Here is a 144,179-nt window from a genome sequence, read left to right on the forward strand (position 1 = left end):
GCGTTGGAAGCCCGGTTCTGCTTATGACTTCCCTGAGCAAATAATTTTTCCTGTCAACAGGCACAGTACCACCCATGTGTCTAAGGGGATTACAAAGATTTGAAAAACATTCAGGATAATTTCCATTTAGAGATCTCTGTGACCCTTTGTGATCAATTTGGTGGTGCAGGTAGCGATGTGAGCTATCTTGCTTTATTAGAATCAGTGGGTTCATCATTTAATATCATCAGATAGTACCTCTAGGCTTGTATTCACAAATTGTCTCGTTTTACTAAGATCAAGGGTCCATCTAGCAATAATGTGTTCAATTTATAACCATTGGGCAGTATCTCTAGTCTCGCACTGACAATCACCCTCGTTCCATCAAAGACTAAGGGTGTATTTTATCAACATGAAGTGCGACCTACGGGCTTAAGACTGTAAATAATTGTGAATGATTTAATAATGCCAATGCAGATACAAATAACGATGGGCAAAACGGAATAGACATAGTGAAGAGACTACCGAATTTGCACACCCCGCGTTCCATCAGGGGCGGCCATCTTAGGTGAGCGTTCTAGTCTTTCCACGCGTGTCCGGCGCTCAGGGAAGTCATAAGCAGAACCGGGCTTCCAACGCGAGCATTCTCCAGAGCGGCAGGACGGATAGAAGTAAGGTATTAACCTTGCGCGGCTACTGTAAGTAAAAGACGCTGCCAGACGTCGTTAAACCCTGGTCTTTGATAACGGTAACATTGCAGTAAGGATGCGTGCTCTGACACTATGGGCGCGGCTCTTTTTCCTTACAGATTACCGCATTGAGACACCTATCGACTGCCAGCTCATGAGGCATATTCACTCCGCCTCAGCAGTATGTATGAATTTCCGTAACGACATCTTGTGTGTGTGTCATGGTTTTTAACGCATATTGGTCATGATATCAACACGGTAGATAATTTTGCCGGTGACTAATTGAAAAATTAATTCCTCTTTTTTACTTTGTGTGTGAGCCTGTGTGGGCATCGAGTTATGAATGAATGTGTGTGGTAATATGAATCCGCCCTCAATTATGTGGGGCAACAATATGTTCGTTATGCAAACGGACACACAGGGGATGGCAGATTGTACCATCACTCTGTCCATAAAGCTTTAATTATAACCTTTATGAGTTGGGCATAACTTGAATGACCCGTGGGCATTGTGGCGCTAGATATACGTCGTGTCTCGAATTGAATGACAACTACAATGGTAAAGATTTGTCCTTTTTGTTTCCTCCTCCTTTCCTTACAGAGACCTATTTAGGTTCTTTTTGAGAATCTTAGCTTCCCTGGGCCAGCTCATGCCCTAAAGCATAAAACTATCAGTTTATTTTTACTGTTAGTTTTTAGGACGACAGGCTTACTATATTTAGCAACTGAGCTATTTTTTAGTAGGGGCCACTAGAAGGTCCTGATGAGTAAGCAGTAGGGGACTGCTTACGAAACATGTAGACCAGGTAGTGGCTATTTGCTCTACCCCAAAACCCCCTTCTTAACGTCCCCAGCTAGGGAAGTGAATAAATTGTTTTTTTCCACTAGCCAGAGGATTTTTAACTTTTTGTTTTTTCCACACATTATTAGGTCCCTACACTTCACTGACACAACTCACCTTGTACCATCACATAGCCTTGTCACATTATCAGTGCTCCCGCGTAGTTCGCCAGGTCGTAGCACGCCCCGCCCCGTAGAGGGACGGGAAGACCCCAATGATGAAGCATGACACTATTGGATTTTTTTAGTGTGTGAGGGGTATTTTAACAAGCACATTGTGCTCTCATCTTTACCACCCTAAGAGAGAGTAAATCTTCCCACAACTCACAGAAATTAATAATATTTTTTGCCACTTCACATTGATAGAATCCATTTGTTTATGCATATCTATTTGGAGGGTGATTCTATCAGTACCTCTCTACTTCCTCTTGTGTTTTGGAATTACTGGCAGCGTGCAGCTGCGGAAGTTGACAAGGATTCAACCATTCACACCAACTTTGTGATTCTGCTCCCTGAGGTTTTTCACACGAGGTGTATAGAGGAGTTCCCGTTCTATTGACATCACAATGGCCGATCTGGGCCTTGCATTTACCGAAGATGAGATTTCCAATCTAATGGCCACCCTAGGAACTTTTGAAGGGTTGAATTCCGGGTGCCCCACCACTAAGAACAGCGACTGGGATGAACTGGAAGAACTGAGGAGAACCCAAATAAAAACTGCTATTCATGGGTTACTCATGTCCGAATACCTAAAGGTTAACACTGCTCCAGCTGGCCTCGTGGTTCGTAATGAACCATTCATATTTCTAGAAGATAAGACTTTTAAAATCGACTGGTCCCAGATCTCGTGGAGATGCACACGAGACTGGATCGTCTTGATCATAAAGACGGCAAGTAGACTAGCGACTGATCTAAAAGTGGAAATACAGGCCATCGAAGTACGTCTCAAAAGCTACGAATCCCCAGCAAACCTAAAAAAATATCTGGAAGAGCTGAATAAAACACTGAATGATTTTGAAATAAACCTCAAAGACAGCAAATATGAAAAACTTAAAAAAGACACCAGCAGGTGGAGCAAGGAGAAGATCTACCCCTATATTAAAGATAACTATAAACCATCGGGTGATAATGTTTCTAATGATGATTCCTCAGAAGCAGGATCAAGTAGCCCCAATTCAAGTGGCAACAAAAGCCCCAGGTACCAGGGCACACGAAGGAACTTTCGACGACCCAATCAACGTGGCATGCGGGGATGGAACAGCTACCCCCAACAAATGATGTACCCCCACCAACAATATGGCCCACCGCCTTTCCAACACCCCAATGCCCCCTTCCCACCATGGGGATACCAACAAGACTATGGTTATTTTGAAAATCCGGCTCCTTTTTTAGGGTCACGCCGAGGACAAAACAAAGGGAGGAACCGGAGAGGCAACTCCGTACACTGGGAAACCGAAGAGGAAGAAACCCCGAGAGTGTCAACCAGGAGTATGACAGGGGCATCGAGGAACCGAAAATGAGTTTAGTTGTAAACTTGACAGGCTCAGAACTATCGGCCTCACAGCAAAGCGTTCTAGAAAAAGGTCTAGGATATGTTCCTACAGCCAATATGGACAAGTTCCACCTGTGTAAAGAAGTCCAGGAATTCATAAGAAGAATCAAATTACAGGTCTTTTTCAAAGACAAACAAGACAACTATGAACAGGGTGACACAGGGCTAAGGCCACGATCCACCTTCACTCCCATGAACAATACTCTTCCCATCGAACTTCTGACTTTCGAAAAGGCGGTCATGAAGGATCTTGAATCCCTTGACCCCACGCAGAAAAGAATCTTTCAGAATGTTTCAAAAGATGAACGACAAGCACTTCGTGAACTGAGCAATAAAAAAGAAGTGATCATAAAACCAGCGGACAAGGGCGGGGCGACTGTTCTGTTGAAAAAAGAACAATATGACAGAGAATGCGCCAGGCTACTCCAAGATGAAAGGAACTACGAGATCCTACAAACTAATCCCACGGAGAGAATAGCTACTAAAATCAAAACCATGGTTGAAGAGGCACTGTCCCATAATTGGATTACCAACAAAGAAGGGGAGTTTTTATGTCAAAAGAATCCAAGAACCCCCTATCTATATATCCTACCGAAGATCCACAAGGATCTGGTGAATCCCCCAGGAAGACCTATCGTATCGGGGATCGGGTCGGTCCTCGAACCAGTCTCTAGATTTGCGGATGCATTTCTAAGACCCATGGTACAAAAAACATCAACGTACCTGAGAGATACCAAGGATGTGCTGAATCTACTTGAGGAAGTGTCTTTTGATCCCAACTCACAGCTGTTAATCAGCTGTGATGTAGAAAGTCTGTATACCAGCTTGCCCCACAATGAAACGCTGGCAATCATAGAAGATGTTCTCTTCACGGATGACTGGGAGTACCACACCCCACGGAACGTGGTGATGGAGTGTTGTTCTTTAGCACTAAAAGACAACTTTTTTGAACACAATGGCACCCTATATCTTCAAAAGCATGGGACCAGCATGGGAAGCACATTTGCTCCCAGTATAGCTGGTCTCTATGTCCACCATCTTGAGGAGACAAGAATCCTGAATGCCTCCAATCCCTTCCGACCCAAGATCTTAACTTGGAAGAGGTATATTGACGACATCCTCATCATCTGGGATGGAGATGAGAGAACTGCCCAGCAGTTCCTCACGTGGTTGAATTATCAGGATGAGTTCCTTAAATTCACCAGTGTCACCACCAACACCAACTTGGTATTCCTGGACTTGAATATTTTCCCAAAGAATGGCAGACTTATGACGACCACACATTTCAAGAGCACCTCGAAGAACTGCCTCTTAATGTATCAAAGTTTCCACCCAAGACATCTGAGGGACAATCTTCCCTATGGGCAGTTCCTGCGCCTTCGTAGGAATTGCACCGAAATTGACAATTTTAAATCTCAATCCGACGACCTAAGGATAAAGTTACAAAAAAGGAACTATCCACAAAGGATCATCAGTCAAGCGTATAAAAGAGCCAGGAACAATTGTAGGGAAAGCCTACTCGAGGACAATGTAAAAAAGGCGGACATACAGAGACCAATATGTATCACAACATATAACACGAACTCTGATCAAGTCACCAAAATAATCAATAAGAATTGGAAAATTCTGAACAGTGGCGACCTCGACATTCCAAAACCCATGTTCTCTCACAAAAGGGCTCAAAGTGTCAGAGACATCCTGGTACATACTAGACCAAAAGAGGCCAAGATCTCTGGCAAGTCCAGCTTTGCACAAGGACACTACCCCTGCGGTGGATGCAAGGTATGCTGTCTCACCAAGAAAAGCAAGAAACTGACTTTCAAGAATGGAACTACATGGGAGCAGAGAAGCTTCAGTAACTGTAACAGTTCAAATGTCGTCTACATGATCACCTGCCCTTGCAATCTCGAGTACATCGGCATGACGAGCAGGGCGGTGAAAATAAGAATAGGCGAACATAAGAGCACTATCAAGTGCAAGAAGTCAAGCACGAAACTGACTAACCACTTTCTCGAAAGCGGGCACAAACCCGAAGATATAATGTGGACAGTGATTGAGCAGATCGACCACGAGAAATATCTACTGGAGAAGGAACAAAGATGGGTTTTCCGTGTCCAATCAAACAAATACGGGCTCAACGATGAAATCCCGTGGGCCCAGCTGTAGATTACCTTAACCACCTTGCCGCCCTACAACAGCGCCAACATGGGACCCACCAACAGTTTGTATTGACCCTGGAGGACTGATGAATCTGATAACCATCTTTACCTAGGCTGTTACTATATGAGCCCACTTGACAAATACTTTTTCCTGTCAACAGGCACAGTACCACCCATGTGTCTAAGGGGATTACAAAGATTTGAAAAATATTCAGGATAATTTCCATTTAGAGATCTCTGTGACCCTTTGTGATCAATTTGGTGGTGCAGGTAGCGATGTGAGCTATCTTGCTTTATTAGAATCAGTGGGTTCATCATTTAATATCATCAGATAGTACCTCTAGGCTTGTATTCACAAATTGTCTCGTTTTACTAAGATCAAGGGTCCATCTAGCAATAATGTGTTCAATTTATAACCATTGGGCAGTATCTCTAGTCTCGCACTGACAATCACCCTCGTTCCATCAAAGACTAAGGGTGTATTTTATCAACATGAAGTGCGACCTACGGGCTTAAGACTGTAAATAATTGTGAATGATTTAATAATGCCAATGCAGATACAAATAACGATGGGCAAAACGGAATAGACATAGTGAAGAGACTACCGAATTTGCACACCCCGCGTTCCATCAGGGGCGGCCATCTTAGGTGAGCGTTCTAGTCTTTCCACACGTGTCCGGCGCTCAGGGAAGTCATAAGCAGAACCGGGCTTCCAACGCGAGCATTCTCCAGAGCGGCAGGACGGATAGAAGTAAGGTATTAACCTTGCGCGGCTACTGTAAGTAAAAGACGCTGCCAGACGTCGTTAAACCCTGGTCTTTGATAACGGTAACATTGCAGTAAGGATGCGTGCTCTGACACTATGGGCGCGGCTCTTTTTCCTTACAGATTACCGCATTGAGACACCTATCGACTGCCAGCTCATGAGGCATATTCACTCCGCCTCAGCAGTATGTATGAATTTCCGTAACGACATCTTGTGTGTGTGTCATGGTTTTTAACGCATATTGGTCATGATATCAACACGGTAGATAATTTTGCTGGTGACTAATTGAAAAATGAATTCCTCTTTTTTACTTTGTGTGTGAGCCTGTGTGGGCATCGAGTTATGAATGAATGTGTGTGGTAATATGAATCCGCCCTCAATTATGTGGGGCAACAATATGTTCGTTATGCAAACGGACACACAGGGGATGGCAGATTGTACCATCACTCTGTCCATAAAGCTTTAATTATAACCTTTATGAGTTGGGCATAACTTGAATGACCCGTGGGCATTGTGGCGCTACATATACTTCGTGTCTCGAATTGAATGACAACTACAATGGTAAAGATTTGTCCTTTTTGTTTCCTCCTCCTTTCCTTACAGAGACCTATTTAGGTTCTTTTTGAGAATCTTAGCTTCCCTGGGCCAGCTCATGCCCTAAAGCATAAAACTATCAGTTTATTTTTACTGTTAGTTTTTAGGACGACAGGCTTACTATATTTAGCAACTGAGCTATTTTTTAGTAGGGGCCACTAGAAGGTCCTGATGAGTAAGCAGTAGGGGACTGCTTACGAAACATGTAGACCAGGTAGTGGCTATTTGCTCTACCCCAAAACCCCCTTCTTAACGTCCCCAGCTAGGGAAGTGAATAAATTGTTTTTTTCCACTAGCCAGAGGATTTTTAACTTTTTGTTTTTTCCACACATTATTAGGTCCCTACACTTCACTGACACAACTCACCTTGCACCATCACATAGCCTTGTCACATTATCAGTGCTCCCGCGTAGTTCGCCAGGTCGTAGCACGCCCCGCCCCGTAGAGGGACGGGAAGACCCCAATGATGAAGCATGACACTATTGGATTTTTTTAGTGTGTGAGGGGTATTTTAACAAGCACATTGTGCTCTCATCTTTACCACCCTAAGAGAGAGTAAATCTTCCCACAACTCACAGAAATTAATAATATTTTTTGCCACTTCACATTGATAGAATCCATTTGTAATTTAATGCACCTGATAATTATTGTTTGAATTAAATACATCAACCTTCCTTAAATTTCACCAGATCAATCTTGCCGAAATTTAACACAAGAAAAGCATAGAGTATTTACCGTATCATTTGGATGTTGATGTTAGCGCTTTAAACACCAACAGCCGCATGTTATTCCCCAGAAACTCTTAATAGGTGCTGCTAGTTATCGCATCCCATAAATAACGTAACCCAGGGGATCGTTTATCATGTGCAATAAATAGCACCTATACTCATAATCAGGCCCATACACAGTGCACCCAGTTCTTCTATTAATAGCCTAATTTAGACCGTGGTTGTAGTGCAAAAATTAGCACAAATATTTTTTAACCCTGTGTTGCACTAATACTGATTTACAGTTGAGGGACGTTTGTATTGCTTGCATTTTGTGCAAGGAAATACAATCGAAAATCAGGTCTAGGCCATTGCAAGCTTAAAATGAGCAAAATGGGGCAAGAACTCCCACAGAAATGGAAAAATAAAACAAATATGGTATTTACCCCATTTATAGTGCCTCTCGGTAAATCGGTATTCCAAACGTAATTTGTTCTGGGAGTTCTTTTAGGTTCACTGTAGTACAATATTGTCGAGAGACCACATAGGTCATCAGTGGAGGGTCAGTTTCAATGCAATGTAAAACCTGTTTATAAAAACCAAGGGCCTCATTTATGAAAAGTGACGCATCGCTGCGTGAAAACAGCGATGCGTCACTTTTCACAGCGCCCTCCTTGCGAGACCAATGATGCGTCATATTTACAGTATGACGCATCATGGCGCAAGGAGTTACAGATACGTCAGTATTTCTGACGTATCTGTATGGCGCAAAAGTGACGCATTGCTGGAGTGTGTCACAAAAGTGACGCAACTCCAGCAATGTGTCCTTTCACATGGGGCAAGCCCCATGTGAAAGGGCCTGCGTCAGTCTTACGCCTGCTGTGAGGCAGGCGTGAGAAATTGACGCATTTGTGTCCTAGAAGTGGCGCAGTGAAATCTTATAGATTTCACTGCGTCACTTCTATGACCCTGTCTTGAGTCAGAACACCCCCCCTGCATAAATTATACCTGTCGTAGGTATAATGTAGCGCAGGGGTTTACAAAGTGACGCATCTACCTAGATGCGTCACTTTGTAAATATGGTGGAACAAGGCACATTTCTTACGCTGTTGGTGCGTCACAAAAAGTGACGCACCGGTGGCGTAAAAGTGACGCACGACCTCATAAATGAGGCCCCAAGTCATGATCCTTATTGTTGAGAATATTAGGGTATTACCAACGGTTATTCATCAGCATATGATCAAGGGAGTGGGAGACAGCTATTTCATAGTATACCCACATTTAAATAAATATTGGCTGGTGTTGATACAGGACCATCGGGACAAGTGATTATTACTGTTTTATACAAGATTAAATAAAAAATGGTAATTAATAAGACATTAGAACGGTTAAGCAGGTATTTGTTTGACTGTTGCTGAAAGAAGGCGGACAAAATGCAGATTCTAAATCGCAGAATGGGTACCGCAGTGTAGTAACCAGCTATCATAGGAAATACCATAAAGGGACCTGCAGAGCTATCTAGATTGCTGAAAACCATAAGGTGCATGCCGTTCGCTCACGCCTCTTCCTCCATCACACCGTTAAGCGCTGCGTCTCATAAATAGGCATGGGCTGAATTTCAATTAGGCTGGAGTAATTGGAGAATTTTCAATAAATCTACCTTGCTCTTTGAAGCAGAATTACCAATATTATGTGATTACTCCTGCTTGTGTGATTAAGAGTAATTTTTTTGGGGGGATTGTACTGTGAGAGCCAGCCGCGGGCCGTGGAGGGAGTTACGGTGGGGCAGGGAGGCGGGGAGGGGGAGGGGCAGGGTGGAGGGAGCTAAAAACTGGCATATGGATATTTGCAGGTAAGTACACAATTTAATTAATAAAACGAATTTCGTAGCGTGCACTGCATCGAAAAATGCGATGCTGTGCGCGCTACAAATTTCGTTTTATTAATTAAATTGTGTACTTACCTGCAAATATCCATATGCCAGTGTTTAGCTCCCTCCACCCTGCCCCTCCCCCTCCCCGCCTCCCTGCCCCACCGTAACTCCCTCCACGGCCCGCGGCTGGTGAGAGCACATTTACCGAGTGCGCGCGGATGCTCATACTGCTTATTTGTGATCCATTGCAGTTAGCCCCCATTTCTTAGTTTAAAATGCATCCTTGTGTCTATTTCTGACACAAGGGTGCATTTTTGTGTGAAGACGTTGTGCTGAATACAGAATTACTTTTCTCTCGCATAATTCTGTGTAATCTTACTGAATTCTAGTGATTATGCTCCAAATCATTTTTACATATTTCCTTGACAATTATGTGCTTGTAAAACAAGTTAGATGTATTCAGAATTTAATTGAATTCAAATTCTATTTCTTATAGCGCATGGCTACCCTGAGGCCTCCAGGCGTTGATTAATAGAAGGACAGAGGTCAGGCCACAGTGCTATGAGGCCGACCCGAACAGATGGGGTTCTGGAGAGAAAGGGGGAGAGAGTTCCAAATCTTTGCGGCATTATATGAGAAGGAGCCTCCGCCCCATCTCGCTTTACACATCTTCTTGGTGGTGGCCAGGCACAGAGAGCTGGAACACAGGGTTCTGTGAGGGAGGTAGGAGGTGACCAGAGGGTGCATGATCACAGGGCCAGTCTTCCAGATGGCTTTGTGGGCCAAACACATAGCTTTAAACTGAATCCTGGCTGAAATCGGGAGCCAATGAAGTTTCCTCAATGCTGGTCTTGCAGACTGCCACCGCGGGGTCTAAAAGAGCAGGCGGGCTGCACAATATTCAGCTCCTCTAAACACATTTTGTAAAGGATAGTTGTATTAAGTTTTCATACAATGACCTGGATTAACAAAGTTTTGTATTTTAAATATCTGTAAATGAATTTTATAGAATATGTTTAGGCGCTCCGTAGAACTTTTAAATGTTTTGCTTGCTGGGGACTCTCATGCCTCACAATGATATTCTTTATACAAGAGTAAAATGCCTTAACTTTAAAAAAAAAAATCTCAGTCTCCCTGTAGATACCACCATCTTTTCCAGGGAATACTTACACCATGGCATTTTAGAACATGTTGTAGTTTAGGTGATCATTTGCCAGGAAAAGTAGAGCACAGTAAGTAAAATGGTTATTGTACAGAGCAATTACGTTTAAAAAGAATCTTAGGGCCTGATTACGAGTCCGGTGTGGGGGTGTGGGGGTCCATTGTTTTGCCAATTACGACTTTGTAAGTCATATCGGCGGTGGACCACCAACTGCTGTAGGAATTCCGTGGCAGTGGCGTAGGTTCGCCACAACGCAAAATGCTGAGCAGGGACTGGTGCAGTCCCACTCAGCATATTACGAGTTCTTGGACTGCCAGCCTTTTCATTGCGGAGCCCTGCCAAGAAAAGGCTGGTGCTACAGGAACAAAGGGGGCCCTGTAGGGTCCCCATGTCCCTCTCATAATGGGGATACATTAGGGGGCACAACTTGTGCCCCTCATTTTGTATTCCCACAATGTTCCAGCGGTGCATGGACATCACTGTCCATGCCGTGCTGGAACTTTTTTGCTGTTCCCATTGCAATGCCTGTTGCGCCAAGCTCGTAATCAGGCCCTCAAGTCTTTTCTCAGGCCATAACGGACTTGTGAGTTTTTAAACTAGAGTGCACCTCACAATTTAGTAAAGGCAATCAAAGTGTTTTCATTGTTATTGTTGCTTAGTATTTGTAGAGCAAACTGCTGTCACTCGGAAGTGAGTGGTATTAGGTTCAGTAGTGTGGGATGGAGTAACAGAAAATGAGGCCAAGAGAGTCCATAGCTTGAAGTGCTGTGGTCTGGCACCACTTTTGCAGAAACTCTGAAATGATCTTAAGCATTCGTATTTGTATGTATTTATATGTGGTGTAACTTATACCAGAAATCAATCTAGTTTCAGGTTATAAGACAAGGGGAACATAAAGAATGGGGGAAATCTAGAGAAAAAGATTACAAGGTGAGGGTATACTGGTGGGTTCATCAAGCCTCGGTGTGAAATAAAAAAAAAAAGCATTTGTATTGTAGTTTTGAGGGTTTTCAGCATCAGACCATTTTTAGAGATAGGTGAGTCGTTTCCCACCTAATCTATTTCTTCACCATTTCTTGATGTACTGCAATTATTGGAGTGGATGTTTCTTTCACCATTCAAAAGTATGAATTAGCCTATGATGTACTTGATGGCCTTTTAGTATGTGAGTGTGAATTAGTACGCAAGGCCAGGGGAGGATGAGTGGAAGTCCTTAATTGCGCTAAAGCAATTGGCACCTTCCACTTACTGTCATCTTCAGAATATGGCCAAGCAAATGCCATTTCCTTGTGTCATAGATAATCTTCAAGGTAGTTCCATGTCCAAAACCTCGATGGCCTCGTATAGTGCAGCATCTTCACCCTCGGACCAACGCTCTTGCGCTTAGCAATATTCTGAAAGTCCCAGTAACAGATAGGCTCTAACACAGTCACACTTCCTGCTGATGACATCAAAGGGCTCCCTTGGAATGTAATACCTGTGTTCCACCAAGCCACAGGGCTGCTTACTTCCTTCTTTCTTCGACTCATTGATGTCACAGCTAGATCCACCTAACAAATAGTGTCTAAATGAAAAATCAGTATATTGCCTGCTTTAGAGACTTGCAGATACTCATGCAAGTGCTGAGTCATATTCAGAACTATGTTAGATAATCTACCAGCACTCAAACAGGCCACCATTAAACCCTGAGCTTCTTATATCATGTTGAAATTAATTCTCCGGCTCTTCAAAGCCAGTTGCTCATCATCAGGGTAAAACAGACAGCTTCCAATCAACCATCATCTCCAAAATATTCCTAAGTAGATGTCAGCTCATAGTTCTAGAACGCTCTAGCATCATCAGTAGAATGATGGCAGGAAAGACGATTGCAGGATGCCACAGTGGTCTTCTAGAAATTGAAAAGGTTTTTCAATATAAATTGTTTGATCGTAGCCGGTTTAGTTTGGATCGATAGGCAGTGGTGTGTTTTTCAGATGAAACAATATTCTAGTAGCACGCTTTAGACCGATTTCCCAAAACAATTTAACATTTCTCAAGTTTTTTAGATCTCACCATTAAGCCAGATGGCTGTGTAGTGGAAAGTTCTAATGATTAACTCATTTCAAATGATTCATCTTCTGGAGTTTTGTGATGCAATTAGATCCTCATTAGTAAGGGTTGAAGAGCTGTGGCATAATAGAAAGTTGTTGTGACCTGTATTGGTCTATAATGTTACAGTGAATGACCATGTCTCTCAGTGCAATCTTTGGCAATGATGTGCAGTGTTGAAGGCTGCTGAGAGAGGTAATACTAATGAGGTTGGGCATCCAAATTTTCATCAGAAGACATTTTTAGGTTGGCCCAGGAAACAATCTAAGTAGAAATTATTTCTCGTCACAGATGGATGCCAATCTGGACATATGAAGACATTGCTATCTTCTGTGAAACAACACAGTTGTATGTAGACTATTCTTTCAATTAGTTTAGTCACAAATAGTATTTTTGCAGTAAATCAGTAGTTTACCGTGTTAGGAGTTTCTAATTCTTGGATTTGAGAGGATATTTGATGTAACGTCCTGGTGGCACTATCCCCTTTTCAAATAAGGTGTTGGTAATAGTCTTGATAACGGTTGCAGCAACCCAGGATAGGCAAGATTTGCTACTGGACTCCATAAGGTTAGCAGCAACAGCCTCTAACAAAGATTATAAGCAGCAGAAAGTGACACTTGAGCTGATCATGTCTATTAATAATGTGGGCGATTCACTAATGTGTAGCAGTTTTTGTATCATGTGGATGAATATGATTGCTTGGCTTTAGTCAAGAAGCATGTTGCCATTATATCCCAATTCTGCTGCAAACGGGCAAATTGCCAAGCTGGTCAGCTGATTACTGAATTCGGAGATGATTTTCGTCAACATGTTACAAGTGTGATAGGCCTCTATGATGAAGCTGCTTTTTGGATTTTTTTCGTACAAGCCCTGTAAATCCTTTCTTAGAAAAACAGTTTAGCAGACATGTGATCTTTCCTTCCATTGCCTTTTAAAATCTTTGTTAGTGGTGGCATGAAACTTGCCTTAGTTGCAGTTGTCACCCCCACCTTTGGCCCCTTTTTAGCTACTAGATGCTGATTTTTGACTTTGACAGTGCACTGAGGCCTGTTAACCAGACCTCAGTGCCAGTGCTCCTTCCCTAACACCAGGTGGAGTCTAGGTGTTGTACAATTAGCTAAGTACTTTAACACCCCTATAGGCCCCTAGTTAATGGTACCCCAGGTATACCTAGGGCATTGGCTGTTAAAGAGGGTCCCTAAGGGCTGCGGCATATCTTATGCCATCCTATCGTACCCCCATACAAATTCCATACAGACTGCCATTGCAGCCTGCATGACATGATGCAAACCATGGGTGAACACATGACATGACATACAACAGTGTGTCATGCCAAAGTCACTGCATCTAATATATGTAAGCCACCCCTACAGCAGGCCTTTGAGCCCTACGGAAGGGGGCAGTATATTTTATGTGAGGACATATCTGCATGAGCGGACATGCCTCTGTAATGTTTAGTTCTATTACTAGATATTGCAAGAGAGCAGGGAAGATATCTTAAGGTATGTACTGGATACTGATCAAAATAAGTTATTCAGCTACATAATGGCTTCACTGAAACCCATGGAGTTTGGTATCAGACACCTCATATTAATAAACCAACACCGATTCCAGTGAAGAATTTATTAATTAATGCACCTAGAGGGTAGCTAACAAGTACCCCTGAACCCAACTATTTCTCTAGTGTGCTGACTGACTGATCCAGTCCAGCCTGCACCACAGACGAGTTGCGGACCCTCTAGGAGGTGAGAGCTCCGCTCTCCGAGGACAGCAACAATGCTTGCTCTGGCATGAGGTGTTTGCACCTCCTCCAAGCAGGATGACAGATGATTTGAGTATTGAGGCAGGAGGCTTCAAAGGCCTCTGCCAGATTTGATATGCGATCCAAGGCTTCCCCAGAGAGATGAAATGCCACCCCTTGCCATGGGCCCATCTGGCACCAGGACAGGTGGTACAATTTGCTATGCAGGGGGCCTGTTGCACTGCCAGGCTGGACACACCTCTAGGGTGAACAGTCTGAAGTGAACACAAAGTTAGAAATTCCACCATCTTGTGTGTGGTGGAATTAGGAATTATTGGACACTGCGATGCACCCTCGTAAAAGGAAGAGGTCATCTAGGTGTTGTAGTGACCCCAGGGATAAGTAGCCCATCAGCTATTACCGCTCACTCCTCTTAACGCCTCTAAATTGAGTGTTTAGGGAATCCTCTGACACCAAAACATTGATTTACAATGGACACAAAGAAGGAGTGAACAAAGAAGGCTTCTGACCCGAGAACAGAGGAGCACAACTGACTTGGCTCAAGCCCTGCCACCCTGCCTGTTGTACCAGGCCCTCTTGAGCAACCGACTCGTTCTACAACTGTGCAAACTTCAAGAAACCCAGAGGGCTGCCAGTGCTTTGCCAATCCCCAGAGAAGCTCCCTTGGATAGAGGAGCTACTCCCCTGCAGCTGAAGGCACCAAAGAAGCAAGGTCTGGTTTACTGTCCTGCCACCTATTGCAACTACCAATGCTGCAGTCACCCAGGAAGAGGTCACCATGCTTCCACAGGTCAGATCCATCCTCCTTCCAAGTGTGGGGATGCCAGGACTGGCCGGAGCCACACAGTACCAATACCTGGGTTACCTCACCCCCTTGCAGCAGCCAAGGCTTGTTGTGTCCAGTCCGGACACCAAAGCTGAGGAAAACCAACCTGCACGTAAAGGGACTTCAGGGACAGTTATAACCACACTGAGAGTGACTCAGCTGTCCTGTTTGCCTCCTCCTGCAAACCAAAGACAAAGAAGTGAGCCTCTGCACCCATGCCTCACAGCCTGAGTCTAAGGGAGATGATGGTGCCCATGGAGACCTGACCCCACAAGAGATGAGGCCATTCTTGGGTCTGGACAGCCTGGACCTACAGTTGCCACATGCAGCCTCTTTCTGCAGGGCCCTCCAATTGCGAGTGATTTCAGCTCCGAACCTGACAGCAAAAGACAACAATGCACCAAGTGCCTCAGCCAGAGGAAAAGTGGATCACCGGTATTTCGTACGTGGCCAAGCACCTCAAGGGTCGAGCCCCCCTGTGGGTTCCCCTAGACTAGCCCCTCAGTCCCAGCTTGCAGCCTCTTCTGACCTACCATTCCTCATTGAACAGGACATCTGGAGGTGAGATATAGTTCCGCACCCGGATGCCCCAGAGCCTTCCGAGTTGGTGTGGCCTTGGGCCTTGCCCCATACTCACCGTAAGTCCAGAAAAAACATTTCCACAAGACGCTGTCAAGTGCCTGAACGCAGCACCTGTTTTACCTCATAGGATAACATTATCGCTCCCAAGAATTGCACTGTATCAACTTTTGAAAACTGTAAAAATTCATGACTCAAAAAGTTCTTACCTGATTCAGATGATCTTGAACGCTCAATTCATATAAAAGTATGTGGTATTTTTTAATAAATTGGTGTCAGATTTCTTTATTGAGTGTGTGTCTCACTTACTGCCTTTGAGTGTGCATAAATACTTAGCACTACTCTCTGATATTCCTAACTGCTTGCCCACACTACTACAAAAGAGAGCATTTGGGGGTGTCATTTGTGCCTTTGTGAACCAGTTGGGGTTTGCGTGGACTCTTTACACAGTGTCTCTCTTGTTGATCCTATGTATAAAGAGCTAGCTTCCTTCAGTGGTTATGAAAGTGGCCAAGTGAACAATGTTGTTATTCTTTTTTTTGTGGGAGTGAGTGCTTTCAGTGGGTACTAGGCCTCATGAGCCGGTGGGCATCTGCTAAAAACAACAGTTGCTCTGTGCGCCAAAAGTGTGATGACCTCTCCCCATTTAGAGGTGGAAGAACCTTGGGGAGCCTCAGTTTGATGGCCCGCCTACCACTGAGCCACCAGGTTACAGCAACAATTGCCCTGAAATATTTAGTAAAATGTGCGGCAGTTCTGGATCCACGTGGATTTAACTCCCTACACCAAGGCCAAGGGACATTTGTCATTTGTTTTGCCCCAATACATCCCACTTTGATGGGGTATTGTTGCAAAGCTAAAAAGAATGCTAAGTAGGCGGCTTCAACATGGTGGCCTGTCTGGCATACAAGAGTAATGACAATGTTCCCGTTGGTTCTGCAGAGCCAATTTCATTACAGAGATCGCCACCAGGTAGGTAGAGTTTTGTACGTATGTTGGCTGTTCCTCCACCAGGGGAGCAGAGGCCGCATCCTCCACTGATGGGCTGATTGACTGCAGTTCATTGTCTAAACAACACAGAACTGCTTCCTAAGAAATTCTCAAGTAAAACATTTAAAGTATCAGCTCCTACTGCAAGTTTACCTGATGCTGGTAATATTGTGGACTTTCAGCTTCTAACTTGAAAAATAGCCACCTCTCATGAAAGGAAAATAACTTGGGGCGGATAGAGTTAAAAGCTGGCTCCTGTTTCATACTTCTAATAACCTACTTATATTTAGTGATGAGCATTTGATTTGCACATTTTAATGGAAAATGTTGTAAGCTCTAGAGCTTTTCAACTTTAAGACTGAAAATAGTCGAGTCTTAGTTACCATGGAGAGGACGTGGACACATGCCAATTTTTTCCGAGACACTGAGCATTCGGTTTTAGCAAGAATTAAACTGGAATCACGGCCTTAAGTGATGTCAAATGCTCTAATAATGCTGCCAGTTTCGTGTTTTCGTTTTCCCTTCAAAGAAACTTGCCTTTAAATTATCGGAGCGGTCCAGAAATATTTCCCTCGCGAAATTAAGTACAACTTCTTTAGTCTGTCCAACACACAAATTCAATAGAACAACATTATTGTGGGACCACCTAAACTGGATTAAAACTGAATATATTCATTTGAACACTCATCTTCTTCAGGAATTTCGAGACTTTGATAAAACAATTTTTATTGACAAATTGTAGCATAGCTCTATAGAAAGGGTGGTACCGTGAAGTTAAATGTGTGGCTGCTCTGAAAGATCCCCACACCAGACGATAGGGTGTGCACATATTTTTTCATTTTTAGAACTGACACTGCCAAGACATTTGACGTTTGTGTTGCAATCGGATATTAAATGGTATGTGCCTTAAAAACGAGCAAACTTTTTTTTAAAGAGCAAACAGACTTTTGTCAGTGCTCTCTCCCAGTGCAGCCAGGCCGCTCTACAAGATATTTCAGATAATATAGGGGCATATTACCAACGATTAGCGATATTTATAGCTAACTAGGCATAGCAACAAATTGTTTATCGCTAAGCATTGCCGGAAATTATCGCTGAGATAACTTGCTATTAGCAAGGTTTATCTCTAAAGCGATACATTTTCCTGCGATAGCGTGAATATCGCTGAGAATACAGCGATATTCACGCATTAGCGACAAAATGTTCTTAGCCATGTTATCCACCTCCCATCGGATAACAGGGCTAAGAACTGGTCTGAGCAGGCGTTAGTTTTTGGAGATATACGCGCTTAGCGTGAATATTTCCAATGCTACGCCTGCCTTGTTAATAGGCGATACCGACGTTATCGACTGCTTTCAGTCGCTAACTGGTTGGGTATGCCCACTTTGCATGTCATTAGCGATAAACATCGCTGACATGCAAAGCGGGCCCCAAACCGCTCGCTATCGCCTAAAAGCTGTCGCTAACATCAGTTAACGACAGCTTGCTAATGGGGCGATGGAATTATCGCCGCTTAGCGGCCGAAAACGGCCGCTAAATCGGCGATAATTGTCTATCGCCGACCCCTTGGTAATATGCCCCATAGTTCTGTGCGCATTCCAGTAGAGGCAGAAGTATACACCCAAATAGCCAATAGAAAAACAGTAAGGATAAAATACTTCCGTGGGTTGATCCGAGTTGTGATTGACAAGGTCACAAACCATGGCTGAAGATTGGAACCCAAAAATAAGGTAATGATTGAAGGCGGCTGATCTAAAGCCCTTTAAAGTACGTATGGCATACAGTATGTTCGCCATGAATGGTACATGCGCCACATAAATGCGTACTTCAAAATGAACGCATAATTAGTGTCTTGTACACAGACACGCACGCACTCACATGCAAATTATATTTTGAGCAGTTTTGTATGTGCTCGCAGACCTCGGTATTAGAAAAAGGCCCCAAACTCCCCATCTGTGACATCAACTCTGCTGTTGACGTGTTTATGTTGCTGTCCAAAGCTAATTTGCTTTGCACACATACCCATGGCAATGGCAATACTGCCAAGATGCAGCCCTTATTTCTTGAGTTTACTGCATCTGAGGATGCTAATGTCTCGTGCGGTTTATCCAGTGGCCGAGCACTGTCATATAAATGGTCAGGCTGGTTTAAGGGTGCCTGTTCCCTGCAAGGGCGTAGTTAAGCACCTGTTTAACCAGCTTAAGCGGGGGTGCCTGGGACAGACTACAAAGTTTTTTTTCGGGCCCTTCATAAATTTCAATCTGGCTCACAGGTCATTTCAAGACCGAAGGAGAAACTAATAAATACTGGAAGAATAAACGACTGTGGGAGCTCTGGGATGGTGGGCTTAAAGAAGTTTAAATGGTAACAGAGAGAAGATTTTAAAGTGGGAAAAAAGTAGGGAGGAAGCAAATGCAGTGAGCCATCAGGATGGAAAGAGGAAGCCAAATAAGGAAAGAACAAAGGAAAGTTAAACTGAAGCAAGATAGCACGTATGTACAAAAAAAGAATAGAAGGAACGGTAGAAGAATTTAAAGGGGAAAACGAAGAGGGAAGCAAAGAAATGTAACATTACGTTTGGAAAGAAGGGTAGAAAGGCATAATTTTGAAGACTTCTTGCAAATTTTCCCCAGAGATAAAATTTATAGAGGCCTTCATTTGAAGGGTTAGGATCGCTAACTTTACTTGGGACATTTGGTGTGGCTCAAACGGGGGAGTATTTTATTCTTCTGGCTACTCCCTTGGTTCCCTGGCACTCTGTTGTGCCCTGGCTACGGGCTATTTGGGAGCAGGTGATCCAGAATCCTGCAACGCAGCCATTAATTGGGTTCAGTCACATGGGTGGCCACATAATTAGAAGCTTTGTTATCTAACCTTGGTACCCTAGCATGCAATGTTGACGAGCAAAATGGGGACCCGGTAATTCCAGTTCACCTGATGACTGATTCAGTGGTACCCTCTTCTCAATATATAAATGGATTCTGGAACAAGTGCTGCAGTCTGTTGTATTCTTAGTGCATGTGTGACACTTGAGTGCATATGTACCTGGTCATTGATAATGAGGTTAAGTGGACTTACAACTTATCAGTCTAGTATGAGTTTGTTAATGTTGATTTGAACACATAGATTTCATTCTAATTCTGTAATCATCTTTAGGAATATTTAAGGATTAGTTCTTAAATAGGACAGTCAATATTTGTGTGCCTTTTCTCTCAGTGTGCGGTACAAAAGGGGGTGGTGATGGACGGAGCATCTGAATCAATCAAACACTCACACCCAGTCAAAAGATCTGGGTTTAATCCATCACCGTTCTTTAGCCCACTCTGCCACCCCAGTTCAGACATGGCTATATGCAAATCAGTCTGACCCTGTGCCTCATGGGAACAGTCCAGCCCGAACTGCCAAGCCATGTCTTCCCTGGACCGGAAACAAGCTTCCGAGGACCAGTTTCTGGCATTCCAGCCGTCTTCAGCCCGGCTTGCTTGAATCCAGTGGCAAAGTGAGCAAGGGACTCACGTCTGAGCATACCCTGCCACACTTATGGCGGCCAAAAGCGGTACAAAAAGGGGTGGTGATGGACGGAGCATCTGAATTAATCAAACACTCACACCCAGTCAAAAGATCTGGGTTTAATCCATCACCGTTCTTTAGCCCACTCTGCCACCCCAGTTCAGACATGGCTATATGCAAATCAGTCTGACCCTGTGCCTCATGGGAACAGTCCAGCCTGAACTGCCAAGCCATGTCTTCCCTGGACCGGAAACAAGCTTCCGAGGACCGATTTCTGGCATTCCAGCCGTCTTCAGCCCGGCTTGCTTGAATCCAGTGGCAAAGTGAGCAAGGGACTCACGTCTGAGCATACCCAGCCACACTTATGGCGGCCAAAAGCGGTACAAAAGGGGGTGGTGATGGACGGAGCATCTGAATCAATCAAACACTCACACCCAGTCAAAAGATCTGGGTTTAATCCATCACCGTTCTTGAGCCCACTCTGCCACCCCAGTTCAGACATGGCTATATGCAAATCAGTCTGACCCTGTGCCTCATGGGAACAGTTCAGCCCGAACTGCCAAGCCATGTCTTCCCTGGACCGGAAACAAGCTTCCGAGGACCGGTTTCTGGCATTCCAGCCATCTTCAGCCGGGCTTGCTTGAATCCAGTGGCAAAGGGACTCACGTCTGAGCATACCCTGCCACACTTATGGCGGCCAAAAGCGGTACAAAAGGGGGTGGTGATGGACGGAGCATCTGAATCAATCAAACACTCACACCCAGTCAAAAGATCTGGGTTCTCTCAGTGTGTCAATTACCAATTAGAATTCCCATCTATAGGGAAATCCATATTTTTGTTGAGCGCTCTCTGTTGTTCCAATCTAAGCATTTTGATTTTTTTACTTCTAGCGGAGCAGGGGTCTGAAGAAGCGGCCTTGGTTATAGGCATTCTGCTTAAAAGGACATTTGTGGTGAAAATATGCATTATTGATTTGTGTCTGCAAATGTTTGCGTACTTGTACAAAGTTCAAATATGAGGCATAGGAGAGAAGGACAACATTTTCCCAGAGGCCCTTAAACTATAACATGCATTTTTAGAAGGCTGTGCATTCATTGGCAAGGATGTGGAAACAATTGCTAATTTGAAACCTTGATTACAACATTTATTCTGTAACGTTTGAATTGGTAGTCCCTGACTGGGCCAGACTCAAAGGTTATAATAATCCCTCATAATTAGACTACCAGACTGGTCAAATTTATATTAACTATACATTGAAAAAGTTTTTGAAATAATAAAGATAGTTTGCTTAAAATTAGCTGCATCGCTGAACAAAACTAATTGCACATTCCTTGCCAGCCTGCTTCACACATTGTTATCACAATTAGGCTGGTAGAACCAATATATTGCAGATGAACCATTACATTTCTGGTAACAGTTATATTTGAGCGCTCAGCATGTAAATGTTTAAGTAATAACCCTGTCTTATCCAATCGGTGCTCAGGTATGAAGGAGGTAGGTTACCTCTACCACAAAAGCAAATCACATAGGTGATTACAGTACTATACAAGTTAATACCGAGCACTCATTGTCCATAAACAACAGTCATCAAATTCTTCTAATTTTCCAATTTGTTTTCTTCATTGAAAAATGTTTTCCTTTTTTCAGTAGTCCAATTTATTCTGACGCAGCCTTTTTTTTTTTTTTCGTCTAATTTTCCAATTTATTTTCTTCATTGAAAAATGTTTTCCTTTTTTCAGTAGTCCAATTTATTCTGACGCAGCCAACACGTGTTTCGTCTGGTCTATGTCGACATTGACTTCTTCAAATATAAATCGAGAAATCAATAATGACAATGAATTTAGAACTAACTTTTGGTCCTTAACATAATTGTATGGGTGTACTACAGCTTGAAAAGACCTCATCTATTTAAGAACTTTTTTTACATAACTTGGTTTTAGACTGTGTATGACCTATTGAAAATCTGATTTAGCAATGTAATAAGTGGTATATATAGACGATTATAACCATGAAGTGCTTCAAATGTGAATTCAGTCTTTGCCCCCCCTTTTTTAATGAAAGAGATTGGTATAGACTAACTATGTACAGTTTTAATTTGATATATTGTGTATACTTTGAAGAGATAGTATTGATCTCTAGATGTGGGACTCTCCAATTTTTGAATTTGTATATCTTTAATACTTTTGGGTTGCAGCCCTGAAGAAGTCAAGGTCGACATAGACCAGACGAAACACGTGTTGGCTGCGTCGGAATAAATTGGACTACTGAAAAAAGGAAAACATTTTTCAATGAAGAAAATAAATTGGAAAATTAGACGAAAAAAAAAAAAAAAAGGCTGCGTCAGAATAAATTGGACTACTGAAAAAAGGAAAACATTTTTCAATGAAGAAAATAAATTGAAAAATTAGACGAATTTGATGACTGCTGTTTATGGACAATGAGTGCTCGGTATTAACTTGTATAATATTGCAGATGAAGCCTCCTCAAAGGAGTGGGAGTTGAGGGTAAATGATCCCATTGGCTTCTGGGTCACATCTTCCTGTGAATAGCTATTTTTAGACTCTTCTTTTGAGATGGTAGAACAGCCCCTAGAGGTTTGACAATAAAGCCTTGAAGGTGTGGAACGTGGAGATTTAAAGAACCTATGACAAGGAATTTAAGCCAGTTACCTTACAAGTAGTCCTCAATCTCTCTCTGCTTCACTCCCTGCATAAACCACTCTCTCCTGAGAGCTGACTGTCCAGAAAATTGTGGTGCTACATTCAAACATCACCTTCTGCCTCAAAGAGGCCTTCAAAAGGAATTGTCTCCAGCTCTGTTTTAAGTCTTCCAGAACAAAAATGCATCTTCAGGATTAGTGGCACTAACTTCTTGCAGGCAGCCTAGTATGCATATTCCAAGACATTTGATCGAAGTTTACTTGCTGCTGCCGTGGAACTTCTTTTCCGTGGATATCAAATAAAAATGAGAGCATGAAACCCCTTAGAAAAGCGAATCTTATGCAGAATTCCTCATGGTACTTCTGTGTTCACACAGTCACACAGTTATTTCCCATTCAGAGAGGCGAACTTGAAATAAGTGGATTTCCAGGCAGGGATACTGGCTGGTAACAGTAATTTCGGCCACCAGGAATCTGCATGGAATTTTTTCTGACTAGCAATCAGGTGCATGATTGGCCAATAACGGGTGTCATGGGAATGAACTAACAGTCTCCTATGTGATTTTGGGACAACACATTTGATTGTATTCTCTCTCTATTTCTTCACTAAAAGCCAATCTTGGAGATAGTAGGACTTCTAGGTCTTCTTCAACACCTGGAGCTCCCCGTCTCCTTTAAATTCCCCCAGACTGATTGGGTGCACCCCAGGATTTTACGTGAATGCATGAAACATCTTATGCTAAAATCCTGCTTTTGCAACATAATCAAATCCCTTCCTGAAGTTTCTTTACCTAGTTGTACAATCGAATTATCAAGTTCTGTCATAGTTGTGAAAAGGTGGTGACTGCCACTTGATATTCCACAGAAAATCACTTATTCCGATTTCCTCCCAATGACTCATTCCATACTGATTAATTTCACTTATCTCATCATTCCTTTCCTATTCTTTACCATCTACTTTAGAGTGACAATAGCCTTTCTTTCGAATTTGCATGTAATTCTAACAAATCATATCATCTATCTTTTGAATCAGCCCCCAATGCGTCACTGACGTTTTATTACTTGTCCTCACCTGTTCTATATTCTAGTGGGACAACTATTCTAAGAAAACTGAATTAGACATAGTTGAATTAGTAATAATTACCATTTTCTTTACCCTGTGTCCATGGCCAGTGCAGACTGCTAAATATACCATCATGAATTCTGCTGGAGGCAGGGAACATCAGGTCACTGGACTGTTGCATATTAGGTTTACGCCCCAAAGGAAAAAAGGGTACTCCTACGCGCAGGTTTGTGAATCTTGCGATGATATTGTCAAAAAGAAATATAACTATGAGATGGAAAGCAGCCAGGCCACCCAAATTACTAGATTGGTACAACAAAGTAATACGATGGGGAAGGGCAGACGGAGCGGAACTACAGAGAGAGGAGCAGAAGGGATTGAGGAGTACCAATATCGCTTGACTGGAATGCAATAATGGAGGAATTTGTAGCCAAAGACCTACAAGAACAATAATGGGATGTAGAGATCGGGATTGTAACTAATGTCAATGGGAATAGACACTATGCGAAGTACAATACTGTCAATTGTATATGTAATATTAATATTTTGTAACTGATCTATATGATGTGTATAACTGAACTCGCACGGATGATAGATTAATGCAATGTCTACAAAGGTTAGTTTGAGCCAGAAATGGGGGGGGGGGGGGTGGAAAGGTGGGTGGGGTTGTTAGATTGTCTTGTTCGAATATGAGGGAAATGGTCGAGATAAACCTTGCAGATCAAGATGATTGTGTTAGTTAGTATTGGAGGACTTAGTACGTATCCTTCCGGCGTCACTGTATAATCATCTACTCAAACATTTCCAGCACCCCTCCTTTTCAAGAAACAACATCCATCCACATAGGTATAAGGATACTAAAACATTTCCCTTCCTCATATGTTGGATGGGATGAGAAACACTCCTGTTCCTTAAGGCATTTTCTTCATCTGTTTGAGGACATGCTCATTGAAACAATCATATACGCCTGTCAGGCCTTGTCCCAAAACATTCTTTTTGATCAGCCTATACCGGCACTCAATGGGATGTCCCTACATGGCCATTAACCATGAGGCAATCTGGTCTTGTGCAGGTACCTTTCCCTCTTGAATCATTCCTTGAAATTGTTGTACGACCCACAAGAGTGGCCAGCAGAGCTAACTCACAGGATTGAAACTTTTGCTCTACAGCACACATGGTCTTCGGGTATAATGTGGCAAAAATTCATTTCCATCTGTTCTTATTCCCAGTCACACTTTTGGTGTTTCCAAAAAAACTTAACCAACGAGCCACTGCTTCACTGTCGCTGACAATACATTTCCCTGGGAAATTTGTTACATTTAACAAGCTTCTCAACTCTTCCAATGTAGTAGTGTCTTCCAGTCTAGCTCTTTTAATATAATGTATAAAATATCTAAAATACTACATATTTATTATATAGTAATACGTTTTTAAAATATGAAAACATTACGTAGAATTAATTCCACACATCACTTTTAATAGTTATGAAAGCATATTAAAAATATTTTTTCTTTGTGGTAAACATATTATTTAATTTAACCTTTGGTAGAATAATTTGACTTTAATTTAACATATGTAAATTAATTAAATTATTAACTCAACATAAAGGTAATAGTGATTTCGATTTTTTTTTCTTTAGTACTACATTTAAAATAAATACATAAAATTATTTAACATTAATATTAGAGACAAAATTATCTTTAATACTTCTTGGAGTAAAAAAAACGTGTTACATTTTTCGTATACTCACCATAGGGCCATTTTACAATTGGCTGCAGATCTCCATATAGTAAAACATTGGGAAAAATAAAAAAATGTTTATTTAACTTAAAAAAATTTTTAACATATTTTTATGTTTAATATTAGCATTTTTTTAATTGTAAATATTCATTTTAACATAGGATAAAATAGAACATGCACAGCCTCATTACCTTTATTTTGAATTAATATTTAGTTCATTTGTCTATCTTTAATTACATAAACATTATTTTTCGGAAGGTTAACTTAAATAATAAATTCCCTATAGAGAAAAATATATTTTTAATAAGCTCTAATAACTATTAAAAGTGATGTATTGAATTCATTATCAGTAATATAATTCTATGATTTTTTTAACAGTTAGATTAATTTTGTACATATACAAAACAGATGTTAAAATATCTTAAAAATGAAATGAATATCTGCCCTTTTTATATATTTATTAACATTGTATTACGTTTATAGATATTTTGAACTATTTAAAATAATTGCATTTATTTTAACAGTATTTCCTACGGGTTTAATTTAAATTCCCTACCTCACTTATTTTCTGTGGGATGGTGTTGCAGTATCAGTGGTCAACCATGTGTAGAGCTACACCTTGCACTACTTTGAGAATAGTAACTTACACTTGCAAATTTGGCTCCACCCTCTCTTTCATGTAGATTTCACTTTTTGATTAACTTTAAACTCGTACTTTGTGAATAGCCAAATAGTAGTAAACTTACTCAAAAGTATACATTCCTCAAAATAGTAAATTACCTATTTGACTCAGCCCCTGTATCTTCAATTGTAAAGACCTGCCCATGTTAGAGGCATAGCGATACTAGCATGAACTCCTTTTAGCTCAAGATCAGACTAAGGGCCTCGTTCCGACCATTGGAATGGTTTCTGACCGACTCTGGTTCGGAGAGCCCAACTGACCGATTACGATGTTTCTGAACACCGTTCGGTTAGACTCCCATTGACTTCAATGGGAATCTGTCTTCTAACCGACAACACAGGCTCCCCTTGAAAACCTTTCACCCTGTGGCGGGCACCCCTTTAGTACCTGCCACACCATGCATGGTTCGAAAGAGGGGACCCCTGGGTAACCTCACGGGCTCCAACCGGAAGCCTCCTGATGAAGAGGGGCCTGCTATGGGCCCCCAAAGTCAAAATCAGACAGCCGATCCGTGTTGGACAGACCGATTCTGAAATGCTGTCTGAAACCGACTTTGGAATCCGTTGGTCGGAAACGCGGTGCTTAGAGATGTACGAGTCAGCTCTGACCGACTTGGAGTCTTCGACTGCCGTTCGGAAGTGAGTCGGAACCAAGTCAGACAGTCCGAACGGTTTTCAACCATTGTAATCGGTCGATCGGAAATGTTTCCAAGTCGGTCAGAAACAAGGCTTCCAACATGGATTCAGACGCACCGAATGCTGTTAAGAGCCTTTCCGACTGACATCATAATCTGCCCCTAAATGTTGTTTGGGTGACATTGCATGATGAATTCGCCCCTATGCTGCTGAGGCTTAGTCCCTATGTCACAGCCTCGGTACTGCAAGCATGAGGATGTCGAGGCCAATTCCTTTCTGTCCCCGAAGATGATGATTCACCCACCCTGAATAAGGTCAAGGAAGATGACGAAGACACAAGCAAAAGGGCAAATGGGACAACGCAATGGAGAGAAAGGTAAACCGGATTCCTTCGCATATTGTTTCAAGTCTGATCTTATCAAGGTTTCGGTCTCCACTTACAGGTGTGAAAACACAAACTACTAAGGAGTAATAATACAGGAAGGAAGGAATACATATGAATACCACAGATTGGTGCCAGGAGATAACATGATGGAGCTAACCCCCAGTATACCACAAAGCCAACACAGGATATGAAGATGAATAGTACTGTAGCATCAGCATAATGGAAGAATGTACGGGAGACATAAACTAAACAATCGAGGAAGGAGGTGATAACAAATCACAAAAGAAGTGGGTTATGAGGGGTAGGTGGAAATGAACAGGGAAAAACAACAAAGGGGAAGAAATGAGTCAAACTAGGTGTAAAATAATGAGAATAGCAGTCACAACGGCTGCTGCCAGACAAGGGAGCTCAGTTTTAGTGAGGTCTAACTACTCTTTTTCCACTATTGATCTCGATAGGTTCCATACTGGGTTGATGTTCTGAATATGAGGAAATGTAGTTTTATGTGTCAAGTGATGTAAAGTATTATTTCAGTGTGTTCCTAATGTCTCGTGACCTGACACCCTGCTATCTTGTTGGGATGTTTCAGACCTGTGTAGCACCATAGTAATGGGGAAGTGAATGCTATTGATAGTAGGGCGCCCAGCAGGCGCTCTTGGTTGGGAGAACAGAACCCAGTATTTATGCCATTTGCTGTGACAGTAAAAGTACTTCTCTTTTCTTAAAGTAAAGAATGACGCTGGAAAGTGAAATATTATGTGTGTTAGGTGATTGTTGAGTTCTGAGTCTGTGTAACTCCACGCTACCTTTCTGCCTTTCCTTTGACTACTCACCCTTGCTAACTTGAGAGTCAAGTGCAGAAAGGGTGTACTTTGCCCTATTTACAATATCATAGTAAAATGACCCAACCACCATGCGAATGGCCCAATAGTCCCTGTCTATCTTGTGTCCCCCCCAAACTATAGGAGTAATTAGGATGCCGGTCAGATCGACCGTCCAACTGCCGTGATTCAATTCCAACCACAGAGGCCGGGAAAGTTCCTCCTGCCGTATTATAATTAGGGCTCCCGGTTTTATGGATTTTATGGTATTTATTTTTTAACATTGCCGTCTGTATTTATCCATATTTATTTTTTACCCATTATATCTGTATTTATCCACATTTATTATGTGCTTTGCATATAAATGAAGTTGTAAAACTGTAATCAATCAATCAATCACAGCATTTATATAGCGCACTACTCACCCGGAGGGTCTCAAGGCGCTGGGGGGGGGGGTCTGCTACTGCTCGAACAGTCAGGTCTTGAGCTGCTTCCTGAAGGCGAGGTGGTCCTGTGTCAGGCGGAGGTGGGTCGGGAGGGAGTTCCACGTCTTGGCGGCCAGGTGGGAGAAGGACCTTCCTCCTGTGGTGGCTCTTCGGATGCGGGGGACGGCGGCGAGGGCGTGGTTGGTCGATCGAAGCTGGCATTTGGGAACGTAGAAGTTGAGGCGGCTGTTGAGGTATCCTGGGCCTTGGTTGTGTAGGGCTTTGTGTGCGTGGGTGAGGAGCCGGAAGGTGATTCTCTTGTTGACCGGGAGCCAGTGCAGGTCTCTCAGGTGCCCGGAGATGTGGCTGCGGCGGGGGATGTCCAGGATGAGTCGTGCCGAGGTGTTCTGGATCCGCTGGAGTCTCTTCTGGAGTTTGGCGGTGGTTCCGGCGTAGAGGGAGTTGCCGTAGTCCAGACGGCTGGTGACGAGGGCCTGGGTGACCGTCTTCCTGGTCTCGGTGGGGATCCATCGGAAGATCTTACGTAGCATGCGCAAAATGTTGAAGCACGACGAGGAGACGGCGTTGACTTGTCTGGTCATGGAGAGGGAGGAGTCCAGGATGAAGCCCAGGTTGCGTGCGTGGTCTGTGGGTTTGGGTGCGCTGCGCAGGGCGGGTGGCCACCAGGAGTCGTCCCAGGCGGAGGGAGAAGATCCCAGGATGAGGACTTCCGTCTTGTCCGAGTTCAGTTTCAGGCGGCTGTTCATCATCCACTTGGCAACACCTGTCATCCCTTCGTGGAGGTTGGCTCTGGCGGTGGCGGGGTCGTTGGTGAGGGAGAGGATCAGCTGGGTGTCGTCGGCGTAGGAGATGATGTTGAGGTTGTGCTGGCGTGCGATGGTTGCGAGGGGGCTCATGTAGACGTTGAAGAGTGTTGGGCTGAGCGAGGAGCCTTGAGGGACACCGCAGGTGACTTCGGTGGCTTCTGATCTGAACGGGGGGAGGCGGACTCTCTGTGTCCTTCCGGCGAGGAAGGAGATGATCCACTCCAGAGCCTTCTCCTGGATTCCAACGTTGCTGAGGCGCTGTACTAGGGTACGGTGGCAGACAGTGTCGAAGGCCGCGGATAGGTCCAGGAGGATGAGGGCCGCTGTTTCTCCGTTGTCGAGCAGGGCTCGGATGTCATCGGTAGCTGCGATCAGGGCGGTCTCGGTGCTGTGGTTGGCCCGGAAGCCAGACTGCGAGGGGTCGAGGGAGCCGTTCGATGACTTTTGCCGGGAATGGGAGAAGCGAGATGGGGCGGTAGTTCTTGAGGTCGGTGGGGTCGGCTGATGGCTTCTTAAGTAGGGTGCTGAGTTCGGCGTGCTTCCAGCTCTCCGGGAAGGTCGCAGTGTCGAAGGAGGTGTTGATGATGTCCCGAAGGTGGGGTGCGATGACAGCGTCGGCCTTGTTGAAGACGTGGTGAGGGCAGGGGTCTGTCGGAGATCCGGAGTGAATGGAGTTCATTGTGTGGACGGTGTCTTCGGTGCTGATCGGGGTCCAGGCGCGGAGGGTGGTTGTGGGGGGGCGGTGGTTCGGTCGTGGTGTGCGTCGGTTGAGTGCTGAAGCTGTTGTGTATGTCTGTGATCTTGTTGTGGAAGTAGGAGGCGAGGGAGTTGCAGAGGTCTTGCGAAGGGATGATGTCGTTGTTTCCGGCGTTGGGGTTGGAGAGCTCTTTGACGATGTTGAAGAGTTCCTTGCTGTTGTGTGCGTTGTTGTCCAGCCGTTCCTTGAATGCGGTTTTCTTGGTGGTGTGGATCAGTTGGTGGTGTTTTCGGGTGGCGAGCTTGAGGGAAGTCATGTTGTCCGGTGTTGGGTCTCTGCGCCAGGTTTTCTCGAGTGCTCTGCAGTTCTTCTTGGAGCTCTTGAGTTCGTCGTTAAACCATGGTGCCTTCTTGCTGCCGGGTCGGCTCGGTGGGGTCTTCAGCGGGGCGAGGTCGTCTGCGCAGTCGCTGATCCATTTCGTGAGGTTGGTGGCCGCTTGGCTGGGGTTCGTTGTGCTGGTAGGAGGGTTCATGTTCAGGGAAGTGGTGAGCTGGTCCGCAGTGATCTTGTTCCAGCTTCTGCGGGGGACCTGTTGCTGGTGATGGTGGAACGTGGTCCTTCTGAAGCTGAAGTGGACGCAGCTGTGATCCGTCCAATGGAGTCCGGTGGCGTGGCTGAAGGCGATGTCCTCGCTGGAGGAGAAGACGGGGTCGAGTGTGTGTCCGGCGTAGTGGGTGGGGGTGGTCACCAGTTGTTTGAGTCCGAGGTTGGCGAGGTTGTCCAACAGGGTGGTGGTGTTGCGGTCGCTGTTGTTCTCCAGGTGGAAGTTGAGGTCCCCGAGGAGGATGTAGTCGGCGGAGGGGAGGGCGTGTGGGCTGATGAAGTCGGCGATGTCTTCGCTGAATTGTGTGCATGGTCCCGGGGGTCTGTAGATGAGGGTGCCTCTGAGGGTGGTCTTGGGGTTGGCGTGAATCTGGAAGTGCAGGTGTTCGGCGGGTGCGAGGGTATCGTCGGTGTCGGTCGTGATGCGGATGGTGTTCCTGTCGATGATGGCGATGCCTCCTCCTGTCTGGTTGACGCGGTCCCTCCGGATGATCTTGTAGCCGTCCGGGATGGCGATGGCGATGTCGGGCGCTGAGGAGGCGTTCATCCAGGTTTCCGTGAGGAAGGCGACGTCTGGGGCTGTGGTGTCGAGCAGGTTCCAGAGCTCGACGGCGTGTCTGTGGACGGAGCGGGTGTTGAGCAGGATGCACTTCAGGTGGGTGCTGCTGGAGTTCGGCTTGGTGGGTGCTGGTGTGGCGCGAGTCCGGTTGCAGGTGAACTTGCAGGAGTGGCAGCTGAAGGGTCCGTGGGTGCGTCTCGGTGTGGCTTGGTAGCAGGCCGGGGTTCTGTCGGTGTTGAGTGCGTTGAGTTCGGTGGCATTGTAGGTCCGTCGGGTCGGCTTCTGTCGGTGGGGGACAGGGGTCCTGGCACTGGGCGCGGTCCAGGCGCGGACGGGCGCAGACGGGCTTACCTTTGGCGCGCCCGCTGCGTGTGACCGCTGCGCGTTCGCACGGTCGCCATTTATGGCCAAGTGCGAGGGAGGGAGGAGCAGCTGGGAGGCAGGAGCGGGGAGGGCACAGAATGAAAAGGGGGCGTGGCAACCAACGGAGGCGGGAAGCGGGGAGCGGGGCGGGAAGTTACCGGGGCAGCAGAGGGGAGACAAAATACGAGTAAATACAGTAAAAACAGTTAAACAATGGGGCACACAGCAGGAAAATCACGGGGCACACAAAAGCCAGAAGGCAACAGAACAGCGATCACAATACCAGAAGCAGGAGACCACGCCGCTCGGCAGCAGGGGGCGTGGTCGGCCGGCGGCAGGCAGGGACAGTGAGGCAGGCGGGGGGCACACGCAGCAGCTGGTGGCCGTGCGGCGCGGGGGTGTCCTAAAGCTAGGTCACATTCACCTGCGTCGCACGGTCGCCATTTGTGGCCAAGTGCGAGGGAGGGAGGAGCAGCTGGGAGGCGGGAGCGGGGAGGGCACAGAATGAAAAGGGGGCGTGGCAACCAACGGAGGCGGGAAGCGGGGAGAGGGGCAGGAAGTTACCGGGGCAGCAGAGGGGAGACAAAATACGAGTAAATACAGTAAAAACAGTTAAACAATGGGGCACACAGCAGGAAAATCACGGGGCACACAAAAGCCAGAAGGCAACAGAACAGCGATCACAATACCAGAAGCAGGAGACCACGCCGCTCTGCAGCAGGGGGCGTGGTCGGCCGGCGGCAGGCAGGGACAGTGAGGCAGGCGGGGGGCACACGCAGCAGCTGGTGGCCGTGCGGCGCGGGGGTGTCCTAAAGCTAGGTCACTGTACATATCCATATTTATTTAACTGATAGATACACACTCATACATTGATGTCTGTCTTTTTTTAGCTATTTAAGCTGGCAAATATTACATAACAATACATCCACTGGTAAATGCTTGCATTATACCATAAATGTTTGTTGACATATCCCTTTATTTAAAGAAATGCCATCCTGTTTTTTAATTTCCATGCTGTTCAACCGCTCAGCTGCTGACCTATAATTCATGAAAGACAGCACGGATAGATTAGGACACCTTACCCCACCCACTTTTACTCCACGTGCCATTACCCTGCATTTTTTACACCACAAAATCTTTTAAAACGCAGGGCTTTACAACGCAATCCATTACAACGCATTCCCCATTACAACAAAATTTACTATTCTAACTCCACCGGGGCGTTACTTTGAGGAATGTATTGTAACAGTTTGCATAGTAAAGCCCTGCGTTCTTCAACAATTTTGCAGTGTAGAAAAGGCGGGGTAATGGCATTCGAAGTAAAGGATGTTTCCCGCATGGATAGTCACTTTAAAGTAGGAGAATTTTCTGTATTTACCCACTTTTAAAAATAAATGCAGACCGAAAACACATTGTTTTCTGTCTGTATTTACCTGTAAAAACTGAAAATAGGGAGCCTTAATTATGATGCAACTGCTGCTACTGCCGCGGTCTCATCTACGGTGATGCACATATCCCTGAATATGTTGTGGCAAGTGCATACAAAATCACAGAAAACTTCAATTGTACACACATTCATGACTTTAGTGGGGGTACGCCTTATGCTCAATGTACCCTATTGCTGGAGTGTGGCGTAATGTGCACAGTCCAGTCAAAAGCGATACATATCACAGAAGGACTTACCTGGATTCCGGCTCCACAGGGTCATAGACGTCGGGGTACAGCTGCTCAGGTGTAGTAGTGACCTGGAGAAAGGGTTCCATGGTCGAGACTGCTAGGGAGAAGCAGAATTGGGTGAGTATGCACCCCACTTTTGTTCGTGACGACTCAAGGCAGTTGGTTGGACCACCACGATCAGGTCGTCGGAAACCCACATCGTAATCTGGACTGCGTTCCGAGATCCCTGCACTGCCCTATGGCTACTGTTTTTATCTGACCGACATCTTGGCAGTCGGAGAAAGGCTGTCATCGTAATCTGGCGGTTGGAGCGACCGATTCCAACAAGACTGTGGCGGTCTGACCACCTACTGCATAAGCTGGTCCTACAGGTATCATAATGATGCCCTATGTCTGAGAAGGACCTATGACAGTACTTAGCAATGCAGTGTAGAGGTTCTACACCTGGAGTTGAAGACTATGGTAGAAATGGAGGTGCATATTTTCTCATGTTTTCAGATATCAGATTCAGCAAATGAAAAGTAGGTCTATATCTGCTAGTTAGAGGGGAAGTTGGGGGAAATTGAGGAAGATACGCACTATAGTCAAATTAGATGAGAAAAGTCTTCTGGAGTTACTTTTCCCCTTAAGTCTACCATGCGGAAAGCTCCACCCCGAGTACAGAGCCTCACTATGGTAAGTAAAAGGAAAAATAACAAAAGTTTATTTGACTGAAGAAATTTCTAAGGTTTTTTTTTAATTTTAAATACAAATGTTAAATAATTGTATATATTTATTTTAGAATAAAAGAAAAAAATGCCACAGCACGAATACCTTTATCTTGAATTATTTGTTTATTCAATGTACATATATTCAATTAAATTGAAAATATTTTTCCAAAGATTAAATGAAATAGTAAGATCTCTTAATCACTCCTTACTTCTCCTTCACCTCTCCCCTTTTGTAGTAAGTAAGCCTGTGTTTTCAGACACTCCTCTGTTTTCCTCCAACATTTACTACTAAACCATATACTTATGTGTGTGGAGACTTCGCAGTCGGGGCAGAGATCTCCACACATATAAGTCAAGGAGAGGCAAAGGCTTAGACTCCACACTTAGGTTGAAGAGCATTTTATAGTAAGGTTTGTAGTGCTACTGTAATACTAAAAAAGTACTTCAAACAGCAGTTTGTGAATCCGACCCACAGTTTCTTTCGCGGTCCCAACGTTCATGGAAAATTAGATTTTTTCGTTTAAATGAACAAGTTATAAGGTTGAGTAGATGTAGTCAGAATTGATTCTGTAATTCTTATTGAAGCAAATTATTTTTCCCATTGTTTACAGAAATACACATCCAATTATTGTGATTTGTGTATTGAAGTGACAACATAGTTGAAGGGTAGTTAAAGAAATGTTATTCCCCCTATATACAGGTCAAGGAAGCCAACACAATCATGGTATTCTTAATTTTTCTAGTTAGGGTGCAGCGGTTACACATTTGATCAAACTACACGATTTTATGCAATTATAATACTAATTGCATTCTACTGCAGACATCCTGTGTTCACGTAGTTCTTTTTCGCTATGCATGGCATTAAAATTAATTTTAAAAGTACTGTCTGTTTTGCGTGCTAATAAAGTTTCAATTTACTGCACCAGCATGCTATGTAATAACCTTGACTTCCGGGCTACGATAAAACTGCAATACTGTAATGCACATCACTAGGTTTCAATTTGCAGAAACTCTTCAATTTGTTTCTTTATCAGAAGTCTAAGAAAAAAATGCTTAGAACATAGATGAATATTCGGCTCACTTAAAAAAAACTAAGCTCTCCGAATCAAAAGATGTCGCTTGATTCTAGAGAGACTCCAAATATAAATTATTTGAACTGGGATTATTTCTGACGTTGTATAATCATTTTACATTTTTAAATAAAGGTGACCTTCAGCCTTACCTCTAAAAAGTCTTAATGTGGTTACCCAGAGGGAGCCAGTACATGTCCAATTGCCTATTCATTTGTCTTATGTGTATTTACTTTTGCCTTATTTATTATTTATTAAGGACTTATGTACAGTGGTACATGTCCCCTTAGTAACTTCAGAGCCCTGCAAGGTAAGGAAATGCACAGTGAAGGTAGTTTCCAACTGGGTGGGATGAATAACCAGTTCAAGGGGTGGGGAGCGCACCAGACACGCCCCAATGAAATTACCTCTTAGCATGATGGTACATGAAGTTCATTCTTTCTCGCTCAATTCAAAGTGTGCGTAGCCAGTGCTGTGTTATCATTTTCAGTTCGTATCCCTAGACACGTGTTTCGTGATTCTTCACTCATCAGTAGGGAAAAAGCAAAGTTCATAGGTTGTAGTGCGTGCTGCCTTGTCTCTCAGGACCAGTTCCACTCACAGCATGAAGGTGCAGGCTCCCGAGCTCGTCAGCTCACAAAATTTAAACAGTTCAAGGGGTGGGGAGCACACCAGACACGCCCCAATGAAATTACCTCTTAGCATGATGGTACATGAAGTTCATTCTTTCTCACTCAATTCAAAGTGTGCGTAGCCAGTGCTGTGTTATCATTTTCAGTTCGTATCCCTAGACACGTGTTTCGTGATTCTTCACTCATCAGTAGGGAAAAAGCAAAGTTCATAGGTTGTAGTGCGTGCTGCCTTGTCTCTCAGGACCAGTTCCACTCACAGCATGAAGGTGTAGGCTCCCGAGCTCATCAGCTCACAAAATTTAAACAGTTCAAGGGGTGGGGAGCGCACCAGACACGCCCCAACGAAATTACCTCTTAGCATGATGGTACATGAAGTTCATTCTTTCTCGCTCAATTCAAAGTGTGCGTAGCCAGTGCTGTGTTATCATTTTCAATTCGTATCCCTAGACACGTGTTTCGTGATTCTTCACTCATCAGTAGGGAAAAAGCAAAGTTCATAGGTTGTAGTGCGTGCTGCCTTGTCTCTCAGGACCAGTTCCACTCACAGCATGAAGGTGCAGGCTCCCGAGCTCGTCAGCTCACAAAATTTAAACAGTTCAAGGGGTGGGGAGCGCACCAGACACGCCCCAACGAAATTACCTCTTAGCATGATGGTACATGAAGTTCATTCTTTCTCGCTCAATTCAAAGTGTGCGTAGCCAGTGCTGTGTTATCATTTTCAGTTCGAATAACCACACCCAGCAGCTTGATTGCTGTAAAAGGAGGTTTTAGGGTCCAACTGAGGGGAATGCGTAACCATGTCCAATGTTCTGCAAAATTAAAACGCTCTCTCTTTTATGGTCTCTGTCACCGCCTAAAATAAAGCAGATCCAAAAACAAACTATTCATCCCTGGTGTGTGCCAGGAAACCTTCAATGAGAGGTTTACCAGCGTGGAACACATCTGGCATGGTGTTACCTCAGATCAGATAGCTGCATGATAGTTACTCGTCTAAGCCCAAAATATCCCTCTAGCGTGGCATTTGAATTTGTCAGCTGTGAGCTTTGCAGTGATGTTAGTGCCTTGTGACACAATATCATACATTTTCTTTTTTCCCAGAGCTATTCCAAAATATACTTTCCACAAAAATGCAATCACCTGCAACAGTTTTTACTGGTGAAAAAGTTGGATTTCACGCATTCTGCACTGTTTATGTGATTTAGCAGTTAATGACAAAAAATGCAAATACCACTGAACAAAATCAGCTCATGTGATTCACCAGTTCTGCTGACAAATGCAAGTAACACCAACACTACCAGGAAGGCTGCCCTCTGTACTCTCCAGGGAGCTTTAATTAGCAGCTGTCTCGGTTGGGAATCTGTATCAAATCTCTTCCCACTGCTGACAATAAGGCTGTTTTTAGAGATGCACATGAGAATAGTGCAAAATCTACAGCATCAGCCGGGGGAGTTATTTTAGCAGTAAAGGCCTGATTTAGAATTTGTTGGATGATGCACTCCATCCAAACTGTTCTAGAGTATCCTGTCCACCAAACTCTGAGTTTGAACACACAACTAAAAGTTGGCCAGACCATCAGTTGTTCCGTCAGCAGTCTCCCCATTATCTCCTTTGATAGAAAGCCTACTCTGATGGCCAGGCATTTATCATATGCATCATACTGACAGCCCTATTTAGGGCAGATGGTCTGGTATCTGTTTTTCTGGTCCATCACCCCAAGAGAAAACTTGGAGTTGGCGAAGACAAAAGTTTAAATGACCCCACACTGAAGGAAAAAACTCCCTGGGTATGGAGGGTCATTCATTTTTGTGTTACCACTTTGGAAGTTTGTTTTTGAAAAAACAAAGGGGCATATTTACAATAAGCTGCTGATTAGCAGGGATGCGCCAGCTATTGTGCGCCACAGCTCCGCCATCATGGATGCGCCGCATTTACAATGCGGCGCACCATGGTGCAAAAAACGGCACAGATGCGTCACGCATCTGTGCTGTAAAAGTGAAGCATTGCTGGAGTTGTGTCGCAAGCGCGACGCAGCTCCAGCAATGCTCTGGGGGCCCTATCTAGTTAATGCTGTGTCAATCCTTATGCCTGCTTCAGGCAGGCGCAGGGTTTTGACGCAGCATGGGCCTAAAAGTGACTGAGTGAAATCTTGTAGATTTCACTCAGCCACTTTTAGGAGGTGTTCCTGCGCCGGAACGCCCCCCCTTGCACAGGAATGCCTAAATGTGGCGCAGGGCATTACAACGTGACGCATCTCCCAGATGCGTCACGTTGTAAGTACCCCGCACCATGGAGCAGGATTTGCGCCGCCGCTGCGTCACAAAAGTGACGCAACGGCGGCGTAAATGAGGAGCAAGGGGCTTGTAAATCTGCCCCAAAAGGTTTGGTAGTCAGCCGTTACCAGTCATCAAACCTTTGATCCCTTCAGAGGTTCCTCCGAAGGTACAGAGATCACAGCTGCGCCAGCTGTGATCTCTCACTATGGTAGCTTTTGATCTGTCAGGGTGGCAGATGTAATGATCTCCACCACTCTGATGGGCAGAGATCATTACATAAGTGGTAAGTGGACAGTGGCAGTGTCCCTGCCGCTTTTTACGGCGCGATTACCAGCGCATTGGTGATTTTGCTGATATTTAAAATGCTGAATACTTCCTGTTATTTTATAGCGTGTGAGCTCATTTTTAATTCAGTCTGGGGCATTGTGTGAGCGAGAGCGTGTACGCTCCCCCCGTGTGCTGTTTTATTTAATTTCCACATTTGCTCATTTGTTTTGGGGGCATTCTGCATTCTGCACTGCTGAGGTTTTTACCTGAAGGCAGGCAGTTGCAGCTACGGCACTGAGAAGCGCTGGACTCGTCCCTCCTTCCCGCCTCGTTCTGACGCCGGTGACTAGCACCGTTCGAGCAGAGGGCGTGAAAGGTCCGAGCCAGCTACTTCCGGTTGCTACGGGCAGCGCTCTAGTTGTTTGGACGCTGGGGGGGATATAAGGCGGATGTGTAATCGCAGCGCAGCGGACGAGTGCAGCGGGCGCGACGAAGGCGCACCGAAGTTGCGCCTAAGTTAAGCCCGTCTGCGCCCGTCCGCGGCCGGGCGCGAGCCAGGGCCTTGCCCCTCCGAGAGGACACATACGCTGGGGCAGAGCTGACCTGCTGTCCCTCTGCAATATGAGCATTAGCAGCTCTTGTCTGCATGGCATGAGTGTTGAGGAGAACACTGGCTGCAGGCATTGCCAATTCACCTACAACCTGGTAGAGGTGGAGGATTAGCCATTGTCGCTAAGCAGGGGCTTCGCTGCCATCTGGAGCAGATTGTGATCAAGGAAAGCGAGGAGGGTGCCTTTTCCATTGAGGTGAACGGGAGCTACACAGTGAAGGGCCTCTTGATATACAGGCCACCTGGCCCATCCGCCAGATTCGGCGAGAGCCTGGTAGAAAGTATGGGAACTTAGGTTGCCGGTTAAATGTAGCATATGATTTGGGAATTTGGCGTAGCCATATTATCGATGGGCTCATTATCTCATATAACAGGTTTGGAATTGTCAATATTCAGTCCCTTGATGTTGGGAATTTACACTTATAGGCTAACACAAGCAGTGGGTAATTGTGACAATAGTAGTTATATGTGAACTTTTCTGATTTAAATAGTTAGGGGTTGCAAATAATCGGCACTTCTAGGAAATTCAGTGGTGGATCATATTGCACGGCAAGCCAGTTTACTAAGAGTGCAATACGAATTGGTATTTCCAGTTATTTTGTTTACGATGTCGTTTTACTTGTATGCTTACGGCAATATATTTTGCCTGTGATTGGCCGTTATGGTAGGCAAACTAGCGAATCAAGTGGTAGCTATTATCAGATATCTCATTGGTTACTGCTATACCGGAAATGCATCAATACCGGATATAATATGTTGGAGGTATCCATACCGGATATTCACCGAAACCGGATGTCATTTCGCCCGCTTAATTCAGGTACGGACGCTATAGGGAGCTCATTGAGGAGTTTATTGCGCTGACCTATGTTATGCGTAGGAGGCAGGACGGACCGGATTGGGAACTAGGGTGGAGAGTTTGAGCGGGAACAGCCTTGCCGGCTTTTGATTGGCTAATATGGGGCTTAAATGGAGGCAGCAGGAGTTGGGTCTTTGCACGCTGTTGGGAAGGACGCCAGACGTTGCCTGCCGAGACTCCCCAAGAACATACGAGTTTTATACTTGTGCAAGGTGAGGTGTAGACCGGCTTAGATAGTTTATCTGGGTAAAACTGCATGGTTTATTTAAACTTTGTCTATTCACTTTTGAGCCAGAGGGTGGCTTTTAAGGATCATTTTTTATATTTTTTCTCTCACTAGGAATGGTGCTTGTTGAATACGTGGACATTAGGTGAGGAGTATGAATTATTATGGAAGTTTTTTGGACGATGATTAATAGTTATAGGACTGATACAGACAGAGCCTTATATTTGATGGATGAAATTTGCTTAGGATGAATTTAATATTAAGGGGTCTGTTCTGCCTTCTTTTACAATGGAGAATGTAAGTCTCCAGTAATGTAATTCACAGCTATTTAGATTGAAGTGTGATGCTTCCTCCAGTAACCATGTCAGCTCTCTTTAAATGCATTCTTTAATTTTACAGTGACTTAAAGAAAAAGAATTTATTTTGAAAAAAGAAAGGGGAAGTTCAGGCAAAGGATTTATTATAATTGTTATTTTCAGGTAAGATGTACTTTTGGAAGTGGTCGTGTTTTTTCTAGTATCTTAGTCAATACAAGTCCATATATTTTATTAAGCTACTTAGTTAGGTCTTTAGTAAGCACTTTCTTTTCTGTAATTTATCGTTAACCAGGATGAAATCTAATTAGAATGAATTCATTTGTATTTATAGGAAATTCATGTATAAATCAGTATGTGATAGAAGGTGGATACACCTTATGAATTCTGTCAATATATGGTGGTTAAGATCTATTTGAGGTTATATTTTCTCAAACAATTATCATTGATATTATGTAGGAAAACTTATCAATAATTCTCAATTAGGTTGTACTGCAGTTGGATTGTACGAATACTGAAACAAGACTTCATTTTCTGAAAAGTGCATATTAATAGGAGGTAGGCTGAACACTTTTTCATCACTAATACTTATTTTAAAAAACGAGTTCTAGGGAGTGTGTTAAAATGTTTATTGTAAATATGTTCTTCATTTTTGTAGATTGTTATATAGGCAGGTGTCTTAAAATATATATTACTGCTAATTGGTAATATTTGCTGTATTTGTCATTATTGATGTATATAAAGGTCATTAATTCTTTTCATGTTTTTGGTAATTACAGCCCTGATGATGTCCATCTTTGGACGAAACGCGTCGGCTGTTTATGTTGTATATTGATTTACGAAAAAATGAAGATGTACCACTATTTGATCGTCATCATCTCTGTTGAACAAGATTAATAAAAGAACATTCTTGGGAATTCACATCTGTGAACCTTTTGATTTCATGATTGAACTTAGTCGCTCCCTCAATTGCTTTTGAATACATTTTGGACGCCACTGGATTTGTCGGTGGATCCAGATGAGGTGTTGAGCTGACATTGTATCACAAATACAGTTGTAATCATTGTACGCAAGAATTTAGTTTTTGTCTGTGCTAATCTAGTTGCCCTCGCCGCTTTTCACATTTGAGAATCTTTTAGATATCTGGCTGCTAAGCAGTGGAATGCCCTGCCATTAGAGCTACGCTTGGAGCCTTCAGAGCCCACTTTCAGAAGGAAACTTAAGACTCACCTATACGGGAGGTAGGCGGTTGTGATGGCTGCTTGGACTGTTTACCCTACTTACCATAACGCGGGGACACGCCGTTGCGCGTAACCAGGCGCTCTATAAATTTCCCTAATAATAATAATAATAAGAGATAAAACTGCCTAAATCAGACCCTAAGTTTCTTGTATCAGAAGCTGTGGGATCCACTTGCAGAGTGAATGCTTGACCCAGATTTTACTCCACGGGTGAACATTTTAATAGGGTGGATTTCACCCACTAAAATTTCGACTGAGAAATTTCACTCAACACATATGTTTTCAAGGTCAATGGGCATCTCAGGGCCCGATTCACAAAGGGGCTTATGTGTAGTAAAGTTACGAGAGTGGAGTTTCTGCACTCATGTTGGCATCTCCACACACTGGGCAGAATCTCTGCAGGGGACACTCTCTGGAGTGCACCATACAGAGATTCTGTCCTGAGCGTGGAGATTCCGCCACAAGTGCGGAAACTCTGCACTCATAACTTTACTACACGTAAATCCCTCTGTGAATCGGGCCATAGGTTTTCACTTTAATAAGCATATATAGCTTATGCAAAATGTTAGACATTTTAGACATAAAAATAGAAGTAGGAGATTTATGACTAGCAACATTTTTCATCTACTCATTCCCATTGAAGTGTAAATTGGTGGGATGTGACGGTCATTTGAAAGCAGGATGTGGCATATTAGCAGTGAAAATACAGCAGGATTACTATTTGGGAATACATAAATAAAAAATCTCACACTTTTATAACACTCATTTGGACTGCCTCTTGTTGTCTGTGCTGTTTTGTGGAACTATGTTTTCTTCATGAAACAAGTCCCCATCCTAAGCCAGAAACCAACAGCTTCAATATTTCCACTAGGGCCAGTGGGCTTGGTTAGAGGTAGCATCACGGTTCTAGTTAGGAGAATTGTTAAATGATTTTGGTTTGGCTTTAGATTATGAAAGATATTTGATAATCTAGGTCCCTCCTGATTGGAGGCTTGTAATTCCTGTTACCCACCCCAATGGGAAGTATCATATTTGCAAAGTTACAGCGATCCTGTTAGGTTTGCCCTGGAGATTTTGGCAACGGAATTCTCTAAAGTAAATTACCGGGAAGGGAGCGTAGCCAATATGGCTGCCAGTGCTGACTTAAATTGCTGAGTTCCGTCATGAATCCTGCATACATCCTACATCATCCTCTACCTGGAATCCCAGTGGCCCCAACCCCTCTGTGAGTGGCTCCCTGGGTGTGGCTATGCTCCTATTAGTGACTTAGGGGTCCCCCTCACTGCGGCCAGGGGACCCAAGAATACTGGTGCCTGTGGCCTGGGAGCAGGTGAGAGCCATGGCGCTTTCCAGATACCGAGGAGCTGATGAGTCAGGTGGTGAACTAGCAATCACCACAGATGGAGGGCTACCAAGGTAACAGTCCACATTGAAGGCTGTTGCTCGATAGTGACCAGGAGTGAGACCGGGATGCCCGCCAGAGCCTGAGATGCTGGCTGAGGAAGGCCCAATGGTGGTGCGTGGCGGCAAGATGAGCACCTGCATGAGTCTGGACCAGGAACACATTGCAGCGCGCGCCCAATCTTTCAGCGGACATCTTCAGGAATTGCATGCAAGATCTTGCTGCCTGGATGTCCGCAAATTGCCTAAAACTGAACGGCAACAAGACTGAGGTGCTCGTGGTGGGGAGTGGGCCATCTGCGTGGTCATCGGCGTGGTGGCCGCCCTGCCTGGGTGAAGTTCCAGTCCCCTGCCGTGAGGCTAGGAACCTTGGTGTGTGGCTGGACAGGGACCTTACCTTCGGCCCACAGGTCGGCCGGGTGGCGGGGGTGTGCTTTGGTGTCCTGAGAGCTCTTAGGAAAGTGTTAGATCTGCTTCCCATCTCTGCTCGAAAGACGCTGGTGCACGCCCTCGTCACCTCCCGACTTGATTATGGGAACCTGCTTTTTCTGGGGGCCACAGGCAGGGTCATGGGCCGTCTGCAGGTCCTTCAAAATGCGGCAGCGCGGCTGGTACTTAGGCTCCCCAGGAGGTCTTCCGCTAAACCAGCTTTGCGGGCCCTCCATTGGCTTCCCATTGAGAGGAGAGTGGAGTTCAAGGCTCTCGCCACTTGTCATCGCATCCTGAGCGGCAAAGCGCCTAGACCGCTCCAGAGCCTAATAACCCACTACGAGCCAACTCGCAGTCTACGGTCTTCTCAGACTGGGCTGTTAAAAGTCCCCAGAGTATCAAGAGCACGCATGGGGGGCAGGTCTTTTAGATACCTTGCTCCCAAGCGTTGGAATGCTCTCCCGCTGGAACTGCGACTTGAACCCTCTGAAGTCCTCTTCAGGAAAAAACTGAAAACACTTTTGTTTAGCAGATAGCCTTTTGCGGGAGGAGGGGGGACAGCTATTTCACTTATCACAGCGCGGGGACACGCCAGTGGCGTAACCAGGCGCTTAATAAATGCCCAAAAAAAAAAAGGTGGTGGAGGAGCACAGTGAACCACACAGGTGGGTACCGGAGACTGGCTGACTGCAGGGGCTTGATGGAAATGGATGCACCCTGTTGTGGGTCCAGAGATTGCTATGGGCCGGGCCCCCACCTGTCTTCCAGGACGGTCTCTTGCTGCCCCGTTGTTAGTGGCGGCCACTCACAGGGTGCATGCGTATACAGCGTCTGTCTCAGTCTTGAAGGTGAGAAGGCTGGGGTGTGATCGCTTCACAGTTGGTGCATGTGGCAGCAAAGTGGAGAGTGCCTCACACGTTGGGCCTTCTGGACCCTCCACCTCAAATAGACTTTTTTACCCTGAAGTGAGTGGAATGAACCAGAGACAGGTGGACAATACCCTCGGGAGGGCACAGAGAGGAGAGGGAGAGAATGCCCCAAAGACCCTGCCACTGAGGTGGTGAGGCCTAACAAAGCAATACTAACTGTCATGCCATAATGGTGTTACCAAAAGGGACCAGACCACCCCAATCATCCACCAGAGCCATATTGGACGACGTGGATACATCGTTGCAAAGAATGGGAGCCTTGAATCATCTTGAAATTACTGTAGAAAAGCACATGGAGCAATTTGAAAGAATTATGCAGGTGATACAATACACAAAACAACCCTGGAGACCAAGATTGATGCAGTTTCGCTGGAAGTATCCCTCTTGAAAGCTGACAATCGGAAATTATCTGAGAGGGTTGATGACAAAGAATCTACAATTACAATGATGCATCCTATCCTGAGGGAGGTGCAATCTCAGATGCAACTTATGAAGGCTGACATCAAGCATCTACAACTAAGAGCAGAAACCACAGAAGGAAGGTCACAACGCAATAACGTTTGTTTCTTGGGCCTACCGAAAAGTGCTAAGGGCCCAAACATGGAACTGTTCTTCGTACACTGGTAAATGGACACTGTCCTGGTGGGGAAAGTTCCCAAATTCTTCTCCTTCGAAAGGGCCTCCAGGTTTTCCTCCACCGCCTGGGGTGACCAACACCCGGTCATTGCACGTCTCTTGAGTTACAGGGACTGAGACATAATTTTGTAGGCATTCACTGCCAAAGGACCATGGCACTGTGATGTAGTGGCAGTAACTGGCTACCCAGAATGCACGGCAGAGGTGCGACAATGGTGCAGTACCTACACAGCAGTCAAATAGCTGTTATGACAGATGGGGTTAAAATACCCAATACATTTTCCGCCAGAATGCGAATGGTGGAGGGTGAGATATTGCACTTCTTTCTGTCGCCTGATGAAGCCTGGATCTGGATACTCTCAAAAGGAGGGACAATCAACAACGGCAGTGGCCAACCTAAAAGATGCTGAAAGATACAGAAACCATGGAAATGACACAACTGCAAACTCCCGAATCGACCAACCAATGAACAAACAACCAAGGATAGGACACAGGTGGTGACGGAATTTACACCCTAGCTGATGACATAGCTTGAAGTGGACTGGCCATGTGATGAAGCACCAGCGGACGGGCACTGGTATGCATGATTCTATCTGAGGTTGAGGGATCGGAAGCTGAGGGACCCGGGGACCTGCTAGTGGCAAAGTGGTTCGAGCAACCATGGAGCAATACAGGCTTTACCATGCTCCCCACAGTTTCCAAATTGGACATGGACAAGATGTTAATGGATATTTACTGCTCGCCCCACAAATTGCAATCAGCCTGGTAGGGGATTGGAGGGGAACTTTTTTGTGTATTATTGGGATATTGAAATTAATAAGCATGCAGCACTATGGAACATGGCATTCATACTCGAGGCAACCGGTTGACTGTGCTAGGAGTGATAAAGGGAGACTGGGTCACAGACACTGCAAAATAGATGGGGGATAACATTTGAGTACATGCCTGATGTACAATATCCTGCTGTGGCATGTGAGGGGTTTGGAGACTCCCAGGAAGTGACTTGCAATGTACACACACCTTACACACCATTAAATTCACATAGCAGTGCTAAAGCAAACACACCTACCTGGTGTCCATGGAAGACTCATTGGTACTGCAATTTCTTTTTGCCCTTAACAATTCACCCAGAGGAATACTCTGGATGAGTTTGTTGGCATGAAACTATACCTTTGAGAAAGGCAATTGGCCCGAAACGCGTCAGGTGGTTTCCTGCTTCATTGCCTACGCCAATAGAAATAAAGCCAGTTAATCCAGTGACCGGGCTGTGACAAATTCTTTTGTTTGATATTGATTACAGGAAATGCTGTCTCCTGCTCGTCATGGGCGCCCTGCAGGGTTGGGGGCCCCCGACGACAGCATCTTGTGTGGGTGTAGTTAAAAGGGGGACATGACCCGCCCTCATCACCACGAACCTGAGGATTACTGGCGATACTTCGTGGAAGGAAAAGGGAAATGGCTCCAAGTGAGGCTGACACCTCGACTTAGCAGGTACTCGACCGAGCGTTTATTGACATTGAGAGGCAAGGAGCAACAAAATAAGTGCACCAGCAATCCCTGCAGTTGCCATACTTACCTGGAATATCTGAATGGGGTGAGCAATGAAGAAAAACATCACTGTCACTATACAAACACACATTGCTTTCCCAAGTGCATTATGGACATTGTAGTGCGGCAAGTATGGGGCACGTGATACCTCTGGGACACTGCAGTTATGAGACTATACCTTTAAGAAAGGCAATTGGCTGTAATGCGTCAGGTGGTTTCCTGCTTCATTGCCTACGCCAATGGAAATAAAGCCAGTGAATCCAGTAACCGGGCTGTGACAAATTCTTTAGTTTGATATTGATTACAGGAAATGCTGTCTCCTGCTCATCATGTCCGCCCTGCAGGGTTGGGGGCCCCCGAAAACAACATCTTGTGTGGATGTATTTAAAAGGGGGGCATGACCCGCCCTCATCACCACGAGCCTGAAGTTTACCGGCGATACGTCGTGGAAGGAAGAGGGAAAGGGCACAGAGTGAGGCTGACGCCTCGACTTGGCAGGTACTGGATCGAGCGTTTATTGACATTGAGAGGCAAGGAGCATCAAAATAAGTGCACCAGCAATCCCTGCAGTTGCCATACTTACCTGGAATATCTGAATGGGGTGAGCAATGAAGAAAAACATCACTGTGACTATACAAACACACATTGCTTTCCCAAGTGCATTATGGACATTGTAGTGCGGCAAGTATGGGGCACGGGATACCTCTGGGACACTGCACTTATGAGACTATACCTTTGAGAAAGGCAATTGGCCGAAACGCATCAGGTGCTTTCCTGCTTCATTGCCTACGCCAATAGAAATAAAGCCAGTGAATCCAGTAACCGGGCTGTGACAAATTATTTTGTTTGATATATATATATATATATATATATATATATATATATATATATATATATATCTCACAGCCTTTTCGGCCTTCTCCTGGGGAGTGCTGATCTGGATATCACTGGGGGTACCCACCATGGAGCTGTCACACAGAATAGACAAAGAGGGCAGATTTGTAGTCCTACAGGGATAATTGGTAGGGGACCCACTCACTCTAATAGTAATATATGTGCCTAACATAAGCAGTTCTGATTTCTTGGACTAATTAATGCCCACTCTTAAATATAACCCACAGGCACTGACTATATGGACAGGCTACTACAACTGTGTACTGGATATTGAGCTAGACAGATCCACTCCCCTAGGGGGTACAGCAGTAAGCCGCAGGGTGATATAGTAACATTTTCAAAAGTGGATAGATAACATGAGATTATGTCATGTGTGGCGATTAATGCACCTGAATACCGGACTGTACTCATTTCACTCACTGGTACACAACATACACACACAGCTAGTCCTCTTCCTCTATAGTGAAGCAGTATGTCAGTGCACTTTAAAGCTAGAATACTTGGCACGCACCATCTCTGACCACTTCCCACTGGTGCTGACCTTACAGCAGGGTAGGGAGAGAGCAAAGATTCTGACCTAGTGGTTGTGCACAGAGGCACGATGAACGATGATGGAATCAACCCATAACTGTGACTGGGAGTGAGTGTCTGAAAAGTTTCAGGGCTCCGTCCATCATCTCCTTGTGTTTGCTTTGTGCGAACAGAGGCACTGCAGGATGGGTAGTTCTGCTACACCATACCAACATGCATCAGACATTACTTCAAATTGAAGACTGGCTACACCATGACCAGGGACTTAGAATGGAAGGTTTATAAAGTGGTCACACGAGGCCACTGCATTAACACTACATGGGGGAAGGCGTGAAGCAGACTCTGCGTAGGGAATTAGTGGCTACAGAGACGGAATGACACTGCTTAGAAAACAACTTTCAACACAGAATGACATGGTGGGACATCTCCAAGAGCTTTGATGCACTTACAGTCAATTAGAAACTAGAATGTCAAAACTGGAATATAGAGAGCAAATAGCACATAAACATGGGGAGGAGGCGCGAGCCGGTACAATTTTAGCATGGTTGCTTTGTGGGGAAACACCCCAATCCTCAATAGGGGCAATACACACCACAGAAGAGGACACAAGCAACTCTTCAATAGACATTAACTCGGCCTTCGCAAAATGCAATCGCACCCTTTATGCAGCAGAAGAGGACACAAATTTAGATCGAATCAGGGATATTCTGTGTGAGATCCCCCTTACTTGTCTGGGCACAGCGTGACGAACTGGAGGAACTCATACGAGTGGAATAGACACCTGAACCCATTGCACTGATAGCACAAAACAAAATACCAGGCAAGGATGTTTTTCCATGGAATATTATGCAACCTATAGCACACTCCTCTCACCACATTTACTGAAAATGTATGAGGAAGCAAGGGAGCGAGAGGAAACTCCTTGAAACCCTCAGAGAAGCCTTGATTGTAGTGCTCCCTAAAACAGGGCGCAGTTCAGTAGATGTGTGGGTATACAAAGCACTTTCATTGTTAAACCTAGATTATACAATTTTGGGGAAGATCTTGGTGAATAGATTAGTGTCAGTAACTAGAAAATTGGTCTCCCCTTACTAGAATGGTTTTATACCAGAAGGCAACACATTTTTGTATATCCGCCCACTGCTGGGATTGATAGGGATGAACCCCGATGACACAGAAACATGTTTGGCAGATAGTCGCTTGATAAATAATAAGCATTTGCCACCCAGGGTTGGACATTCCTCTTTGCAGTGCTGGGGCGACTGGCAGTGGGGCCGACCATCCTGATTTGGGTGAAGATGTTATAAATTAACCCACTAGCAGGGGTCAGGACTGGCCGTACTATATCAGAGAGGATTGAAATACACAGAGGCACCAGACAGGATGCCCATTGTTCCCTCCCACCTTCCCACTGGCAGTGAAGCCCCAGACAGAGGGGGGGGGGGGGTGCTAGCATTCAATGAATTCCACATAATATCACAGTGCAGATGATGCCTTGATATACTTATATGATGTCTGTACATCCCTAACGCCATTGATGGCGAAGCTCAATACGTTTGATGAGATGTCAGGTCTCAAAAATTAATTGGTCAAAATCATGCCTGTTCCCACTCTGGAGGATACCAGATCATCACAGGAAATCCGTGTTGCCACTAGACTTGACCGGCAATTTGACACGTTCAAGTAGCTGAGGGTGAATATTTACCACTTGCACACCGATTTGTTATAGGGAAATCTAGACTGAGCATTGGCTTTTGTGCATATCTCTGTACTGTTTTGGATCTCACTGCCTTTGTCCCTAATGGGACGGGTGGCGATAGCTAAAATGTTGATACTACCACGGCTGTTGTATTTCTTCACAGCCCTACCATTGATACCTCCTAGACGCTTCTTCAAAAGACTCCATTGATTACTATCAGACTTGATTTGGCAATCTGGCAGAAAAAGAGTTTCATTGCAGATAACACAATGTCAAGTAATGAAAGGGGGCAGAGGGGCACAGAATATGAGCTGTACTATGCAGCGGCATGATAAAGTCCATCCCACAGGGCCCAGATATCCTTACATGGCTGTTGACAAATGATGACACGCGAACACCAGAGACTAACCAAATGGTAGTGGCACGCAAATGTTGACATAAGTATGTACTAGGTGATGGAGGGCACCCACACTATGCCCCCCAATTATCAATCTGGACACTACGACAATAAGGGACTTCATTTGGTTGGAGCTAGATGCTCCCCTGGACAGACGCAAGTGTGATAAATACTGAAGACTTCTTTAACTGAGGTCCTTTCATGACATGACAGATGAGAATGGGATATTGGTGTGGCGTTTCCTGGAATACGATGCTGTACAACATGCCATCGTTACCCTTTGAAGATGGGGACATGCAGAACAGAAAGCGTCACTATCACTGCAAATACTGCTAATACACAGTGACAAAAAAAAGCTGTCACTGTGATATATAATGCTTTGCACACACAACAGTCAGTCAGAGAAAAGTGGACAGCAGACCTTGGAACAGTACCAACAGATAAACAATGGGAAGGTGCCAAAATACAAATAGAAGAAATCTCCAGAACCCCACATTTTTGCTACACACAGTTTAATTTCTTACACCAGACTTATCTGACTCCAAGGCGCATCCACCTCATGTCTCAGAGAGCCACATATGTATATACCAGCTGTCACCAGCAGGGTGCTGGTTTTTACCATATGGTGTGGAGCTTCCAGCCACTTCAGTACACATGGAAGGAAGTAACAGGGATGTTATCAGAACCAGTGGAATACTCAACACACCTAAATACTGCCAATTGGGCATGAGGACCAGGACACAGGGAGGCAAATATACCCGCAGATTAATTGACCTGCAGTTGGTGGTTTTTTGGTGGCAGATAGGGATGTCCTCGAAGGCCAGCGTGACACCTGACACAGAGCGCTGGTTGCAGGAACTGGCCAAATGGACTAAGGCAGAGTCAGCAGCCGTAATCATGACCTGAGTCTTGAGTGGGTGGGGTCATCTGGGCACTGTTGAGACACATATATTATGACACTGGATGCCAAGATTGACCTACAGCCACCCTGAGAATGCCCCTAACATTAAACATGCTCTTTGTACAGTAATCCATTGTCAACCTACAGCCTGTGAACATTGCCAAAAAGTCATTATATACTGTGTGTGAAACTCAATGTTACCCGAAGTGCATGCCCTATTGGTGACTGTATTACACGTTCAATTTATTGGTTGCATATGCTGCTCGTTGCAAATACTGACAAGAGGGCGATCATACGACGCCCCGCAAAGTGGCTTGCGGTGTTTATGTGCTTCTCAATTCCGATGAAAAGGTAAGAGCTTGTGCCCCTGTTGTTGATTGCTGCACTTGTTGAACTTTGTGGGCAAAAAAAAATAAAGGAAGGTTAAAAAAAAAAGTAAACTGAGGGGAGAATGAGGGATTTCTCGTGAAGTGGGCAGTGTTCTGGAATCCTTTTGAAATCCATACCTCAGCAGTACAGGACCCCCAGTACCGTCAACTAGAGCGGTTTCAGAATTAAAACTTCATTCCCGTTCTGAGGACTCATAATTAGATCCCTAGTGGCAATGATGTAACCGTTGACTCAATGCAGTGGTGAATCATAGAACAAAATTCTTAGCCAAAATATGGCAACCCATCCTAAAGACAGTCACTTTCTGAGTACAATCACCAAACATACATATCAGCCGTCCTATGATGAAATCTGGCTCAATCAAGTCCTAGCTACCAACATTAGCACGACTATCCACATATTTTCACCATAGGTTTTTTAAATGACAAAAAAATAAATATCTTCCAAACTTTTTTTTAAGGCACTTCACAAAAGTTCACCCCCAACCTTAACCCAACCTTGTCCCTACTATGGACATCACCCCAATAGTAACATGTTAGCATGATACTGTATATTAGGCAAACTATGTGAAACTCCATTAAACTGGTGCTTTTGGTCAGGAGCCCACATCATAAAGATTAAGATTTATTATCGTTTAGCGCGAGCACACACTCAACAAAAAAAGAGGTTCTATGTGACGTAAAGTGACAAAGGCTGATGCAAATGCAATGCTAAATGCTCTTGCATCACACAGCACCAAACACCCAATAATTCGCTCAAAGTGCACTCAACAACACCCGATAATTCACATACAACTGAAATTCACGGGACAGGTGTGCAGCAAAAGCCCCAAGAATTGTGGGCAAATATATATCTTCTAAAGTCACACAAAGTAGACTTATCTGGCTCGACATGAAACCCTGGCACCAAATTAAAACCGGCAAAAACAATGGCATTTCTGAAAAAATACACAGTTGGTACGTTTAACGTATGGGTGACTGCTCGTACACATTTATTTTATAGGGTAATACTCCAAAACAACTCTTACAGGCTTACAGAGGGCAACGCTAAATCATATTTGGTGTTAATCGTAAACGTCATTTTCAGCACAAGCTGGTCGATGACATCATCAATGTGCGGCTGATAGTAGATGGGGCTGCCATTTTTTTTGCCCTTTGCACCAAGAGAAGGCTGCAAGTTCACGTGCTGCATTTCACGAATCTTGCTTTATATTGGCCAAATAATTTCTGATGTTTAGAAGTCACTTGCTATTTTTCTGTTACTGTGATCATTATTCGGTTTCCATTTTCTTACCCCATAAAAGAGATGTATGGTGCATTTTCTGTTTATTTGTCCTCGTAAAACAGCGAATGGTTAGAATGTTTATTAAGAGCAATGTTGCTTTTTTATTACATCGTAAGGTGTCTGATAAGCTAATATAAATGCCACTGTGTGTGTTCTTATTTGTACACTAGAATATTTTAAATCATTGTTTTTAGTGCACCTTACTGAGGCATGATCTAATCTATAATGCATAAAATAATTTTTAACTATTGCTTTTCTTTTTCTGAGTTGCACAAGATGAGACCTTTTTGAAAGAGCATATAAAAAAAGGGGCAATACAGTTGTAAAATGCCTCTCAATCGTTTCTTAACAAGGTTGAACATGTGTCAAATTCATTACAGGACAACCCTTATTCATGTGAAGCACTGAAACCCTCTGGGTGTTAACTGTAAAGTTGAGTTGAATCACAGTGGCAGATAAGATGAATCAGTTAATTTATTTTGTGAATAAATAGCAAGTTTGTGTTTACACAGTGGTAAATCGAAAACATTGGACATAGTAAAGATATTACCAGTAACAAGATAGGAATGGAAAACAACAGCAAAGACGGGGCTGTTATTTGAGTTAAACATTGACTTCACCACAACTGGAATAAAAAAAAGACATTTATTTTGTTAAAAGTCATAAAATTCGCTACACACCTGCATGGTCTGTACGGGGTTGTTTAATGCCAATTAGAAAGCAATAGAAGAATGATATACTAAAGTACTCATTGAGAGTACTGAGGGAAATCGTGATTCCGAGTTGACTGTTACTCTCCTTATGTGGAAATTTCTGCACATAAGCCCCGATGACAAGTTGGTCAGATAGAAGTGAGGTATTTACTGCAACTGATAATTACAGCCACCACTTGTAGATGTTTTTACTAGGGAAAGTGCATTCCTCTATTCTGCGTTCTCTCACAGAATATGGGACATAACTTGCAGAATTACGTGCTTACCATAACTAATTCCACAGGTATCGCTGATTACCTGGCATTTTTTCAAGGACTAACCCAACAAAATGTACCAAAGGTGTGATTACACAGTTTGCAAAACTCAAATTCCAACTCGCGCCCTCCCCATTCATAGTGTTGTCATCAATGATGTAATTTCAGAAATCATCAGTGCTCTCATGAGTGATGTCATAGGTATGTCATGAGTGATGTAACATGTACGGTCACAAGCAGTGCATGGCGAGGACACAAGTTATAGTTGGTTCAATCAACTACAACTATTGAATTTTAGTATTTTATCTAGTTTAAACTGACATTGGCTATGACATTTTCACCTAACTATAACACTACTTTAATATTTGTGTTTTCAGTGTATTTCTGTTTTAGTTTTTTTAACGTAAAGTAATATTTACCTGTAAGGAAAAGGGCCATTAGTGTTATGCCCTGCACAAGTACTGGGTCCACATTTGCCCTCCACTGGGAACCAAACACCCCATTGTAGTGCTTGACCCTCTCAGGGTAGCAGAGCACAGCAGTCTAAGGTCTACTCAAGGGAGGTGGCATGTGCTAGTAATCACCATTCACTGGCATGCAATAATAACACTCAATAGATAATTGGCCAGTCTGTGCTTTTTGTTTTTTTAGAAAAAGGAAATTATATTCATTGCACTCACACTGCCACATACTATGCACTAATGCAAAAAGTCTATTGACTTGGTCAAAGGTCAAGATCACAAACCGTATGTTAAAACCTCATCATTGCAGAAGTAAATGCAATAATCAATAATAACCATGTGCAAATGCACTTATTAAGGTTAATAAAGCATATACATTTTGATATGTAATCACTGTCAACATTGTTATTTCAATAAAGCATTCAAAAATGAACTTCACATGAGTCTGTGTGCTTTTTATATACTTTTCAACCATTGAAAACACAATTATATCAACAGCCCCTAGAGGGTATCACCCTATGATCACACAACATGTAACCATTGACTTCACCCATAGAGAGCGCTATGCATAATGTACCTTTCATTTTATACCTTCAGGCACCAGTAACTCCCACCATAGACTTGACCCTTGCGAGTGTTACACTCCTGGCTGTAGAACACATGCTCCAGCCAATGAAGTGTTGAAAACTTCAAGAAAATCATGGGTTGGTCTTCCTTTGGTGACCCTGTAAACTTTGGGTCAGTGCTCTCTTAAAATAGCTCAATGGGCCCTTGGGGGTAGGCTGTGATGCTCCTGCAGTTCCCCGAGCACTTTTTATAAGTTGTCGGTGGTGGCCACACCATCATGGGGCCATCAAAAACAGCAGAAATGGCTTAGTCAGTTTCAAGCCTGCAGGGCACTATGGGGCGTTCCTCCAGAGCAGTGAACATTTTATTAGCTGCACTTCTGCTGAGCCAGGCAGACCATACCTTAGCCTCGTGCGCAGTGGGTGCATTTTCTTTTATTTTATTAGAGGATGTGGCCGGTCCCTCCCAAGCACTCCTGCATGCCTGTTTTGTTGGAGGTCTCCCTGTCTTGCGCACCCTCCTCCATGTGGCCCACGGAGTTGGTGGTCTCTTCTTCCCTGCCCTCTCCTGCGGAGAGGGTCCAACCTCATGAACAGCAGCCCGCTCCCCCCTGAGGTTAGAATTAAAATAATGATGTAAGGGGTCAAGGTAGGGATACCCCACACCCCTTGGGTCTGGTGGGGGGATTACAGAGTCACCCCTCCAAGGGCCAAAATATATCTATATATTATTTTTTTAAGTCACAATCCCGAGTGATTCCTGCGAGATTGTGACTTTTTTTTAAATAAACATCTGGCAGCATTTACATTTTTGTTATTTTGGGGGGAGGCATGCTGCTCCCCTTACCAAGCCACAGATGGGTCCTGGAGACTTCATTCCTCAAGGCCAAACTTATCAAAAAGGAGATGGGACACGCAGCCTTAAGAGGATCTGATCTGATCCTTAAGAGGACTGGGGGACCACATACCTGGAGCCAAAGTAGATTGGAATGGGGAGGGGGCCATGCGCTTCCCCTCCCCTAGACTGTAGCTGCCTCGGGGACCCCATCCCCCGGGACCGGACACATTACTTTTAAGGGAGGGGGCAAGTAGCCCCCTTCCCCAATCCACAATGGGCCCTGGAGACTCCATCCCCTGAGGCCTGCTCTTTACCTCTGTCCCAGGGAGCCCACCACGGGACACAAAGAGTTTTCCTACCTGCAATAGCGCCGGCAGGGAAAGAATTGTGTTCCCACATGGTGGGAGCTCTGAAAATGTTTCCCTGCCCGTGATTTTTCAAAGCGGGGAAACTCTGCTTACTCCCGCCGGGTGGGAGCAAGCTAAAGCAGTTAATCCCACCTGATGGGAGCAATTGCGGCTCCCGTGCGGGAGCCAGCTGGGGTGACATTGCCCTGGGGCTCTCCATGTGGCCCCATCATTATGTTTTTTGGGTTTCCCTTTAGTGGGCACCGGGCACCTAATGGAGTGGAAAAGGTCCTTGGGGAGCATCTTAAGGTTATTACTTTGGGGGATGGGGTCTCCGTGGCCTACTTGGGGACAGGGAGGGGGGCTGCTGTCTCCCTCCCTTAAAACTAATGTGTTTGGCTTCAGGGTATGGGGACTCTGAGGCCTCTTAAGGCTTGGAGAGGTGGGCCGCACATCCCCCTTCCCTTCTAAAACAAGCATTAGAAATGCAATCGGGCTCGGATTTATTTGAGTTTGAGCTAATGGCATTGTAAATGCCAATGTATTGTTGCTATGTGTTATGGAGTGTGTTCATGTGGTGTGTACTGCCAGTTATCTCCTTGTGAGTGTGAGAATATTGCACCGTTACTGCCTGTGATGTCCTTCTTGTGAGTGTGAGAAGCTTGCACCTCTGCTGCCTGTGGTCTCCTTGTGAGTGTAAGAAGCTTGCACTGCTGCTGACTGTGATGTCCTTCTTGTGAGTGTAAGAAGCTTGCACTGCTGCTGCCTGTGATGTTGTTCTTGTGAGTGTGAGAAGTTTGCACCGCTGCTGCTTGTGATGTCCTTCTTGTGAGTGGGAAAGGCTTGCGCCTCAGCTGCCTGTGGTATCCTTGTGAGTGTAAGAAGCTTGCACAGCTGCTGCCTGTAATGTCCTTCGTGTGAGTGTGAGAAGCTTGCACCGCTGCTGCCTGGGAGTATGAGAAGATTGCATTGTGCATCTCTGTGCTGTGCCTGTTCTTTGTAAGGGACTCTTGCTCTGTTGCTGCTGCTGCCTTGGCACCGGACCTGCTGTGAGTGTGTAAGGGCAGCTTGCACCACTGCTGCTTGTGATGTCGTTCTTGCGAGTGTGAGAAGCTTGCACCTCTGCTGCCTGTCGTCTCCGTGTGAGTGTAAGAAGCTTGCACTGCTGCTGGCTGTGATGTCGTTCTTGTGAGTGTGAGAAGCTTGCACCGCTGCTGCTTGTGATGTCCTTCTTGTGAGTGGGAGAAGCTTGCACCTCAGCTGCCTGTGGTCTCCTTGTGAGTGTAAGAAGCTTGCACAGCTGCTGCCTGTGATTTCCTTCTTGTGAGTGTGAGAAGCTTGCACCGCTGCTGCCTGTGGTCTCCTTGTGAGTGTAAGAAGCTTGCACTGCTGCTGCCTGTGATGTCGTTCTTGTGAGTGTGAGAAGCTTGCACCGCTGCTGTTTGTGATGTCCTTCTAGTGAGTGTGAGAAGCTTGCACCGCTGCTGTTTGTGATGTCCTTCTTGTGAGTGGGAGAAGCTTGCAACTCAGCTGCCTGTGGTCTCCTTGTGAGTGTAAGAAGCTTGCACAGCTGCTGCCTGTGATGTCCTACTCACTACTCTACTCTACTCACTACTCACTACTCTGCACTCACTACTCACTACTCTACTCACTACTCTACTCACTACTCACTACTCTACTCACTACTCACTATTACACTCACTACTCACTACTCTACTCACTACTCTACTCACTACTCACTACTCTGCATTCACTACTCTACTCACTACTCTACTCACTACTCTGCACTCACTACTCTACACTCACTACTCACTACTCTACTCACTACTCACTACTCTGCACTCACTACTCTGTCTGGGTTAAGGGAGACCCTCGAGGCCCTGGTGTCACTGCACCTGCTGCACCCTCACAGCCACTGGTAGTAAAATACAGCACTGTCTGGATTAAGTGAGACCCTTGAGGCCCCGGTGTCACTGCACCTGCTGCACCCCTGGACTTCCACCGCCACTCGCAGTAAAATACAGCACTGTCTGGGTTAAGGGAGACCCTCGAGGCCCCGGTGTCACTGCACCTGCTGCACCCCTGGACACCCACAGCCACTGGTAGTATGCTGTTCTGTGTTATGTGGTACTGGTATGTTGTGCTTTGTTATGTCACTTTAACTATTGTTGTAATGTTTGAAGTTATGATACTCAGTGTTATTTTTCTATGTCATGTGTTTCTATGTTTTGTGGTCGTGCCTTGATGTGCCCTGCTAAGTCGTGTCATGCGATGCTATGGTATGTCGTATCATGCTGACATGCCATCATGTGTTTTGTTATGGTGGACTACGTACCCCACGTCATGCCCCCGCCCTCAAAAAATAAAAGCGGTCGCGGGCACTGAGGAGCCTTTTGAAGGCGTGGAGGCATCTCAAGGGTCATGAGAGAGGAACACGCAATCTCTTTTCAAATGTATTTGCAGAAGAAAAAAAAACGGTGGCTCTTCGTTACCAACAGAGGGTTAACTTTCGAATCTTATGTTTGTAACGAAGAACACACATTTTAGAGTCTGCGCCGCTGTGATTTCAGCAGAGTAGAGCTTGATTTCTTGGGCGGGGCTGGCCATTTCCAAACAGCAGGGAAGTTTTTTTTTGGGGGGGGGGGGGTCTGTGTTACTTGGTCTCCCCTCTCGAAGTACACTCACTGAAGTGCTTTTAAATACTTATTTAGGATGTCGGCGCTGATGTGACTTGGATAACGTATTTACTGCACCCCAGTACCCCGGCAGGGGCTTCCATGGAGCCTGAACTCGGAGTTAATAAGTCGCCAAAATCAAACTCGGCATAAACACCGGTGACGTTAGCAGTTATTTACTCACCATCTCAGATATTTTAGATTGGGGGGTAGGGAGGTTAGGTCTTCCATTGCGACCCCTTATTTGTAGTGCCTTTAAGAGGACGAATTTGCAGTTAAACAGGTTGACCCGGTTTAGAATGACCGGGTCAGCTGCTGCGTTTCTTCGTGTGTGTGGGCGGGGCGAGGCGGAACGCTGCGGTACTCCGGCTCCACAGGCCGCCGTCCGATCCCGCAATGTTCCCGTGTTCGGGCCTCGCGGGTGCGGGGTGTAGTCATTGGGACCAGGCGTCCCGGGTTTGCCCGGACAGACCAGGTTCTTCGCCCGCTATCCCCGCAGATTTCAGGAAATGAAGCTCCTGTCCCGGTTTTGAGTGAGGGTCGGCGGGAAGGTATCTTTTTATGTTTTGCAAAATAGGTATAGTTAGCAACTGTTATGAGAAAGCAATTTTGTGAACATGTGTGCTACTGGTAACTTGGTTAAAAAAAAAAAAAAGCTATTTATGTGTGCTGTCTTCTGGGATTCTCGGCTCAGGAGCGCTGTCATCCTGGGCGCTGGGTTGAAGTAAGATTGTAGTCCTATTCGTGGGAAATGTCCCGGTTTTTGGCTTTAAAATGATGGTCACCCTGGAGAAATAGCGCACATTATTCTCTCTGCGTCGTTGATCAACGTAAGGTCTGCGCAATATCACCAACTAGCTGTCAGAGGCGTAAATTTCACTGTCATTTAATTTTATTTTTCCACCTTGCCTGTGAATAAAACATTAGTTATTTTAGTCCGTCAAGTAACTGATTATCGTTTACTTTTCATTACGCTTCACAAACTCATGCATAGTCCCTGGGGAACAGGTTGTAGCAGCATAAAGACGATGCGACCCGAATTTCTACCAAGAGTGGTCCCCTGCAGAGACTCAGTGGGCTGAGCGCGCGCTGCGGAGGTCAGTGTGCAATCCTCAGGGCACCGAATCGGCACCGAATCGTGGCCCAGCAGGGCCGAAACAGCTATTCATCCTAATGGTTTTTTTTTTTTGAAGGTAGTACAACAGCCCATTGAAAATATCAGATTTTTAGTGTCATACTAGCATTTCCGTTAAAAGCAAAACCTTCAGATTGAGAGGGAGTTGGATTTTTGAAAAAGAAAAAGCCTTTCCACCGAGCACTCATTCCAGCCAGTGCAGAGCATTAATATCGCGATATCTTTAGAAAAAAACGGAAAGACATCGTGCATATTAAAAAAAAATGTCGATTTAAAGGATATAATTTGTATCCCCCCCACCCCCCCACAGACAAAATATAAACAAAACGTTACCCGCAGTGGCTTTCCCAAACCCTATAAGGACGCTCGCACCGTTTACGACCGGGAACTGGGTATGGCGCAGCGACCAGAGCTGCCGACTCGGGAGCTGGGGTCCCGGTTCGAATCTCGCAACGTCCTGAGAGTCTGGGCAATTCACTTTACCTCCTTGTGCCCACGTACAGCGCCTGGAAGCCCTCACCGGGGATAAGCCACGCTATATACATCTTCAAATTGAAGCAGCTCAGGTACGTGCGTCCGTTACCTAAGCCACACTATTGTTTAATTGCGGCACAGGACGGCTCACTTGAAATTAAATTGTGTGGTGGTGAATTAAACAAACATTGGGGGTCGCAGCAGATTCCTCATCGAGCGCCCCCCCCCCCTTGCAATCCCATCACGGCAGTCCTGCAATCGAAGATGGAAAAAACAAACATTGGGGGGAGGGCGCCCCCTTCCACACGGTCCTTAAACCCAGCCTCCGATCAGTGTCACCGAGAAGCATTAATTAAATGCAATTTATTCTCTTTTCGGTGTCTGACACGCTGCGGAGGAATGCCAGCTAATCACGGGGTGTTAATTGGGGCCAGCCAGACACTTGGCTTCCCATTAAACCCCGCCAGCGCTTTCTGCAGGGAGCAGCAGGCTGCGGGGTTTAAAGACAGATAAATAACAGTTCAGGTGGGGGTGTTCGGAAGATGCGAAGGATGGACGCACCTTGTCAGAAACTGACAAAGAAATACACAATTAACGCTTTTTGCCAGGAAACAGCATGGCTAACGAGGGGTCATGTTGTATAATTAGATTTTGACAAATATGCCACAAAGACACTAAACATAACCAGTATTTTCGCCGTTTGTTCCACATTGTTTTGATGAAGCTTGTGGACGAGCATGTATGAGTCATCTTCTGTGAGCCTCGCCTGCTGCCTCTCGTCAATTAACATTGAACGCGCTCACCGCTGTGAACGCGTTAGCATCATCTGGCTTGCATTACACGGCCACTCTGACAGCTCGTAATTAAGATTAATCACTCTGCCATGCTCGCTCTCGCACACAAAATGCCACATCGGGCACGCGTACATTACTTACAGCCTATCACTTCAAGGCTACTACATACACAGCACAGGGAAGACGAATCACTGACCAGATGCCAGAAAACGCAAAGGAATGTGTGGAATTCCTCTCACCAAGGCCCTTCTTCTTCTTCTTCTTTTTTTTCTTATAACATTAGGATCTCGAAACTCCTCCCCCAGGGGGAGGAGTCCGAGCCCTAAAAAGGGCAGGAAGTTGGCTGCTGGCAATGGGTTGGATGCAGGGCCTGGCCATAGTTCAGGTTCTGTGGCCAACCTCTGCCGTATACAGCCAAAGGCTGTGTGTGGAGGAGGAATGACTTCATGTACGGCAATAAAATATTACTTTATGTTAAAAAACACTAGAAATACACAAAAAAAACAAAGGCTGAATTGACACAGCAGGGCATTTCTTGACTGCGAGAGGGTGGCTACAGGGCCTGGCCTCAGGCCAGACCCTGCGGCCAACCACCTCCTACACATGACTGAAGGCCGTGCATGGTAGAAGGTTGCCTGTACATATTGTTATAAAATAGTACTTTACATTAAAAAAAAAATCCCTGAAAAGAACCAAAAGGTAAACATATGGTTAGGCAAAAATTTCAGTGCCAACGTAATGTTTTAAACAAAAAAAAACCAATTAAATTCACCCGTTATAGCTATCTCTCGTAACTATAATTTTTGCCACAAAGTATAACTCATGCCCTCGCCATGCACTGATAATGACCTCCCGTAGTACATCACTCCTAACATGTTCCATGACACAGTTGATAACATCACTGCAACATCTGAAATTACATCTTTAATGATAAGACTGCACGGCGGAGTTGCAAGACATAGGGCACGATAAGGTCTATCTCTTTTACAATAGGCTTGACACATAACAAGCACAGGTCTACTAATGCACACATAAGCTACCAACCATGATATGTACAGTTATAAAATGAAAATATTTTCAAAATTAGAACAAGCAAAACAATATTTGAATTGCTCTCAAACAGGCCTAAAAAAGATTATCACAGTGAAAGAAAAGCTTCTACCCCCAGACTTTGTCAGAGAGGGTCGCTAACATCCAAGCCCTATCTAATCTGTGAGATTTAATGTAGCCTGTCTGCAGCCTATAGCATTGTGTGATAAATATCCACCTTTCAAGGCCTATCGGCATTAACACACAATTTTAACACAGAGTAATACCAATCCACCCTTAAATGCCTATTGAATTCAATTCAATATGTTTTATTCGATTTTTAGGAAAAACTTTAATAGAAGAAACAATAAAAACCACTATGTATCATACACATTTCATATGTAATAAAAACACACATATTTTTAAATTGTCATATACAATAAACTTATCAAACTGCTAATCTTATACAGTATCCTAAAAAACATTCATATTTAAAATGTATGATATCATAGTCTTCCTGTATCCAATTACAATCCTGAAAAATCGTGTTATAAACCTGGTAAAACCCTCATTCTGTAAAAATTGCAAAAACAATAGTACAGGACGGCATTGTCTAAAACCCAATATATTTAAAATTGGTAAAATCCACCCCTTTCTTTGTACTAAGTAAAATTTGCAAAAAAGTACCACATGAATTGTGGACTGCACTGACCATTGACTTTAACATATTCTTTTAATAATAAGTATACCAGGCCTACAGCCTTTATTGTAACTTTTCATAATACACATATAACACCCGTGACCTTGATCTTTGGCTTGCCCCAATAAGCAACTCCGTCCTACTACAATCAGTATAAACGTTCCTAACAGACTAAAAGAGGCCCAAATCAGCACTCTTTTTGAGTGGAATCATACAACTTCTGCCGAATCAAGTGCTGTTCTCAAAGAAAACAAACACGTTGTCAGCCTTACCCCCTTTCTCAGTGGTACTTCTGAAAGCTGTTTTTCAGTTGATCGCATAAGGTCTGCTGACACTTATGCTATCAACCAAAACCTAAAAATAATAATCCTTTTGACATATTTAACCAGATTTTCTTAACTGTCCGTTACACATACTGCTCCTCAGCCAATTTTTAGGGAAAAAGAACTGAAAAATCCAGTGTTTTGCCGTCAGTTTTTTTTGGCAATGGTTTACCCTCAATATATATGCCCACCACAGAATTATTGGCGTATTTTTGTTATATCTCTTGTGATTCTTTGACTTGCGGCTCTCTACACCATTTGGTTTTATTTTTTCAAGTTTTCTTAGAGGAATACTATCGCTACCAGGGTCGAATCTGAGACATGCATGTATGTCCCTAAAATGTAAGCGGTGCAGCAGTGGTGAGGCAGACAATATACATATGTTTGCCAATCAATCAATCAATCAATCAATCAATCATATAATTTGTAAAGCGCACTACTCACCCGTGAGGGTCTCAAGGCGCTGGGTTGGGGAATGCTGCTACTGCTTGGAAAGCCAGGTCTTGAGGAGTTTTCTGAAGGTCAGCAGGTCTTTGGTCTGCCGTAGGTGGATGGGGAGGGTGTTCCAGGTCTTGGTGGCGAGGTGGGAGAACGATCTGCCGCCTGAGGTCGCTCTTCGGAAGCGGGGGACTGTAGCCACTGTCCAAGGCTGGAAGAATTTTGGTCAGCAGTAGGTAAGACTATTTCTCACTCCCTGGGACCGATATGGACTTAAGCACCACTCTTAATATTTGTTGGGGTAATATAACAGGATAAGGACATAATAAATCAGCAGATAAAATGCAGCTATCTGATCTTTTACTTAATTTTACTAGCAAGAAGAAAATATGTAAGCTTTGGACCCAAGCTTTAGCCCCTGCGTGGCAGGCCTGGAAGAGATCTGTGGTTTTCTTTAAAAAACTGGACAGAAGTAGTAATAAGGAGAATGGAAAAGGAAGGTTTCGGGATTTGTTAAAGATTTGATAAGATATTTCTGTCCAATGATTATACCCTCTCAATTCAGTAAGGCTGGTGGGGGGGCTGCCATCACTCGATATAACCCAGTAGTTCTCCTTTAATTAGAGCCTATATTGAGCACAATGGAAGGGTGCTTATCGGTGGTGATCTGAGGACAAACAATATGCATTTATGTCCCACCACTTTCAAATTTCCATCTGCCACTGTTACTTAAATGGTAGTAGATGGCTCCCTGCCCTCTTGACTGATGGCTTCTGGTTAGGGGATAAACACAGCTACATCATTGGTGTTTAAAAAAATATATATATCAACTAAACTTATGCTTTTTATATTTCAGTGGCAACAAGAGTAACTCGACCATTGTCTGGACTGAAAACATCTCACTGTGTGGCTTCTTTCCTTAATCTGGCCTCGTTTAATGCAATTTAAGACATTGTGCAGGTGGTGTGTGCTTTTCAAAGTGGTACAAAAGTGATTTATGAGAGGGCCGTCTATTTCTGAATACCTTTGGTGAGTAAATCCCATGCGAATTTAATCATTTAATTGTTAAAATGGAGAAAAAACCCTTCTAATCTTCCTTTTGAATGAGGCGTGAAATAGGATTGGTGCTTTGCCTGGTGTGAAGAGTCTGCCCTGGCCCGCTGCCAAGGTCTCCTGAGCAGACAGCAGCAGAGATACAATCACTGTCCATCACGAAGGCTCCGCTGATTGGTAAATAGTGCTTTACAGCACAACAGAGATGCTTTCTCGCGATTAGGGCGATAAAGCTTCGGTTAACTTAATTTATATGTTTATAGGATTTTTTTTTTATGTCCCCTTGTAGGTAGGAGAAAAACTCCTTAAGATGATTGTCGAATACTATCCTGCTCGGGTCCATGAATGTACATTGTAGACATTCCTGGTATTTCTATTAAATAACTCAATTTTAGGAATCGATTTATTGTAATGGTTCTTTGAGAATTAGATTTAATTCATGGTACCGCAATGTTAATAGAAAAGTAAGGAGGTTGTGGGTTTAGAATTCTCGCTTTTCGAAGCTGCTGAAAGATGCAGGCATCGATTATTAATTCTCCAGGTTTTTGCAAACATCTGTTTGAGCAGGGGCCGCACAGTAATTATTGGGTGCGAAAAGTCTGCACCTTCTGGGAAATCTCCCATACAATTTTGGAAGGTCAGACCAAACTTTAATGGAGGAAAAAGACCCATTATCTATCGGGATATGCAGATTTTGGTGCGTAAAACATCACATCTGCATGCTATTCCTAAGACTCGACTGTTTGCCAAATCATATGAAATTTAACCTCAGTTTCCTGTTATCCACTTTCCTTAGCGCCATGAAACCGCTTGGTGTAGGCGCGCTTTATAAAAGCTTTTAACATAACATAACATAACATAACATTCTCCATTAGAATAATAAAGTGTAATTGGTAATAATGAGCAGACCCAGAAAATTCTGAACCACAATCACTTAGATTTTACCAAGTCATCTAATAATTACGTAATCCTCCTGGGCACTAGAAATTAGGCCCATAGTGTGTTCAGAAGACGCTATTTACAAAAATCATTGTGAGCATTAAAGTAATTCATTAACTTAGGCAATTTGAGGGTTTAGAAATATGTTTACGCCTAAAAACGGGCAAAGCCCCACACAGAAATGAGGATATGTATCCTGCGTACCATGTACATCACTCTATTCCATTGTAACTCGGATCATGCCATACAAAACTTCTTTTTTTGTGTAGTGCAATGCAAACCATTCATTGCTGTCTCGGAGGGGAACAGTTAGGGCAGTACTTAATTTGTAAATAAGCAAGTGCCAATGACCTTGTGAGGAGACTCAGGCAGCTTGCACCACTCGTTGCACTACTGACAATTCAGACTTTTTATACATTAAAAATTAGTAATACCTGCCACCCAAGCTATTTTTTGCTTTTGGTGGCAGATATTATTCATTTTAATGTGTATAGAATGTTGTGTTCATCACAAAATTGGAAAACAGCGCCACCATGTGGCTGGCTGTCATGATTCCCAGTGTTGACAATTACATGCTGGTGCCAAGCACTGGAAACCACCCGCTCAAATTAAGCACTGAGTTAGGGAGGCAAGGGACCTTCAGAATCTAGTCTACAGGGTGACAGATCAGTGGTGGTATTACAGAACACGTAACTGACACATTTCTGTAATGCTAGGAAAGCCTTAAAGTTGAAGAACAAAAAACGTTCAAATAATCAGTGTATGACCAGAAGGAACGTGCAAAATGTATATGGGAACGTGCTGTGTAGGAGGAGTGTATTTCTCAATGTCTAAATCTGAGAAAACCAGGATGTATGCCAAACAGAAAGGGCCCTTGACGTCTTCTGAGGCTTAGGAAGTCGTTTTCCATGGTCAAGAGCAGCCAGAAGGCATTTCAGAAGGTAGAGCCTCAAAAGTGCAAAGAACAAAAACAAACACTAAAATATTTCTATGTAGGGTTAACAAGTTTGTCTCAGCACCTGGGCACACCACCCTTGAGGGACAAATAGGCAATAGAAAGAATCTTGAATTAACATCTCTTTTTGACCAGAAGTCAGTGTAGCAATCTGTGAACATGTTAATGCAGTTGTTGTACACAGATGAGGTACGCTACGTGATTTTGAACGTTATAGAGCACTGTCAGAGATTTCTTGTGGAGCCCAGTGAGAATGCCATGGCAGCAATATGGGTGAGATGATGCCATATTGAGAATCGAGGTTATCTGTTGAGCGAATGAGAAGAAGAGGAATTTGCCCAGAAGTAACCATGGTCGCTGTATTTACATTAGATATGTAGCAGAGGTTGTTGTTAAAGGTAATTCCCAACTGCATACCTTCTGGACTAGTGCAGGGGGAGAGTCAGGTCAGGGAAAGTGTATTGAGGAGCAATCAGCTTGGCTCATGGATACAAAACCACACCTTTTACTAAAAAACGATTTTTTTTCCATCCCAGGTTGGACTTGTTTCCCTCCAACAGGTTGAGGTGGAACTATGTATCTCCGTAATGGTGTGTTCTAGGAATATCGAAGCCACAATATTAACATGTGACGACATCATGATCATAATATCAAGCGACAAATTATCGAAAGGTAAGTTTGTATAGCAATCCAAATTTGTTGTACATTATGTAATTCCCATGTTGCCCTGTACTTTGTATTGCATTCTCAGTATACATGCAGTACTCATGAAATATAGAGGCATTTTACCAGTCAGTTGATAAGTACATTTCACAATCAGTACTACAAAGGTGTTTCCTTGTGCACTTTTGCTAATCGATAGTTGTGACCTGTGTATCACAAAGTTGTTATGTTTCTGCTGCGCAATTTTTCCATTACAGTTATTTAACACCTAGCCCATACTTTGAATTCCTCCTCTGTTACCCCATATGATGTAAATGCCTCAAGTGTGGCTGTGTTCTTTCTCTACATCATCATCTAGCTCAATCTGAGAAGTATGCCCAATAATCACAGAAATCTATCAGTTTCTTCAGTCTAAGGAAGCACCAATAAAGCACTCTCTATCTCAATCACAAGTCTCTGACTTAATCAAAAACTCTCACTAATATTTTTATTTGGACACTTTAAAGTGTAACCTAACCCAACAGTAGCAAGGCGCTGTTTAAAAACAATGCTATAATATATTACAAATGAAATCCCGTGTGGTTTAAGATCATCAATACCCTTTCCACTATGTTACATGACAGATCTAGACTCTTTGAGAGGATTAGTAGACAAATATGGTCGATAAGGTCACCACCAGTGAAGGTGGAGGCAATATATAAATACTTGTTAATGACATCTTGATTTTGTGGTCCACCTGATGCACATATGTGAGTGGAAAAAGATTTATATTCTCTATTTGCTAGCAGGGGCGTAACAAACACCCCCGCAGCCCCCACAGTAGGGGGGGGGGCCCAGTCTTCAGTAGGTGAAGGGGGCTCCCTCAGCTCTTTGGTAGAGAGCTGTGAGAGAGAGGCTTGCTCTAAAGCAGCTGCAGTCTGCAGCCTGCTCTGAGCACCTCGCAATGACCAAGGACCAAGTAACAAGTTACATTGTTTCTCTTCAGTCAGAGCCACAAGCCAGGCCCGGAAAAAGGATGGCGGTGGGGGTCCTCAGAGACAGCATTCTCCAAACGCAGGGGTCTCCAACTGGTCTAATGCAGAAGGTAAGCCTAGCATAAGGAGCCCGGTGCTAGACAGATCAGCTCCACACCCGTAGTGAGCCCCTGCCGTGATAGTTGTTTGGGCGAGGCAGCTCATTTATCTTCTGTAAGCATCAGCGTCATTGAGGCCAATTATTTATGTGCTTCATTAATGTTACTCTTGCCAGGGCTACAAAAAGTTTTTTTTCTACCTCAAACCCCCACCTGCAACACCTGTCCCTCCCTCATCCTTCTTTCACTTATTGCTTGGAACAACTCGTTCCTCTCCCCTCCTCTCGCTCATACTGTGGAAAAGTAATTGCTCTGCCCGGTTTGTGTGAGAGAGACCAAGCAGAGGTGAGAGTCTCCGTACCGGTGCAGCTGCTGGCTCCACAAGGCCTGCGTGTAATTCAGAGCCATTTTGTTCCCACCTGGAAGCGAGGAGCTGGCGATAGCACCTATGGCAGAGGCCTGTGTATCCTGCTGGTGGCTGTGGTGTTAGCTGAGGCCTGTGGAGCCAGGCAGGCCGTGGGCTCATTTAGCTGCTGTAAGCATCGGCTGCATTGGAGCCAAATCATGCTTGCCAAGGCTTCAAAAAGTGTTTTTCCCTCCAACCTCACCTGCCACTCCTGACCCTCCCTCACCCTTGTTCCACCTATTGTTGGGACAACCCGCCATCAACCAAACAACAGCCCTCTTCCTCCTCCTGCGCGCACTGGGGAGAAGTCATCACTCTGCCTGGTCTGCTAGAGAGAGGCCGAGCAGAGGTGAGAGGCACGGTGCCCGGTGCTGCTACCGGATCTGGTGATGGAACTTATGGCAGAGGCCGGTGCATCTTACTGGTGGCTTTGGCGTTAGGTGCGGCCTGCGGGCTGGGGAGGCTAAGGGGCTGGATGAGAAGACCGCTACTGAGCTGAGAAGAGAGATTCAGAGGACACCAGCCCCTACTTAAATACAGGCCTGTGGCATGGCAGGCCCCGAGGCCAAGCAGCGTTTAGCCAGGAAAGGTGGTCCACAGTTAGCCAAGTGACCAGCACCCTTGAGGGACACAAAGCCCTGAGCCTCTCAGGCAGTGTCAAATGCCAGTGAAGAAACAACGAAAAGCGCTCAGCTCAGCAGGATATGAAAAAAGGCTGATTCGGTTTTGGAACGATTGAATGCAGCTTTAAAAGTTTACATAAACTTGAGCCAGTAGACTTTGCTTCTTGCGTCTCGATTCTGCAGCTTGGTAGTTCCACCAGGAGTACTGGAAATGCAGAAATTATTCGCTGAGTCTCACTTACAATCAAAGAAAGCCCTCGCAACGGTGTAACACCCAGCTCAGCCCTTTCACAGCTCAAGGAGGCGCAATGGTGATGGAGGTCTCACACATTACCAAGGGCAAAAATCTTGCTTCTTATCTACCTCAAGTGCATAAAAGTTCCTATGACTTCTTCCTCCATGATCATACTCGCACTTTGGGGAGTTGGATCAATTTTTTCCCTACTTGTCTAAAGAGCATTACATCGGATTACTGGGTGTTGCAGATATTTTTCAAAGGTTACACTCTATTCTTCACATTCTGTCACCAGTGCCCCCCAACCTCCAAAATGCCCCACCTGCTTTCATACTGTATGAACACCATGCCACCTTTCTTCTGCACCTTTCTTCTGCAGGAGCATCAATCATTTTAGCAAGCAGGGCCATAGAGGGGGTCACAGAGGTGGAAGAAGGCAAGGGATGTTACTGCTACTCCTACTATTTGTTGGACTCCAAAAAGGATGAAGCGCTTCATCCTCATAACGCCTTCTTATTTGAGAAAAGATTGAAAATGTTGACTTTAACCCAGATCCTCTCTGCCATGTATCTAGGGGATTGAATGGAGTCTTTGGAATTGCAGGACACCTACATTCATGTGTCAGTCATGCAGTCTCACCGTTCATGGGACTTTGGAAGCATTTGCATTACATTGTTATGTCATTACACCTCACCTTTGCCCTTTGGGTGCCTGCAAAGCTGATGACTGTTACAGTGCTCCTTTTTTGCAGACCTGCAAATAAGTCACCCATTAGGGTGTGAGGCACTAGTAAGGAATCACAGGCCCTGAACACTGCAGTGTCAACCATTGATAGGAAACCAAAGGCCTGGGCACTTCTGGACCCCAAAATAAGCAATCAGATCAGCCAATGGAGTCATGTATATGTATTAACTAGAACACATTTAAAAGTGCTTTCTGTTTATATTTGCTGTTTGAAGTATGTACAAAGGGCTCGCAAAAAATACCGGCTTTCGGTGATCTTACTATATTTTTGTACCAGCATAGACATTAAAATACAGGTGGCAAACTGGTCAGGTGGCAATGCTAAGTGAAAACAATGCCACATATATACAAAACATAAAAGTATGAGCCTATTAGGCTAATAGTCAGTGTAGCTGGGCGTGGGAGGTTTCTCAGAAAAATGCGTGAGTTGCTAAGCCTTTAGTAGCTCACAACGATTTTCACTGATCAGAAGTAGCTCTCACTACAGAAAAGGTTGGAGACCCTTGCTCCAAAGTGTACTGCTCATCTGAGAAGGGACGAGGCCGCACAGAGCTGACTGGGGCAGAAAAAGCTTTGCAGCTCCAGGAACAGGATCTGCTGGACGCATTGGAAGGTAAACAAGCATTTGCAATGCAATTGTCTTGCATATGTGAGAGTTAGAACTATTGATGTTGTAAATGACTATGGGGCACATGCATCATTGGAAATTGCGGTCGCAAAGGGGCAGATTCGCGACTGCAATTGTTGCATTTGGGATGCATCATCCCATATGCAAAAATCGCTATTTAAGTAATCGCTAAATTTAGTTAAATTGCGATTGCCTTTAGGGAATCGCAAATTGTGATTCTCTAAAGGCTATGCAACAAAAAAAAGTTGTGATTTCTCATTTAAGAAATGCAAATTCCCATCAACTCAAAGTTGATGGTAATTTGCAATTACTGTGAAAAATGCACAAAAGTGCATTTTTCAAAGTTCCATGTTGCACACATACATGCCTTTGGGGCATGTATGTGTGCAACATGTTTTAACATTTTAATTTCAAGGGTGCATCAGGGTGTCGTTTTAGCACCCTTGTACTCGCAAATTGCGCATGCAATTCCCATTGATTCCTATGGGCCTCTAGGGAAGCAAATCCTTAATTGCGATTCGCAATTTGCGAGTCGCAAATAAGGAATGTGTAGGAATCACAATATTTTTTGCAATTCCTTCATGCATAGGGAATTGCGATTCCTAAATTGCGATATGTGGTTTGGATTGGAATTCTTAGTTGTGGAATTGTGTTGTGTGGATTGGCTCTGTGTAGTGAAATAATGTGGCATAGTGTGCAGTGTAATTATGTGGATAGTCAATATGTGGTATTGAGTGTACTGAAATTATGTGGAGTTGGATTGTGTGTCATGGAGTGGTATTGTGTGCCTTGGAGTGAGATTATCTCGAATGGTATTTTGTGTAGTGGAGTGATATGTAGTGGAGTATACTTATGTGGTGTGCTGTTAAATATTGTAGCATCATGTGGAATTTTGTGGTGTAGATTGGTGGTATGTGGTGTGTTGTGTAATTGTGTTGTTGGTTTGAATTATGAAGTTTTTTGTTGAATTATGTGGTTGTGGAATGGAAATGTGTAGAACTGAATAGTGTGACGTGGAAGTGTGCGTTGTTGAGTGAAAATTATGTTGAGTGGTATTATGAGGCATGGCGTGAAGTGTAGTTATGTGGACTACTGCTACGTGGCATAGACTGGATTTATGTGGAGTGCATTTATGCAATATGGAGTAGAGCATAATTATGTGGAGGTTAATTATGTGGTGCTGAGTGGTATTATGTAGAGTCTAGTTATTTTGTTTTATGAATTGTGCGGGGATAAATTGTGGAATTGTGTGATCTCTGGAATTATGTGGCATGGTGTGGTTTATAATTGTGCGCAGTGGAATTACGCAGCATGTGGCAGAGTTGTATTTTGTGGAGGGTAAATATGTGTTTTGGAGTCGAGGGTAAATATGCTGTGTGAAGTATAATTATATAGGTTGAAGTGGAATTATATGTAGTTGAATTGTGTTGTGTGGGGTGTAATTATGTGATTGGAGTGGTATTAAGTTGTGATGTTGAATTATGTGGTATGGAGTGTAGTGTAAATATGTGTTTTTAATTTTTAGGATTGTATTTATGTGGTATGGAATATTGTAGGGTTAAATTAGTTATAGAATTGTGCGGCATAGACTCAGGAGATGTTCAAATGTGCTGTGTGCGGTAGAATTAGGTGGCGTGGATTTGGACAAGCTCTGTACGCTAAGGCTTTTATGTCATGGGGTATAAAGTTGACGATTGTCTATTTTTCTTTGTAAAAATAATATGGGCTGTCTCTTTACCTTCTGGTACATTTCTGAACAATTTGTTAAGCTAAATTGTATTGTTGCATTGTGTACGCATGCAGGGAAGAACGAGTGTCTGGCAAACATGCAAAAAATCATCCTACGTCTCAGTATTAACTTCCACACTTCTAAGCAGTAATTCCAATCCTAGAATGAGTTACATGTTTGCTTTACAACAGTTAGTAAAACAAATAAGTGCTTTGCCAGCCTGTGTAAGTCACAAAGGTTTTAAAGGGACATGTTTTCATGCAAGGCATTGCTTTTTCCAGTTCATGGAAGGGGTAAAAAACATCTCCAGATAATATTAGGGTTGACAGGATGGTGAGATAGCAGAATATTGATACGTGTGGATCTGGTGAGGATTGGGGGCAGCAAGTGTTTGATACGCTATTTGCATAAGAAAACACTATATATTTTTTCATTATCCTCCATTAGTTATTAGTAAGGAAGGGGGAAGAGAAGCGTTCACCCACAGCATTCGATTAGTCTTAGGGAGACAAAGAATGCTGTGGTCTTTGGTAGATGCCACCCAGAAGGCATAGGTATATGTATAAGTAGCTGCCAATGAAAGGAAGTGGAAATGCACTTTAGACGTTGCCGGTTTTGATGGCTATTGTGCGGTTGCAGACTTCGCTGGGATAACAGTGAGTGGGGAAATGCTACGTTGTCACTGTAGGTTTAATTACATGAATTGCGCATTCTCTCTGGTATTTGTCCGTGGTGTATATGCTGACTGGTGCTACATATGGGACCAGGTTTGCCTTTGACAGGAGGCATGATTTAGTGGGATACATAGTATAAATTAATGTTGGCGTGAGGAAACAAAAATTGGATCCTTTGTACATTTAATATTATTGTGTGCATCATGCCGAGGATGGTATACAACAATAAGAACAGGGTATTTTAAAGGTGAGGGAAATACTGGGCGCACAGCTCACTGGTTATTCGCAGTAGCTATGGTAAAACTAGAAAGTGCAAATGGGTAAGAGGCAAGACCTAAACCTCTCAAAGCTGTGTCGAGGAACACAACGTAAATAATCAGAACAGGACCCACTGCACACTAATAAGAGTTATAGCATTTCAGATGTCTCAATGGACATGAAAGTTCGGTTTTCATCAGTCAAAAAGGGGGACACCAGTGTTTCGGCTCCTCTTTTAATCTTCATACAATGCCAGCCGACACGTGTTTTGTCGCAGGGAAACACCTTTTCCCGCGACTCCTCAGGGCTGGGGAGGATACAAAATTACAGGATGGAGTACATAGTGTTCAAACAGCAATGCTGCACACTCAGTTGTGATTATCAACGGTGCAGTCGTGAAGTGTGAGTGAAAGAATGTGATCATGCATACAACACAGTAGTGAATGCACTGGACACCAACCCTCATGTCACTGTGAGCTTATATGATTGTTAGTGTAGACGAAGGACTGGATGGACGGTGAATTCATAGGTGTTTGTGAAAAAAGGTGATATCTAAAAGTACATTCACCAAAAGTCGTGGGAAGACGGTAAGTGATGGGGTACTTAAAAAACTAATAATATCATGAGACAAGTGGTGTCTACACTGTGAAGCGGGAAAAGTGGTCGATGTCCCGTCAGATAATTCAAAAAGATTGGTAGTGTACGTCCTACCTGTTGGTGGTCTGTGTGGGACCATAGGTCTGTAATGCCACAAACAGAAGGAAACAGAGAGAAGAACAATAAACCATAAGGGTGTGTTCAAATAATGTGTGAGTTCTACGTGACAGTAGCACGGTGTGTGATTATTCAGTTTAAGAAAAGGAACTCACCGCAGTGCCGGTGATAATTCCGTCCCGGCCCTGCTCGAGACCGGGTTCGTCTTAGTGCAAGTTCAGTTCCTTAGTAAAGGAATATGGATCTCCAGCGAGTAAACAAAGTTGCTAGGATGAAGGGAAATGTAACCGATTAGGGTTAGCAGCGATTGGGTTAAGGATTAGTTACTTCGAAAAGATTCCTCAAAAATCATATCTTTGTGTTCTAGTTCAGCTCACCTTTGATTAATGGTCGCATTTGTTAAAGAAATGATCCAATCGCTTGTTCAGGCTAGATTTCTAGTCCACGTGTGTTGGGTGCAGACACATGTAGATTTCTTAGGGGTGACACCCTTAAGGGATGAAGAAATTTCGTCCACGCGACATGGCGGAAAATATATAAAAAAGGAAAGGAGAAATTATCGTTTGCACGCTTGTCCGGTGTCAAAACATAGTAATAAAATCGAGTGCATGGGACTACATTATGATTAGTGGTTAGAAAGTTGAGCTAAAATTTTTTTAACATTACAAGCACACAGCATTCGATCCGTCCTGTGACGGACCAAAGATCCCGAGTGTGTCAGCCTATGTCGCGAGGGGATCTCGTACCAGATTACGGCAGGAGAGTTAGCTGATGTCGGTAACACGGGAATCATTCCCACAGTCCCGCCTGAATAAGAAAAAATGTTTTGGAAGGAAATCTTACCCGTAGTGCGGGATGAGACGCCGACAGTGTAAGTCTATTCAATGGTAGTTCCGGGTACAGTCACGTGTTAGGAAGACCCGGAAGTAGATTAAGTAGTCAAAGAGCAAAAGAACCCGGATTCAGGTATCTAGAGCGTCAACTTATGATGCGATCGGATTGTGATTCGATATTGTTAAAATATCATGCACTGTAATTGCAACGGGAAAAGAAAAAAGTGGCATGCGTCAAAGAGCCGATGATAAGTGTAGAAACGCTGTGAGTGTTGTGACCCAGTGTTACATACATATCGGGGAAATCTCGAGCATGCAGCATATCACGAATTATTAATGACAATTTTTTATCCATTTGAAATGGAACATTTTAGATCGTTCTTACAGAGATCGCGTTCTGTTATGCATAACTGAGACATTCGAATCATTCTTCTTACCCATCCTTTTTTAACAAGGTTATTAGAACCTTAAGATGATTCTGTCAGCGTTCACATTATGCTGTACATTTCTTATATATTCACAATTATTAATCAAAATCTCCATTTTACAGTATTTCATTTGTGGACAAATCAATATCCCTTAAGGCAGATTTAGAAAAAAAGGGTAGTAAATGAGCATCGAATTACCTCTATCTTAGAGGAGTCATGACTTTGTGACCTCATGTACATCGTATTGTGAGTTCGTAAATTACGTTGCGTGGGATCAAGTTAAAAACACAATAACCTTTTAGTAAGATGAACGACAACAAATTCATGTAGCAATGACAATACACATATAATTACATTTTTAGCTACTTGTCTAAAGGGAACACAGAGTATGTTCAAATTAATCTCCAAGGAAATATTGCATCTCCTGGTCGAAATTCAAACCGTGGTCAACGGATCGAAGACGGAGAATCCAAGTGGCCTCCAGTCGTCGGCTGGCATTGTATGAAGATTAAAAGAGGAGCCGAAACACTGGTGTCCCCATTTTTGACTGATGAAAACCGAACTTTCATGTCCATTGAGACATCTGAAATGCTATAACTCTTATTAGTGTGCAGTGGGTCCTGTTCTGATCATGCCGAGGATGAACAGTAGTAGGAACGGCTTTGATGCAGTAGAGGCTAGCAGGAAGAACTGTTTTGGGGTGGTCAGTTGAAGAGATTGTTTAACATGTTTTAAACTACCACAGTGGCATTGGGGAGGGCAGCAGCTGAAAGGTTCTCTTTACTGGTAGGCAGTGGTTAGATGGGGACCGGCCATCAGTCTTTCTGTCGGTGGTGGACAGGGGAGCAGTGGGCGGCAGTGACGGGTTCGCAGTGACATCCGAGGGGTGGTTTTAAAGGCGGGCGGAAAAGCATAACTGGGGTTTCGTGGGGGTGAGAGTAGAGTGTAATGGATGCATTAGTAGCAGACACAACGGCAGTGGTCTGTGTTTGGAGGTGGTTAACTGAGTGGGCTTCGCTTGGAGGTGGGTCATCAAGTAGGAGGATGTGTTTGATGGGCCGGCTGGAGGCTCTGTTATGTAACTTTGCTGGAGGGCGCAGCGGCAGTATTTACTGATGTATGTAAATTGCCAGATGAGAGGGCGGATGTGACCAATGGAGGAACCAGAATCCTTTTTTTTGTGGCTGGGGTGAACCCCTGCAATATGGCGGGTCGCTGGCCTGAGAGCTCTTGACTGGCGTGGAGAATGGGGGGCCCCCTCCATGTACATTGCAGGGGGGGCCCTCAAGTTTCGTTACGCCACTGTTTGCTAGCAAATGTTTGATTAATTGGAATGATTTGTCATAGATACAGTCTGGTTGATTTAACTCTCTTTCTTGTAACCTGCAACTGATATGCAAATGTCCTCTGATAATTTATTCAGATTCCCACAGTGTATATTTTTATTTTATTTTCCTGTGACATTTTCATTATTATTAGAACTTTTTGACCCTTAGACTATTTTTTAAATCAATCCAGTATAACCACTAGGTGATAAAATGATTCCATTAAGAAAATGTTTGTTGTTTCTGCTTGATAGTGTGGTGAAAATATTTGCACAGTTCTTATTGCATCCAGAAGTCTGGGTGAATTTGAATGAATTGATGCTTTTGGAGTGAGGATGGTTTGGTTCCAAGATAAGAGCTCGACAACAAAGGGAGAGATAGGGAAAAGAAGACACTCTCTCAGTCCCCAACCAATTATGCATAAACAAGAAAAGAGAGGTCAGATCAATCTCTGGTCAATCTTTCAGAGATCTCTAAAGACCACAAACAATGGAGTCAAATTAAGGTTAACACACCCGATTTGGGTGGTAAAGAAAGCCCTCACACACCGACCTAGTCAGTGTCATGCTTCATCATCGGGCCCCACCAAAGAGGCCGAGTGCCTCTTTGGTGTGCTACGACGCCAGAAAGACTGCGGAGCTGGTTGTGTGGGGAGGGCGTGCTCTAAATTACAGTGAAAATTTTAAAAGTGCCTTAAAAAAGGATATCAAAAACAAATTTCAATGAGTGATCCCTAAGGCACAGAACAAAGAGTATTAAGTGTCTGGATTTAGTTGCCAAGGTTCAGGGTTGGTTAAATACAGAATATACTCAATCTTTAGTCAACATGTTTCAGCCATAAGGGTGGTTGTTATTTACCAAGGCATTCGTCAGGACTAAACCCCGGCGGTATGGGCTCTCTAATCACCCACCCTAACCTGGGGACGTGAAAGTGAAAATTTAAAAAAGTGAAAAAGTGCTTAAAAATGGGGGAAGAGTGAATTACTCATTCCAAAAATACTCCTTAAATTATGGAGTGTTACAGCACCTGTAAAGTGAAGGACACAGACAAACAGAAGACAAACATAAACATTATTAATATGAGCCTTTCTGAATTATCATAGTGCTCCATGAAATGTGGCTTTAAGTGGTATTCCCAAAGTAAACACTGATTTTAAGCACCATCCAGATAGCCCCTAGAGGATGATAGCGAATAACTCTGGGAAGTGACGTGCTAAGGGTGTACTATTTACAAGAAACGTACTAGAGTGGGGGGATTATTAAAAACAAATGCGTGTACTCCTTATGAAGGGATCAATGGACCTAAAAGGTCTGTGCCCCTCAAGGTGGTATCTCAAGGTAGGACTCTCACTTTAAAAAGGGGCGCTACTAGCACCATGGGTCTCGGGAGGGGATCGGAGCGAACCTGGCACATCCTAGAAGAAAGAGAAGAACAATTGCAGTGGCATGTGCACGAGTGGACACTTAGCTCTTATTGCAGAAGAAACCAGCGACCTCGGTAGCGGCGTCTACTCACGCCCTCAGTGCTCTCGATCCGCCTTGAACCTCGTTGTGGCCTCAATGCCGGACCCCGAAGATGGAAAGCCGGGGCCGGCAATGTGGTTCTTAAGGACAATCAGTCACGTGTGCGCCCTGTTTCCGGGTGGGCGTGTCCCGCCGAAAACGAGGCTTGGGACGCACCCGCCCACCCCGGAGGGCTCGGTCTGTAATGAGAACGAGGCATGGTTGCCGTCATTCTCTATTGGAAAGGACCCTTCGATTTAGTAATATTACAGGGGCGGTGTTGTAAAATAAGATTAAATAGCAGCGCTAGTGCCAAAATTAGAGGATGTAAAAAAAGCGCTGGTTTTAAAAAATAAACCCAAAAATAATCTGGATTGGAGCTGGAATTTTACCGCTACATTGGTCAAAGTGCCAAATATAGAGAATATAAAAGCACTGATTGTAAAAATTAACCCAATATTAATCTGGATTTTAGCTGGAAATTTACCGCTATATTAATCAATGGGCAGTGGTGCAAATAAGCCAATCGTCATAGGAAGGCTTAATATTCACCCTGGGAGCAGACCTAGATTGTCGGAACAGCACTTGATGATTGCTAAGTGAGAGGAGCGTAGTCTCCGGTAAGGCAATCGCAGGTTCATTCCAGGTAAACCATGCCACAGCACTGCTTCGGGGAATAAATCAGGATAGGGGTATCACCATGGTCAGTATTCTCAAGGTAGTACTGAGGTCCATGGGATGTCATCGTTCAACCCATTTACATTGGTGCCCAAACGATACACCCAACGTTGCTCTTTTTCAAAAAGTCTGCTGGTTATGTTTATTGGGCCACTCATCACTTCAATTACCGTCCACCTCATATCATTCGGAGTGTGGTTTCTGTCCAAAAAGTGGCGGCTCAGTTTCGTGGTCAGTTTTTTGCATCTGACGTTACTCCGATGCTCGCAGATCCGTTGTTTTATCTTGCGCGTTGTCATGCCAACATAGCGTTGCTGGCAGGGACACGTGATCAAGTACACCACGTTCATGGTGTTACAATTAGTGTGCTCTCTTTGGGCCCATGTTTTTCCAGCTTCAAGCGAAAGAGTTTTAGTAGCTTCGGTCAAGTGGCAAACACTGCAGTTAGAGCACGGGTAATGTCCTACAACTCTGGGCATACCCCATGCGCCAGTGACTGTAGGTGTAGATTCAAGGTTTTTTTTCTGGGACGGGTGTGCACCAAGGAATCTCTTAGGCTTCGTCCTTTTTTGAAAGAGAATAGGGGTTTCTCCCAATCCTCTCTGTAGGACGTCAGTATATTCCAATGCTTGTTGATAGATTTTTTCATCAAATTCGAGAGACTGCTGTACGTGGTAACGCACGTGAGGGGTATTGAATCAGGGTTGGTGACTTTATCCTCTAGCAGTGCCTCTCTTGGTTGATTCCTTGCTCTTTTGAAGCCTTTGGTCAGGATAGGTGCTGGATAACCTCTGTCTTTCAATTTACCAGTAAGACTTAGGGACTGTTCTTTGAAGTCTGAAAGGGAGGTGCAGTTGTGCCTCAGCCTGAGATATTGCCCATAGGGGAGGTTCTCCTTCAACGGGCGGGGGTGGAAGCTGCTAAACTCCAAGAGGTTGTTTTTTGCAGTGGGCTTGTGATGGGTCTTAGTTCTAAGGCCTGCTCCATGCACAGAAATTACAACGTCGAGGAAAACTATCTCCGATCTGCTCTTGGTATTTGTGAACCGCAGATTGCGGTCTAGAGTATTGATCCATACTAAGAAGAGTTCAAGATCGGTGTCGCTCCCAGTCCATAGGAGTAAAATGTCATCTATGTAGCGCTTCCACAGGAGCATAGATGACGAGAAAGCAGTGGTGGTCGGTAGGATGTGTTTTGCCTCAAAATCCGCTACATATAGTCCCGCCACGCTTGGAGCAAAAACACTGCCCATGGAGGTACCAGAGCACTGGAGGTACAGCCTGTCTTTAAAAGAAAAAAAGTTTTCTTTTAGGGCAATTGTGGCACACTCGATGACGAAGGCTTTGGGTGTTTGGTAATCCCATTCTATGGAGTCTAATGATTCTGCCAGGACTCTGATTGTGTCATCCTGAGGAATACTCGTGTACAGACTCTCAACGTCCAGAGTAACAAGAGTGACTGAGTTCTCAGGAAAGGTTACATCCGATAGTAGGCGTAGGAGGCTTTTGGTATCTCTGAGGTAAGTTGGGGTCGACTGTACCAAGGGTTTCAGGAAATAGTCACAAAATTGGGATAGGGGCTCAAGGAGAGATCCTATCCCTGAGACGATGGGACGGCCTGGTGGTGGCAGTCTGTTTTTGTGCATTTTCGGTAATGTGTAGAAGTATGGTATAACACTGGTGGTGTTCCTCAGAAAGGCTGCTTCATTTTTGGACACTTGTCCTTCTTCCTCAGCCTGTTGGACTAGGGTCGTGATTCTCCTAGTGAGGGCTGCAGTGGGGTCTACCGTTAGTGGGGTGTAGTTACGGGTATCCCCAAGTAGTTGATTGCACGTTCTCTCATAGTCGACAGTGTCTTGGATGACGATGCCCCCGCCTTTGTCGGCCGGCTTGATGGTAATCATGCTGTCATTTTGCAGTTGTTGCAGTGCTTGATATTCAGCAGTGCTAAAGTTACCGAAGACTGTGGGGTTTTCATATGACTCCAGGTCTTTGAATACAGCCTGCTCGAAGGTTGTGATCGCTGCAGGTGTAGTGTGTGGAGGGAGAGTGAAGGTCGAGCTCGGTCTCAAACCTGTATCACCGTTTCTTATAACCTCGTTGGGGTCATCCTTCCCTTCAAAAAAAGCTTTTAATTTAAGCTTCCTAAAGAAACCGGCAAGTTCACAGTGGAGCTTGAACTTGTCAGGTCTGGCTTTAGGGACAAAACCCAAGCCTTTCTCAAGCACCTGGATTTCAGTAGATGTAAGTTCTTTGGTAGAGAGGTTGGTCACTAGGCTCACATCCCGCTCGTTCCTGGTTGTTGGTTGCTGCGAGTGTGATTCGCTACAGGGTCGTCCTCCTCCCAGGTTACTCGGTTGTTGCCTCTCCTCTTGCCTCTGCCTCTCCTGCCGCTCTCTAAAAAAGGCTGCCTGTATTGGTTCTGGAAGTTTGGTGGGGGCATGAAACCTGGATTCCAACCCATAAAGGGAAATTGAGGCTGCTGAAAGGCATAGGGATTATGGCCCATCATCATTTGTGGTGGTTGCCATTGCTGGTGTTGCCCTTGATTCCCTTGTCTGCCTCTAGGATTCCTATTTCCACGGTTACCTCTTCCCTTTGTTTGTTTAAATGAGCTATTGCTCGATCCACTGCTGTTAGATGAGTCATCATCAGAGTGGTCAGATTTGTTAGCATTCCTGGTAGGTGGGGTAAAGGTAGGAGCAGAATAGGGATATACCTTTTCGAAATCAAACTTTTTTTGGTCTTTTTGCAGTTTGGTTGCTTTCGACTGCATCAAGTTGTCTTTGTACTCGTTGAGTTCTTTGTTAAGTTCATCCAACCGTTTTTTAAAACCAGTGATAGTGGTTCTGAAGTTTGTTTCGGTTTCCCTTATTTCCACCATTAGTGCTTCAGAGAGTCTAAGCGCTGTTTTAATTATTAGGACTAGCCAGTCGCGTGTACAATGCCAGGCGATCATGGCCCAGTCCTTTCGGAAGGTAGCATCATTAAGGAAGATGCGAGGGGCATTAGTGACTAGCAACCCTTTAGGTGCTGAGTTAGACATGAGATATTGTTTTAGGATGGTTCCATGTAGAATGGTGCGGATATGCTCTCTTTTTTTCTCTGTGAGATTTTCCCACTCAGTGGTGTTAGCTATTGCCTGTGATATGTGTGGGTCTGCAAAAATTGCTGTGTCCGACATCAGTTCCTCTATTTCCGATTAAGAATATGTCAGGCCCATATTCGCCATGGTCGAGTAATTAAAGTGAGGAGAAAGGAGTATCAATAAAAACCGGCTAAGAGGGGGATTTTCTTGCCAGTAGTAAAACAAAACTCTCACAGCTGTGCGCTGCTATAATACTCGACAACAAAGGGAGAGATAGGGAAAAGAAGACACTCTCTCAGTCCCCAACCAATTATGCATAAACAAGAAAAGAGAGGTCAGATCAATCTCTGGTCAATCTTTCAGAGATCTCTAAAGACCACAAACAATGGAGTCAAATTAAGGTTAACACACCCGATTTGGGTGGTAAAGAAAGCCCTCACACACCGACCTAGTTAGTGTCATGCTTCATCATCGGGCCCCACCAAAGAGGCCGAGTGCCTCTTTGGTGTGCTACGACGCCAGAAAGACTGCGGAGCTGGTTGTGTGGGGAGGGCGTGCTCTAAATTACAGTGAAAATTTTAAAAGTGCCTTAAAAAAGGGTATCAAAAACAAATTTTAATGAGTGATCCCTAAGGCACAGAACAAAGAGTATTAAGTGTCTGGATTTAGTTGCCAAGGTTCAGGGTTGGTTAAATACAGAATATACTCAATCTTTAGTCAACATGTTTCAGCCATAAGGGTGGTTGTTATTTACCAAGGCATTCGTCAGGACTAAACCCCGGCGGTATGGGCTCTCTAATCACCCACCCTAACCTGGGGACGTGAAAGTGAAAATTTAAAAAAGTGAAAAAGTGCTTAAAAATGGGGGAAGAGTGAATTACTCATTCCAAAAATACTCCTTAAATTATGGAGTGTTACAGCACCTGTAAAGTGAAGGACACAGACAAACAGAAGACAAACATAAACATTATTAATATGAGCCTTTCTGAATTATCATAGTGCTCCATGAAATGTGGCTTTAAGTGGTATTCCCAAAGTAAACACTGATTTTAAGCACCATCCAGATAGCCCCTAGAGGATGATAGCGAATAACTCTGGGAAGTGACGTGCTAAGGGTGTACTATTTACAAGAAACGTACTAGAGTGGGGGGATTATTAAAAACAAATGCGTATTCTCCTTATGAAGGGATCAATGGACCTAAAAGGTCTGTGCCTCTCAAGGTGGTATTCTCAAGGTAGGACTCTCACTTTAAAAAGGGGCGCTACTAGCACCATGGGTCTCGGGAGGGGATCGGAGCGAACCTGGCACATCCTAGAAGAAAGAGAAGAACAATTGCAGTGGCATGTGCACGAGTGGACACTTAGCTCTTATTGCAGAAGAAACCAGCGACCTCGGTAGCGGCGTCTACTCACGCCCTCAGTGCTCTCGATCCGCCTTGAACCTCGTTGTGGCCTCAATGCCGGACCCCGAAGATGGAAAGCCGGGGCCGTCAATGTGGTTCTTAAGGACAATCAGTCGCGTGTGCGCCCTGTTTCCGGGTGGGCGTGTCCCGCCGAAAACGAGGCTTGGGACGCACCCGCCCGGCACCAATGTAAATGGGTTGAACGATGACATCCCATGGACCTCAGTACTACCTTGAGAATACTGACCATGGTGATACCCCTATCCTGATTTATTCCCCGAAGCAGTGCTGTGGCATGGTTTACCTGGAATGAACCTGCGATTGCCTTACCGGAGACTACGCTCCTCTCACTTAGCAATCATCAAGTGCTGTTCCGACAATCTAGGTCTGCTCCCAGGGTGAATATTAAGCCTTCCTATGACGATTGGCTTATTTGCACCACTGCCCATTGATTAATATAGTGGTAAATTTCCAGCTAAAATCCAGATTAATATTGGGTTAATTTTTACAATCAGTGCTTTTATATTCTCTATATTGGCACTTTGACCAATGTAGCGGTAAAATTCCAGCTCCAATCCAGATTATTTTTGGGTTTATTTTTTAAAACCAGCGCTTTTTTTACATCCTCTAATTTTGGCACTAGCGCTGCTATTTAATCTTATTTTACAACACCGCCCCTGTAATATTACTAAATCGAAGGGTCCTTTCCAATAGAGAATGACGGCAACCATGCCTCGTTCTCATTACAGACCGAGCCCTCCGGGGTGGGCGGGTGCGTCCCAAGCCTCGTTTTCGGCGGGACACGCCCACCCGGAAACAGGGCGCACACGCGACTGATTGTCCTTAAGAACCACATTGCCGGCCCCGGCTTTCCATCTTCGGGGTCCGGCATTGAGGCCACAACGAGGTTCAAGGCGGATCAAGAGCACTGAGGGCGTGAGTAGACGCCGCTACCGAGGTCGCTGGTTTCTTCTGCAATAAGAGCTAAGTGTCCACTCGTGCACATGCCACTGCAATTGTTCTTCTCTTTCTTCTAGGATGTGCCAGGTTCGCTCCGATCCCCTCCCGAGACCCATGGTGCTAGTAGCGCCCCTTTTTAAAGTGAGAGTCCTACCTTGAGATACCACCTTGAGGGGCACAGACCTTTTAGGTCCATTGATCCCTTCATAAGGAGTACACGCATTTGTTTTTAATAATCCCCCCACTCTAGTACGTTTCTTGTAAATAGTACACCCTTAGCACGTCACTTCCTAGAGTTATTCGCTATCATCCTCTAGGGGCTATCTGGATGGTGCTTAAAATCAGTGTTTACTTTGGGAATACCACTTAAAGCCACATTTCATGGAGCACTATGATAATTCAGAAAGGCTCATATTAATAATGTTTATGTTTGTCTTCTGTTTGTCTGTGTCCTTCACTTTACAGGTGCTGTAACACTCCATAATTTAAGGAGTATTTTTGGAATGAGTAATTCACTCTTCCCCCATTTTTAAGCACTTTTTCACTTTTTTAAATTTTCACTTTCACGTCCCCAGGTTAGGGTGGGTGATTAGAGAGCCCATACCGCCGGGGTTTTGTCCTGACGAATGCCTTGGTAAATAACAACCACCCTTATGGCTGAAACATGTTGACTAAAGATTGAGTATATTCTGTATTTAACCAACCCTGAACCTTGGCAACTAAATCCAGACACTTAATACTCTTTGTTCTGTGCCTTAGGGATCACTCATTAAAATTTGTTTTTGATACCCTTTTTTAAGGCACTTTTAACATTTTCACTGTAATTTAGAGCACGCCCTCCCCACACAACCAGCTCCGCAGTCTTTCTGGCGTCGTAGCACACCAAAGAGGCACTCGGCCTCTTTGGTGGGGCCCGATGATGAAGCATGACACTGACTAGGTCGGTGTGTGAGGGCTTTCTTTACCACCCAAATCGGGTGTGTTAACCTTAATTTGACTCCATTGTTTGTGGTCTTTAGAGATCCAAGATAAGAGCTCCACACCATACAGTTCTACTTCAGTATCTTGAGAGGAAGGCCATTAACGATAACAAAGACAGCTTAATGCATGCTTGATGTCCTTCAGTGTTTCATTCATGTAAATCACAAAGTGTTGTGGAGTAACTTTACCAAGTTAGTACTTGTCCCTCATGAAGGAAAATGGGTTTCTATTGCATTACCCCCACTTTATGCCTGGCTTTTAATGCAACGTTGACTGGGGTGTACTGGGTTCTTGCTGTACAGGTTCCCAGTACCGGTGGCCTTTCCCTAAAACGATACCACAATTGACACCACTTTAGCTGACATATAAGTCCCTCATAAAAGGCACCCCAGTTACCAAGGGCCTTGTGGCTAAAGACAGTCCCTAAGGGATGCATCACAAATTGTGCTACGCTACGGGACGCATCACCAAGCACATGCACACTGTCACTGCAGCCTGCATGTCTAGGTGCACACAAAACTGAAGGGTCGACATGGCACACATCCTTGTGCACCATGCCCACAAACACTGCATGAGATATGAGCTATAGGTAAGACACCCCTCTGGTAGGCCTTTGGCCTGGACCATATCTTCTGTGAGGACATATCAGCATGAGCAGATATGCCCCAGCAGCATCCTTGTTAATTCCTGGATATTGTAAGTGATCAGGGAAGCCATAGTAGATGCATGGGCTGGACACTTATCATTACGTGTTCCCAGCTCCATGATGTCTTTACTCAAGTACGAGATGTTTGGTACCAAACATCTCAACATAATAAATATGCACTCATTTCAGTGTTAGATTTATTAAAAGTGCACACAGAGGACCCCTTAGAGGTGTCCCCTGAAACCTACTAATCTTTGGTGTGGTAATACCCGACTGTCCTAAGCCAGCTTGCAACCACCAGACATTGTTCTGACTTCATGGGGTGAGTGCCTGCATGCTCAGAGATCTGAGTGCACAGTGACCTGACCTCTCCCGGACTCCTCGACATCGCCTGCAAGTCGTTTCTGACACCAGAAGACACCCCTGCACCTGCCTGCCCTGGGCCTTGGTGAAAATCACCAAATGTGTCCCTATGTCCTCGAGCATCGCAACTTACCTCTGTGGCTGTTGGTTTCCTCCGACCGGCCTACTGGCCTGAGCCTGACACCATTTTCCAATTGGGCCTTTCTCCATTGCTTTACATTGGGTACCCAATGTTGTGTTGGCACCCCCATCTGGCTGCCCCTGTGCCGCTAGTGATGTAGTGTTGGTGCTGCTTAGGGCCCTGTCCAGTGCTTGCCTCAACCCCTAGAGACTGGTCCACCAAGCCACTGCTACTTACTTGTAAGCACCCCCTGTGTGATTGCCCTAATCCCAACTGATTTTCATTTGGCATTCGACCTTGAACTTGCACCATGCACCCGACCGCCCCTGTGCGACTGGTGGTGTACTGCTGGTGCTGAACTGAAACTTGCCCGATATTGACCTTAAATCCCAAAGACTGATCTTGATAGTCGATGTTTTTTTCCTCCCATAGGTTAACATAGCAAAGTCTGAAAATTGCACTGTGTCCACTTTTTACATTGAAAAGTATTTCTATTGCCAAACGTATTTATCTAAGACAAAGTTCTGTGGTTCTGCAAAATAAATATAACCAAGTATTATTTTTAGAAATTGGTCTCAGATGTATTCGTTGAGTGTGTGTCTCATTTATTGCCACTGTATGTACAATAAATGATGAACACAATCCTCTGATAAGCCTAACTTCTCACACACAATGCCACAAAAGAGAGCACTAGTATTATCTACTTTAGCCTCTGTAAAGCCTCAGGGGATCCACTCAACTCTCTGCACACAATACTTCATTTTGGTATAGTGTATGGAGAGCCAGCTTCCTACACATCATCCTTCTTTTAATCGTTTAAAAAGCTTCACATTTCTGCTGGGTGCAGATACAGTCAGCCAACGCAGGCCAACTCTCTAGAGTGGTTACTGTCATGAATGGCTTGAAGCAGCGATGTGTACTATTGGCCCTGTTGTTGTCATTCTACTCATCGTCATTAAAATTCTTTTTTGGTTAATAATGTAACCTTAAAAGCCACACACAAAGTATAAAATATTCATAACAGTCCAACATTACTATTCAACCCATTACAAAAACAATAATAAAAATTGCCTGTATGTAAAATATGCATGACTTTAAATCAGCATAAAATTACAAGTCATCAAAGCACATTTCTCATTCTAATAGCACGCTGCAAATACTTGGCCTACCACACATGAATAGAAGTTAAAATCTTGAATGAAAAACATAGCTCATTTGCTCTGTCTAAGGTTTACAAGCCTCAAACTTAGAATCCAAATGAGGCACCTAAAAGGCTCATAAAATATACAAAACTGCAGAAAATGCATCATAAACTTGGGAGAAATAAGATCACAGTGACAGGGTGGTAAAATCACATTATAATCAACAGGTATGGGAAAAGCATACATAAAGAGCACAGTATGAAGTCTTAATCATTGTGTGAACAAATACTTGGAAAACAGACAAGATAAGGTTCTATCCCATGGTTTGAAGTTATTAACACATGATTTCTCACGGTGGGCTTCAAGGACTCAAGTCGTTCTCTACTGGTTTGGAACATTGCAGGAAAGTGAGCTTTTATGATAAACTTACAGGAGAGGGACAGATTGTCTGGATTATAAACCAGTTCTGCCATGTTCAGACTTCCACTAAGTTCCAGTAGCATTTGTGTAAAAGAAGTTTGCCTTTATATGCAAATAGACAACCATGAAAGGATAGAATGTTTCTTGATGGCTACAGCTATATAATCCATCCTTAATTCATAATGGCATATACAAGTGGTTGTCCTCCAGGGAGCTGCCAGCAATCTTTTCAGAAACCTGTCCTCACCTTTCTCAATAACATAATAATCCAGTGTTCTCCAGAGCCCTGCACTATAGGTTGCAATTGAAAAGCTCTTTGACATGTAGCCATTTGCATTTCTTTATATGGGTTGTTTCCTAGTTTTGTGGTTGAGTTAAACAATGCATCTATACTTCTGCCAAGATCCTCTTTAGTGCGACCCAAAGGGGTCTAACTATAGATATCTTCATAAAAGAGCCCCCCAAATAAGGAAAAGTAGGAACTAGGAAAATCTTAGTTTGATTAATAACAGAAGACCTGTTTTGTATTTCTTTGGACCAAAACCCATTATATGGGCCTCTGACTGTTTTATTGTGAGGTCAAATTCAGCCATAAAAAGTGGAAATGTATCCAAAGGTCTCTGCTATCCAAGCATGGTATAGTCCATGAGCACCACATCATCTCCATAGAGTAGAGCAGGTATCGTACTGGTGTTAGCACATGGCACATCATGACAAAATTGGTCAGATAGTTTTCTAAACCATTAATGCACAGTGTGAACAAAAAAGGGGCTAGGATACATCCATATCTCATGCTCCTTGAAATAGAAAAAGGTTTAGTTGTCTCACCACTTATGTGATATCTGATGCTGACTGTCAACCCACTATACAATTGCCTGAGGAAATTTGCAATATTAGCCTCGACCCCATGTTTGACATAATGTCCCATAACTTATTAAGGTGTACATGGTCAAATGCCAAGGTTAGGTCCATGAATGCCACATAGACACTCCCCCCTTTAACTAGTGAGTATTTATTAAGAGATAACAATGGAGGCACTGATGAAATGCCCCCACTTTACTCATTTAAACGTCTGAAGTACTTAGCAGTGGTGAACATTTTAATTCCAAGGTTTGGCCACCTCATATCAAAGATATTTAAGCAGGTGAAACTGTGATTCCAGAGCAAACAGAGATTGGTTTTCAGCACCAATTATAGGTCCTACAACCATTTATCAAAGATATGTATTGTCCATCAAAGACACAAGTTATATTGTTTCAGTGTTGAAACTTCGTTAGTGTTTCAGCAGCACAAGAGTATAGACTGACTTTTAAATCATAATCACTCATAGAGAGCAATGTTCAACACGTGCCACAATGGAGCACATAGAATTAATGGTGGTTATTCATCAGGGTGAAGAACTCCCCATGGTAAATTATAGAGAAAAGTAAAAAAGTGTTTTAAGCTTGAAAACACTTGTAAAAATATGTTGCTGTTAAGGGTTATTGTAAATTAAATTAATATACCTATTTTAAATATAGAAAAAAGAAAAGATGCTACATACCACAAAAACATTTTTTGTCAAGTATTTTTTTTAACATGTTCTTAAGAGAAACACATTGCATGATAGCACATGTAAATTGACAATGGTTCGTGTGTTTTCGACCTTCGGAACCACGGTCATTTCTCTGGGTTGACGGTTATCTAATACATAGTATAATTGCTGCCATAAACAATATCCTCCAATTTTGCATGTCTTTTCACATGAAGAAACATCTCCTTCCCATTGATAACTGGTGTGTTAACTATCGGGTATAGTGCTTAACTACTAACTGGGGAGTCTAACTGAGGTGGTGTTCATGAAATCCGGGATATATATGAGTCAGACAGGGTTCCGGACCTACTGCGTATGGTTAATGTCAGCTGGTTGGGACCTGTCCAGCCGTCACGTCTATCTGGTTGACCTAGTGTGTGAGTGGTTGCGTTGTCATACACCGTTGCGCACTTGCAGTAATGTGTGTGCTGCCGATCTGGGCCTGTGATTTCGAGTATACTTGGGCTTGCGATGGGTTGTCGGTATTGTTACGCGTTGTTTGCTGTTTGAATTGGTGTAACGATAGGGTCCACTCCATGGATATGGGGCGCTTACGTATCTTTTTTACCTCCTCCTCCCTGAGTGTTTCCTCCTCGGCTGCTGCCCATTTGTTCACTGCTCCAACCCAGGCTGCTATCGAGGGTCCCACAGGACATAGCTATGCCTCCTTTTGCTATGCTACATTCCACTAATAACAATTTTAATTTAGAATGTCATTATTTTGAATACACTAAATTAAATTGCAATTATTTTTCTGACGTTTATATTAGAACAAACAGTTTACCTAAAGATAAATACATTATTTAAACTTAAATATATACATATTTTGAAATTATTAAAAGTAATGTATTGAATTAATTAAAATCAAATTAATTATATTTTAATACAAATAATGGTACATTTATTTTTAAACATTAACCTTTTTTATCTAAAACGATTAATTTACTATATATAGATGTTTTCATATTACATTACATGTATTTATAGTTTAAACTAGTTTAATAATTTAATTTATTTTAACATCATTTCCTATGAGGGTTTATTTTAAGTCCCTACCTCCATTATTTTCTAAGGTTAAGTGTTACACAATCCATAATTGGCCATTTGTGGTACCTGCCTATGAGCTGGAGTACTTTCACTACAGTTTTGGGCCACTTTTGGATGTAGCAATTTTAGAAGTGCAGTTGGTGACTAACACTGAGCTTCTGCTTTTATGGGTGTGTGCACGTCCCTACTCAAAACCCTCCCTAACCCTCCTTAAACTCTTCCTCCTCCTGCCTAAATTATTCTCATTTAGTAGCGTGTGCCACTTTTTCCAGCTACTCCTCCTAGTCCGTACCACATTTACTTATGTAGTAAACTTGCATATGTGAGGATATCCCTAAAGAAAACTAAGTAGAGGTGGAGAGTTTCACATGTATGTTTGTGAATTGCATTTTGTAGTAAGTAAGTGGTACCACTGTAGTACTACTTTTCATACTGCAAAATGCAGTTTGTGTACCGGGCCTTGAATGGATAGGTACAAATAATGATTTGTCTGTCCAATCCATGATGAGTGCCTAGGGAATACTACTTACCTGAGTTTGAACCCATGGCCCAGTTCTTGAGTGTTTGTTGCTAAAGATGAACTAGCCCACCCTATAGGACAAAATCATATTAAATAGGGAAAGGGAGACACCAATATGAAAAATGGCAAATATAATTGTCAGCTTTTCCATTGCTGGTGAATCTGCCATTACATGGCTAGCAGGGAAGGGGCATTGTAATCCCTATGGCAGTGCCTAGAAGGCACTGCCAACATGGTAGGGACTACAAGCCCCTCCACCGCACCGGCAGGCTCAAGGAGCCCATCAGATGCGTCACCCTGCCCACCGGTGACGGTCTCGCCACCATCGTAATGACCCAATGACCCACCTAAATGTTGCAGTAGCGACAAGTGAAAACTAAAGGCATTTGAAGTGCTGAATTGGAGAGCCATGTAACTATGAGGCTGAAAAATCAACTCTACAAGGTCTACAAGACGTATCAGCCATACAAAAGAGCTCAGCTGTGGTGTACAGAGGGTGCCCCAGCTGTAGTATCTAGACATTGGCATGACGAGCAAGCGCTGGATAAAGTGCTCCAGTGTAGTGGTAGAGCGCAATTGGAGGGGTGGAAAGAGATATCATGGTTGCAGAAGTTTCCATTTGTTTTAATTAGTGTTCACACTTTTAGAAGTTAGAGAAGATTCCTTTGGATCATTAGAGGTACAGTCCTCTCTGCTTCCTTTCATTCCTGCAAGCGTGAAGCTTCAGGCTAAACACTTATTCCAATTCTAAAGAATTTGATTGAAGGCTTTACTATGCTGACACCTTCTGACATTTCTGAGTTCCCTTGAGACACTCTAGAAACCACCATTACTTTAGATTCAGAACTTCAAATAGATTACTCTAGAACGTATTCATGTGAGGAGGGAACACCAGAGTTTCTTTATGGAACATCTATTTCTGTTTCTAGTTCTCTGTATCGTTTTGGATGTGATTAACTTATACCTTATCCTGCTCAGTCTAGACCTGTTGCGAGATTTCAGTTTATCAACTGCAATCCTCTATCTTTTTAATATACTTCTGATATTCGCATACATTGGCTTGAATGTTCATTTGAAATAAACCTCTTAACTTCACTCCTAGATTCCTAATCCTACTTGTGGGGCCAGATGGGCTTCTAGAAAGAAGTCTTATTATTGTTAACTTACTTTTCGTCTCACTCAGCTTAAAAAGGTCCGTCAGATGAAAGATTGTAAATGACACTCCTGCTCGCTCTCAGAACAAAGAAAGGGGAGGTACTTCATGCTCGAGGTACTCAGGAGTGGCTCTGAAGTTCATTGCAACCTTGGTTGATGCTGTGAGCTGTAAACAGTGCTGGGAGTACAGAATCAAAATCCATCCAGAATAATAAGGCACATCTATTCTCTCCAATTTTAGGATTTTGCAAGACTGGAACCTAAATAGATAATGCTGCAACATTTTGCCAGACATAGGACTAGCTGTGCAGGTATCTGTAAGCAGCAATAATAAGATCAACTCCGACAGTTGGAAGAAGAGCAGGAAAGAGCTGTGCACTGAAATCCCAGTGCAAAAATATGGGTACATACAAATACTCTTTTAGTGGGTAAGAATGTGGGCCCAGTGGACATTTGTTTTACAGGTACGTTCCGTGGCCAGACCAGTTGCTACTGGTAAGCGGGAATAACAGGCACTTGGTAACATTGCTGGGCAGTTCAAACACACTTACAAGTACTTTGCTGATTTTTATGTGCCTGCGCAGCGCGTGGCACAGGTGATGTTACATTCTTTGCCCTTTTTTTTCTCATCTGTTCACTGAAATAGGTATTTTAGTGTTGGGAATGCTGAAGTTCATAGACATCCTTAACATACAATTTGTCAAGAGCCTGCCAGGATTCCTGCAGAGCGCATGCGTGTTTTAAAGCTTAGATGCGACTATTCACTGTTCAGAAAGGAGCCGGTGAAAGCGAGAAGGGACATCCGTCCTCAAGCTGCAGTCTGGGTGAGTTGCTGAGAGAGAAAATGATGTTTGTTTTGCCTACAGAATGCCTTCTCATTTACACAATATTCTCGCTGAGTGTCATCACCAAAAGAAGACAGCAGTTTTGCTCAGCTCTGAAAACAGGCTTGATCGGTATCAGTGGCGTAACGAACCTTGAGGGGGCCCCCCTGCAGGGTAAGTGAAGGGGCCCCCTCTGGACTCAAGCTAGAGCTCCCCAGCAGAAGTGCGGTGCTCACGAGGCCCCCTGGAGGGTGAGGGCCCCCGCGCACCGCGGGGGCTGCAGGGGCCTGTGTTACGCCCCTGATCGGTATCAGTTTTCGTTGCTGCAAGGATCTTTTTTTTATATCCTTCCGATGAGTCAATGTGCTGTCTTTTCTATTTGCCGGTCTACATGTCCCAAATAAAGCATTTTTGTTGGAAGGCTTTTGATTTTCTGCAGCACTGCAGTTTCTGAATGTTTCAAATAGTTATAGACTAACCTTGTTATTTTATTTACAGACTAGCTGTACCCGGCCACGCGTTGCTGTGGCTCAGTCAGGTTAAATGGAAGAGAAAGAAAAGAGTAAGTGCACGTTTACAATGTGTTTAATTTCACAATGCTTGTAGGCATACAATATGTTTATGTGACTATTGTCTCTTTGCGTCCCTTGTAGTTGTTGCGCAGCAAGCAAATCAATAGGGTCTGTTCGGCCTTTCGATTAAAAACACACGCGTATTGTACATGCGCGTATTCAAATCCAACGTTGTGTATATATAAACATGCGCTAATGTTGCAAAGTGAACCAACTCCTCCCCCCTCCCTCCACCCACTTCCCGGTCTGCCATCCTGACACCAACTGTCCATCCTAATATATGTAGACTATTGTCTCTATGTGTCCTTTCTTAATGTTGCAAAGTGAACCAACTCTTCCCCCCTCCCTCCACCCACTTCCCGGTCTGCCATCCTGACACCAACTGTCCATCCTAATATATGTAGACTATTGTCTCTATGCGTCCCTTGTAGTTGTTGCTCAGCAACCAAATCGATAGGGTCTATGTGGCATTTCGATTAAAAACACGCGCATATTGGACACACACGTATTCAAATCCAACATTGTGTATATATAAATGTTGCAAAGTGAACCAACTCCTCCTCCTCCCTCCACCCAATTCCCGGTCTGCCATCCTGACACAACTGTCCATCCTAATATATGTAGACTATTGTCTCTGTGCGTCCTTTCTTAATGTTGCAAAGTGAACCAACTCCTCCCCCCTCCCTCCACCCACTTCCCGGTCTGCCATCCTGACACCAACTGTCCATCCTAATATATGTAGACTATTGTCTCTATGTGTCCCTTGTAGTTGTTGCGCAGCAACCAAATCGATAGGGTCTGTTCGGCCTTTTGATTAAAAACACGCGCGTATTGGACATGCATGTATTCGAATCCAAAGTTGTGCATAGATAAACGCGAGCTTAATCCAATCCAACGTTGTGTCAACATTTCAAAGCAATCTGTGAAGAACCTTCGAAGATTTAAGAATTTTAACAAACAAACATTGACATTTTTATGTGTCTGTTTGGGCTTTCGATTAAAAACACTGCGTATTCGACACGCGCGTATTGGAATCCAACGTTGTGTATATAAAAACACGCGCGTATTCGAATCCAACGTTGTGTCAAAATTTCAAAGCAATCGGTCATTTGCGATTTTGAACAAACAAACATTTTTATTTATATATATATAGATTTTACTGAGATTACATTGTAATTTGCTGAGATTAGTGATTTTATAATAGTAGTATTTTTCAATTACAGGTGTATGTGGACTTTTTTTTGTTTTAGTACTCAATCTATACTAAGCTGAGTTTTGTTTATTATGTCTTTCATTCAAAATCTTTATTTTACTTCATTTCTGTAGCATATAAAGTACTTACACAAGGACAGCATAATAAAATACATAGTATATTCATAATAGTTTATAAAACATATTCCAATTGTTAATTAACATTTTTCACTGGAAACAAATAGCCCAGTTACTTTTTTAAAAAAATCTTAAAATAATTAATTGTCCATTGATGAGGAAATAAATTAACCTAATCGATAAAGTCAATAATAATCACATCCAAAATGATCACAAGGACATCATATTATATTATGTACAACCACTATTGTTAGGTTTTCATGATGTCCTAAATTGATTATCACAAACCATGCTGGCTGCTACTCTGCTTTTTCTTCAAGGCAGCACAGATCGCAGTAGCTGCTCGCACAGGTAAGAGCAGTGTGTGGTTAGGCAGGGTAGAGGCGGACAGGGTGGGGGGTGGTGGAAGTCGAAAGATGACGGATAAGTAATATTAAATGAATAAATAAATAAAACCACTTACTTTGCACTCGGCGCATCACCAGCGCAAGACGCTACTGACAGATTGTCTGATTCTCAGACATGCGCAAAGATATGAACCAACCGCCAAACAAACCAATGGGCCGTTAAGTTGTTTTATGACAGATAATGCAGGTCGACACTGCCGAAAATTATATCTGTGCAGAAGCGGCACTATACATATTTTCCTTGGTGAGCAGTAGAATGTACAGAAAAATCTAAAATTTGAATCTGACTTAAAAGATAAAACCATCACAGAGGCATAGGCTCACTTGCTCAGTAAATACCATTTTGCAGGAAAGCGAGGCATCAATGGAATATAAATTAAGCACAATCATGTTAAAATAAAGCGGTGCTGGGGATTCTGTATAAAAGCTAAATATGGCTGGGGCCCTTTGATAGGTGGAAAGAGGTGGTGCAAAGTAACTGTAGATGGAGAACAGCCTTTACCACGCGGATTTTACTCCGCATACCGTTACAACACGGTTTTTAGAACACAAGGACTTGCGCTGGAGGGTGCAACAGGACAAGGAATAATTTAATTTACTATCCAACACCTTCCCTACTGTACGTAGGCTGGTGTTGAAATAGTAAATTAAAAAATTCCAAAGTCCGCACCCCTACACCACGACTTGCGTTGTAAAAACCGCTTTGTAACGGTACGCGTGGTAAAACCATGCGTCGTACCGTCATACATCCCTGTATATTTATTCTTATATGCCTCCTACCTGTATGTAGCATCCCTTGCTAAGAATATCTATTTAAACCTTGCCTTTGTAAGTGATGAACATGTAGAAGGAGATTTGAATAATTCAAGGAGCCCCAGCCCCTCCAGGGTGCACTTTACACATGGCAGCCAAGGGATCTTTAGTGCAAAGTCAAGGTTTAGGCACTCTACCAATAGGCTTTGTTTCAAACCAACAGTCTCCCTTCTCCAGATCGAGTACCAAAGTAGAATTGGGGCGAAACTGATGATGTCTGTAATATATGGTAAGCCCAAGTCACTATGGGATATAAAGTTGGAACAACTGGAGGGCAATGCTTATAGACTTTTAATGCATGCGTCCTCAGCTCGCTGAATGAGACATACATCTGCCATTCCCCAGATCGCAGCTGCATAAGTAGCAATGGAAACAGCTTTGGCTGCATATATGGCTAAAATCTCAGGGGTTTCATCCCAGGTTACTTAACAAAGATACAACTTCCCACTATACTTTTTTCTAGCCTTACTATCCTGTTTGAGAACATATTTTTCCAAGAGAATTTGGCATCAAACAGTACTCCCACGTAGAAAAACATTTCAGTCACCTCAACCCTTCTGATTGCTATATGGAAGACTGGACATTTCTTTGGAAGTGCCCCAGAAATAAGTACAGTCTTTGCTTCATTTACATGAAAATCCAACTTCTCCATAAAAATGGTATACTCCTCTATGAGTATCTTCAGTGCTCAACCAGTCCTGTCTATAAGCACTGCATTGTCTGCATAGAGGAGGATAGGGAGTGGGGTAGATTTTATATAAGGAACATGTCTAGAGCTCACTGCTAAGACTGCCTCCACTCTATTGGTGTAGAGAGAGAATGGAAATGGTGATAGGAGGGACCCTCCTCTGAACCCCAGTTCGATACGGAAGCTCCTAGTACACGCGCCATCCCTACCATAACCGATACAAGCGGATGCCTGGGAGTACACCTGTCTGGTGAAGATTATACTGAGGAGATCTACCCCGACCTCCTATATAATCGCTTAAAGTTTAGAATGGCAAAAAGCAATCAAAAGCAGACATTAGGTCCATGAAGGCCATGGAGATTTGGCCTTTCTTGGCCTCTGTGTTCTTTGCTATCCCCATGCTCAGGTTAAGTCACTGGTCAATGGTCCCTTTACCCATATAAAAACATACTGAGTTTTAGCAGAGATGTTTATTTCCCCTGCCCACGCCTCCAGTCTGTGTAATAACAAAAGTTGGCCATACAATCAATCAGCAAGATTGTTCTTTAGTGTTTAGGGTTCGACTAATCCCCATTCTTATATATGGGGACAATTATGGATTGTCTCGATGAGGACGGTTGCCCCACCCTTGCTATGCCATTAATTACATTTGCCAATAGTGGTGCCCATAGATCCTGGAGTTCCAGAAAGATGTTTATGGTACCCCATCTGGGCATCTGGGTACTGCACTGGGCCAGTGCTCTTTTTACATCTACTACCTCAAAAACCGGGGGTGGAATTAAATCCCCAAGGGGGTAGGTCTGAGTGCCTTCAATGGGATCAGTCTTCATCTGATATATCTTCTTGAAGTGGGGCACCCGACCCCCTTCATCTATGTGTGAATCTAGTGTGCGACCAGATACATCCTTTACAAATGGCACGTTCACCGCCTTCCAAAACTCAGAACTATCTTTATTCATGGATGTTATCCACAAATTCCTCCATTAAAGACTTAGGGGCCGATTAGGATGGCGGATGGACTTGCGTCCGTCCGCCACCCCTGAGTAGGAGGGACCGTCCGCATGGGCAGCGGCGGTCCCTCCATGGCAATTAGGATGTGACCGCCACCCTGGCGGTCACATCCTGTATGTTTTACATTGCGGCGGGTGCTGCTTGAAGCAGCACCCGCCACAATGTAAAAAACGACAGCTGTGCATTTTCGTGCACAAAGCAGCAGGCACCGCGCGGTGCCTGCCGCTTCGTGCACGCAAAGGCAGGGGGGTACCATAGGTACCCCCCATGTGCACCCCCACGCAACCTTCACCCAGGGGGCCCGCAACGGGCCCCCAAAGTGAATGTCCGTATGCTTTTCCACGGCGGAAAAGCCGCCGCAGAAAAGCATTACTTTCCCTACATCCTAATATGGCTGGCGGTGTCTGATAGACACCGCCAGCCATGTTAGTGCTTTTCCGCCGTGGTGGCCTTCCGACCGCGGCGGAAAAGCGGCGGACACATTGTGAGACCCACCAGCCATCCTGATTTGGCGGTGGGTCTTTCAGGCCTCCTCGGCGGATTTCCCGCATACTCCGGGCCGGCGGTGGCTTCCGCCGGCCCGGAGTATGCGGAAAATCCGCCATCATAATGACCCCCTTAATCTGGCTGCTCCTGCCTCCTTATATGTAGCCTGTAACCTCCTAACCAGGGGACGGTCTCTGCTGACCTCACATAATGCTGAATGCAAGTTAGACAGCACTTTTGTGAATGCATAATCATACCAGTGTACTAGTGGGGGCTTCTTAGTGCGAAGATTCACGTGTAGCAGATTTATTCTTCACCAGGTCCTCAGTAAATCCTGAAATAACATGACCTAAAGTGGATTCTATAATAAGACATACCAACTCCTCTGGCTGTTTAGACTTTAGAACCCCTGGGAGAAATCTATCTTTATCCACCTTATACCATCACAGAACATAGCCATTCTTCCTAGCCAAGAACGGCCTTGGTACACCTACTGAATGTGATTTAAGTGTTCTCTCATATTTTATTTTCTACAAAAGGGAAGCTTGATCACTACATACTGTATATTAGTTAGCCAAGCAGAGATAGGATCTAAGACAATAATATAATCAACCGTAGTCCCCTCTTCTAGGCTCCAATAATGTTTAGCCAGACCTCCTAGCTGATGGTCCACCATGTTAGTTATTACTAGATTCATTTTGATCAGAAGCCTATTCAGAAAGTTCCCATATTCCCTTTGTTCGAAATGGGTGATAAGATCACCCCTATTATCAGTTAGCCCACATACAGACTTCTGGAGCTTCTGTCAGTAGTGGACATTCAATTCACCAATCCAAATTACATTCAGGGGTTTAGGATGATGGAGATAGAGTTCGCTATCAATATGAGGATACATCCTTTTGCTTTCCAGCCCCTAGATGGGAGGGCAGGTGAATGAACTTAGTAATAAAAACCCAGGACAATGGGATCCACTTCCCAGGTTTCCTGGAAGTATAGAACCTCATAGCTGGACACTTGTTTCACCCAATCTGGGTTATCCAATTTGTGCCTACGTCCGCTATGTTCCATGTAATTATTTTTATTTCCCCTGTTGCCCCTATCAGACTTTTACCAATAGCAGTGGGTTGGTCCCTGGAATCGATCTCCCCACTCATGGCTGTGGAACTTTTGTGGAGTCAATAACACGTTTCCAATCCCTCTGGTGGGGCATATCTATTTCTCATTGTTACCTCAGATCTAATAGGCATATAATGATGAATAGATGGTACGGATGGAAGGGATCTCCCTAAACCCAAGGCCAGAGCCTCAGTGGTCCACGGTTTATAAAAAAAACTAAAGGGGGGAACAAATATCTGGTAGTCTTGTGAAGGCGAAGAAGGTAGCTGCCACTGCAGCACACCCACTAGCCTAGGGTCATCAAAGTTTACGACAAGACAATCTCCTGATATTGTCTTAGTAGATGTTCCCACCCACACAATTCTTCTTGCCATTATGATGTGATCACTTGTTCAACAGTCAAGCTCCCTAAGTTTATTCAACCAATGTGATACTTTCCCAATCAGTTGGCCTGTATTTTCAGACTGCGACTGCATTAATTCAGGGAAATTTTTCAGAATTAGAACATAGGGGCATGGCACAGGGGGCAAGTGCAGCACCTGAGGCCTCTTCTCATCAACCCGTGTGCTGACCCCTTCCTTCACTACCCAGCCTGCCAAGACACACCATCCTCCTCTCACCTCACTACCTGATCTATGGGAGGTTTGTTACTCCTAGGAAGCATAGAGGCGGAATTAGAATCAGGGCATTAGTTTGTGTTTGGGTTGTAGTATGCCCACACGTCTGCATTTGGGATAATAATCCCCTCCCCATGAGATCCAGATGGCTGTGAGCCCTCAACTTGCTCTTGTTGACAGGTATTATAAGAGGGTTGCCGCGTCTCATTGCTATCCCCCCCCTCATACTCCCTGTTGCGAAGAGGCTGTGGTTGCAGGTATGGCTGTTAATCCCAGAATTGTGCGGTAACCACACTAGGGGGTCTTTGCTTGTTTTGATTTAACAATAGGAACAATTTTGTTTCAATAGAATCTAGCCGATTAATTATTAGTTGTAAAGGAAGGGAACAAACATATTCCATTCTGTAGCATAATTTATCTGCAATTGAGGGAACTGGGATAGATGTTTGGGCCTCCACCCTAGTCGTCTTGGTGTCTTTGGATCCCTTACTTTGCCTTGCCTCACCCTCTTTTTTTTACAGGGGGTTCCAAAGGCAGGAAAGAATCCCCACAAGGCTGCGAAAAAGGTTATGCAGAACACCCAGCCTTAAGGGGGAATCAGCTGGCCCGGCTGTTCTTGCACTTCTATGGTGGTCAACAATTGTGGGCTTTTGTAGCATAGCAATCTACTCCTTACCTCTTCGAGAGCGAGTCATCTTTAAGTAAGTTCAATTTCCTTCGTGAGAACATTAGTTTCCCATACAAGGAATGAGTTCAGTGTAGTAATGATTTTGCCTCCTGACTCATTCTGCATGTTTTTCCTCTTCCCCATAACTGTAGGTCGACCAGTAAATCAATGGGCTTGGGGTGGCCCAGCCCAGCCTGGCCTCTTCAAGCAACTGATGGTCACAGACGGGACCGCCCTTGGCCCTTCCCAGTTATGTCAAGGAATTCTTAAATATCAGATCTTTATGTCTGAAGTACAATGCTTGCTTTACATGTTCAAATATTGCAAGGGCATTGGTACGTAGTTTATCTATGCTATTTACAAATTGAGTACTGCTGTGTGGGTGTGGTGTGTTAATTGTATTGTAATGCAGTGACATTTTGTTTAGTGCACAAATGTGAGTGGTACATTTTCTGCTTGTTTATGATGTTTTAATAGTTACAGCTTGAATATATATGTGTTTAGGAAGAGAGCCAGAAAGATAATAATGGTGGAGAGTGTGTGCTCCATTCTCAATCTGCCTCTTTCTTTATTTACTTTTTCTCAGCATGTTATTTGTAAAAATTGAATTTCCAGCCAGGGCTCAAAGGACTACATAGGAGTCCACGTCAACTGGAACCACCAGCAACTTGTTCAAGATTGTTTTTTATTTAAAATTATATTTTATAGTAATTAAATATTTAATTGGCAATTAATTATGCAAATTATTCAATTTATTAATTGTTATTTTAATTATTTAAATGTATGTTGTGAATTTTAATGTGCATTCTAATATTCTACAATTTAAATGATAATTTATAATTTAGTAGCCAGTTATTTGGTTTGTATGGAAAGGTTGGGAAGGTATTTATATTATAAAGAGAAATGTCAAATTAGTTTGTATATTAATTAAATATTTAATTGGTAATTAAATAGGTAAACTATTTAGCAGATTATTTGTTATGCTAATTATTATTAAACTTTGTAAAATTAATTTTATATTTTATATTGGCTTGAATATTGTTTGTTTTATTTATTTACTATTTTAATGATACTTTTGTTTTACTTATAATTTAACCTACATTGATTTGGGTTTTGGTGTTTTTGGGTAGTTACAGGGTAAGTGTGTTTATTCTGTTTGTTTTAATTATTGCATTTTTGTATTGTTAATTATTTGTTCAATTAAATCATATTTAGAGATGGTAGTGGTAAATGATGGTAAAGGTAATTTTAGGATTCAGTGGATGGCAGTGGCAAAAGGAGGTAAAGGTAGTTTAGGATTTGTGGATGGTCAGTAGTAAAGGATGCTAAGGCTAAATTTAGGGTTATGGGGTGGGTAGCGTTAAAGGAAGGTAAGAGCAATTTTAGAGTTCAGGTGTGAGTAGTGGTAAAAGCAGGTCAGGAGCATCTATATACAGTAGATTAATAAATATGGTGCTTCTAATTAGGTTCGGGCACTGACCCAAGAGCTTACCTCCAAAATGATTTCCCGAACTGTATCATAAAATATAGGTTGACACAACATTGAGTTGGTTTATTTTTATTTAAAAAAAAGGTTTGAAAAAAAGTACTTTTAAAAAAAGAGAAAAATATTCATATAGAAAAATATAAATATGATGTGAATAATAATATAACCAGTTCAATGTACAGCATACATCATGATGGGGATGTTGTTTCTTCTATGTCTATATGTACTGTACCTTTCAATGTAAAAAAATGTATGAGATTATGTCTTTGAGAAAGGCTGGGATCAGCTGAAATGCTTCAGAAAAGGCAGAACGCTGTGAAAAGAATGAAATAATTCTACTTGCACTTTGCTTCTTTGCGGGAGGTGTTTCAGAAACATATATATATACATATATAAAATAATTATGTTAAGGCTAAGTGGAAAAGGTATGTGTGTTAAAGACATGCTCTATATCGTCCTTCAACCTATAAACATTCCTTGTTTTTCAAAATGATGCACTTAATTATTCTTTGATATATATTAATGTATGGGTGGATTTTTCTGCAACTACGAATCAGCTCAGATTCATGAGGATGTAACATGCACAAAGGCAACGTACCCTCTGTGATCATATTGGTTGAGACCTTACCACAGGGATAGCAATCTAGGCTTGACACTGAGAGTAATGATGCAAAATACAGTGGTATTCAAGTCAAATAACTTTATTTGATTCAAAATAATCATAAAAGTTTACAAGAAAATTTGTACATTCATTTTAAAATACACAAGATTTTAGCAAACAGTACACAAAAATTGATATTAAGTTACATAAAATTAATAAAAATGTGTTCATGATTCATAACGTTTCCTAATTAAAAGAACAATTTTGATAAAACTGAGCCGGTAATCAAAACCTTCTTGATGAGTACAGGGACAAATGTCCCTTAGAATGGGCTTAATGAAATGGGCTCTTGGTTCTTTATAAAGTAAACATAAAAGCATAAGATACATTGTGCTCTAATGGGCTGCGTTATTATATGGACAAGGGGAAGTCTCTCACACCATCCCCCCTGTATCGGAAAAGCTACAAGAAAATGCAGTGTATTTAAACAAAATCTTGTCATTAAAAAGCGCAAATAAGCCTGAGTAGTAAAAGACAAGTAGAATTGTTGTTGTTTTAAAGATACATATGCCACTGTGTTACTATCCTGACTAGACAAACTTAAAACAGTATGATATGCATTCTTGATGACCGTCTTCATATTAGATTGAATAGACTCCGGGTTTTCATGAAAATGTACAAAGTTTCCTTGACATAGCGTGACCATGGGAATGCCATTGCATTGTCAAGATTCATACAGGGCCAGATGCATCAAGCATCCATTTTGCGATTCCTTATTAGCGAAAAATAAGGAATCGCTAATAAGGAGTAGCAAAATGGAATGCATCAAGCAATCACTACAAAAATAGCGATTCCTTAGAATTCCTTAATTGCGACTCACAAATTGGGAGTCGCAATTAATGAATACCTCCCCATTCATTCCTATGGGCCTACAGGCCCATAGGAATGTATTGGAGATTGCATGAGCAATTAGCGAGTACCAGTAGGTACTCGCAAATTGCTCATGCAATTTCAAGGGTGCAAGGGTGTCAAAATGACACCCTGTTGCACCCCTTATTTTGATCTATGCACATATGTTGCGCACACACATGCCCTTAGGGCATGTGTGTGCGCAACATGAAACTTTGAAATATGCACAAAAGTGCATTTTTCAAAGTTTTTGCAAATTACCATGAAGTTGTACTTCGTGGTAATTTGCGTGCCCTATTAGCGAATTCGCTATTTTTGAAACTTTCATGCATTGCATTTAAGGAATCTCAATTTGAGATTCCTTAAATGCAAACAATCGCAATTTAGCGAATTCTCTATTTGCAATTTTTGCATTTGGGATGATGCATCCCAAATGCAAAAATACCGGTCGCAAAGGGGCAGATTCTGAGAATCTGCCCCTTTGCGACCGGTTTTTTGCTTGATGCATCTGGCCCACAGTCTCTTAAAATGCCTCCTGAAAATAACAGCTCTTCTGAGGTCCACATTTTCCCCCATAAAAGCAACGGGGAAACATGAATTCTGTCAATCACATCATCTAAGCTCACCTCGGAATGACAGAAAAAAGTAGAAGTACTACTGGGGATAAATATGAGGCGTTTTAAAAATGTGTTCTCTAATATTTGGATCTGGGCACTTTTATGGTATCCCCATACTCCTGCCCCATAGGTGGCTACTGACAGACATTTAGATTTATACAGTGTTTTTGGTTCAGCTATCGACTTATGACCAAGTTTGCTTGCAAAGCGAAAGAGCCCCTCTATGGTTCCGCTAGTTTGTTGTAACAGTGTTGTAATCAAGTGATCCCAGGTCAACTTATTATTAAAAAGATTCCCTAAATAAGTAAAATTTGACACTTCGTCAATGACTATGTTATTAACAGTGTACTTGCGTGTTTTAGTTTTATTTGGACCACAAACCATAATAAAAGATTTGCTAAAATTAACCTTGAGATCCAATCCTAACATGAACTCATTAAATACATTGAGACATTTTTGTAAGCTGTTTGCTGTTAAAGTCATCAATACTGTATCGTCCGCATAGGACAATAAGGGTACCTGTTTGCCTTCTATTCTTGAAAAATTCAATTTTTGTTGTAATAAAAAAAAATCCAAACCGTTTGTATATATTAAAAATAGAAAGGGAGCCAATATGCATCTCTGGCATACACCCTCAGTTGAGGAAATTTACTTGGTCTTTTCTCCTCCTAGACCATACCGAATGGCTACCGTAGTAGCTGCATGCAGTCTGCGCAACAAAGTAACAAGCGGTTTCTCAAAACACATGGTGTCCAATAAAGCCCACAACTTTTCCTGACAGACTGTGTCGAAAGCACTAGACAAGTCCATGAAGGCCAGATCGATCGAGACACCCCTGGCCTTAATGTACTTGCCCATAATCATAGACAGGTTGAGGCACTGCTCAGTCGTTCCCCTTCCTTTCCTGAAGCCATATTGGATATTTACAATGATACCGGAAGCATTGGCCCATGTCTCCAGACGTGCAAGGATTACCCTCTCCAACAATTTACAAGAAGCATCTATGAGGGAAATTGGCCTATAGCATTTAGGGTCATTTCTGTTTCATTTTTTAAAAATTGGTGCAACCTTTCCATGATGATGGAATACAGCCCACAATTACAGTTTTAAAAACATTAAGTAACAAAAAGGTCCAAATTTGTGGGTTATTTTCTAATAAGTCCAAGGGCACACCATCTGGCCCTGGTGCTTTTAGAGAAATACCTTTTCTCAAAGCCTCCTCTACTTCACTCATGGAAAGTGATAAACTGTGCTGTTGTGCAATCTGCAGGTTAAATGTTATGTCGTCCTCGCACTCATTTAAGGAAACACTCTTTGTGTTAAATATATTGGAAAAATGGGTCTCCCAAACCACCCCCGTTATATTAGTATCCATGGTCCTCATTTCAGTACTGAAAAGCGGTGGTATTCATAGGCAAGGTCCAAGGGGGACAACGGTCAGAGAAGGAGCAAGCTCCAACACATAACGTTTGGGAGCCTACTAACCTTCCTACGTCTGTCTGTTATTTCACAAGTTGAGTTAAACAAGTTGCAAATATTTATGAGAAGATAGAATGGCCTGTCTAGGGATAAAAGGATATGATAAGCTAGGAAGGCCTGTCCAGGGATAAAAAGATATTTGGTAAAATGGGCAGGAGACCACAAGGTGGCAAAAGTATGGTAAATCATTGTAAAACATAATAAAAAGGCAGTGTATTCACATCATTGACAGAATATGTCGCAAATAATTCTGTCTGAGGGTACAGGAGCACACAACAATAAAATCTAAGGGTACATATATTACACCTCACATCATGGAAGAGTCTTCGATTGACAGTCTGTTTGTCTTCAGGTGTCCTGGTGTAACCCCAATCAGTAGGAGCTTTGCCGGTGCTAACAAGGGTTGCATCACAGTCCGCATTCACTCAATAAGTCCAGCCACAGATAGACCCATGTGGGTTACAGAAGGGGGACCCCATAGTAGTACACAGGAAACTGAGCCATCCAAGCAAATCATAATTCAGGTGACCATACAATAAAAGACAATCTAAGCTTCCAATACCAGAATAAATATGACACAAATCAAACTATGTACTCCTGCCAACCACAGCTCTATGACAATGCTAACTAAACTCTGATCTTTGAAATCAGAGAATGAAAAAAAAGGATAACTGGAGCTGAGAGCCTGCTCAGGATTTGATGTACCATGAAACTCACTTTATGCTGCAGAGTTCCAACCACTCTGGTTGTGATATTTGTAACATGATGTTAATTTGTTCCTACAGTGCCAAAATGGACCTTTATCTAATGGAAAACACTGGGTCACTTTATTGAGGCCACTGAGCAGGGGCATGCAGTCTTTCTACAGATAGACTTCTTTTCCTCGAGGACTTATACAGTAAAGAGGAGGAACTACATACATCATAATAACAGTTACAACTTCTAATTACTGTGCTGTGGGCTTACTCCAAATGTAAATGGCAAAAGAACCAATGGATCAGGGCATCAGATTCATTTCCTCTCTCCCTAAGCCCTAATAGGCAGCTAGCTAGACCTAAAAATGGCAGGACTAGGACAGGTGCACAGTTAGTTCGTGGCTGCTGTTTTAAAGACAGACGTGTGGAACATACAAAAATAATTATTCGCAGAAAATGTGTAATCAACCAGATTCTCAAAGCCATAGCCCACTAAAGGAATTGAGAAATGCACTCTTGCCAAGATAGGATTAGATCTAATTCCAGGATGTGAATGGGACGGGTGGACAACCACAATTGAAAGGGGTGCAGGGAAAATTGAGCTTTCAAGGATATCTTACCGGTGGGGAAAACATTTAACATTTCAAAATGATAATGCATTCATGCAATACAGTATGTACATTTAAGCGCACAGAACTTCATTCACCTTGTAGTAAATGGTCATTCAGAAATATTTGCCAGGAGTACTCTTGGGAAGCTGCAGCTTGAAAAGCTTTCTCCAAACATAAAAACCTACTGGTGATATTTCGGATTTTTTTCTTGAAATAGTTTTAATATGCTTTGCTTTTTATTCTGTCGTATGAACTCTCTTCTTTGGGCACCATTGTTAATATTTTTAGGTCACGTTGTCAGTGTAGCATGAAGAATAGGCTGTCTACATTATTATATGTCACTTAACCCCTGATCTTGGACTATACCCGGAAGAAGGCCAACAAGAAAAAAATAGCAAGCCAGACCCGTGTACCATCTATTTAGGGCCCATATTATCTTTACAAGATATTTCAAGGGCATTAATAGGGAATACTCGTTCGGCAATGCAACCTATCCTGTAATCAATTTTTGTGTTTGGCGTTTAATGTCATTTAGAGAGACTCTGGTTCAAAAACAATAAAACATTCCACCATCAAGTGACATAATCACTTAGCTAAAGTGGCTGCAGTGGCACATATTGATGAAAGCTGAATTTGATATTGGATGTACTTTTGATTCACGGGCTGTTTTAATACTGCCCTAATGGATTTTAAAAGTGTTCAGAGTGCATTACAAAATGGCTTTGTGTTTTAATCACTGCTGAGCATTTGCAGTGCGAGAAGTACAAATTGAACTGAATCTTGGACATGCATATTGAATGTTGTTTACAGTGGATTGAAAAGTGTGGGCTTTATTATTCCCAGGATTGCCAGGATTGCTTTTGACCGTGTGCACTAAGTCTGCTTTACAAAATATTCATAAGAGCTTGCAGGCAAAGACATAAGGCCATATTTACAAGCCGCTTTCACCACCAGAGCGTCACTTTTTTTGGAGCTCCGGTGGGCAGCACCATTCCCGATATTGAAAAGACAGCGCTAGGCCACCGAACGAGACTGAACACCGCCTTGTAAATATGCCCCTTTTGCCGTACTCCGATACGGCAAAGGGTCGGACAATTTATGGTGCTGTTGGCATTCCTCCGCAACATCCATTGCTTTTTGGTGCTGCACCAGATTTACAGGGCTGGGGCAACGCCAAATACTAAGGCCAAGTAATACCTGGCTTAGAATGGCGTTACAAGGAGAAATTATTAACCGATTCAGCGATGCGCGAATTATCGCACTGTGCTGAAGATTCTAAAACGGGCGTGGTCGTGACGGAACGGTTCCGTCACCAGCACAGCTCAACCGACGCTCGTGACGGAACCGTTCCATCACAAGCGTCGAAGGGGTTAATTTCTCTTCGTTTTTTGCTCTTTCTATGTGTGCACATTTATCTCCGCCCCTCCAAAAACGTCTTACATGTTCTCAGCACAGCTAACGGGCCACTCGAATCCATACACTTGCAGGGAAAACCCTATAAAGAAGAAGGAGTAGAGAGATGGTACGGGGCACAGAAAATGGTGTGCTTGGGGTAGATGGTCGAAGAGTGCAGCCAGATGATGTGCTAATTGGGATCATACTAGGTGCTAGGATAGAACATCTGGGGGATGAAGAATGTTGGGTTTAGGAAGGGTGTTGGAGTAGTGATGCTGAGAGACTAGTACAGTTTGGAGCTGGTGATAAGATGAAGATGGAGGTGCTAAGGGAGTGTGTAGGTACGGGGGGTTGGTAGAATACAGCTGCCAGAGAGCCAGGGAATGGGACAGTTCAGGTAAGGGTGGATGGTAGGATGAAGTTACCACAGGAGAGATGGTTCGGGAAACAGTTGATGGATGGTAAGGTTGGACAATGTTGCGCTGTGTGTTATTCACACAGAAAATGTACTATTTTTATGTAGGTCAATTTAGAAGTAATGGGCTATGATGTCTCTGATGTCAGTGACATCACCATCATGTCTTTCCCACATTTGTCCCTCTTCTGCGTCTTTAAACTTATCTCTTCTAGTTTATGTCTCACTCACTTCTTCGGGCTTTAGCACACACCATCTCACTGAAATGTTGTGCAGCATGCCACCAATTAGTAATATATGACACAGCTTCTCTCGCTTGTATAGTTAGTCCCCACCAGTAGTGTGCAGACAACAGCAATGTCATTAGTCCAAATGCAGGCTAAATTGTGTTACATGTCCTGATGTATGCCCTGTAGTATGCTTGTTCCTGTGCATTCATTGGTTCTTGAAGCGGCATCATGATCTAGAGCAGCAGGTTCAATCTAGATGTATCTACATGGGAAGAACAGACAGGTACATGTAAAAAGCAGCGCAGGCAATACACATCAACATGTCACGTACATTTGTTTAATTATGCAAGGGTGTTTATTAATTAATGATTACTGCCATTTTACCGATTAGATGGTCTCCTTGTCATAATGCAGTTTTGACATACCAACTTGCCTGTGTCTGTATGTATCACATCATGACATTCACAAACAAAATGTATTTGTTAAATTGACATATTTAGGGGTGTTATGATATACTCACAAAGTAACCATGTCCTGAGTGAATGATGAGTCTCCCTCTTATTTGACATGCAGCTGTTCCTCAGGATTATGATTGGTGGAACATGGAAATGAGGCACAATAATGCTTGAAGCACAGGTCTACATCACAGACCATCTGCGGGGTGATAGTGTGTAGCATGATGCAGGTATGGAATAAATGCTCTTTGGAGGTGGGAGCAAACAGTAGTAAGTGGATGCCATCTACTACTCTAATGCATCAGTAAAACCCACAATTTCACATACTTTAACTTGTATTTAATTCATAGTATGCAGTGACAGAAAGTAGGGGATCCCGCTGGATCCCGGTTCCAGCAGCTATTTCTGGGGTGGATGTGGGATCTGGTCTACCCATGAAAACTTCCTGAATTCATCCTGGTGTCATTTTCCAACACTGGGATATAATCCAGCAGCGCCCATACATTGTCTGCTTTCCATTGAAGCAGCAACCCGGAGGCAGTGATGGGGCTTTCTGCTTTTCACTTGCAGTAAAGGCCCCAAACAAAGGCCTGATTTAAAGGGCCACAGCCTTTCTTTATTTGAAGTGTCACCTTGGCTTGGAGCAATTTGAAGCCTATTACTTAAATGCAAATATAATGCAAAGAAATAAAGATACACAGCCTTTCCCTTCACAGGTATGTTAGAAAAACTATGACTTGAAGGTAGTTTTTTGACTTTGCTCAACCCTCTGTGTATAAGATGTGCATACACTGTAAGGATGAAAGCTTTATCTGTGTGTATGCGTTATTACACAAATAATACTTTAATTAGCACCTACTAATTTGTTTTGTTTAGCTCTTTTACAGTGCTGCTCATCCCAGTGTAGGGTGTCAGAGCCCTTTACATCACACACAGATGCACAATAAATCATACAAGTGCAAAAATCAATGTAAAGGAAGACAATGAGGGTTATAATGAGGAAGAATTACCTCTTGTCACTACTCGTAGACATATGTTAAGAGTGAATGGTCAGGAGAAACATGAAAACAAGATATAAAATGTAATTTTTTGCGGTTGACTGTACTAACAAGACTTTATTACTTCCCAAAGGAACCCTTCTTTGCAATCTTAGAAATACAAAACAGTTTGCAGGCAGCTCCTTGATGCCGGTAAATAGACTACTGTACTATATCAGTAGGTTTGCAACTTATGAATTAGTAGCGATAAAATGATCCGTGTCAAAAGCAGAAGCCCACTGACCTCTCTACATAAATACCAAATCTGTGATTAGCATGTTACATGATGTGCTTAGCAGCAGGTACATTAGCCCTCTATGCTACTTTATGAGTCAAAAGTGAGATAAGACAAAACACTGTAGCCTCCTAGAACTGCATTAACCACTAGAGCCATCCTACCACTATTATAATCTCCTCACAATTGGGCCAACACAGATCTCTGTGGCGGGTGTCTTAATCCTCTAAGATATTTTAAAATGCAACCTCTTTGTGACCAATTTTGTAAGCCAGAACAGTTTTACTGTCACACATTTCCGTGTTGCCAAATTTGTAGCAGCAGTTTTTATTTTAAATAAATGGACAATATTGCTTTGCTTCTCAAGCTATGCCTTTCCTGACTGTGTCCCCTTTCGCCTGTCACACCTTGACCCCCGATTTGATGTTGATAATGATAATAACATTTCTAGAGTGTGCTGTTACCTGAGAAGAGGTGGCGCAGTGCTAGTAGCAGACTAGGAAGGGGTTCAAGCTGACCCTTATGACTGAGTGGAGACCCAGGTTTTTAACACTTTTCTGAATTCTGGTTCAGTTTCGATCAAGTGGATATGGGGCAGCAGAGCATTGCACATTTTCGCTGTTTTTTACTGCAAAGGATCTGAAACCTTGCTTGGCCTTAGAAAAGTGTTGACCTCAGGGCCCGTTCCTGATGATATATCTGCTACCTTGTCCTGAGATAGCCAGGGCCCAAGTCTCTGGTGACTCTAAAGGCCAAGATCAATGACTTGAACTCAATCCTTCTGGTAACCGGAAGCCAGTGAAGCTCTCTCAGGTGGGGGGGAGATATGATGTCAGAATGGCACCCACCGAATCAGTCTACCCGCAGCATTCTGAATGATCTGAAGCCTGCGGCCATGGTAAGCAGTCAACCCCACGTACAAGCTATTTTCGTAAACCAGCTGTGAGGTCACCAAAGCATGGACTGTAATCGTCTGGTATTCCTCCGGTAGAATTCCTAATGCTTTTAGTTCCCAATAGCACATGGAATAAATATGACACAACTGCGCCTTAAAGGAAAGGTCTTTGTCCAGTCTGAATCCCACTGGCGTTGGTGTTGGATTCAGCTCTGTAGGCCACCAGAGGTTTGGGGGTGGAGGTAATGCCTGACTGAAGAACAAGACATCTGTCTTCTTTCTCATTAAGTTTAAGGTTATTCTCATACATCCATACCAAGATGTTTTTCAGGCACTCCTTGAAGTTATGAAAGCCGCTGCTGATTGTTCTTTAAAAGAGAACACCAGCTGTGTTTTACCAGCATAGGAAACCACCTTCACGCCCCAAGGCTCAACAAGAGTAGCCAGTGGTGTGAGGTAGACAATTTATGGAACACTGGAGACAAAAAAGTAGAAAAGGAAAGAAAGAAAGAAAGAAAGAAAGAAAGAATGAAAGAAAGAAAGAAAAAGGAAGGAATGAAGGAAAGAAGGCAAAAAGAAAGAAGGAAGGAGAGAAGGCAAAAAGAAAGAACGAAGGAAAGAAGACAATAAGAAGGAATGAAAAAGGAGAAAGAAAAAAGAAAGAAAGAAAGAAAGAAGATAGAGGGAAAAGGTCAAAAGAAAGAAGGCAAAAAGAAAGTAAGTAAAAACAGAAGAAGGGAAAAGAAAGGAAGAATGAATGATAAAGGAATAAGTAAAGAAGTCAAGAAATAAAAGTGCAAAAGTGAAAGGGAGGACAAAGGAATGAAGGGAACAAGAAAGAAAGGAAAGAAATAAGGAAAGAAGGGAAGCAAGAAAGAAACAAGAAGGGAAAAAAAGGAAAAAGGAAAGTTGGCAAAACAGAAAGAAGTAAAGAAAGAATAAAAGAAGGCAAAAGAGAAAGAAAGAAGGAAAATTAAAGAAGGAAACAAGGAAAGAAAATGGAAAGAAAGCTAAAAGGAGAAAAGGAAGGAAAAAAGAAAAGAAAAAAATGAACAGCAAATAAAAAAGACGGAAAACATGAATAAAAGAAGGAAAGAATGTGAAAAAAGAAAGAATGGATGAAAAAGGGGGGCACAAAAGAAGGAAAGAAGAAAAGGAAAAAGGAAAGAAAGTAGGAAAGAAAAAAGAGGGAAAGAAGGAAGGAAAGAGGGTTCACAGTATAAAATACTGAATTCTGAAACACAAATTACTCCCCACCCATGCTTAAATAGAATTGTTACAAGTATAAAGCAAATTAAACACCATAAACCTTGGTCTCCTTCCTGGGCAGTGTTTATCAAAGAACCATTGATAACCAGGGGGAAACACATATGGTATTCTGTGAAATAGCAGAAGACTACTTCGAAAGGAATTTACAACAGTATTAGAAAGAGCTGCTAAAGGTGGCATGTGCCCTGTGTTCACTTCAATTGTGTCTTACAATCACATCAGGTAACACTGGGAATAAAAGGAACACCTTCTCCAAAGATGTGCACCTTGTGAAAGAGCAAAATGCAGTCTCGCAAACTGACGTTTATGAGAGGCTCAAATAGGCTGACCCATTGCCACTTGTTGCATGATGTAGTGAGTGGGAGCTAAATGGAAATGACACAATAAAAGACCAATGGGTGAACACATGTGGCTGAAAGCCCCTTTAGTAAGTATATTATAAATATTATTTTAGTAAATTCATAAGTTCTTGGCTAATGCCAGACCTAAAAATGGCACCCTTTTACGGAAGGAGTAATAACCCGAAACAAACTCGCCTAAGTCAGACAATAAAAATCTAATTATGTTGGTGTTGGACATACTATCATGGGGTGGATTATGTAACCACAGGAAATGTCCAAAGTCATTGTCATCCTCACATTTAAGATACCGATTTTTTTTTACATATGACAAATTACATTCATAAAGCCAAGGTGTGTCATTCACAAGGATTTGCATTTTACATTATTACAAAGGCAATGGTTTGCCAGAAATTGAATTCGGCTACACAAATATGAATACTATCAAGGTTTTCAATACAAATAATATGTGCCCTTATGGAAGATGCCTAGAACATTAAAATGCACCTGGTATGCACAAATGTTCATCAATTCCATTCTGATATGCGGTCTAGATGTTTACATCTTTACACAAAGATATACCAATCAAGAGGTGTCAAATTCAAAGACAGTGCAGTAGAATATAAACAGTAAAAGCTACTGGAACCAGTGAATTAGAAAATGCTCTCATGAAAGTGCATAGTTTCACAGTAGCCACATTACACCATGCCACACTTGTTGTGCATGATCTGTCGAGTCAAGCGTGTCTATCTGATACTTACCACCATTTAGTTGTTCGCTTTGTGTAACATATCCACCACCAGTCATTGGATCTCATAAGCAGTGTGATTGGTTCTGTGCTTTTTCAATGTCAGGAACAACCAAGCTTTGCAAATAATAGAGGTAACTGTTCACCAACATTATTTAGCATTTAGCCAGTGGTTCAATTTTCTGTACTGTTTTGTGGTCCATCTACTCTGTTATCTGGCAGTCACAAATTCAATTATTGTTCGGTTTGTGAGATTATCAGTGGATAATTAGTGTATGTTACTGAGTATATTGTGTTTGGTACTGTGCAGTATTGTGTGTGGGTACTTCTTTCCTTTTATTCTGACTATATTTATACTGTAAATGTATATGATCTATATGTGTTATTAATTGTGTTGTAAACTCACACCACTTAGCTGTAACTTCATATTTTATTGTTGCTTTGATAACTGTGATGCACTGTATTCAGACTCACCCAGCACTCCCTTTCTGGGGTTAAGCCGCAGACTGCCCACCCACATCCACAAAGAGTTAATGATGCTTTGCAAAGTCCATTTTCTGTTACAGACAGAGATGAATGAGTGCTAATTGCTAGGATCTCTGATCCTTCTCTGACTACTCTCATTTAGGCCACCCAGTGCAAAATGTAATTACCCACTCTTTGGAACCCAGCCATAGAGGTGGTCATGCATATGTAACACCCAAAAAAAGGGGACCTCAAGGCGCAAACAAGTCAACACATACAAGTCAGAAACACATAGATGAATCCTGCCAAACAATACTCTCATACACTTAAATGTAAAAGCTGCCTATTTCCTCTTAAATTAGTGCAGATCCCAAGACTTTGGCTATCAGTATCCTGAGCATTCAGAGCTATGGTTCATGCCCCCATGCTGATGTAGATAAGAGGAGTCATATTGTGAGGGCTGGGGATTGAGGTCAGAGGTTGAATACGGTCAGAGAGTGGTAGCAAAAGAAATGGGTACCAGGTTGGAATTCTAGCTGGAATGGATTGAGGGCTATGTTCCATGCTAAGTGATGTGGTAATGTCTTACTGTCATGGATCATGGTCAAAAACCTGATTTAAAAAAGTGTTGGTCATTTTGGTAGTTAGTGAGAAGCAGTGTGTTGAGCCTGTCTATGGGGCAGTGGGAGGTGTCAGTACTAGTGTGAAAGCAAAAAGAATGGTAAGATGCAGGGACAGCCTAGATGGAGTTCAGATGCTGAGTGATAGGGTGGCTCAGCATGGGCAAAGAAGCAAATTGCATGGGGACTGGCCTGGAGGCCACTGGTGACTTTTCATCATCTTTAGGTTTACACCTAAGCATGGGCAACACTGCACAGCTCTTCTATGACACACATGAGACACCTATGTGTTTGTCATCTTTCTTGCAATACATTGTTTCCTCAAAGCAGCAAATTTCAAGACTGTTTGGTTCACTAAGCTGGTGTGCAAGCAATTGAAATGATGGACCTCATAATCTTCCCTAAGGCTGTGCACCACGCCACTCAATGTGTAAGAGTGTGTGGAGACATTAACAGGTGCGCTAAGATGCCAGGCAGGGTCAACACTGGATGGCTCAATCGTCCCTGTCCTTAGATTTACCTTTTCCCCGTAATTTCTTCATGGCAAACAGGCGGGTATTACAGAAGAATAAATAGTGCATGCTCAAATATAGACACATGCTTCACAGTTGTCCCTAAATGGTGTACTAAAATGTAATGAGGCCACCTAGAATTACATTAAGTACCCTTATTATAATTTGTGCAAATCACATTCTCTCGGTATCAACAAATCACAGCCATTTTCTCGTCTTCTTGTTATTACATTGTTGCTATTATAAAAGTGCATTGTGACCTTGGCTAACATCCACTGAAAATTTGGCTTTGTTACATATGGCTTCCACTGGAATTCTCAATCGGGAATACCAGATTCTAAAATTGGTTATTTACTATTTTAATGTAGCAACAGTCGGTAACAAAAGTTATTTCCCACTGTTGCTACATCATAAAGGAACCCCAAGCCATTCTGACAGGGCTCTCAGACAGCCTATCAGCGCAGTGCTGGTTCTCGCAGACCTTTAGTGAGCCGGTTGTTGGAAGGTCGAGAGGTTAGTGGGGGCTGCAGGAGGCCAGTTTTATTGTAACATTTGGGACAGGAAGGAGAGGCCATGTGATGCATGCTTCCTCACCCCCACCCCAGAATGCCACTGCCCCCGCATAGCAGCTGAAAACAGAGGCAGATGCTTTGTGTGGGCTATACGCAATATGTTATAGATCAGTAACATTAAATAACATGAGTGTTTTTCACCTTAGGATTCTGAATGATTCAATAGAGACTTGCTGTCTGTTTGATGCCACTCAGAACCCAGCAGTGACAGATATCCCCATTATACACTTTTAATCATTGATAATTCCATATTTTCTGAATAGGACCAAAAGTAATTGAACATTTGAAGAAGGTTAATATTATGTAATGTTATGTCTATTTATAAAGTGCGGCAATTACCCGATGGTGTCCTGGCGCTGACCACTAATTGTCTGAGAAATTGAGATAGGAGACTGGATTAAAGTGTAAAGAGCCAGGTTTTCAATTCTCTCCGAAAAGTAAGGAGGTCAGGGGCCTTTCTCAGATATGGGGGAAAATCATTCAGGCCTTAACTGCGCACACAGTAAAGCTTCTCCCCACCCCCCATGAATACTGTTTGATGGGTGGCACTATCATCAACTTAGCTCCCCTGGAGCAAAGGGTTCTTCTGGGTATGTACCACTGCATTTGCCGTTTCAAGAAGTCTGGATCTATACCATGTAGTGCTTTGTAGATGGAGCAACGTGCTTTGAAGGTCACCCGTTTCCTGACCGGCAATCAAAGCAACTTTTTAATTTCCTTAGAAATGGAGTCAAATTTGGGAGAACAGGTAAGCAACCTTGCTGCTGAATTTTGCAGCAGTTGCAATTTATTAAACAAAAACTTTCCTGTATATTTAAATACAGGCAGTTGCAATAATACAGCCTGGACTTGATACGTGCAGTGATTACAGTCCTCTGGCTATTAGCCAGCAAGAAGGGAAGAACCTTCTTAACACCTTGAATGCTAAGGCAATTCCCGCTGGATGCTGAACTTGGACTTTTCCCATTGTTCATGACAAGGTCAGCTCGTCATAAGCACAGGTCCAGTAAACTGCATGACGAGCTGGCCTTGTCATTAGCATGGAAGTGGTTAATCCTTTTGATTATAAAAAAGGTGGATGATGTCACTGCGTTGATCTGATTGCCAAAGTTAAGTTTCTTGTCAATGATGACTCCTAGGTTTTTCACCTTCCTAATGGAATCCCCATATCTTCTAGCCTCCACCTTGTGGTCCAGAAGTTAAGATTGTTTCCAAATAGGATGACCTCGGTCTTTCCTGAATTTAGTTTCAGGCAGTTTTGTGACATCCAGATCCCGATTGCTTCTGATTAATCATCTTTGCTGAACACATTGTGTACTATGCTGATAGGCCCAATCACCTGTGACCTGCAAAATGCTGACTTTTCATAATTCACCCTGGATAATTTTAACAATCACATAATACACTAAGTAGCATGTAGGCTGCTATTCCTGCAATTTCCCCCAGGTTTTACCAGCTACAAATCACATGTGCAAACAACTGCAATTCATGTCTTATTTGTAATGCTGCTTTTGATGCAAATTGGAGTTGATCCAATTGTAATTGGGTGTGTAATGTTTTTATTTAAGCTGATGATTTGTATCTAGATAGAGGTTTGACATTTTCTAGTTGCATGGCTCTTGAAAATGAAAATTCCAAATGCATGCAACCATGCCAAAATAAACTGCCAAGATTACTCAGTGGAATATTGTTTTTGTTACAGCTATGTATACAACTTGCATATCTCTGGTTAGAAAGATGGTGAGACAAGCCAAGGATTTCGAGAACTGATAAAATAAGTAACTATAAGTTTCAAATTAGTAACACCTCACGTGTACAGTCCTTTAATTTAGAAGTACTGCTGGTGCATCGTCTTACAGATGTAAGACAGTGTTATTTTTTTAGGTTCAAAAGTAAGTTTATTGAGGGAGAATGAAAGAATGATACAACAAATATTATAACAATGAAACATTACATATGATAAACAACCTAAAATTGAGAAACAAAGAAAACAAATGTGCAAGTCAGGTTAGCATAGCATACAAATGAGAATAACAGTGGTATACATGTAGTCAGTGAACAAAGGATAATTACAGTGTATGTCGAGATTATTAAACAGTGTTATTTTAACATGGATCAATAATATATGTGTTGAAATCTCTATAAGAGGCAGATAGCAAATAATAATAATGGTTGGTTGAAATATGTAAGTTCAATTATTGTGTGAAACAGTCAATTATCACTCAAGTTTATTCCTTTGGAGGTGGATGGTGGCTTTACATCTACAGCACAGATATCTCATTAAAGTATCATTGCAAAAAGGTTAAAAAATGTTTCATATGTATATGCGGGAGACCCGCCATAATGTTTCTAAATCTGATGTACTAGTCCTATACAGACTTGTCCTAATTGCTGTCTTGTTTCAAAATAAAAAACAATTTAAAAAAAAATGTTTCATACTATTAGTTTGTCACCCTCTCTACTGCAGTATATCAGTGCCAGCTGGTGCTTGATTGTCCTTTCTAGTAGATCATAAGAATTCGGAACAGTGGATCCACATAGTTTTCTGATGCACTTTTGCAAGGGGCAATGGACCATGCAAGTACTCACTGGCTGCCCCCAACCTTCCCCCAGCTGTTTATAATCTGATGGAGGACATTAGCCTCAGTATAGAGGTTAAGGGATTTATTCACATGTGGCATACCTTCATTGGAATGGTACGCAGACATAATATCGAAGTTTAAATATCGATGATGAAAAATATCGGAATCACAAATATCGATTACAAAAATATCGTAATAAGTATGTGTGCTGAAATATCGATAACAAAAATATCTAAGTAAAAATATCGTTGTAAAGAAATATCGATAAATAGTAAAAATATCGAAATAAAATATATAGTAATAATTATGTAGTAATATGTGTTATTGTTGTGTAATAATTAATAATATTTAGAATTTATTAATAGTAATGTGTACCTATAAAATATAATTAAAAAAAATAAAAAAACATAAATTTAGGAGCGGGATGTTGGGTTAATAGGGGATAAGGGTGGGGAGTGTATTAAAAATGTATATATTATAAATATAAAATTGCAGAATTTTCATTTTAATTAGAAAATATTAAACAAAAAAAAAATTAAATATAAATTTTTTATAAAAATTAATTAATTGATATATAAATTTAGGAGCGGGATGTTGGGTTTATAGGGGATAAGGGTGGGGAGTGTATTAAAAATGTATATATTAAAAATATAAAATAGCAGAAATTTTATTTTAAATTGTAATTTTTTTTTAAATTAAAATTTAAAACATTTTTTTAATAAAAATTAATTTATTGATATAAAAATTTTGGAGCGGGATGTTGGGTTTATAGGGGATAAGGGTGGGGAGTGTTTTTAATTTTTTTTCTTTTTTATTTTTTTTGTAAAAATATAATAAAATTACAAAAATATTTTGAAATTAAAAATTTATAATTTACAAAACAAATTTTTATTTAAAAAATATGTTTTCAAATATATTTTTTTACAAATTTTGATATTTGAAATAGATGTTATTTTTACAAAATTATTTTAAATTAATATAATATAAACAATGTTTATAAATAAATATATTTAAATAGGAGAAAAAAATTAAAATGGTTAAATAATTCTGCATAAAAAAGTGTTTTACATTGTAAATTTATTAGGAAAAAATTACATAAATACTTCAAAATATTTTTCTTTAAAATATATATTTTTTATAAAAAAAATTATAAAATATCTAAAAACATTTATTAAACAAATATGTAATTTAAATAAAAATTTAAAATTTCGATTTTCGAAAATTATTTTAAATAAATTGCGCATTTTTTACCAACGCAGGTACCCTTACAACGCATACCATTACAACGTAAGTATTGGTAAGTATATAATTATTATTTACATTTTATATGTTTTTTTTTTTTAAAGGGATATTTTTAAGGGTCCAGGGTCAGTTTTCAGTTTTTGGGTAAAGGGGTATTTTTAGGGTTCAGGGTCAGTTTTCAGTTTTTGGGTAAAGGGGTATTTTTAGGGTTCAGGCTCAGTTTAAGGTTTTTGGGTAAAGGGGTATATTTTGGGTTCAGGGTCAGTTTTCAGTTTTTGGGTAAAGGGGTATATTTTGGGTTCAGGGTCAGTTTTCAGTTTTTGGGTAAAGGGGTATTTTTAGGGTTCAGGGTCAGTTTTGGGTTTTTGGGTAAAGGAGTATTTTTAGGGTTCTGGGTCAGTTTTGGGTTTTTGGGTAAAGGGGTATTTTTAGGTTTCAGGGTCAGTTTTCAGTTTTTGGGTAAAGGGGTATTTTTAGGGTTCAGGGTCAGTTTTCAGCTTTTGGGTAAAGGGGTATTTTTAGGGTTCAGGGTCAGTTTTGGGTTTTTGGGTAAAGGGGTATTTTTAGGGTTCTGGGTCAGTTTTGGGTTTTTGGGTAAAGGGGTATTTTTAGGTTTCAGGGTCAGTTTTGGGTTTTTGTGTAAAGGGGTATTTTTAGGGTTCAGGGTCAGTTTTCAGTTGTTGGGTAAAGGGGTATTTTTAGGGTTCAGGGTCAGTTTTCAATTTTTGGGTAAAGGGGTATTTTTAGGGTTTAGGGTCAGTTTTCAGTTAATTATTTTAAATAAATTGCGCATTTTTTACCAACGCAGGTACCCTTACAACGCATACCATTACAACGTAAGTATTGGTAAGTATATAATTATTATTTACATTTTATATGGGTTTTTTTTTAAAGGGATATTTTTAAGGGTCCAGGGTCAGTTTTCAGTTTTTGGGTAAAGGGGTATTTTTAGGGTTCAGGGTCAGTTTTCAGCTTTTGGGTAAAGGGGTATTTTTAGGGTTCAGGGTCAGTTTTCAGTTTTTGGGTAAAGGGGTATTTTTAGGGTTCAGGGTCAGTTTTGGGTTTTTGGGTAAAGGGGTATTTTTAGGGTTCTGGGTCAGTTTTGGGTTTTTGGGTAAAGGGGTATTTTTAGGTTTCAGGGTCAGTTTTGGGTTTTTGTGTAAAGGGGGATTTTTAGGGTTCAGGGTCAGTTTTCAGTTGTTGGGTAAAGGGGTATTTTTAGGGTTCAGGGTCAGTTTTCAATTTTTGGGTAAAGGGGTATTTTTAGGGTTTAGGGTCAGTTTTCAGTTTTTGGGTAAAGGGGTATTTTTTGGGTTCAGGGTCAGTTTTGGGTTTTTGGGTAAAGGGGTATTTTTAGGGTTCAGGGTCAGTTTTCAGTTTTTGGGTAAAGGGGTATTTTTAGGGTTCAGGGTCAGTTTTCTGTTTTTGGGTAAAGGGGTATTTTTAGGGTTCAGGGTCAGTTTTCAGTTTTTGGGTAAAGGGGTATTTTTAGGGTTCAGGGTCAGTTTTCAGTTTTTGGGTAAAGGGGTATTTTTAGGGTTCAGGGTCAGTTTTGGGTTTTTGGGTAAAGGGGTATTTTTAGGGTTCAGAGTCAGTTTTGGGGTTTTGGGTAAATGGGTATTTTTAGGGTTCTGGGTCAGTTTTGGGTTTTGGGGTTTTGGGTAAAAGGGTATTTTTATGGTTTAGGGTCAGTTTTGGGTTTGTGGGGTACAGGGGTACAGGGTTAAAATATAATTTATTTTACAATATTTTCATTAAATTAAATTAAATTACATTAAATTAAATTAAATTATATTATTTTCAATTAATTTTAATTAATACAATTATTATATATTTACCAATACTTACGTTGTAATGTTATGCGTTGTAAAAGTATGAGTTGTAACGTCATACATCCAAATAAAATATACTGTTTGAAAAATACATATACAATGTATATATTCAAATACATGTTGTTAGTAAACCATAGTTTAGTATTTATATTAATATAAATATATTAATATTACATTTTGTAACAAACTTTTTAATTGAAGAAAATATTGTAGAATATATTTATTTATATACATTTTGTTAAACATTTTGTTATTTTTTTTACACCATTTCAACATTTTTACAATTATAATAATAAATATTATGTATTTTATAATATTTATTTTTATAATTTTACAAATTGTGTACTTTTTTCTAAGTAATTTAATACAAATAAAAAATTACTATTTTTTCATAGTATTCCTTGGTTTTTTAAATTGACAAATACTTTGCTTGCATTAAATAATAAGTGTGTAATTTCTATCATTTTCTTTACTTTTGGGTCCTTTATTTTGTAACCGGTTTAGGTCGTTTTGTGTCATTTTGAGGAAGTTCAGCTAGTGGTTGGGAAACACTTCACGTCTCTGAAGGTAAGGTTTATTTCATATGTTTTAACTGTGTTTTACATTAATTTTAAGAGTAGTTTGGTCGTATTTAGTGTTGTTAGAAGTAAATGTGTTGTATTGGAGATTATGATATGTTGTGTTTGCGGATGTACATGTAACATACTTTTTAGTGTTGTATTGGCTTGTGTGTAGAGTTAGTGTTTCGATGTTTAAGTTTATTATTCGAAATATTATGTTGCTATTACTTTTAGTAGGACTGTATGTGTTATTTTATGTGGGTGGGAATATTTCTTTTATGTCTTTCACTTGCAGGAGTTCCTGATGTCCGAAGGAAGCGGTTTTTTTGGGGGAGAAGTGTTCGTTAGTTTTATTAACTAATAGTTTGTAGACACTTCTTCACATTTTTCGGTTTTCCTGGAGCGTTTTTTCTACATTTTTACATTTTTCGGGTTTTTTATGGTATTTTGAAAGAGCTTCGTGGAATGGATTTATCTATTTTGGGACACGTGTATTTTTTCATTTTTTTGGGGGTAACTGGTATTCGAAACTGGATTATTTTTGTGGAAATGGATTCTACATCATTTGGAATATCTTTGGTAAGTTATTTTAATTTTTTAGATTTGTGGGTAGGTAATGTTTTCATGATTATTGTTTAGTTTTATTTATTTCAAAAATAATTAATGTGTGTATATATATATTTAATTATATAATATATATTCCATACATTAATTTTTTCCGAAATAAATTATATGAATGTAATCTTATTGTATTACAACATTTTTCTATTGAGATTGTTTTTAGATCACAGTAGTTTACAGTAGTGTTTTGGCTATTATATTGAGGTATTCCATGCCTGTTGTGCTAGGGTACAGCTTTACTTGTTGCTCTAGGTATTTGTGCATTTGTTTTGTTTGTTTGGATGGTTTTTGGAGTTAGTTCAGTAATGGATTGCTCCATTCTGAATTCCTGATAACTTTGCTCTTTTTGGAGGCATGTAATGAATTTTTCTAATGTTGGTTTAGTTCGGCCTGTTGATTGGAGGAAGGCATTGTGCCAACCTTCAACTGCGTTGTTTGTTTTAGATTCTCCATTTAAGGTGGTTCTGTAAACATTCCCTCAGGGTATTAAGATTTTAGGATTTCTCCTGTGGCCAGATCTATGGAGTCTACCTATCCAAGTGTCCTCAAAGTAGTCTAAGAGAGGACTTAACTTTGCTTCATTTTGTTTGTAAAATTGGCTGTCTATTAAAAGGTTGTAGTGTTCGGCCACATCTGTTTCAGGGACGTAAGCTAGTGCTATCAGTTTTTTTATTTGATATGCAAAAGATGAGCTTGTAGCATATTCTATGCTTAGAGTAGTTTTTTGTAAATGCCTCCAAAGACACTGATTAAAATGATAATAGCAGCCTTGGATACAAGTATGGGGGTGTATTTTTAAAATAGCTGAGAGCATTGCTTGTTCAAAATCCAGTATAATTTTTTCAGGGGAATAGTCATTTGTTTTTTGTTTGATAATGTTTAATAAATCCATATATGTTGAATTAGTTTTATTTGGAAGCAGTGCATATAGTAGAGGTATGTTACAGTTTTGATATAAGCCATGTATTGTGTAAAGTTGGTAGAAAGGTCTGGGACAGATGTTAAAAGTACCGTCCATCATCCAAATTTGGCATTGTTGGAGTTTTATTAAATTTATAGCAGTACCAAAGATTATCATTCTTTTCTCATTGTTTTTATTGTCGTAAATTATAAAAGGTATTTTGTTTAAAGTTATAGGGGGTCATTATGATGACGGGCGGACTTTGTCCGCCCGTCACCATAGTGGGAAACGGGACCGCCCGCCATAAGGGCGGTGGTCCCGTGGGGGGCATTAGGATGTGCCTGCCACAGTGGCGGGCACATCCTGTAGTTTTAGCATTGTGGCGGGCGGTGCACTCTGCACCGCCCGCCACAATGCTAAAAATGCTTTTTTGCATTTGCATATGCAAAGCGGCAGGCACCGCGCGGTGCCTGCCGCTTTGCATATGCAAATGTGGGGGGGTACCATAGGTACCCCCCATGTGCCCCCTGACAGTGTCGGAACCTGGGGGCCCTGCAGGGGGCCCCCGCAGCAATCCCCGCCTGCCTTTCCGTGGCGGCATTGCCGCCGCGGAAAAGCAGCTGCAGACAGGCACCCTAATATGGATGGCGGTGTCTGATAGACACCGCCACCATGTGGTTCCATTACCGTCCCGGCCACAATGCGACCGGGGCGGAAAAGCGGCGGACGCCGCGGTCCCCCCCGCCATCCTAATATGGCGGGGGGGAATTAGAATGCGGATGTCGGGCGGATTGCCCCCGCCAGGGTGGTGGTGGCCACCGCCACCCTGGCGGGGGCAATCCGCCCGACATCCTAATGGACCCCATAGTTTGGCCATGAGTTAAATTTATATCACTATATGTTTTAGGTGGTGGAGTGGTAGTAGTTGTTGCTTTTTTGGTACGTGATATTGTTCTTTTGAGAGAAATTATATTAGGCATTTGGGTAGTGGCTGTTTTTGGGATTTGTGGAATTTGTTCTTTTAAAATTAGGCTTGTAGGTTTTTGGGATCCTGTACTAGCTTCTTTAATGTTTTCTAATGCTGTTCTGACTTCTATTTCTGTTACATTTGGAGGGTGGTTGTGTTCCCTGGTGTAAAGGACAGTTGCTTCTCTAGTTGTTGCTCTTCCATAACATTTGTTGGAGTAATATTTGCAACATTTCCAATTTACTTTCATCCCAAATTGTTTCTCTTGGGTATAAGTATAACCCATGTAGCAGAGTAATAGTTTCCCTTTTTGACTGGTAACAAATTCAGCTCCTTCTGTCATTTTCTCCTTTTTAAATCTATAAGAAATATATGGTATAGTTATTATAGTTCTAGTTATATGTATTTTAAGTGGGAATTATCAATATTTATCTTGTGCATGCTTACCTTTGGTTGAAGTTTAGTCTGTGATTTTGATGTTCTTTACTCTTTTCATTGTGGTCTGTCTTTTCTGGTGTTTCTTTGCTTGAAAAAAAACATTTATATGTGTTAATTGTTTACTTATATTTTTTTGGGTAGCTTTTACATGTTTTCCTATAAGTTAAAGCTTTTACTTATTTTATCTTTTGGAAAAGTTTTTGGATATACTTACTTTGGTCGTTGTATCTTTGTTTCTTGAATTCTGTTCTCAGATATTTGTTGTTAGTGGATTTTGTAGTGGTGCTAGAAAAAAATAAGGATATATGCATAAATTATTACAATATGTTAGCAATTTTTAAATCTTTAGGAGTTACTGTTTGTCACATCATTTAATTGACTTACTTTGTATTAGTTGCTTGTTATGCTGAGTTTTAATGCTGTTGTAGGTGTAAGGCAATCTGTTCACTTTTCTGTTGTGGCCTGTATTTTCTTTGATGTCTTTATCTGTAAAAAAATATATAAACATTAAAATCCATATTTAGAAACATATTTTTGGTAGCAGGTCTGTTTGCTGTTTTAATGTTAAAGCTTCAATTAATTAATGTTGTTCGAGAAAAAATAGAAAATAATTACTTTGTTAGTAGTTTCGTACTTTTCTTCTTAGGTTTTTCTGTTCTTTAGTAGTGAAGATTTCTGTAGTGGTAGGAGATAATATACAATACATATGTATGAGTAATTAGTCCTTTTTACTAACTGTGTAATTTTAGCAGTTCTTTTAATTAAGTTACATTTTGTTACTTACTTTCAATCCTCTTAATGGTAGGTTGAATCTTAGTTTTCTTGTAGGCATCCTCAAATGTATCCACAGTATTCTTTCCTGTCTTCTACTTTTCTCAGGTAATTTGTTTGTTGGATGTAATTGTTTATATAGTGTTTTGGAGTTAGTAATTAGTTAGCTATTGGTGAGTTTATGTTTGTACTGTTTTGATTCGTTGGTTTGTATTTTTGAAAAACTGTTGGCGTAATTAATTACCATATATGGTAAACGCTAATTAATGTTGAGCATACATACCTTTATATAATATGTTAAAGAAATAATTTATAAATGTGTAAATCATTTATTTTACAATGTGAAAATATTTTTATTTATAAATTGTTGTAAAATGTTAGTTCTAGTGCTAATAGTAATTTTTTAATGTTTAACAGTGTTATAGAATAATAATTAAAAAGTTCGATATTGCTTAAATAACGATATTATTGTAGTCGATATTTTTACTCTCGATATTTTTAACGTACTGTTTATAAATTTTAATTATCGATATTTAAATATTGCGATATATATGTGCTCGATATAATTGATATCGATGTTTATGTATTGCGATATTTTAATTTCGATATTTGTGTATGTGTTTAAATAAGTATAGGATGACGATATATTTGATGTCGATATTTTTGTGTCGATAATTTTGTACTACGATAATGTGTGTTCCGATATTATGTCATAGATTCCATTGGAATGAGTGCTGTTGATGAGACTGTACCACCATTGACCCTTAGGTCACATCACACACCCTATAATGAGGGGTCCCTGCTGAATTTATGACCAACTGTGTTAAAATAACTCCTACAATAAACTACTTTCTATTAAAAAATACTTTTGCTTATAAGTTAAATGTTCACCTATGAGTGCCTGTTTCACTTCGAACCTTTGTTAAACTGACACTATCTTTGTAATTTGGAAAGGCTATGAGGAGTCCCTTTTGGCATTTGTTGGGTGGCTCAGCAATTGCAGTCCTAATTTACAGTTTACACCTGAGTTCAGAAAATGGAAAGTCAACTACATAGACCTTGAGATAAGGATTGATAACAATACCATCTACTCCATGGTTTTGGTAAATCTATGAAGCGCAAATATTACTATATAGCAGCTTTGATCCAAGAGCATTGAGGAAAATCTTCCTTATCAACAGTTTCTTACATTTCAGAGAAATTGTACAGAGAAGAATGGTTTGTTTGCTGAATTTGATAAAGTGTGTCAGAGGCTTATTGAGGGAGATTACCCACAACACCTTGTAAAGAGAACCAGAAAGAGCATAGTTTAGCCCGAGAGAAAGCCTTCCTCCATTCAAAAGTCAAGAGAATAATGACGCTAGAATAGTCTGTGTACCCATCTTTAATCTACATAGATGTCTTTCTGCTGTTGGGACATTTTTCAGAAATATATTTTGCTTTCAAAAGAAACAAATAAATCAGTGAAATCCCGGTGCACTCAGACATGAGTAATGAGTCAAGTCCCAGCTCCTTTCCAACAAATGCAAAGGAGAATACAATATGTCATCAATATAACTCAGTTTTTGAGCATTCTGGAATAAAGTATGACAAGATACAATATTGAAGTGTGTTCATTATTAGAGTTCAATTGCATTCCACGGGAGTCTTGCACAACTATTCAAATCCACCTTTATTGAAGTATTTGGTTAAACACAATTGCAGATCAGCCCAGTCAACGTGTTTCATCACTTAGGACTTCATCAGGGTTTAAGGAGTTAAACAATCATGGTGTATGATGTCATCAATGGAATTTTAGGAGTTAAACTATCATGTTGTATGATGTCACCAATGAAATTTTATCGAATCAAATCAAGCTTGAGTGTTGGGTGGTTCAGTACCCCCTTAATGTATCTCCTTCTTCTGTGTCAAGGTCCTGAATCAAATGCAGTCGCCCTGTACCTGCTCCCTACCTACTGCTGCATTTCTAACCTGGACACAGTTAAAATGGACTGAAAGAGAAATTTGAGTCGCTGGACACTTGGAACAATCAACAATTGCGAAACTGTATCGATCATATTGGACTTATTCACCCTCAAAAGCGCAAAGTTTATTAGCATTACACATATTACATTCTGTTGACAAATCGTTGCCATGAATGAGTATATAGTATGTATGTATATATGGATAGCTAGACAGATGTGTGTCAATTGTTTAAATTAATGTAACTTTCTTAGTCACTATTCTTAGTAATTTTCTGTATATAAACTTGTGCAGTTTCCTCTGTCTACTCCACGACATTTATTATAGTCCCCTTTACTTGTAGTTTCCATGCAATCTTTATGGCCATTATTTGCATATCCCTCCTGGGAATGCCTCATGACTACCAGTACAACTACATGAACTGTTTTTTCTGCTTTTAATCTGTATGCCCACTAAAATTACAAATTACTCCAATTCTTCCCATGAAATTTGTCATATTCAAAATTGTAATTTTGAAAATTATGATCTATTGCTTGACTTTTCACTAGTCAGAGGATTGTATTTGTCACCTTCCAAGTTTCTGCCATTTTGGATGGGCTGCCCATCTCCCATAATGCTCGCAGTTGCTCATTTTTGAGCACAGCGTCTGTGACTGCATGCGTCTTCTGGTAAGCACTTCCAAAGCAATTCTAATACTTCTTATCCTAACGTGGATGCTTAGATTATGTCCTTTTGATTTGTTCCTCTACAGCTTCCATGATTTCCTCTGTGAGGAGCAACTAAATACTTTTTACACATTTGTAACTACTATCTCCAGCTCTTCCGTCCATAAATAACTCCAGGGCATAGTTCTGCTGCTAATCACCAGATTATCTCTTTTTTTACAGAGCTGCAGTCTTCTAATTGGAGCTATTTATTTTGTTAATTTGTTGTACACACACTCTGGCATACTTTGTGAGTATTTCAATAATCTTTATGATCAGTGCAAAGTTTATTGTCTGGTTTTACTTAATTAATCAGCACCCAGTGCTCCTGATGTGTATTTTCCCTACAATGCTTTTGCATGTAAAGAAGTGGCTTTATTCTTTATTAAGCTCCTCCCTCCCTGTATGTCCTACTTCTTACATTTAGTTGTTGCTTGTCCGCTTCTCTAACATAGGAACTTGGGCTTAAGATTTTGAGCATTTGTTATCTGTGTTTTCTTTTTCAAGGGGGGCCCTTTCTAAGTGGCTCTGCTCTCCATCCTCAGTCAAGAGGAAGATCCTGTCTAATTTTTGACTGAAGGGGTTAAAGCATTAGCATGATTTACAACCCATAGATGTATTAAGAAACACTCTGAAATCCCTCATATTTCTGGATCCTTGAAATGAAATTAAAGCATTAACGTTTAACAGTATATATTTTCACAGTCATTGCTCCCTGTTCTTTCTGTTCTTTCACTGGTGATGATTTGTGCTGCCTTTATGATAGATGATTTATTGCTAACGATTGCTTCTAGATTAATTGCAAGATAGATAATACAGTGCAATAAAATAAGACTTATTCTCACACACAGTAATTCTTAGCATTGATATATTATTGTTTTTAATATGGAGCGTGGTCATTATGATATATAATGTGGTGGCAGTACAGTGCTGCTACTCACGCTCCCCCATTGCCTTTTGTTTGATAAGCTTCAAAATATTTGAAGCCGATAGGATCACTGACATGCAATTACACATACTCAATTTGCCCCACAGGGTAATCGAATACTAATATATAACTTCGTATCTATTAATATATTTAGGTAACAGGTTAAGGCAAGCCGGTTATGAATTAATTAATTTATTTAAGAATTTATCAATTGAAACACATGGCACACTGGTGGTGTCAGAGCACCGCACAGTATTTACAGCCATTTTAAAGATTTCTGAGCTAAAATAATCTTTTGCTTTCACTTAAGATGAAACACCTATAGATGTAACATATTACAATAAGGTCAAATTAGTCATAGCGAGAGCTTACAGCATGGTGCATGGTGGTTAATTGATTAATTTACATGTTGAAATCTTTTTCCATAAAGTTAGTTTACAGCAATCAGATCATTAAAGATCTCATTGTGATTTCCAAAGATACATTGACATGTTTTCTGGTGACTTCAAAGGTGTTAAATTATGGAAAGATTTAACTAGTCTAATGGATACTGGTAAATTGTTAATCACCAGTTTTTTTAAAGGTATGTAGCGGTGGTTAGTTGTAGCATCTTATAGAATAAACAGGTAGGTTTATAGATGCATCTCGCAAATTCGAATCTCATTTTAGAGACATAGGCCCTCATTTAAGGAGATTTGACGTAGTGCAGCACAGTAAGTCGCCCATAGGGAAAGGTCTGGAATGCACTGTATTTATGCAATAAGGTGCATTCCTGTACGTTCCCCCTGCACTGGTGTCGTGTCGGCAGCCTAGCGCAAATGGTGGCTCCCTTGCACCATGTTGCAAGGGTGGCTGTGTTATCGGCAGGATTTTTTTGTGAAGGAAGGGGTATCTTCCTGCACAAAACCAATCTTACGCAGCTTTTTCCTCTTTCTATATGTACTGCAAAATGTAAGTGTAGCACAGATAGAAAGAGGAAAAAGCTAAGAGAAATAAAGATATTTCTGCTTGTTATGCCTCCCCTCTGGAGTCGTAAGAATTTGGTGCCTCGCCAGGTTTGCATGACCTTGTAAATCTGGGGCAGCGTCAAAATCCATGGGTGTATGTAGCATGGGAAAAACTACCGCAATGCCCATGGAACACCTACCAAGCACAAAGTAAAGCAACACAGAGGTTTGGATTGCCTTGCCTTACTCCATATCTACGAGGCCATCCAAAGCCACGCATAGTGGCTTTACATGACCTCATAGATATGAATTTGTAATTTGCGTTACCGGAGCATCCCAAAAAGGGCTGCATCGGTGGTGCAAAGGGCTCGTAAATAAGCCCCTTAATGTGTTTGTTTTTGGGTGTTCACTTTTGTCTATTGGATTTCACCACATGCTTCCTTCTTCATTGGATTTCACCAAATGCTGCCTTATTAAATGCTCCTTAATTCTGCTGCTAGCTTATAACACATTACCCCAGCGACCAGGGAACCAGGGAACCTGAGCTGTAACTGAAGATCAATACATGCCAGCCTTGCTGCATCCTATAATGAGCACCGCTCACTCTAAAATCGCTGCATCACATTCATGTCACACACTGTCCCTGTGAAACAACAACAAGCTTAGAAATGCAATGACTTGGAAAAAATAATTGATTCCAGTTCAGGTAGGGAATGACCTTGCAAGCAAGATCAGATACAAAAAGTCAAACATCAAAGAAAGAGCAGAAACAGGCCTAATCAGGATGGATGAATTTGCAATTTATAAGCGTGTTAAATGCCTTTTGATGTATCTCAGCACTGAGCTTAGCAAGTCATTTCTTTTTTTGTGATGTAGCTTGACAAAGCGCAATTGAAGAATGCCTGAGAATTTCCATGGTTTTATTCTATATATGTATGTATCAAATTCATCATGTATTTCAGGCAAGCAATATTATATATGATTCAAGGATACTTATAAATCAGATCATCGGTTAGATCTGTTAACATTTGATTTTAATTGCTTTTAATTGTTGGCAAGAGGATCCTTAACCTTTATGAACAAAAATAGATGTCCCAGAACACACCTTTAATTGCTTCTACTGGCAAGAAATTCTAGAAAACTATTTCTAAATGAAAAAGAATCACTATATTCTTGAATGCAACGGGAATTTGCTGTTGAGTGAGACATGCAGCAGTGTGAGTTCTCACTAATCTTTTAATATTTACTTAATATATTTACAGAAAATGTTTATCAATATGGAAACTAACCACACAGAGGAGCAGGGGCATCAAAAAAAAACTTGTTAAGTATGCCTTAGACTAGATGTGCCCAAGATTGGTCCCTTAGGGACATGGCAGTTTTCAGTATAGCTTTATTGGATAAATTAATCATTCAATGTATTAAAATGAGATGTGTTTACATAGTCAGTGGCTACCCGGAAAATTGGACATGAATCTGTCAGTAATGCACTACCTTTGGAGACTTATGCCTTATTGCATGCTGCTGTTTCTTGTGTTGTTTGTGGCGCACTGCAAATGAACTTTTAAAACCCATCACAATTCTCAATCCATTGCATTGCTGAGGCTTGCAATACTGTAGGGAGAGAGAGGTGTAGATGAAATGCTAAAATCATTCTCTCTGTTCCTGCTCCATTCGGGTTCTACTGAATAAGCCTTTAATAGTGGAGTAAGCAGGATATTGGGTAAATCTATATATGATCAACTATCTCAAGAAATATGATTTAAACCAAACTCATATCTCTTAACCCGGGTATTGTCTGGACTCTAAAGTAGAATTTTGCAATTTTCCCAGGGGTCCGTACTTTGCAGGATGAAGCAAAAACCTAAGAGCTTAGGTCTCTCTATACCTCCACCTCTCCAAGTGCACATACTCCAGCAATGCCGCAAAAATCTGGAACACCCTCCCAACAAATACACATGACAGCATCCTTCACACTGTTCAAAATAAGCCTATAAAATCACCTACTGGCTACCTGTTGATTGATGGGTTTGCTAAGCCTGAATACACAGTCCCTGGATATTTATCTTCTTATATGTCAACATTGTGGATGTGTCAAACATATGTCTCTAGTATGACTGCTTGTATATATGGATAACCTAATATGTTAAACTATATACATCTGTGAAATGTTTATCCATCTTGTAAAAGGTTCTGCCAACTTGGATTAGAATTATGTCTGTGCATTGCAAAATGTGCTATCCATATAAAATAAACAGTTGAACAGAAACATATTGATCCCCCAATGCAACACTCCAGCTCAATTCAGACCCTCACAGGTTACCATCATGATTAGTTTTCTTACTTAGAACAGCTCTGAACCATTTCAGAGCTGCAGCGAAATCACAAAAACAGACAATTTACTACCTGTTTGCACCCATCTATGTTTACTACCATATTTCCCCATTTCCCCCTCATTTACATCTATATGTTATGTTTTCTCTGGTCAAGAAACCTAAAATTAAAAAGCATTGCGGATCCACATTACCACATGGGACAGATGAGCCCTAACCGTAGGTCAGATTTTAACTGGTAATATTGAAGGTAAGGCATATGTGATTAGTATGACATCCAAAAGAGCGCAACATGAACGGGGACCTCCTGTCAATGGACTAAGCAGAAAAGTACTTGAAGAAAAGATTATATGAATTTAGGGGGCTACTAGGAAGTGAGTAACCTAGGAAATTGGATTTTAGGAACCCTGAGGTATTTTGGGTACAAGCATAATTAAAGTTTTGGGGGGAAAAGTTCTCCAACAAAACTGCATAGTAATTTCTTTAATGCAATTATTTTTAACCAAGTGGAACATTCTTAGCTATGAAACCAGATATGAAACACCGGGGGAGTTTTACAAATATTTTACACAGGTTCTTGCGTGGTGCATCGCAACACAAAATGTAGGACGTATTAGAACATTAGAATGTTGAGCACTCCATTGAAAACAATGGAGTGCTCTCAGCTTCTAAAAACCGTTACAAGCACGGAGCATGAACATTCCAATGCTTAACAAAGGCCTCACAGAGCCTGAGGGGATTTCTCCCCCCTCGGGTCCAATTAGAACATTCTAGCCTCTAGGGGCGGAATGGTCTAATATCCTTAGAGCCCTCCGCAGCAAGCTCTACTGGCCATTACAGGCCTGCTCCCTTGTTAAAGACCCTCGCCTTCGGCTCTGTCCTTTCACGCTGAAGCGGGCCTTTAATGCCCAATAGAGCCCGGACCGGCGTGCTCTAAGTCTACATTAGAACATTGGAATGTTGGGTGCTCCATTGAAGACAATGGAGTGCTCTGAGCTTCTAATGACTGGTAAAAGTAGTATGCCACAGTCAATCTCTAGGCTTTCCTCCATCACTAACAAATTAACTGCAAGGGTTGAGGACGAGGAAGGGAGAGCTGGGAGAAATAACCTCTGCCTGTTAGGATCTCCAGAGGGCTGTGAAGGGTCCTCCCTGGAGGTGTTTCTAGATTGATGACTATGCTCTATCATGCTGTCTGATGCACTTTCTCCCTGTTTTGTCATTGAATCCTCCCAGGGCGCCCGAGTCAGACTTTTAATTTTTCGCATATTTAAATATCATGACATGGACACTAAACACATTACACACACACTCAGGAAGCCCTACTGTAGCTATCCAACAAAAAACTACTTTTTCCAGATGACACCAATTTGGTCCAAAACAGCACAAATCCTTCATGGAGGCAAAGAAGAAAGTGTGAAACCTCAATATTTGATACATGCACTTTACCCCGATACACTCAAAGTCATCTATCAAAACCAAACCCTGTTTTTCGACTCCCTCGAGGTAGTCTTTTAATGGAGGGACAAGGAATTCTCTGTGAGACCTCAGGCAGTGCCTTCACCTCAGGACCAGTGGAAAAATGGAGGCGGTTCTCTGGACTTCCCCGCTTCCCCGTGGTGGCTCAGGAACAGAGAATTAAATAGGAACTGCTCATGCTCATCCTAGAGAAATAGCTGACACGAAGCAGGCTAGATGTTTGCAATCTGAGATCAGAAGATGGGAACATTAACTGTACTGATGGAGGAGACTGCCAAAAACCGCACACATTTATCACGCACACAAGAGGGGGAGAAGGTGAAACTCCTACTTCAACCTCCTTTCAAGGTAACTATTCACACAAAGAGAAGTAACAGCAAAAGAATCGCTTAAGGAGGATTTTTATGGCAAAGTATGTTGGAAAAACTGCCCTCACCCACAAAATTGTGACATGCTTCATCATTGGGCTGCTAGACACACTCCTGCACAGACCAATGTATGGTGTGGAGCAATAGGGTGGGGAAAGCAATACAAACAAAAAGAAGAGTAGGGATCAAGAAAATGAGTGAGGAAAATCTGATGTTAAAACTTGCTCAGGGATATCCACTTCCCTAAATTATTCCCAACTCCCTGGCCAGGTTTAAAATGGGATAGAAAATCAAAGGATGGTGGTGAATACAGGAGATTATGAACCATTCACCCCTCCTCTCTGCATGTAAGTCAACATGTTTCAGCCGATACTTGTATCTTCCTCGGCTTTCATCAGGACTAGTAGATCCCCGTAATCATACCTTCCTATCCTCCCTTCATGAGAGGATTGTGGGCTGACCATGTATTCACAAATAGGTCATGTATTCACACATCAGAACAAATCTGCAGGGATAAAAACATGGCCAAGTGAAAGAAATTTGTGCAAGAACTTATTCATAGATATGCAAATTTAACTAAAAGAAAAGAAACATACCACTTTGCCCCTCTAAACTAAATCAGTGTGTACGGACACTTATACTCTTTCATTTAATCACCGTGTATCAGGAAAATGCCTACACATGACGCCAATCAATTATGTCAACTTGAAATCCTTTAAATTAAAATCATTACTCGGAATTCACCATCAGCTCTTCTCATCCCTCTGGGCGTGTCATATATCCCAGAGAAATGAACCCAGTCAAACTTACCGAGTTTCACAGCAGTTCATGCTCAAAAAAGCATTGGAGTGAGGACGGCTCCCTGTAGTCACAAACTAGTTATAGAACAAGGGGGTAATGTATGAGAGGTTTAGAGAAAGACACACAAATATTTCCTGTGTACGTCCTTCCACAAACAAATTGCACACATTAGTTGTATACTCTCCCTCCCCCTAGAGACAACCATGGATCTATTCGTATTTGATCGCCCCATGCGAGCTCTTGTATAAAATGACTGCTAGGATGTCATGAACATACTTCAATTTTAAACGAAGCTATCTCGTTACATCCATTCAACCTAAGCCCCCAAATGTTACCCGCTTATTTCATCAAGGTGAGCCCATCACTGTTACACTGTCTCTCCATACACCGCAGAGTTTCCAAGCAAGTGACTTGAATCTCTTTTCATATAGTCTATTCTTCCTGTGACGTGAACTTTTTGCTGTATCTTACACTTTTGTGGGGAGAGGGGTTGGCCTAACGGCTAGGGTGGTCAACCGGGGAACTGGGTGTGAGTTTCAGTAACGATGTTGAACATCCTGTGATTCCGGGCAAATCACTTAATCTCCCTTGCCTAAAAGCAAAAAATGAATGTGTCCTCATGTAACGCAACTGGTGCTGTAAAGCGCTCTGATGCCCGATACCTTTGGGTCAAGTTTGCGCTATGTAAAACTCTGTAAAAAATAAATAAAAGAAAAACGTAATTTTTTTATTACATTCAACACTACACATGGCCTACCACTGGCACTGTAACACCCTCCCACATACAATAATAGACAAAAATAGGGGCAGAGACTTATAACAAAAGTATTATTTACTACAAAAGTGTAAGTTGCTACCAAAGTGGAGTTTGTGAAAAGCAGTTTGCAACACACTTTATAGCTCTACTGTAGCACTACAAAATGTACTACAAAGTGCAGCTTGTGAATCAGGTTCATTGTGTTCTAGCATTCAGGTTTCCTCTTTGAAGTGCACCTCAACTAGGCAAAACTCTGTCCGAACTGTAAAGCGGGATGCGACATACAACCAGAATTTGACACAATAATGTCAAAAAGGATGATCACAGCTCAACCCCTGTCATCACTCTAAACCATTTTAAGGGCAGCTTTTTCTCCCACATGGGTTGGTGCCGGCTAACTAGAAGGACAAATGTGGAGGCAGGCCCATGCGTGAGCAAAGTCAGCCTGTGACTGGTGAGGCACCTTTGAAGTGCAGCAAGAGTCTGGGTGGGGGCAGCCCCAAGCCATCCTCTCAAGGGGAGGACAATACCACCCAACAACCAAGGCCCATTTTCCTGTCTAGGGAATATTTCACACTTCACCACAGGGGAGCCAGCAACTGCCAGCTAACAGTTGAATCCTTAATAAAAGGCCTCCAGAGGATTAAGGCAGGCAAAAGTAAATTTTCGAAAGTATTTATTCTGTAATAGTTGGGCAAAATTAGACTTTACCATTAAATAGTTTTTTGCTTAGCTATTAAACAAAAGTCCTTGAAATATTTCTCTAGCTGTTGCCAATCCGAAATTAGCAGTATACGGTGTTATAATGTACATCAGCATTTCCCTATGAAGCAGCCAACCTTACTACAGAGAAAATAGCTTCTATGTTTTTTCACTATAAGGACGTGGAGTTTAATGTTATGGTATGTTGATTTGTTAAGCGCTCTTGTCTCCTGCAAGAGTACCCAGGCACTGAGCAGGTGAGTAGGACAAGCCTAAACCTGGCTGAGTCTTTGATATACCGCAATATTTGCTCAAAACCCAGGTCTTCAACTTCTTGCGGAATTCAAAAAGCAAGAGGAGGTCCTGAAGTGTTGGGGGAGGTCATTGCAGGTGTTGGCAGCGATGTGTGAAAATAAACGACCTCTGGATCTACTTCTGTGGGTGCTTGGGATGAGTGAGAGTGACGCTGAGCGCAGTTGTCAGGTGGGTTGTGGAAGTGTAGAAGGGGATTGAGGTAGGCGAAACCTGTGTTGTTAAGAGTCTTCATTGCATGGGTGAGAAGCTTGAACTGGATGTGTTTCTGGATGGGGAGCCATTGGAGCGCCATAAGGTGAGGTGTGATGTGGGAGCTGTGAGGGAGGTAAAAGATGAGTCTGGCGGCGGCGTTTTGAATGGTTTGGTGTCTGTGTATGATGTGGGCTGTGATTCTGGCACAATATGCGTTATCCGAACTTCTGAGGTGTGTGGTCAGAGCCTTTAATATCTGGGTTCTGACTGTGAGGAATGAGGTTATCCATTTCAGTGCTGGTCTTTGTATTCCTGTGTGTTGTTGTCTTGAGATGAGTGTGTGGTGAGCGGTGGTGTTGAAGGCCATGGAGAGTTCGAGAAGGATGAGTTTTATGATATCTCCTCTGTCAAGGATGGCCCGGGTGTCTTCTTGAGCCGTGATAAGGGATGGCTCAGTGCTGTGGCTACTGATGAAGCCTGATTGCATTCTGTCCAGTAGTTGGTGACATTCTAGGTGGCTGGAGAGTTGCTTGTTGATTACTTTCTCCAAGACTTTTGCTGGAAATGGTAGCAGTGATTTGGGCCGGTAGTTGATGAGTTTGCGGCAGTGTTTTCACCGGTGAGTGGGTTCCATTTAGTAAGGTGTTTGCCCTTATTAGTGTGGTGCACAGATGGTCAATGATGTCTTCAGGGTTGGGTGGGGATTGAAGTTGCTGTAGATCTTTGATAGTTTGGTGTGGAAGAAGTTGAAGAGGTTGCTGCTAAGCCTTTGTGAAGGGGTGATGGTGTTGGTTGAGGCTCCAGGGTTGGAGAATTCTTTGACATTTGTAAATAGTTATTTGCAGTTGTTTGAGCTGATTTCTATTCTGAGTACAAGGACCCTTGTCTTCGTATCCCTAAGTTGGTGGTGGTAGTGTCTGAGAGCAGCCTTGTAGGTGTTTCTATCAGTGGTGCCTGACTGGTTTACAATTTCCTCTCCAGCTGTTTGCAGTGGCATTTGGATTCTCTGAGATCATTAGTGTACCAGCTGGCTTTCCTGTTTGTTCTTCAAATATTAGACTTCCACATGTTTTAAATACAATGCTCTCACACCCTACTGTATGGGCAATGGAACCCACTTTGGGGGTGACTTAATAATATTTAAAAGAAAGGGCTAGACCTGTCTAAAGGGTTTGTTTTGAGAGGTTGAATTGTAAGTTTAAAACTGCGCAACCATGCTACAGTGGTAAGGACTAGAGGTATACTTTACTCTAACACTGTAGTGGTTGGCACAAAGAGTGCTGCAGCCCACTGGTGACATTTAACTTAATATTTACTTGGGATTATAGTTAAGTTAAATGTACCAATCAGGAGTATACCAATTTTACCATGTTGAAAGGAAGAGCACAATCACTTGTTAGCCAGGGGCACAGAGTTCTAGAGTCAGCAAAAATAGGGTTTAGGAAAAAGGTAAAAGATTTTGGGGTGACCCTGCAGAAAGTACGAATTTCCATCAGGTAGCAGCTGAGGCATCGGTCATTGGGAAGTTGAAGGAGGACATGAATTTGGACAGGTAATACAAATGTTTTAAGAGCAATGTTAGTGGAAATAGGAATGTCTGCTTTAGAGGCAAGTTGACTAATGGGGGGTGTTTCAGTAGCGCAATAAAAACGTTTTACTAAACACAAAGAGAAATGTGCTGTTAGTGCACCTAAAAAATACACGCAAATGAATTTCTAGTACTTGCAACCATTTCATGTTTTTCTAGATCTGGTTCAACTGGTTGCCAGTAGGGACCTATCAATTTTATCTTTCGACTTACATTTTTCAGACATGACAATGTTTTCCCCTATTCAGATGGAATAACCCAAGTACAGTATTTGTTAAGATCCCCACGCAAATTCATTAAGCTTTATGATTATCACGGCTAGGAGGTATTGCATTTTGACTTTTTCATCGTAAAATGTTCTTCATCCTTTGCAAGACTGCACTCAGAATAGGTAGGTCTCCTAATGGCAGTGTGTGCAGTGGAGTGTTTATAGCACTAGGCCGAGCCTGGTAAAAGTTAATGGGCATCAGTGATGCAAACAAAGGTTAGTGGGTCATTTTGGCAGCTGATAGAAGGACATCCCAGACCAACAGGTTTCCTGTAAAGGCAGTTCTGTTGTGGTCGTGCAAGATCAGTCACCTTGTTACAGAAACATTATTCTGTTTGGTGGCAGATTAATAAAGCTGAACAGCTAGGGAGGCCAAGGAATTACCTCTCGATCCTAGAGTTATGAAAAAGTGGCTATTACTTCATGCAGCTCACTAGGAGAAAGGAGAGTGTAATGCGTGCAAAATATCCCCAGGGCACTCAATTCCCACCTCTCCAGCATATAACTCTCCATAGTTTTTCGTTTTCTCAAAGTGAACAAAAAAAGAGCAATTAACTGGCTGACTCCCATGAAGGATAAGTTTAATTACATCATAGTAAATACTCTGTGTGGCAGGTATGTTTACATCCAGCAGCAGGAGCTGTATCCTCATTAGCTTCTGGATCCAATTACATATGCTGTTAAGTTACCAGGACTTCTATGGGACACTCATCAGCGATGAAGTCTGTACAGAAGTTTACGGCTGTGTTCTGGTTACTCTTTGTGGAGCAAAAAACCCTTGCACATATATCAGGGAAGCAAGGACAAAAAAGAACTATACTGATAAATTGATTCAGGTTTAAGATTCCAAGAAGAATTTGCAGTTGATTAATGCATCCATGCTTTCAAGCTGATGGGCTAGGCCCGCTTCCACGCCGCAGTGGATGCGCTAAGAACCCAAACCATTTCCATTGCCGCTCATCTCAGCCAGGATGAATTATACCCACTTCATGCACTGAGAGTGAAAATGGTTCCCTCAGACTTTTTTAGGTCCACTGGTAGCCAAGAATATTTGATTTGGCTGATTGTCTGTATAACATATTTATAGGGGCTATGAGCCAGCCCCTTTCATTCACTGGTCTGTTTTTGTGCCATTCACATATTTTTTGTAGCACTAAAGCATCAGTCATAGGGCAATGTGTCAGCCCACTTCATCCATTGGTTAGCTTCATTGTGCCTTGGCGAGATTCTGCTCTTTCACAAGGAGCACATCCACACACAACGTAGTTCCTGTTAGTGCAATTGACTACTATGGAAATGTGTGCTTGAGACTAAAAAACATTTTTCCTCTTAGCTACTTTTCTCTTATGTTTTTTTCATTGGTGAGGACTGCTCAGCTTCCCCAGGAATAACGTTTTTTTTTTTTAAAACATGTCAAAACATAAGCTACTCTACAGAGTAAAAGGGCTGGGAGCCGACCAACCCCAGACCTATTGTCTATTCCAATTCTTATTTCCAATTGCATTGCTGTATTATAATTTATAGGCACTACTTTTTTTGTGACGAGATCACAGTTGCCTTCATAAAAGCTCTAGGGGCAGATTTATGAGGCCCTTGCGCCTCTTTGCGCCGCAATTGCGTCACTTAATGTGACGCAACGGCGGCGCAAACAATGCGCCCTATTTACAACGTGACGCATCTAGGAGATGCGTCACGTTGGAAAGCCCTGCGCCATAAGGAGGCGTTCCTGCGCAGGAACGCCTCCTAAAAGTGGCTGAGTGAAATCTATGAGATTTCACTCAGTCACTTTCTACGTCAATTCCTTACGCCTGCTGGAAGCATGCGTAAGGGTGACGCACTATGCATTGAAGAGGTGGCCCCTGTGCATTGCAGGAGTCATGTCGCACTTGCGACATGACTCCTGCAATGCGCCGCCTGTACGCCGAGAGATGCGTTACGCATCTTCACTGCCTTGCACCATGGGTGGCGGAGCAGTGGCGCACTGTGGAGCACATTAACTGACGCATCCCTGGGGATGCGCCAGTTAACATAAATCTGCCCCCTAGTCTTTTGCCTTATTATGAATTATTTATTAGTTTATTATAAAAACGATTGCCTATATTTATCTGTATATTTCATACTTTTTCCATATAAAAGAAACTTTTGCTTACTTGAGACAGATGAACCGCGGTAAGTGTTATAATTAGTAAAAACGCCGGGCTCTAACCTTGCAATTTCAGCTGCAAAAACCTGGAGCTATTCCTGTGGTAAGTGAGGCCTGGCACGCAAATACGAATCGGAAGCCTGTGAAAAAAAAAACATGGCGACCTCAAAAGCAGCCTGACGAAGCAGCTACTTCAAACACCAGAAGAACTACCGTGCCAACAACTAACAGTGCACTCTGCAGACCTGATGGCGAAGGTTCAGCTACAGCGGCTGGTTTGAAGGTATTATTAGAGCGTCTCAGCACGCGCCCTGCCGCTGTCTCACCATGACAGTCTTTCCCGACCGCTGGCAGTAATGAACGAGCCGCAGCCTGAATCCCAAAGGGGGGGGTTCTGTCTACATCTCACATTTCCTGACTGATTTTGTCTGATGAACCAGTAAACAAGGTTTGCGAACACACCTTCTTATATGGCTCCTAGCTGTAATTTGGCAGAGCGCTTGTTTTCTCTTTAGCGCCTGGTGAGTTTATGTGAGTATAGAAAAGAAAAGTCATTATTGTACCATTGCTTTAAATTCACTCTAATTCTGATTGCCGTCTCCTGTGTGTCGTTAGGACACGTACAAATTTAACAGTTGGAAAAACTGTCGGCGATTTCTGTAACATCAGACTTGGTGCAGATTTCAAACTTGCTCTTTGATTTAGAGCAACATGGCACTTCTAAAGGCTAGAGATGGCAATTGTGGTGTCAGCATTTGCGTGCTACATGTTTCACTGAGGGGCATATCAACAAGGCCCCGCGATAAAATTATCGCCGCTTTATCGTCCGTTTACGGGCAAAAAGCGACGATAATTTTATCGCCCTATCGGCAAAGACACTCTATTGCGTGTTTTCATGCTTCTGCGCCCGTTTCCTCAACGCCCACTTTTGCATCTCTAATGAGATGCAAAGTGGGCGTTCCTCACCAGAATAACATGGGAAATGTCACTAACAGCGATAAGATAAAAACCGTTAACCACGCTTATCGCTACTTTCCTTACGCCTGCTTTCAATCTAACTTAACCATTATATCCAATTGAAGGTGGATATTATGGCTAAGTCTGCCCTGCCCTATCATCAAGCTATCGCCTTTCGCTGTGCGATTATTGCTGGATTTCCAGCGATAATCGCACATTTAGCAGCTATCGCTTGGATTTTTATCGCTTTGGAGATAGGCGTAGCTGATAGCGCGCTATCTCAGTGATAAAATCCAGCGATAGCCGGCGATAATTATCCTCGCACTTAGCGATAATTATCGTCGGCTGTTGCTGATATGCCCCCCACGTTCGTTTGTGTTTCTGCTCTAAATGCTGGACCAATACTTCCGGATTTGGCAACCAACTCTGAAGGAGTGCTGTTTCCCCTCACTGGGTCTGAGTCACAAAAATATGTAGGAGTGTGAGAAATAACACCACAGGAACACACTTTCACGTACCTCTATATGCCACTGGGAATCAGCCCCAAAGTTTCCAGCACCCTAATAAAAAAAAAAGCACAGAGAATTGAGTCATTTATAGTTACACTAATTCTATATGAAGACTTACAATGTAAAGCAACACATTGTATTATATGTGTGGTAAATACATTCCTTATAGCATCTGATATTCCTCTAAGGCTCATCTGAACAGAGACATTCATAGTGGTCCCATAATACTTATTTAGATTTTTATTATGGATTGACCTCCATGTGTCCTACATTTTTTACAAAGCACATCTAATCTGGTCCACTCTTAAGTGACCATCTGCCATAATTTGTCACACAGCACATTTACAATGTTCATATTGAATGCAGTAGCGGCCCATGGTGGGAGTGCTGCTGGGCGGTGACCTGGGGCAGGGAGGGGCAGGGTGGGGTGTAGTAAAGTATGGAATACGGCTGAATAGAGGTAAGTAAACATATAAATAAATAAAACAAATTTCGTTGTCCTTGCTGCATTGCCCAATGCGATGCAGTGCGCGCAACAAAATTCATTTCGCAGCTATGCTCATGTGCTTTTGTTTATTAAGCCTCCTCCTTGTTCCCACACTCCCCTCTCTAATAATTGAAGTGTGCCTTCAAACACTTGACAGGGTGGATTTTTAAGAAGAAACAACTACATACACATTTGTCAAATACTAGTCTTAGAATAAGGGTTATTTTCTTAAAGAGTTACAGCTGAGGATTATGAATGCTTTGGTGACAGAATATTGACTACAGAAACTTCGAGATTCAAAAATAAAGTTGGAAAATGTAAATAAAATTAGGAGCCATTTTCCAGTAATAAGGACATGAGTGGGCAGGATGCATGACTGCTCACCAGCTCTGTTTCAGTATTCTGAGGCCCCGAGTGAACTCTAAGACTGATCTAAACACCACCGCTTTGCAGGTAACAATACAATGTACTTTACTCCCAACACTCTTGTTAGAAATGGGGGTCTCTAGTTGGCAGAGGTAGGTACCTTTGTCCAAATAGGGACCCTTGCTTCTAGTCAGAATAAGGGGGGATACACACTTTAGATAATCCTTGCTCACTCCTTGGTAGCTTGGCACGAGCAGACATGTTTATCCCA

This window comes from Lissotriton helveticus, chromosome 7, assembly GCF_964261635.1.
Source record: "Lissotriton helveticus chromosome 7, aLisHel1.1, whole genome shotgun sequence".
Classification (NCBI taxonomy): Eukaryota; Metazoa; Chordata; class Amphibia; order Caudata; family Salamandridae; genus Lissotriton; species Lissotriton helveticus.